General features: G+C 41.3%; 2 protein-coding genes and 2 long non-coding RNA genes across 9 annotated transcripts in view; 2 read left to right on the top strand and 2 right to left on the bottom strand.

Annotated features, from left to right (window-relative positions):
- vat1 (vesicle amine transport 1) overlaps positions 1–42,819 on the bottom strand; it is a 76,215-nt gene extending 33,396 nt beyond the window's left edge. The window contains exons 1-2 of the mRNA XM_057860803.1: positions 42,174–42,819; positions 27,448–27,655 (exon numbers count right to left, since the gene is read on the bottom strand). Coding sequence (XP_057716786.1) covers positions 27,448–27,655; positions 42,174–42,596 — 631 coding nt within the window. The 5' untranslated portion in view covers positions 42,597–42,819. The remainder of the gene's footprint in view (positions 1–27,447; positions 27,656–42,173) is intronic.
- A 15,291-nt stretch (positions 42,820–58,110) lies between these two features.
- LOC130904551 (uncharacterized) lies at positions 58,111–58,746 on the bottom strand. Its single transcript, XR_009060866.1, has 3 exons — positions 58,645–58,746; positions 58,337–58,494; positions 58,111–58,253 (listed from the first exon to the last, which is right to left on the bottom strand). It is a non-coding gene; the product is annotated as an uncharacterized LOC130904551 (long non-coding RNA).
- rnd2 (Rho family GTPase 2) lies at positions 58,143–133,862 on the top strand. The gene is made up of 5 exons (XM_057817388.1): positions 58,143–58,449; positions 63,681–63,768; positions 111,932–112,041; positions 120,372–120,506; positions 129,042–133,862. Exons 1-5 carry the CDS (start codon positions 58,348–58,350, stop codon positions 129,294–129,296), a joined length of 690 nt encoding a protein of 229 aa, XP_057673371.1. The 5' UTR covers positions 58,143–58,347; the 3' UTR covers positions 129,297–133,862.
- Positions 133,863–140,764: 6,902 nt separating this feature from the next.
- LOC130931674 (uncharacterized) lies at positions 140,765–143,978 on the top strand. Of its 6 annotated transcripts, none has more exons than XR_009067285.1 (10): positions 140,765–140,930; positions 141,344–141,377; positions 141,453–141,551; positions 141,647–141,723; positions 142,952–143,012; positions 143,083–143,134; positions 143,331–143,399; positions 143,509–143,622; positions 143,706–143,775; positions 143,904–143,978. It is a non-coding gene; the product is annotated as an uncharacterized LOC130931674 (long non-coding RNA). The 6 variants fall into 6 exon arrangements; XR_009067281.1 differs by having other exon boundaries at positions 140,766–140,930; positions 141,617–141,723; XR_009067283.1 differs by lacking the exon at positions 141,344–141,377 and having other exon boundaries at positions 140,766–140,930.
- The last annotated feature ends 201 nt before the right edge of the window (positions 143,979–144,179 follow it).

The raw sequence follows: 144,179 nt of genomic DNA, 5'->3' as shown, positions 1-144,179 counted from the left end.
TGTCATATTTCCATTCCAACAATAATTTACAGAAAAATATGGCATATTTTAGAGATGGTTTGAATTGCAATTAATTACATTTAATTAATTTTTAAGCTGTAATTAACTCGATTAAAAATTTTAATCGTTTGACAGCCCTATTATTTTATTGACTCTACAGCAGTCGATGGAAACGCCATCAGGAAGCTCCGAGGCATTCCAGTACTAGCTGCACACCTAAAAAGTTGGACATGTCCTCATTTCAATTTTGTCTTCATGAAGGCTGATGTAGAACCAAGCAGGTGCCAATGCTCTGTACCACAAACCATGGGTGCTCGTAATACCGGAGGGAAGGAGAAAAAATAAAATCTGCTGCCTGAAACAACTTGTTGCCTTTACTATTGATATTACGATGAAGATTGTTATTATGAAGTCTAATCATTTTTACTACAACTACTGCTGCTGCTAGCCTGTTGCTACTCAGTATGTGTTTGACGGCACTGCATAAATCCAAGTGTTACAAATTTTTCTTCCTTTGTTCACAGCTGGAAAACACTTAGGCAAAGGAAGACGACTTGCACGTTGATGGACATACACACACCGGCCACTTTATTAGGTACACCTGTCCAACTGCTCATTATCACTTAATTACTAATCAGCCAATCACATGGCGGCAACTCAGTGCATTTAGGCATGTAGACATGGTTTAAGAATCTCCTGCAGTTCAAACCGAGCATCAGTATGGGGAAGAAAGGTGATTTGAGTGACTTTGAACGTGGCATGGTTGTTGGTGCCAGAAGGGCTGGTCTGAGTATTTCAGAAACTGCTGATCTACTGGGATTTTCAAGCACAACCATCTCTACGGTTTACAGAGAATGGTCCCAAAAAGAAAAAATATCCAGTGAGCGGAAATGCCTTGTTGATGCCAGAGGTCAGAGGAGAATGGCCAGACTGGTTCGAGCTGATAGAAAGGCAACAGTGACTCAAATAACCACTCGTTACAACCAAGGTAGGCAGAAGAGCATCTCTGAACGCACAGTACGTCGAACTTTGAGGCAGATGGGCTACAGCGGCAGAAGACCACGCCGGGTGCCACTCCTTTCAGCTAAGAACAGGAAAGTGAGGCTACAATTTGCACAAGCTCATCGAAATTGGACAATAGAAGATTGGAAAAACCTTGCCTGGTCTGATGAGTCTCGATTTCAGCTGCACATTCGGATGGTAGGGTTAGAATTTGGCGTCAACAACATGAAAGCATGGATCCATCCTGCCTTGTATCAACGGTTCAGGCTGGTGGTGGTGGTGTAATGGTGTGGGGAATATTTTCTTGGCACTCTTTGGGCCCCTTGGTACCAATTGAGCATCGTTGGAACGCCACAACCTACCTGAGTATTGCTGCTGACCATGTCCATCCCTTTATGACCACAATGTACCCAACTTCTGATGGCTACTTTCAGCAGGATAATGCGAAAAGCTGGAATCATCTCAGACTGTATTTTTTGAACATGACAATGAGTTCACTGTACTCAAATGGCCTCCACAGTCACCAGATCTCAATCCAATAGAGCATCTTTGGGATGTGGTGGAACGGGAGATTCGCATCATGGACGTGCAGCCAACAAATCTGAACCAACTGTGTGATGCCATCATGTCAATATGAACCAAACTCTCTGAGGAATGCTTCCAGCACCTTGTTGAATCTATGCCACGAAGAATTGAGGGAGTTCTGAAGGCAAAAGGGGGTCGGTCCAACCCGTTACTAGCGTGGTGCACCTAATAAAGTGGCTGGTGAGTGTATATCGAGATTACATGCGTTTTACTTTGATGATAGACGGCTTGACTCCCAGAAGTGACCGAGAGGCAGAGGCTGGGACAGACAGTGGTTCGCCGAGCTCGCCCGGATCCAACTACGAACTTTTTAACTGCAGCATCTTTAAGATATGCTTTTGGAGCTGGAATCATCGCGGACAGCGAGAGAAAGCCCGTCTGAATGCCGCCGATTGTCTTGCAATGTCGGGTGAAAGTTTGTCTCCCTTAAAGTGCTTGTGACACGAAAAAGCATGTTTATTTCATAATACATGCGGTATTTTATGCTCCTGAATGATATGGACCGCTTGGATGTGTGTGGAAGCGATCGCTATATTTATTTAGTTTTTTGAATCCCGCGCCAGGAAAATGAGTGACTTCCGGCTTCGGTCTCGCATTGAGGAGGAGGGCGCTGTGACGTGTACGGTAGAAGATGTCCTCTTCACGCTACAGTGTACTGTTGTGTATGAGGACGAAGGATTCAGCTGATTTTGCGGATTAATACTTTTATTTTTTGCATCACGCCAGCCAAACGGCTGCAGAAAAATCATTCTGTATGCGGGAGAGGCGTATGCGCCTTTTTGGAGTTTCAAAAGGTTCCCATTCACCGTGGATATTTACTGTGGGACCATTGGACTTACAAGGAAGTGAGTAAACATCTTGTTTTGTATTATGTCAAATACGAATACAGTGATTACAAAGTAAACACTATAAAATTCCTTTAAATAAAGGACTACTTACGTTTGATCATTGATAGGCATGTAAAAAGCTATCCTCACGCTCATTAGCAGTTAGCTGTTAGCACGTTAGCTACACAACAATTCCAGCCACCCTCCTCCAGGGAACGAACTGTAAATTGCTCTCCGCCGGGCGGTTTGCCGATCCGCAAAGAAACTCGACAACCGGGTCGTCATGTCAAATAATCCAGGCTAGTTATGTGTGATTTTCCACTTCGAAGACTTTGAAACATCCCTCGGTTCGGGTTAGCATGTCGGCTAGCTGTCACTCCTTCTGGTCTGTTTACATTCTCCGAAGCCGGGGAAGGGAAATGACATATGTCCGATTTAGGTGTCATAAAATATCGTTCGGCAGGTGTGACAGTAAAGGTAAAGTCGACTGTTTTGACCATTATGGAGTAATTTTGCCATGTCGTCTTGAATAAATGGATTTTTATTATTTTATATTCCATTTAGCACAAGTTATTTGTCATGACCATGCCATTTATTTAGCAATTGGGGAAAGTACTTGGGTAAAAAGAATATCCTGTAAAAATATTGAAGTAAAGAGACAGAAACAATGACATTTTGCCGCTCTCTTCGTCTCGTTTTCCTCATTGTGAATAGTTCCCCCTCGACGGGCTGACTGGTCCTTCTCAAGCCATTTATATAGCTATTGGGGAAAAATACTTGGATAAAAAGAATATCCTGTAAAAATATTGAAGTAAAGAGACAGAAACAATGACATTTTGCAGCTCTCTTCGTCTCGTTTTCCTCGTTCTGAACAATTCCCCCTCAATGGGCTGAATAGTAAAACCGATGAGCCTATTCTACCGCTGACGTCATCCACCTGTTGGGGACGCTAAAGCCCTATAATTGTAGGCGTGGCTAACCGGCAGATTAAAAGACTAATTTCTCGTCATCTGCGCTTTGCTAAATTGTTGTATATAGTCGAATCGTCTCAAAATATGATTCTAATTCACATAATAATGCCATTTAAGACTTTTTTTCTGGTGTCGTATGCTCTTTAAGCTCTGCTGTCTGATTCCTCGTATGCTTAAGCTTCGTTAATATTTTTCTAATAATTTTATAGATTGTGATTTACTGACCTGTTTTGCACATGCACCAATCGTTTTAAATAAAACAAGAAATGGAATCATGTTGTCCAAATGTTTCTTCTTGTGATCATTATTTGTAATAAAAAAGAATGACATACTATTTTTTATTATATGTACCTTGTAGTATTTCCTTGTAACAACAAAATCTGTGTCACCCCTTTTGCATTCAGCAAATGTAATATAATGTGTAATTTCATCTCATATTGGTCACTCAAGTGGCCGGCGTATCAATCTATACTTCACATCAACACAGGCTGACAGCTTGTTATAGTTTTGTCCACGAATGATCAACGAAGGGATAAGAACAATCATACAATCTCATCAACGTCGTGCTGAATCCATTTATGGAGATTCTGTGAGTTCCTCTGCTTTAATTTTGCCGTTTCAACTTTGATAAAACACTTCTTACTTCAACCGTTTTTTCTGAACCGGAAATTCGCGGCAGACATTGTCCAAGATGGCGCCGCCCATATTTCGCTCAGGAAACTTGTCTATACACGTTCCGTGATCCGTTGCCATTGCTGTCAATGACCTGAGGAAAACTAAAGGAATTCGACAAGAGTCCCTCAAAACTGTAAAAAGACAAAGCCACACCCCTCTAGTGGCATGGCGGTGAATTACAGAGCAACTGGTCCCTTGACGCAGAATTTCGAATGTTCAATGAGGGCGTAGAGTCTGGAACACAGAAGGATAAATCAGCCTTAATCCTCCTCAGCCACCAAACAAAACCCTCTACCTCCATCCTGCCATTCAGACCCAAAAACAAACCCTCACAGAGGCTAGGTTCATACTACAGGTCTTAATGCACAAATCCAATTTTTTTGCCATATCTGTTTTTTTGCGTGCCCATTCAGACTGCCTTTGTCCATTGAGACCGTTCAAGTATCACGCATGAGCACTAATTCGCAGTCCGAGATACGCTCAGAAAAGAGACCCGCATTCGCAGAAGCATCAAAACAAATGACACATGCTAGCTGTATGTTGTTCCTATTTTGATTTCCAAAAAGAGGACACAAATAACAGACATTAATAATCCCCGTTTAGTCTTATATTCAAAGTTTATATGGACTGCTCTGAACGCATACACGCACACACGAGCCTTGACGTGTGTGCGTGAAATGATGCGGGTGCGTCAGTTTGCTCCGACTCGGCCCTGTGTGCAAGAATGAAATACTGCTCATTTGGCGCACAGAATGAAAATCGAAAATCGTAAGGCTTATTCTTTTCTTCAATTATTTTTTTTTTTTTATGATTGTGGTCAAGCACGCTTTGTACTTAAAAGCAGAGTTCAAGCTAGGCGCTAATGCCTACGTGGCTACCGTCCTCCGTGCCTCTTACTTACTTACTGCACGAATTCCCATTCGGGAGTCTTGACAGTTCAGACCGCCAGTCACGCTCTGAAAAAAAGTGGCCCAGATCAGATTTACAAAAGTGAGTCAGATCGGTCCCGTCCCATTTGAGTGTATTTCTGACAAAATTTGGGAAGCTGACAGGCGCTTTGCACTACGTCAAGCATACAGTCGCATCCTTTTAATGTCATGTCTGCAGCTCCCACCTCTTTCCGCCGATTGGCTCGGACATCAATAGGCCGAGAGCCGGATCGCAAGACTTGAGGTTGTCGAGACGGACCAGCGTGATGAATCGGGCGGTGCCGTTTTGCTCTGCAAGACTACATTTTCCCCCAAAGAAGTGCAACTAATGTATATTATAAACATGTGCAAGTAAGTTTTGTTAATGAAAGCTACATCCACTAGTGGCTTGGCATGCAAGCTAAATTTTCATTCATCTCAAGCACGCGCGCTCACATACACAGGTGTCCTCTGAACTCATATCAGACACACCTGCCAGTGTTTTCGGTGGGAAGATTAACGCTAGATGGGTTTTGGGGGTTAAAGGCTGCGGGAGGAAGAGTGCCAGCGTGACTGGAGCGTTAGTTTAGAGGTCGCCCTGGTTTCCCTCGGCTTATCGCTGCAGCTGATGCGCCGGCGGCCACGTCAGGCACGCCGACGGTTCAACGCTTTGCTCGGTGGTCACAACGAATTAGCCCGGCTTTCTTTCCCAAGCTACGAGCGTCATCCTTAGCTGGTAAATATCAGATGGGTAAAACAGTTTAACCGTTTGTGTGCAGGTAGAATACAGTCGGAAAGATTGACAACAACTACATTTAGAGGGCACGTAAACATTCCAAATACATTGCCCAAATTAGTATTTGTTTTTACGACTCGCTTTGTTGTACAACACACTTACTGGTGAGAGAGCAGGGGAAATAAATGAAGATTTTGGGACACGAAAATAGACGGCAAGAACCAAAAGTGGCGGCATGCGGCAAACTGGGTTTTGCCATGTGGCAAATTGGATTTTGACATATAGCATATTTTTTAGTATATGGCAAAATGGATTTTGGTTTGTGGCATTTTTTGGGGGGGTATGTGGCATTTTTTGGGGGGTATATGTCAGTTTTGAAGGCAATGCACGTCCATGCTATTGATGGCTATGCACGTCCAAATTTTCCATTTATTTTGAATGGCAGAAAAACATGTGGCTGTGATTTTTGTCCATAAACTTTACATTACAGCGCATTGACATTCAACTGGCACCCAAGTCAAGCTATTGACGTCCAAATTTTCCATTCATTTTAAATGGCAGAAAAACATGTTTGGCTGTGATTTTTGACCATAAACTTTACATTACAGTGCATTGACATCCAACTAAACCCCCCCCCCCCCAAAAAAAAATGCGACAAACCAAAATCCATTTTGCCACATACCAAAAAAATGCCACATGTAAAAGTCCATTTTTGCCACATGGCAAAATCCATTTTGCCACATGTCAAAAAAATGCCACATGGCAAAATCCATTTTGCCACATGGCAAAATCCATTTTGCCACATGTCAAAAAAATGCCACATGGCAAAATCCATTTTGCCACATGTCAAAAAAATGCCACATGGCAAAATCCATTTTGCCACATGGCAAAATCCATTTTGCCACATGTCAAAAAAATGCCACATGGCAAAATCCATTTTGCCACATGGCAAAAAAAAAAAAGCCACATGGCAGAATAAATTTTGCCACATGGCAAAGAAAAAATGCCACATGGCAAAATCCATTTTGCCACATGTCAAAAAAATGCTACATGGCAAAATCCATTTTGCCACATGTCAAAAAAAAAAAAGCCACATGGCAGAATAAATTTTTCCACATGGCAAAGAAAAAATGCCACATGGCAAAATCCATTTTGCCACATGGCAAAAAAAAAAAAAAAAAAAAAAAAAGCCACATGGCAGAATAAATTTTGCCACATGGCAAAGAAAAAATGCCACATGGCAAAATCCATTTGCCACATGGCAAAGAAAAAATGCCACATGGCAAAATCCATTTTGCCACATGGCAAAGAAAAAATGCCACATGGCAAAATCCATTTTGCCACATGGCAAAGAAAAAATGCCACATGGCAAAATCCATTTTGCCACATGGCAAAGAAAAAATGCCACATGGCAAAATCCATTTTGCCACATGGCAAAGAAAAAATGCCACATGGCAAAATCCATTTTGCCACATGGCAAAAAAATGCTACATGGCAAAATCCATTTTGCTACATTTCAAAAAAATGCCACATGGCAAAATCAATTTTGCCAAGTGGCAAAATTAATTTTGCCACATGGCCCAAAAAAATGCCTCGTGGCAAAATCCATTTTATCACATGGCAAAATAATGCCACATGGGAAATACCACTTTTGGTTATCGGCCCTGCTGCAAAAATACTGTATATGCCTACAAATGTAGCATAATGATGTGAAAACCCCTATCATCATGGGTACAGAGTTGCACATACTGATGGAAGGAAGTGGTCATAAAATCGCCCAAAGCAAGTTTTTCGCTTGCCAGATCAGACGTTAAGGCTGAAACAATGCAAATAAAATGGCAGCCTGACAACTTCCAGAAACTGTGTCTGTTGAATACAATGGATGGATAATACTCTGCTTCTTTCTAAATTGGTTTCAACGTAGACAAGAAACGGATCTAATGGAAAACAACTTTGTGCTGGTGTCAGATAAAGAAAACATCTATCTGCCTGTCACAAAAAAAGTGAGTGGAATTTTTTTCCAGGAGAAAAATAGCATTCACTTGAGTAGTTTACAATTTGGAAAGCATGCAAATAAGAACTTGAATTTGGAAGTTCAAAATAGAAAAAAACAAAAAATGCAGCATTACATTACGCACAACAGGATAAGTCTCGTGAATGGTGCTTTTTTTTTTGTTTTATCTAACCTTAGAAGCAAAGGTTTACCGTATTGGCCCGAATATAAGACGGTGTTTTTTTGCATTGAAATAACACTGAAAAGGAGGGGGTCGTCTTATATTCGCAGTCTAGACATTATACCTATTCACGACGCTAGATGGCGCCAGATATCATTGAAGCGATGTTCTGTCATGGCAGATCTCAGCTACTCTTTTTAGTTCAACCAGTTTGCATTATTTTATTCCAATGTTTTTCCTTATTCAAAATTGGTTCAAGACTACAGTTAGACTTCACTTTGATACTTAATGCAGTTATTGAAATTTTGTTGTTTTATCACAATCGATTGGTTTATTTACATTTCAAAAACCAGAAGCCATTCATTTACGAATGTGATTGCACTTTAGTTTACATATTTAAATGTTCAGATATTAAGATTTGAATGAGGCAAAATAACATGCTTTTTCCTCTCAAGTACAGTGGGGCAAATAAGTATTTAGTCAACTACCAATTGTGCAAGTTGTACTACTTGAAAAAATTAGAGTGGCCTGTAATTGTCAACATGGGTAAACCTCAACCATGAGAGACAGAATGTGGAAAAAAAACAGAAAATCACATTGTTTGTTTTTTAAAGAATTTATTTCCAAATAAGAGTGGAAATTAAGTATTTGGTCACCTACAAACAAGCAAGATTTCTGGCTGTCAAAGAGGTCTAACTTCTTCTAACGAGGTCAAACGAGGCTCCGCTCGTTACCTGTATTAATGGCACCTGTTTTAAGTCATTACCAGTATAAAAGACACCTGTCCACAACATCAGTCAGTCACACTCCAAACTCCACTACGGCCAAGACCAAAGAGCTGTCGAAGGACACCAGAGACAAAATTCGTAGACCTGCACCAGGCTGGGTAGACAGAATCTGCAATAGGTAAAATGCTTGGTGTAAGGAAATCAACTGTGGGAGCAATTATTAGAAAATGGAAGACATACAAGACCATTGATGATCTCCCTCGATCTGGGGCTCCATGCAAGATCTCACCCCATGGCGTCAAAATGATAACATGAATGGTGAGCAAAAATCCCAGAACCACACGGGGGGACCTAGTGAATGACCTACAGAGAGCTGGGACCACAGTAGCAAATGCTAACATCAGTAACACAATGCGCCGCCAGTGACTAACATCCTGCACTGCCAGACGTGTCCCCCTGCTGAAGCCAGTACAGGTCCAGGCCCGTCTGCGGTTCGCTAGAGACCATTTTGATGATCCAGAAGAGGACTGGGAGAATGTGTTATGGTCAGATGAAACCATAATAGAACTTTTTGGTAGAAACACAGGTTCTCGTGTTTGGAGGAAAAAGAATACTGAATTGCACCATACCCACTGTGAAGCATGGGGGTGGAAGCATCATGCTTTGGGGCTGTTTTTCTGCAAAGGGACCAGGACGACGGATCCGTGTAAAGGAAAGAATGAATGGGGCCATGTATCGAGAGATTTTGAGTGAAAATCTCCTTCCATCAGTAAGGGCATTGAAGATGAGACATGGCTGGGTCTTTCAGCATGACAATGATCCCAAACACACAGCCAGGGGAACAAAGGAGTGGCTTCGTAAGAAACATTTCAAGGTCCTGGAGTGGCCTAGCCAGATCTCAAGCCCATAGAAAATCTGTGGAGGGAGTTGTTGCCCAACGACAGCCCCAAAACCACTGCTCTAGAGGAGATCTGCATGGAGGAATAGACCAAAATACCAGCAACAGTGTGTGAAAAGCTTTTGAAGAGTTACAGAAAACGTTTGGCCTCCGTTATTGCCAACAAAGGGTACATAACAAAGTATTGAGATGAACTTTTGGTATAGACCCTACCCACCGACGTCACAAAATCACGTGCTCGCTGTATGGTTCCGCCCCCTTGTCCGTCATTTTGTGTCTGTATTATCAATGGTCTCAATTGATCGAGCAATTTATAATGCATTTCATGGAAGACCCGGTGCTTTCGGATGCCGTAAACTCACTTGATGCGTTGCATAAAAGGCGTTATGTGGAAAAGCTTCAGTTTATCCATTCGCCAGATCCATATTTGATGCCTAAATCGATGTTTTCGACCCGCTGTCTCCGCCGTATTTGCTTGACATCTGCTAGCTACCCTGATATGTACAACTATCTTGTCCACACAAAATCAGCCTATTCTCACGAAAGTTTGAAAAACTTTAAGAGCTTGGAGGCTTATAAATACTTCGTTGCTGGTTGGGTGAAACAGGTCCTCGTCCACGAAAATTCGGCAGGAATCTATCTTGTGCTTGGAAAGGTGAGTTACGAAATTTTCAATTCAAAATCTTTTGTTATTGCTAACATCCACTGTCAAGTCTAATGTAGTTCATGTCGTTTGTCAATGGAGTTAGGGCTTTTAATGTTTATATGGTTTAGCGATAGCACTCTCACTACATACATACGTGTATGTTGTCGGCGAATAGCCTAGCAATGATCTTAATTGTGGTTGTCAGCACAAAACCCTCTAAATATATATTAAATGCATCTTACCAGATATAAAATGACTACTACATAATCTGTGGTAATCGTTTGGAGCCCAGTTTTCTCGTCGAATTGCAGCAGCCCATCTCGCTCTCTTCTCTCCGGGTCTCTCGGAATCCGGTAGAACTTCAAGTCTCTCCGTCTATCTTCTCTGTTATTGCAACCGACCGCCACACACGCCTTCACCATTTTGATTATTAATGTTAACGAGCAGAAAAACACGTCGTAAATAGGAGGAATGTACGTAGCCGTAACAGGTAAACATGATGTGTTGACGGACAATTGGGCGGCACCAGTCAGGAGGAAGGAGTTGTGACGTCACGTGGGTAGGGTCTATTGACCAAATACTTATTTTCTACCATGATGTGCAAATAAATTCTTTAAAAATCAAACAATGTGATTTTCTGAGCTTTTTTCCCCACATTCTGTCTGTCATGGTTGAGGTTTACCCGTGTTGACAATTACAGGCCTCTCTAATATTTTCAAGTGGGAGAACTTGCACAATTAGTGGTTGACTAAATACTTATTCGCCCAACTGTATATTGTTATAATCATTTGTTTCGGATGTACTGTAATTATTTTCTGTATAAAAATTAATTTGGTGTTGAAAAAGTCTTTTTTCAAACTTTTCTAACAAAAAAGAGGGGGTGGTCTTATAATCAGGGCCGTCTTATATTCGGGCCAATACGGTAATTGCACTTTACATGAAGTGTTATCCAGTACCTGTATCTATTTGTAAGTTCATACATTTTTTAAATAATAATAGGTATTCACACATATTGTGGTGAAGGACAAGTTGTTTCTTTGAGCAATATAAAATTTGGTGCTCAAAATTCAGTGAAACTGTTTGAATTGGGGTTTAGTAAAGTCGGGTCAATAATGTGACCCGGAGTGTATACAGAAGTTTGTTTGTCTTTAGCCCCGTCGTGTTATTTTATATTTCCTGTCATTTTCTGCCACACATTGCCAGTCCGTGGTGCAAAAAAAGGTTGGGGACAACTGCCGTAACACGCACAGCTTTGCACACTTCGTGAAAAACGACAATTCTGACTATTACAAGAACGCACATTGCCTGAAAGAGCTGCATGAAAGTCTTCTGCCCTGGCTTGGAAAGCCAGAACAAGACTGCTTGCTTTATGACCATCGCGAATCGATAACATATGATGGTGTTTGTCTATCGCGGGAATTGTGACAAAACCAAAGCGATATCACGTCATCATTGGACCGTTTGCAGGAATGTTGAGTGTGGGTGTGGTGCTTTAGTGGATGCCAGGCAAATTCTTCGTAAACATTGGTTCCCGGTTCAGGGAGAGGTCAGAGAGCGCAGGCCGGTCACAACGGACGGGCCTCGCAAAGACGTATCCAAATGTCAGTGGATCGCGGGTCACCAGAGGGTTAGCGACCGCGCATTTTTCCAGCGACGGATATGGCGGAGGTCGTACCGGGGCAGTAGAGGAGGATGCAGATGTGTGCTACGGTGGGGTAGCTGAGAGGAAATACAACAAGCTATTGTTTAGCAAATAAAGAGGACAGCACGGCAGCGGCAGTACAGCCACGAGAGAGGCAGCTGAGGACTGTTTACTCTTTTTCGGGCCGGACGGGGTGCTTTCGTGGGTCATGTGACGTTAAAAAGTTCACAATTTTGAAGGGAACTAACATTTGCTAGCGTTTGCCACCAAAAAGCAAAAGACAAATGTTGCAACAGCAAGTCTTGTTAGCTACAGTGGTATGAAAAAGTGTCTGAAGCTTTTGGAATTTCTCACATTTCTGCATAAAATCACCATTAAATTTGATCTTATCTTTGTCAAAATCACACAGATTTAAAAAAAAAAAAGTGTCTAACAAAAAAACACTCATTTATAGGTTTTCATATTTTATTGAGGATAGCAAGCAAACAATGACAGAAGGGGGAAAAATAAGTAAGTGAACCCTCTGCCTAAGGAGACTTAAAGAGCAATTGAAAACAATTTTTACCAAACAATTTAAGTCAGATGTGTGCCCAATCACTGATGACTGGTTTAAAGCTGCCCTGCCCACTATAAAAAACACACCTGGTAAGAATTGTCTTGATGAGAAACATTTTGTGATGTTCATCATGGCTCAGTCAAAAGAGCTGTCTGAAGACCTGCGATCAAGGATTATTGATTTGTATGAAGCTGGGAAAGGATACAAAACAATCTCTAAAAGTCTGGATGTTCGTCAATCGACAGTCAGAGAAGCTGTCTACAAATGGAGAGAGTTTGGCACTGTTGCTTCTCTCACAAGGAGTGGCCATCCACTAAAGATGACACCAAGAGTTCGGCGCAGAATACTCAGACAGGTAAAAAAAAAACACCTTAGAGTGTCTGCTAAAGACTTACAGAAATCACTGGCACAGTCCAATATCTCTGTGCACACATCAACTATAGGTAAAACTATGGCCAAGAATGGTTTTCATGGGAGGACTCCACGGAAGAAGCCACTGCTGTCTAAAAAAACATTGCTCGTTTAATGTTCGCAAAAAGGCACTTGGACACTCCACAGAAGTTATTTTGTGGACTGATGAAACCAACGTTGAATTTTTTGGGAGTAACACACAACACTATGTGTGGAAGCATGGTGGAGGGAGCGTGATATGGGGCTGCTTTGCTGCCTTGGGGCCTGGACAACTAGCAATCATTAATGGTAGAATGAATTTAAAATTTTCAGGAAAACCTGAGGCCGTCTGTCAGACACTTCAAGCTAAAATGGATGGAGGATGAATGCTGTCAGACAGTTGAAGCCAAAAAGTGGGTGGATGCTGGAAACAGACAATGATCCAAACACAGAAGTAAATCAACTTCAGAATGGTTTCAGAAGAACAAAATACACGTTCTGGAGTGGCCAAGTCAAAGTCCTTGAACCCCATTGACATGCTGTGGCATGACCTAAAGACAGCTATTCATCCCAGTAATCTGACTGGACTACAGCATTTTTGTAGAGAAGGATTGGCCAAAATTGGTTCTGATCGATGTGCCAGACTGATCTGCAGCTACAGGAAGCGTCTGGTTGAAGTTACTGCAGCGAAAGGTGGGCCACAAAATATTAAATGTGATGGTTCACTTACTTATTTCCCCCCCTTCTGTAATTGTTTGCATACTATCCTCATTAAAATAGGAAAACCTATAAATGTTTAGGTGGTTTTTGTTAAAGCAGACACTGTTTTTTCATCTGTGTGATTTTGAAAATTATCAGATAACATTTGATGGTGATTTTATGCAGAAATGTGAGAGATTCCATGAGGTTCAGATACTTTTTCATACCACTGTAACTGCAACTAAGAAAAAAAAAAAATCACTTTTCTCATAGAACAAAAAAATTAAAGGGTGACCGTTATCAGGCAGCCCAGCTCTACCAATGAGGTGTCCCTTATTTTTTTTCAGGGATTTGGCAACCTTAATAAGATGTTATGAATGACGTCATCAAATTCATGTCACATAAATCAATCTTCCGGAGACTTAAGGTAGATCACACTTTTTTTTAGATGCGCAAAAACAAGTAATACTTTAAGGACAAAAACATTTTAACACTGCAGAGGCTAGTCACAGTTATACCACAATTTTCCATATTCATAACAGTTTACATGTAGGCATGGAGTTGTGCAAGCGGGTTTGTGTGTTCACTGTTTGTGAGAATGGTTGCTTGGACTATAAATCTCAATGAGAGGATGGGTGGGGGTTCGTTTGGTGGCTTCAATGTTGCATTGTGAGTCTGTGTCATCGCGACTGCATTATTTTGCATCCTGGCACCACCTAAGCTGATAGGGCGGGAATGCCGAGTCACAGTCACCGGATGGCTAGTGTAAAATATGTACAGGGTTCTCGGAACAGTGACATCAAAAAATGTGAGGAAATCTAATGAAAGGATCTCTGTGTTAAAAAGAGATCTTTTAACTGGCGGTGCTGCAATTTGTCATATGATGGCACCGATTGGTTTTTCATCCACTAAGAGCACAAAATATGATCATTTGTGTTCATCATGTAACAGTATAACGATTCGAGTAGTGTCATATGACTAAGAGCTTTCTTAGACCATGTCACTAAACAGGTACACCTCATCCCAATGACTATTATTCATAATGAAACGCACAATATTTTAGCTCAGCATCCCCCGATAGCAGCTGAATCCGTGCCAAATCTGGCATCAGCTTGCCAGATCCGCATAGCAATCACACCCACTAAACGTCAGTGCGCCAGATGCGCCCCGTATCATCGATTTGACAGTCCAAATGATAATTTAGGCACTGGTCCGGGGTGGACTGAGCACACCGGACACGCTAAAAACCTTGAAATTTAACGTTCGGCGCGTGACGTCACAACAGTGCGCACCCTGAAGGCGGGCATTCATGTCATTCATGGCAATGGCAAGGAAGATGGAATGCGTGTATTTGCAGTTTCAGCTAATCAATATTGAACAAACACGTTTTTCATACAAATGTTGAAGCTGAAGGAATCTAGCCAGATTGCCGGAACTGCACTGGTGCAGCTCCAACGACCCGGGCCGGCGGAAACTTGACAACCCGGCCAAAAGGCCAAACTCCACGCGTTCACCTTAGTCTTAACCCTTAGTACTGACTCCATTTTGAAAGCTGGAAAAAGGCTTCGAAGCGCAACTTGTCAATTTATTCAGGTCGACAACGATCATACAGCACAGAGGGACCCAGGCGAGGATTCAGTATCACCATATCACAAGTCAACAAAAGGTTCCAGAGAAAAAATGACAACGATTAGTTAAACACTGAGTCTCTTTGAAGGCTCTCGTGGGGCGGGCTTTGGGCAGAAGAAGGGTGTGTTTGGGCGTTGTGTAGGATTATTGTCATCAGCGGAGTTTGACTTTTGGGGCAGGGGGTCACAACATGTCGATGAGTGTCAGCAAAAAAATTAACAAGAATATTAATAGTAATAAGTTGACAATAAGTGTTTTTTTCACATTCTTGAGGGGAATTCTAAATCAGTCTGCTTAGGCAATACTTTTTGCCAAGATCGTCATCCACTGAATATGGTACGCCCGCCAGTGTCGTGCCAATGTAGTTACCCCAGTCAAAAATTGTATCCCCTGGGCGGAGCCATATGGAAGTAGATTTGTGTTTTTATTATTCAATCAAAAAAATGTCGCTTCAGTCAAAATAAATATTTTCAACCAAAAAAATGTCGCTTCAATAAAAAAAAAAAAAGTATTTGAATGCAAAAATAAATTTGAAACTCAAAAGACTGAAAAAAATGGACGTGAAAGAGATTTTGCTTTGATTTTTTTTTTTGTTTTTTTTTTGACTGAAGTAATGTTGATTTGTTTTTGGGCCACATTTTGGCTAGGACATTTTTCTCTTTATTATTCAATCAAAAAATAAGTTTCATAAGCTTAAAAAAATATAAGATTTTCAAAAAGAAAATCACTTCAATCAAAAAAAGAAAAATTTCAATCATAGAAATCAAAATTTCTTTGAAGCAATCCTTTTTGTGTTTGGGCCATATTATTATTAGAAAATTTGGGTCTAAATCAGTCAATCCCCCCAAAAAGTTGATTCATTCAAAAAAAGTATTTTCAATCAAAGAAAAAAAATCATTTTAAAAAAATATTTTTTTCTAATTTTTTTGAAAGCATAGGCAATATGCAAAGCAAATGACCGTCTAAGGTGCTCGAAAAATAATTTTGACCCATTATAAAAATATATAATTCTTGTCCGTTTTATTCATTTTTATATATATAGGAAAGTCAATTACATGCAATGACACTTTTCGAAAACCAGGGGGGGCCTGCCCCCCCTTAAAATCCACTTTTGATTGTTGTCTGTCTGTGGATTGGACAGGAGAATTCGGGAGTTACTGTTGTCAGGGCGACGAGGGTTGTGAATTTTGCCACCTTAGGGGCCGTTTACATGGTGACTCTCCGAGAAGACGAAAAATTTCAAATGTGCATCTACATAATTTCGTTTCCATTCGAAAAATGTCGCAATTCCGCATGAAAACTATGTAGTATTCATGCCAGGCCCTAGGGGGCAGTGCAGATTTACATGGTGACAGCGAATGATGCACTTTGACCCCACGGGGCTCCTCAGCCCGGAAGAAAACGTGCCCGCCCATTCGAAGCAGTGGCATTTTCCTTTTGCTCCAAAAGGCACAAAAATGGAAACATTCAACATATTTAAATGTAAAAATATTAATAAAACAGTAAATTAAAGCCGGCGTTCCGCCATTTGCAGTTTTTAATGTTAAATAGCACCGCTGCACACGCCCAATGTGACGTGTATGAGTGCTGCCGTTATCATCGCGGGTCCGGCGCGGCAGTAGCCTTTGATATGCATTTGATAAGCCCCCCTCATTCCCCCGCAATCGAATTCTTCCACTTTCTAGGCAGGATTCAGAATTTTGTGTCTTCGCCGACACCATATGCACGCGAGGCGAGTCCGCAACTCAGTCATTGCGTCTTTGTGTCGCAGAGTCGCCATGTAAACTGCCCCTCAGTGTCAAAGGGGCTCTTGGAGTCGTGTTATCAGTTGGATATCGGCCGTTCTCCTGTGTTCCTTGTGTTGGGACAGGGCGTCGCGCATTTGTTCTGGACCGTCCGGGAGAACTGATTGCGAGAGTTGGTGGCGCAGACGTGGGCTTGTCAGTGTCAATTTGACGCACACGTTAGGGCTTCCGTGATAAGAAGGTGTCATGTATCTCTTATGCGCTATATTCTGCTTGTTTTCCTTAAACTATGGTATAAGTGCTATTTATTTTATATTGGGTGTGTTAGATACAAACAGTCAAACAGTAAATATGAGAAATGATACTATTCCCTGATTGATTATATCAAGTGTGTTAGAATAATGCACATAGTTAGACGGTGCCTACGAGAAAATGTACGATCTCCTTCAAAGTGTAGGCGACATAGAAAACGTTTGGAAATGTTTGAAAACGGCGGTCTTGTTGTGCTGAGCCGGAAATGTTCTGAGCGGACCATTCACAGTCCTTCGACGTTCACGTCACACGCGTTTGTTTTGTTTGGAGGTGCAAGTCAGAATCAGCCTCAAACAGAAGAACACGCAGGATTCAGGACACATCATCTCGGCGTACAGAAATGTTTACGGTTAGTGCTTTATTCAAAGTTATAATTGTGCTTTGAAGTTACTTCTTGACTGCTAAACAAGTTATTCAATTGAGCTTTAACAAAATGGCCCATGTATTCAAGTGATCTGCCATGTCTGAAAGTTAAGTAATTCAAAATTTGTTGCATGACAACATATGGAGGGAGAAAGCATTTACTCTGTGTTGCTGTAAATGTTTCAATGTTTGTTTACTATTATTGAAACTGAGCCCCTCCTCCTTGTGTTTCCCTGTATATATATAAACTATCAAATCGTATCGAAACGCTCTGCCTTAAAAATGTATTGTTTTTTTAATCAAATCGTAACCTGTGTATCTAGATACATATCGGATCGGCTTCATGCCAGAGATTCCCAACCCTAGTAAAAACACAAAAAGGAGCTCAGTATCAGGATTACAAGATACACACAAGGATGGAAATACAGGGAAACACAAGGAGGAGGGGCTCAGTTTCAATAATAGTAAACAAACATTGAAACATTTACAGCAAACATCATTGCCAGATTAACAACTCAACTATGTGACTTTCAGCTAACAAAGAATCTTGTAATCCTGATACTGAGCTCCTTGTTGTGTTTTTACTAGGGTTGGGAATCTCTGGCATGAAGCCGATCCGATATGTATCTAGATACACAGGTTACGATTTGATTTAAAAAAACGATACATTTTTAAGGCAGAGCGTTTCGATACGATTTGATACAGTTTAAGAACGATACGGTTTGATACAGTGTGAAAACGATACAATAGTAAACATTTGTTGTTTGTTCTTACAGTATTTTAAATGGATTAAAAAAAAAAAAAAAATCTACAAGCAAAAAAAACAACAAAAGTTCATACCAATGTATGTTTATTTTTGAGACATGAAAAAAAAAATAAGGCCAACTAGATGACCATCATTTTGTTGGCAGGGATTGATAATAAAATAAAACTCCACTGACAGACAACAATAAAGTGCAGTAATTCAATCTCTGTATTTCCTGGTGTTTTGAATACAAGAGGTAGGTAATTTAAGTGTAACCTTTCAACGTAAACATCTTACAAACTAAAATTATATGCAGGAGGTTTAAAAAAAAAAAAAAAGAATTAGGCCTGCTAGTGTTATCACAATAAAAAAAATAATAAATAAAGCATAATGCTATTATTCTTTACCTCTGGTATAATTGGGGGAATAAAAACACGGCATTTTAGCCAGATAGGTCATTGGTCATAGGTCATGTTTAAGTAGACTGCGTTTCGTGGAAACAATATGCCGCCCTTTCCAACATTGTAGTGGGCTATTTTTCAGGGTTAAAAACTCACGATCTCTGTCCCATACAAATCTGGCTGCAGTCTTCACTTCAAAGTCCGACGTGCGTTGAAAATCAATCGCTGTCATTCGTAACTTCCGCCTGGCAAGCTGGCGGTCAGCGCTCGTGCTGTTTGTCCATTGTTTTAGCATGCGCGACTGTGGTTTCGTTTGCTCTGGCGTAGTTATGACGCGCCCGTCACGATCGAAATGCATGATGGGAAGTTGAGGCAACCACGACTGTGAGTGGTGGCTGTTCATGTTATGTACTGTGTACTGTCTCACTTGAAATACGGCGATCCTTGCGGTCGAGCAGTGGGGAAGGCACTGCGCAGCATTATTGAAGTACTAGCTAATTATTTGTCATTCAATTACACATCGTTTGTAACAAAAAACTAGCAAAGTAATGGTATGAAAGCTGATAACCAGTGTTCGCGCTCGCGATAGTCGAGTCGTTGTAGTACTATCGATACATCTAAGACAGGGTTCACTAAATCCGGACATCGGTGCCACTTTTCCTGTCGTGTTTTCCACGTCTTTCTCCCTAAACACACCTGAATCAAATGATTGTCATCTTCAACCGCTCCAGAAGCCCGATAATGATCCTGATTATTTTGATCCAGGTGTGTTGAAGGAGGGAGACATGGAAAACACGACAGAAAAAGTGGCACCGAGGTCCGGATTTAGTGAACCCTGATCTAAGATTTACTGGCTATTTACTGTCGAATAGTTAGTTTATCTATCGATACAGCCGTATCGCTCGCCTGTAAAACCGGATATCCGGTCGTATCGGTTTATCGTTCTTAAGCTTAGTTTTTACCCTAGATCCTAGAACGCCTGCCTGTCCGTTCACCTGTTCTATCAACAAACTGCCCACCGGATTCTTCGAACACTATCTACCACTCCCTCTCATTGTCAATAAATTAGGTCCCCAGAAGCTTAACAAATACAATATGTTGTTTACAGTTGTTATGTTGTTTACATCTTTAATGTGGAGTGGCTTGTTTCAATTAAAATATTTTGGGAAAAACAATATTGTATTGTTTTTTATGTTGCATTAATATGTTAGCATTAATAAATGGTATGAAAAAGAAGTTTTGTCATGATTACTTTTAATAAACAAATTTAATTTGCAATATAAACACATTACACTAAGTATGATACATTGAACAAAATGGACCACAAATTTAATGCTGAAAACGGTTTTGATACAAATCTGGCCCAGATTGGGTAACATTTGTGCCATATCCGGGCCATACATTAATGTCGTGTCTGCAACTTTGGACCAGTTCTGGCCCAGAATTGTTGCTGATCTGACAAGTGACTCCTTACTGAGTTAAAAAACACTGTGGCGGATCCGTTTTACAAAGTTGGGCCAGGATTTGCCGTGCATCTGGCCCATGTCCGCTCCAGTTATATTTTGCTATCTGGGTTGCTACGTATCAGTGCAACACTGGGTGTGTGCGTGTTTTATATTATTGCCACGTGCTAGGATCCATTCAATAAACTATTTGTATATGAAACCTGGAGTGTAATTTCCTTGGTGATATTGCAAACATATGAGAATTCAGAAGGCAGGGATGGGGGGGAGGGGGCTTTTCTCCGTTGGCGGCGCTGCCTGTCACTGGTGATACCTTTAATCCCTCTAATCACAGAACATCAGGAACAATTTTTGACAGGCTCAGCTGGTTAGACCTCCCACTGCCTCGCAGCCTGAGGCACCATGTAGCTCACACACTATGTTAGAACTACAGTATAAAATACTAGTACTATTATACATTTCTGCAACCAAGTATTGATTTGATCCTGTTTTTTATGACATAATGTACAGTGGTATGAAAAAGTATCTGAACCTTTTGGAATTTCTCCCATTTCTGCATAAAATCACCATCAAATGTGATCTGATCTTTGTCAAAATCACACAGATGAAAAAAAAAACAGTGTCTGCCGTAACTAAAATCACCCAAACATTTATAGGTTCTCATCTTTTCATGAGGATAGTCTGCAAACAATGACAGAAGGGGATGTCTGGCATGAATCGCTGTCTTTAGGTCATGCCACAGCATCTCAATGGGGTTCAAGTCTGGACTTTGACTTGGCCACTCCAAAACGTGTATGTTGTTCTTCTGAAACCATTCTGAAGTTGATTTACTTCTGTGTTCTGGATTATTGTCTTGTTGCAGCATCCATCCTCTTTTAAGACTCAACTGTCTGAAAGACAGGCACAGGTTTTACTGAAAAATGTTTGAATTCATTCTTCCGTTAATGATTGCAAGTTGTCCAGGCCCTGAGGTAGCGGAACAGCCCCAAACCATGATGCTCCCTTCACCATGCTTCACGGTGGGGATGAGGTGTTGATGTTGGCGAGCTTTTCCATTTTTCCTCTACACATGTCGTTGTGTGTTACTCCTAAACAATTCAACTTTGGTTTCATCAGTCCACAAAATATCTTCTGTGGAGTGTCCAAGTCCCTTTTTGCGAATATTAAACGAGCAACAATGTTTTATAGACAGTAGTGGGTTTCTCCGTGGAGTCCTCCCATGAACACCATAGTTTTACATATAGTTGATGTGTGCACAGAGATATTGGACTGTGCCAGTGATTTCTGTAAGTCTTTAGCAGCCACTCTAGGGTTCTCTTTAACCTCTCTGAGTATTCTGCGCTGAACTCTTGGCGTCATCTTGGGTGGACGGCCACTTCTTGGGAGAGAAGCAACAGTGCCAAACTCTCTCTCCATTTGTAGACAACTTCTCTGAATCTCGATGGATGAACATCCAGACCTTTAGAGATGGTTTTGTATCCTTTCCTAGGTTTATACAAATCAACAATCCTTGATCGCAGGTCTTCAGACAGCTCTTTTGACCGAGCCATGATGCACATCAGACAATGCTTCTCATCAAGACATTTCTTACCAGGTATGACTTTTATAGTGGGAAGGGCAGCTTTAAACCACTCATCAGTGATTGGGCACACACCTGACTTAAATTGTTAGGTAAAAATTGGTTTCAGTTTCTCTTTAAGTCTCCTTAGGCAGAGGGTTCACTTACTTATTTTTCCCCCTTCTTTCATTGTTTGCATGTTATCCTTATTAAAATATGATCTTTACCCTATAATCTTTGGGTGGTTTTAGTTAAAGCAGACAGTGTTTTCATCTGTGTGATTTTGACAAGATCAGATCACATTTGATGGGATTCTATGCAAAAATGTGAAAAATTCCAAAGGTTCAGATGCTTTTTCATACCACTGTATCTTCGAGAATAACGAGGTTAACCACTGTAAATTTGAAGATTAAAAGTCCTACATGGTCAGTCCTGAGTCACATAAGTCTTCTCAAAGTAGTAGCCATGGTTTACGACCGCTTGTTTTCAGTGCTACTGCCAGCTTAGTATTGGTAGGACTGGTGTTTTATTGAAGCTAGCTACGCGTGTGACTTTCTGATAATTTACCACCTTCCTCATGAGCGAGGAATACAGGTGTTTGAGAATGTGTGGCTTTGGTTGGAGATCCGAGGCAAGCAGCGAGAAATTTCCTAATCTCTTAAAACCCTTTAAAGTGATCCCCCACCTTAAATACATGTAGGCTCTAATAAACCACAACTGTTCTCTTGTACTAAAATATGTTGTTAGAAACACATAAAATGTTGAATCAATGGCAATATTTTATCATATTTAGTACATATTTTGACCGATAGTTGGCGCCATGGTTTGCGGGCTCGCAGTGATGACGTAAATGGAATGTTTCCAAATGTGTAGCGTGTACAACAATGGCGTATTGCTATCTAAACTCGCTTAGTAAAATGCCACGATGTGCAGTTTTTGGATGCAATTTCCAGTCAAATGGTAACAAGTGGAGTGACGTGAGTGGTCAAGGTGGGATTATTATTTTTTGTGAATAAATGTGCATAAGTGGAAGCTTCTCCCCTTTTTGGTCCCTGTATGCTCGTATCCTACCTACCACGCATTACAACTGGCGCCCGAACATTTTTCCTGGATCCTCAGTCAAGTAAGGGATCAGTCTAATTTCTAGATCAGACGGTCCCACCGCGGCTGCAATATTGGTTTCGGATCTGTCTAGTTTCTGGATTCGTCGGTCCCACAGCGGCTTTTGGGGATCAGTCTATTTTGTGGAATCGACGGCCTGATCGCGGCTGCAACATTGCCATGAGATCGGCCTAATTCCTGGATCTTCGAGTGAGTGAAAAAAACGCGGATTTGGATTACTATTGCTATCTTTTCTGTTGACTATTCTTCGTGGGAGTTTTCCCCAAATCATACCAAATAATTAAAGCACTATGGCACGCTACAGTGACGACAGTGACTCTGACATGGACCTTACTTTTATGTTGGAGTTCGCCTGGGAACGCGTGGGTGCGTACCGCTGAGCTCCCGAGTGACGAGTGCTCAAGGTGAAAATATTATTTTTTGTGTGAATAAATGTGCATAAGTGGAAGCTTCTCCCCTTTTTGGTACTTTTATGCACGTATCCTACCTACCACGCGTTACAATCTACATGACATGGATTACACTCGATTCCAGGATTTGTTCCCGTCACACTGTTGGCTTGTACTGTATCTAAAGCATACGACAGCTCTGGACACTAACAATCTACATAATTATACTGGGATAAGTCTGAAAACGCAATATCTTATCTTGAAGATCTGCCGACAAAAACCGGAGTTCTCAACAGCATACACTCTTTCACTCCTTTGTCAATGAGACGCACCTGTAGCGAGTACATCACCAGTTTTGCCCAATTCTTCTCTTATAAGGTACTGTATTTCCTGTTCTCATTTTGCCTTTGCTGCTCGTCTTGTGAACGACCGACAGTGCTGTCCCGCTCTTCACTTTTCCGATCTGGTTCAAATTGGAAGGGCAGAACCGACGACATGTTGGGGTAGCTAACGAGTGACACGCTGGAGGTTCGGCAACAGTGACGGTGACGTTACGCACTGCGACGTAACAAGAATAGCGACCTATCACTTGAAATAATATTACAAATTTTATTTAAACGAAAACATTAAGAGGGGTTTTAATAGCAAATTATTATAACTCATACTAATATTTATCTTTTCAGAATGACTTGTCTTAAAGATCGAGGATAACTTTAACAATATTCACTGACGTGTGAAAATAAATGAAGTACTGTTAATATGAGAAGTCAAAAAATGTTATATTCAAATGGCGAAATGGTGAACTAGTATAGTGTATGTTCAAATGATAAACAGTAAAGTTGAACGTTGCCTCAACAAAGCCAAAGCAGTTCATCACTTGCTTCCTGAACTGAACTCTCACAACTCAAACTGAAATGCGGTGTTCAAACGTAATGAAATATAGTTGGCTTGAGAGAGTCCAATGTACAGTACATCGCGATGCACTGGACGGAGTGACAGCTGCATGGCGGCCTACCGTGAGAACTGCCTAGAAACGTTGTCTCCCAGGCTCTTTGCATGAGAAAACCATATTTCCTAAAGTGTACGCTAAACGTTCCCAGGGATGCGAGACAAAAAAACGGCGATGTTGGTCGTCGCTCATCTCCCTGGAAACGTTTAACGCTGCACATGTAGTGGTTTCTACTCTAAACACCTGGGCATAAAACACAGCTCTGGTTTCACTTCTCAATCCATGTCCACCCACACGCTGTCCCTGGATGCCGTTTCTGCTCCAGCTCCTTCAGCACAGTAAGAGGACTAAAACCTAACTAATGCATTTTCCTGCAATCCAGCTGACCAGCAAAATGCAATGATCTCATCGAGTTTGCTGCATGACACCCCAAAACAGGTGTGAAGATTTCCTCAAGCCCTTTCAGGTGTCACCTACATCCTTGAGGGGGATCCCAACAGAACTCATGGAATTTGGTGAATACAAAAAAACTATGACTAATTAATAATAATACATTAAATGCGAAATTGTCACAAGACTTACCACATGCCGGCACGGCTCATAATGATCCATTACATATTTAGTTACAGTTGGCTTGGAAAATATGAATATGAAATAGTTAGGCTGTTCTGCAATCTGCATTTTTCGTTTTTTGATCTTAATTGTATTTTATTGAGAAAACAATTATTTTGTACTGTATCTTCCACTGGTTAACATCCACAAAATGAATATAAATTCCCATTCCCTGCCATCGACAGAGAAAGAGGTCAAATCCTTTTGAACTACAGTGGTATGAAAAAGTATCTGAACCTTGTGGAATTTCTTACATTTCTGCATAAAATCACCATCAAATGTGATCTGATCTTTGTCAAAAGCACACAGATGAAAAAACGTGCTTTAACCAAAACTACCCAAACATTTATGTGTTTTCAAATTTGAATGAGGATAGTATGCAAACAATGACAGAAGGGGGAAAAAATAAGTAAGTGAACCATCACATTTCATACTTTGCGGGCCCACCTTTTGGCAGATATAACTTCAACCAGACGCTTCCCGTAGCTGCAGATTAATCTGGCACATCGATCAGGACTCATCTTGGCCCACTCTTCTCTACAAAACTGCTATAGTTCAGTCAGATTCCTGGGACGTCTGGCATGAATCGCTGTCTTTAGGTCATGCCACAGCATCTCAATGGGGTTCAAGTCGGACTTTGACTTGGCCACTCCAGAATGTGTATTTTGTTCTTCTGAAACCACTCTGCAGTTGATTTACTTCTGTGTTTTGGATCATTGTCTTGTTGCAGCATCCATCCTCTTTTTAGCTTCAATGGTCTGCCAGACATTGTCCAGGCCCTAAGGTAGCAAAACAGCCCCAAATCATGATGCTCCCTCCACCATGCTTCACGGCGGGGATAAGGTGTTGATGTTGGTGAGCCGTTCCATTTTTCATCCACACATGATGTTGTGCGTTACTCCCAAACAATTCAACTTTGGTTTCATCAGTCCACAAAATAACTTCTGTGGAGTGTCCAAGTGCCTTTTTGCAAACCTTAAACGAGCAACAATGTTTTTTAGACAGTAGTGGGTTTCTCCGTGGAGTCCTCCCAGGAACACCATAGTTTTACACATAGTTGATGTGTGCACAGAGGTATTGGACTGTGCCAGTGATTTCTGTAAGTCATTAGCAGACACTCTAGGGTTCTCTTTTACCTCTCTGAGTATTCTGCGCTGAACTCTTGGTGTCATCTTGGGTGGACGGCTACTCATTGGGAGAGGAGCAACAGTGCCAAACTGTCTATTTGTAGACAACTTCTCTGACTGTCCATTGATGGACATCCAGACTTTTAGAGATGATTTTGTATCCTTTCCCAGCTTTATGCAAATCAACAATCCTTGATTGCAGGTCTTCAAACAGCTCTTTTGACCGAGCTATGATGCACATCAGACAATGCTTCTCATTAAGACATTTCTTACCAGGTGTGTTTTTTATAGTGGGCAGGGCAGTTTTAAACCTCTCATCAGTGATTGGGCACGCACCTGACTGAAAATTAAGTCTCCTTCGGCAGAGGGTTCAATTAGTTATTTTTCCCCCCTTCTGTCATTGTTTGCATGCTATCCTCATTAAAATATGAAAAGCTATAAATGTTTGGGTGGTTTTTGTTAAAGCACAGTTTCTTTCATCTGTTTGATTTTGACAAAGATCAGATCACATTTGATGGTGATTTTATGCAGAAATGTGAGAAATTCCAAAAGGTTCAGATACTTCTTCATACCAACGTAGGAGGGCATGCTTTAAATAATTGTGTTTCGTTGCCATTGAGTTCATTTAGGAAATAACATTAAAGCGGCCCCAACAGTCGGATGGTTGGTTGGTACTGTAAGGTTTATGTAGTGCTAAAAAGATTAATCGATTAACTTGAGAAATTCGTTTAGAAAAAGCTTCAAATCAAGTTTTGCTGATTCGAGGATTCATTTAATTAGAATGACGTTGTTATGGTTTGCTTTGAAAGTGTTTGCATTTAAATTTGCTGATTTGGGTGGATACACTGCCCCCTAGTGGCAACATTGGATATGGCATAACTATTTATCATGGCTGAATCCAGCTGCTCCCTGTTAAGACCAACATAAGGTTTTTGTTTAGTAGTTTAGAGGTAAGTTTTGCAGTTTTTTTGTGGGAATATGGGTTTAAACAATTTGTTAAGAGCATTGTAAAAAAAAAAAACAAAAAAACTTTGCATTATATTGCAATTAAGATAGCGGACTTTTGCTATGCAAATTATTCAATCATTCTTTTGTTGTACTTAGATCGTCATTTATCATTTTTTAAACCCTTTTGAAACTAATTTCAGGTATTTGAATTTCTTTTTAAATGCATTTATTGCTCTAGTGAAATAAAAGTGCAATCCTGCATAGTTTGAAAAAACACTCGGGAATTTGATATTGTATTGGCATGTAACGCTCTTTGGAAAGTTCAATCTTAGCAAGCCTTTATTTTACATCTCCTAAAATTTATGCCGCCTAATCCTATGACTCGATTATTTGAATGAACTAAGTGATAGATTTATCGATTATTTGTTGATAGCTGCAGCTCTAGGCTAATGTAAATGTAAATGTATAACCATCAATGGGAGCCAATGAGTTAATATTCCAAATCAAGTACATCCCCTATCACTCTTCTATCTACTTACAGTAGGGGTCCATTTTGATTACCTTAATACAGTTCAGCATATTGCACAAAGAGTTGCTGGGCCAATCCGCCTATTTCAGAAAAATATCATTTCAAACAGGACTCCTACCTGCAGCCGAGTGGATGAGGACGCTCTGGTTGGGCCGCAGGTGACCAAAGTCAAACAGCATCATGTACGCGGTGATGTAGTTGACCGGGATAGCGGCGGCCTCCTCGAAGCTCATGCCCTCCGGCATGAGGATGGTGTGGTTGGCCGGTACCGCCACCACCTCCTGCCACAGGCCGAAGCGACTCAGGACCATCACCTTGTCGCCCACCTGGGAAATAACCACAGGTTTGTGTGCGAAAAGATCAGATTGGTGATTTCAATTGGGAAAAAAAAAAAAAAAACTGTCACGAGAAATCTTCGCACACCTTATTGGCGCGAAAATGATTAGTGGGCGAGCCCTGCCTCAAATACAACGTGAGGAATGGGTATAGCACCCCTCGTTGCATCACTACTAAATACTTTCCTAACACCAATCACTAATAAGCAGAGCTTTCACAAGGAAAAAAAAAACACCAATATGTGAATTTGCAAATAGCATACAGCAAAGATGATTAGGGGTGTGACAAAATATCGAAATGGTGATATATTGTGATACTTTGTATCCCAAAAGGTTATCGATATGCGCCTGCTAAGAATCAAGATATCGTTTTAAAAAGGTGTCAATTGTCACGTTTACATGGAGCCAAATATTCCCATTACAATCGGTTTAGATGTTCAAACCGAATAAATGTGTTCCATATAAACACCTCATTCGGAATGAACAGGCCCAAACCGAATGGAATTTCGTTCCGATTCACAGGGGTGGAATATTCCTTTTCCCAAACCGATTAGAAGTAAAATTATATCATGTAAACAGGGAAGCGGAATGGTGTCTGGTTGCATTCTTTCTGCGCATGCTCCGAACTGACGTGGTGACGTCACTTGGTGACGTAAGTAACGTCACTTGCAACACGGCTTCCAAGCACAGCGCACCTAATTGGAGTCCGGCGGAAAGATTGTATTTAATTCAAACTTTAGAAGAATTGAATATAATTGCTCGCTTAGACGGGCGTAAAATGAGGAACAGTGAACTATTTAAAAAAGTTCACGAGAGGTTACACGAAGCCGAATAGACCGGAGCGTTGACCAGATTAGAAACCGGTGGAAAACGCTGACAATCGGCTACTACAAGGCAAAAGAGCAAAACAGCAGAAGTGGATACGACCCCACAAACACAACAAGTGGGTTAAAGTTAAAACAGCAGCACTCTGACGATCGATCTCCATGTTTTGCAACGTGACGCTTTGTTTTGATTCATCTGCGCATGTCAGACGGCAGTTGTCAAACGTCCTTTCGGAATAAAGGCAGACACATGTAAACACTTGATCGGAATAGATGAAGTGACATGTAAACAGCTGATCTGAAATTTCCATTCGGAATGATTTGAATCGGTATGAATAAAAGTCAGCATGTAAACGTGGCTAATGTCTAAAAGAATAAAATAAAAAGAAACGCACATATGACAAAAAATCAGATTTGTGCATTAAGACCTGCGGTATAAACCTAGCATAATAGACTAGCATTGTACTTCGACATATTTATGTAAAATAAATGCTATCTGGACGTTTTTTTGTTTTTTTTTTTGCTTTTAACCAAGAATCGAGACTGTTTGACATCCATATCTATAAAGAATTCGGGAATTTAAGCATTTGTTCACCGGAAAAGCTGTGTTTACATCAGGCGGCCGCTAGCTACATTTACTAACAATTTCATCGCTCTACGTTGAAAAACCCTAATAGGAGAGGCCTTTTTGAAAAATTCAAGCAGAGGCCACTGAGCCATTTTGCTACATTTTTTGCAACGTTGCAAAATTAGTGAAATTTACGCAAAGCTGAATGTATGTGCAAGTTTTGGTGAGTTTTTGAGCATGCTCAGGCCTCCAAATTGGCTATTTTCATTTGCCATGAAAAAAAAAAAAAAAAAAAATCCTTTGCATTCCAATAGGACTCTCGTGCCAGTTGAAGCACAGGCCCTAATAGCATTTTTTCGTGGAAGCGCCAGAGGTAAGCGGGCCTGTGGGAGAGCTTTCATGTCTTCCCCTTAACGCCCTCTGAAAGCCTCTCTCGGCTCGGTTGTCGTGGCAAAAATTTAGAAGTCAAAGGCAATTATGGCTAGCGATTTTCAAGCTAGACCGTCGTTATGGCGATATTATTTTCTCCGTAGTCACACGGATAAATTATTACATGTGATGTTCATACCACAGATGTGATGTTTCATACTCGTTAACTTGTCTGCATATGTGGGCATTGATCTGCACACCTCACAGTAAACCTCGTTTTTTTGTCTCAGCGTAGCCAAGCCAATTCCAGCAGTCTCGCAACTAGGCTGAAACTTTCCCTTTACTTTTCATATTGAATTTCGCTTTTCCTCAACTCTTCCGGTTCTCTTTCATAAGTGGTCTTTTTTCCCCCCGGTGCTTGGCCGGGTGCTGGGGGTTTCAGAAACATGTCGTCTTGTAGTATAACGTTAGGCGGGCACAGATATCAATCAGCAGCAGTAAACCAGGTGTGTTATCGACCCATGGAGAGCAGCGGCTTGCTGTATAGAATGTAAAGGTTGTCTTTGATTGGGATAGCATAATGTCAACAAAAGACTGAACCACTGGGCATTATTGTGAAACACATTTTCATTGGCCCCACTTGGCTAGTGGTTGTATCATTCTAGTGGTTTTAAAAGTACGTCCAGGCCACAGGGCCATTTACATTATCGGCCCCTGAAATAAATCAAACTAGGGCTGCAGCTATCGATTATTTTAGTAGTCGATTAATCGATGAACTAGTTAGTTCGAAATAATCGAGTAATCTGATAAGGAACATAAAAAATTAAAATACCTGAGCTGAGCCTCAAACGGGATACAAAAATGAATAAATAAGGATCTAAGTGCAACAAAAGAACAATTGGCTAACTTGCATAACACAAGTCCGCTATCTTTAATGCTATAAAATGATAACGTTTTTTGGTTTGTTTTTTTTAACAATGCTCTTAACAAATAGTTCAGGCAATATACCTAAAAACTAAATTACGAATGCATTAGAAAAACATTCCCTCAAACAAAAACTTAGCTTACGTTGGTCTTAAAAGGGAGCAGCTGGATTCAGCTATGTGAAATGAGGCGGACCTTTGGGCAGTGTATCCACCCTAATCAATACAACAAAATGCAAACACGTTCAAAATAAACCATTAGAATGCCAATTCAAACGAATACTCGAAGCAACAAAATTTTTGCCTGGTATACCAGACTCACCGCTGTTCCAGCGATTGAGTCCGGCGGATCAAATTCTGAGGGCGGAGCAAGCCACAGCAAACAGACAGCCGAGTGGGCCAATCAGCGACGGGCAGACGTGACGTTGTTAAAGCGACAAGGAATTTGCGTGAGCGGAGAATGGAGAAGATATTCAACATGGCTAGCACGAGCCATGTTGACTGTTGTCAATGACTTGTTTCGATGTGTTTTTGGTCATTTAAAACTAGTTTTACTATGGATTGGAACATATTCTTGGCTCTCCCATTCGCCATCTGTGTTGTTGTAGACAGTGGCGGACTTGGCAATTTTGGGGCCTAAGGCGAACATATCCAGGGGCTCTCTTCATGGGTCAGGGGTTAAAAAGGTGAGAAGTGTGTCGAGGAAATATGTTCCGGTACACTAGGGCTGTCCTAAATGAAAAATTTTCTCCTGATTAGTCAGCCGACTAGTTTTACGATAAGTCGACTAATCTAATAATTTTCTTTTTTTTACTAATTTATCAATTTAATTTTTTTTTTTTTTTTACGCTTATTAATTCACAAAACCATTTTGGAACACTTCAATTCTTTATTAAAGTACAAATAATCATGTAAATAACAATAATGAATCACAAATAAACAATGAGGTTAAATGCTGAAAGCATTTACTAGTGCAAAATAATAGAAAGTAAACAGATTCAGAACACTGACTTTGCCTTTCCAACATTATTCAAAACAATTCTTAAAAAAAATTCTAGCATTATTATTATAGTATACTACTATATATAATAGTAATATAATAATTATAATAATTATTCATTGCCAATCATATTTGTCATAAAGAGTGTCATTTGAAAGCTATTCTTAGTGTAGAATCTGTATTCTGTAGTATTTACTCAACATATTATAATATTCATTCTGAAGCATGTGGGATGAACTCCAGAAATCGTTATTCATATGACGAACATGACGTGCTTTTATTTTGAAATGTCACCGGAGGTACGTTCGCTAAACCGCTAACCGAAAGCTTTATACTCCGTAAAAAAACATTCTTCGTCATTGCTTGTGGTGTCACTAATAGATTTCATTTTTTTTTCATTGCAAATGCTGTTAACCAGCTGTAGAGTGTTACTGTATGACTGATTGGAACTGTACTGCATTGTTTCGCCACAGGGTGTGCTGTCGTGTATTTTATGTTCGTTGTGAAGAAGAAGAAGAAAGTTAAAAGAGGCATTAGCGGCCTGTGCTCAACTCCTCCCTCACTGCACTTTGGCTCTCACGGAGAGCACGTTCACTGTGTTAGAAATAAACGATAGCCGACGTGCAAAGTAGCAAGTGAGCTGTAAAAATAGCGAGCTTAATGGCGTGAAAAACGCGGGAGAGCTAAGTGAAGCTAACGAACTGCTAAGCGGAGCGAAGCGATGCTAAACGGAGCTAAGCGAGGTTGAACGGTGCTAAATGAAGCTAAGCGACTGATACTCAGTCCATCGTCGTGGAACAGTCCATTGTAGTGCGTGTGTGGGGGGAAGAGATAATATAAATGCAGCATTCAAATGGCTTTCTTTTTTGTTTTGTTATTTGTTTGTTTGGTATGCTGGCATAATTATACATGACGAATAGTTGAGGGTGCTGCTGGCTCCAGTGGCCCAAAGTTGGGGGCCTAAGGCGATTGCCTACTTCGCCTGAATAGTAGATCCGCCTATGGTTGTAGAGACGACTTTCGGCTCGCAAGAGTGACGTTACTCGTTAAGGACACGTCACGCCAATAAACGAATCTGATTGGACGGTTGATTTTGTATCTTGCTCGAGAGGCCGTTAACGGGCTGGGTCCCAGATTATTTCTCAGTGTTTGAAAAATACAGGGAGAATAGTCTGGCTGTGCCAGGCAAACAAAATTTAATTTGAATATTTTTGTCTAATCGAATACATGAGTTTATTGATTAATCGTTGCAGCACTACATGAAACATCTTTATCGTGCATATTGAATAAAGGGTTTGCAAATGATTAGATTCTTCTTTTAGTTAACAGCGTCCCGACTGCGTTGGATTTAGCTATAATTGACTCTGTAACTTAGTCTCTAAAGATAGGATCAAAATGGATTGATAAATTCAAGTCTTGAGAGCTAGTCAGTTGTTTTGTAGTTGTTAGTGGGGTCCTTGTCTGAAGTGTTGCCACCATACAGGCAGGTAGGCAGGCAGGCCAATCAGGAAGGCCCGCTCTAGGGACACAGGAAAGAAAGACAAGCGCGACCTTCTAGCCCTCTTCCTGTTTTCTTCCTCCTTTTATCAAAGACGCTCCCTCCTCCTCACTTTTTCTCTTCCCTTGTTTCATTTTCACTTCCCAAAAGCAGCACACTTTTAGAACATGTTCCTTCCCCCTTCTAGAGAAGGTCCCTCCTCCCGTCTTTGGATTTCTTCATCCCTTACTGTCTGGTTCTTAAAGACTGGGTCCTCCTTGTCAAACAGACAGGACAACGGGGGCCCATCTTCTCCCCCTGGCTTTCCTCATCGTCAGGCCTGCCAGAATCTTCCCCATGGCTGAGCATAAGACAAGCGCTTTCCTCCTGGGAACAAAGTCGGCCCCCTCTAACGGTCCGGAGGGACTCTCTGTCTATCGGCTCCAATTAGAGACCGGTCCTCTATTTTTTCCCCTCCTCTGACGCTTTGTCATTTCTTTGTTAGTCATGCTGACTTGAAGGCATAAGCCTGCAGATTTACTTTCTAGAACAATGAGCGATAGCGGTGTTGTTGGTGACGGCATTTACGGGAAGGCAACGTGACTCACGCGGCCATTCCATCCAGCGCTTCGTGTTTTGTGCCCACGTACAGCACAGCATGGGAGGTGTACTCAAGTCCAAGTGACAAACACACACACGTCTATCAATACGTGCATAAGCACATTTTCGGGCATCTGGCACAGTCACTGTTGGGATCAACTGAGACGCTTCCTTTTAGCTGCATATGCATTGAGTGACTTAATCAAATGGTGATTCAATTTGGGGCGGTATGCAGGTCAGCGACTTTGTCGGCTGATGACTTCAGCAGAAAAAGAAGGATTTTTGCACTGGGGCTATCTCTTGTGGATTCAACCTTTGATTTTTGTATACACAGCAATTCTATAGTAGGTAATGGGTGGGTCTAAACCAGTGCTTCTCAATTATTTTCTGTTACGCCCCCCCCCAGGAAGGTGTAATCGTTTCGCGCCCCCCAACTCTCTGCCGCCACTGTGAATAGTATCATTTTTCTATAGACCCCAATCACGTGATGTCACAACTCCGCCCCTCTGACTGGTGCCGCCATATTGTCAGTCAGCTCATCGTGTATACATATTACCGCTATGTACGTTCCTCCTATTACTGCGTGTTTTTCTTCTGTTGTCTATGGAATCACCGCCTAGTAAATGATCCCAAAAACCTTCGGGACAATCGTTAACATTCATTCATTCATTTTCCATGCCGCTTTTCCTCACGAGGGTCGCGGAGGTGCTGGAGCCTATCCCAGCTAACTCGGGGCAGTAGGCAGGGGACACCCTGAACTGGTTGCCAGCCAATTGCAGGGCACAAGGAGACATACAACCATTCACGCACACACTCATACCTACGGACAATTTAGAGTGTTCAATCAGCCTACCATGCATGTTTTTGGGATGTGGGAGGAAACCGGAGTTCCCGGAGGAAACCCACGCAGGCACGGGGAGAACATGCAAACTCCACACAGGAAGGCCGAAGCCCGGGATTGAACCCTTGATCTTAGAACTGTGAGGCAGACGTGCTAACCACTCAGCCACCGTGCCGCCCAATCGTTAACATTGATTAATCAAAATGGTGAAGGCATGTGTAGCGGTTGGTTGCAGTAACAGAGAAGATAAACGGTCATTTTAGTAGTTGCTGTGTGCCCATTGTTAAAAAGGCAAATCTCGAAAGCAGCACGGTTTGTTTATCTCGGTCCGTGATGCGTTTGTGTCGACAGCCGTCAGACAGCGGCGAAAACATCAATATGATGCCAACACGATCGCAGACATCATCAGACGGAGACTACGAAGCTCGTCGCCGCGGTCGCGCAACAAGAAGGTGAGCGCAACAACGGGTGTTGTGCCGAAAAATAGCCGCCCTGCGTGAAATGTCCCCCCTGACTGTAGCGCCCACACGGAAACGACTTTCTTGTACCGTGAATATGTATTATTTTACTCTGCTTGAACTAATAAATGTCATACCTGTGTGATTGTCATTGGGATAATATGGTCGTGAAAACCTGTAGACGAATACATTTCTGTTCAAAGATGGTTATCTGGCCCAGTCCACAATGTTACTAAAATAAATTACACAAAATATTAGTACTGTAATTATTTAAAACCGATGTTACAGTCGTAAATCCATTACTGTAATGCGTCCATGAAAACATTTGATGGTTTCACGTCAATAAAGCGTTATAAATAAGCACTCCCGTCAGGGGGGACATTTTGGCACACACCGGCCCGTTGTCGATCAAGTTTCATTTTACAATCGTGACAACGGTGACGCTCAGCTGACCAAATGTCGATTTATATTCGGGCCGGTGCCGATTTTGGGTACCCGACTCCTCATCGTGACATAAACTGGAGTATGATTGGAAATTTTGTGATCTCAGGACGAGCTCTGACGCACGGGACGGGACCAGACGGAAAGAAACATCGGTTTGGGCATCAAATATGGCTCTGGCGACTGGATCGACTGAAGTTTACAGCGTCTGAAAGCACCGGGGCTTCCATAATTTGCAAGTGAATCCACTTTTAGAAACTACGATCAATGACAATACGGACACACAATGACGGACATTATGGCGGCACAACACAGCAATCACGTGATTGTGTGACGTTGGTGATTTGGGTCTATAAAATTATTATAATTACACCTCTGTATAACTGTGTTGTTTTTAATATCATAGAAAAAAAAGATAGACTAACAAAGTATAACGTTATTAACAGTGTTTTCTTGGGAACAGAAAAGACTGCCTGAATTTAAAAAAAAAAAATTCAGATCCAACCTGTAAAAATACACTCAAGGTACATTTTTTGACCATTTAGTACTGAAAAATGAAATTTCATAAAATGATTAGCAATTTTACCTCATGAGTACAATATGCCAAACCATTTGACCGAAAAAACAAAAATTAATTGAACAAAAACAACAGTGTCATTGGACAGAGGGCCAGTTTTTATTTTTGCTATTTTGCATTGAGCAACTTGTTATGCCACCTTATATGATGGTAACAGTGCTCGCTGGTTTACTGATGTAACACTGACAAAGCAGGACGATTGTTGGCAATATTCGGCACATCTTCGCTGAAAAAAAAAAAAAAATCAAGCCGCTTATCAATGTGATTGGGGTCTAATCTTTTAAGTGACGTCTTAATTGATTTGGCTTCCTGCTGTCCGTTGCAAACATTTTTAGATACAGACTGGTCTTGACCCGTCTCCAACAGTCTCAAAAGTCAAAGTCAAACGCTACATACGCTTCGTCATATTTCAAAAAAGAATTTCCCCCTGAAAATTGAGATTTTAGGCTTTCCAGTGATGTATCACACATGCATATCGGACAATTTTGAAAGTTGGCCAAATTGAGGGTCTCAGAGTGGAACTTCAAGTCACCAGAGTGTTTTCCGCCATATAAATATCAGTCTCGAACTCGAGCAATTTTTTTCCGCTCGGCGGTCAGGGCATCCAAACATGGAATCGAAATTGAAAAATTTGAACGATTCCGGGAGCATCGGCGTGTTAGAACCGGTTTCCATCGATGCCCGACCCTAGTCTTATGACGGCACTGTCAAATAATGTGTTACCTATTAACCCAAATAAATCAACCAATGAGCCGCACTGGACTATAAACTGCAGGATCCAAAATGAGGGGGAAAAAGCGGCTTATAGTCTGCAAATTACAGTAGTTGACATATTTTTCAGCCTAACATGCATACAATGAATGAGTCTCAGGCATGATGAGGCACACCAAAAAGGGCGATTGACTGTCAGAAGGTTGATTTTATGGCGTCATTGATCACGAGGTCTCTCCGTGTGGTCGCCAAAGTGTTCCGGTGCTACATCATAAGAGGCGACAATGAAGGGCCACGCCCTGCTCCGCTCGCATGCAGCGGCAACAGCTGCAACAAGGAACCCCCTATGTGCTGTTCTTTTGCGCTTGGCTGATTTGATTATGCAAATAAAGGACCGGTACACTTCACTAACCGTATATTTGGATTATTTAAACATGAGTATAATGAGGAAAGCACATGGAGTTATAGTAACTGACAAGGGGGGGGGGGGGGGGGTGAAGAGGTCTTTATTCAAAAGAATGGGAATTTTGATAAAAGGGAGGGCTGGAGGAAATACCAGAATGACAATGTGAGCCAGGGATAATTGAGAACATATGGGTCAGAACCGACCAATACTCGCAAAGGGCTCGGTGTGTGGATGGAAAAAAAAAAAGGAGAATAAAAAGTGCTGATGCGCAGCGTCACAAGGGTTTCGATGTGATTTGCTATTCCGCCCCCCTCCTCCTTCCTTGCTTACTCACTGTCACACCATTCCAAAAAAAGGCTCCTTCTTTAGGTCATTCTTTCTGATTTGTCCCCAAAGTCCAGTAATCAGGACACTTTTTAGGTGAAATACAATCCGGGGGGGAAGCAGCCAAGAGAGACTGCTGCGTTAATCACGTATTGTAAAGACATTTTTTGTCATTCAAAATTTCCTCATATGGCGCTTTGGACTTTTTTTTTTTTTTTGCTGTCGTGAAGCAATATTTCAATTACTTTAGCAGGCGATCAGTACTGGACAAGTTCACATAACCACAGCATGGGCTGCACACCAGTCACATATTATTAGGACACATTTACATCAAGTGGTACTAGACCGCTAGATTCAGTTTTAAAAATGGGGGATAGCAATAGCACTGTCTGTCGCAGTGTGGCCAAATGGTTCCATGAAAATGAAAAAGTTCATTATTTCCTACTTTATGCAAAATGAGAAGATGGCAGGACATTGCAATGTATTTTCTACATCTTCAGATGTTCAGAAACAGTAGCTTTCACCCTGTAGTGCGCTGTATCCCACTGGTGCTTGTTTTAGAGCCATGATGCAAGATGTACTAAACTATGAATACATGATGTCAATTCAAATATTTTCTTGGCGATCCCTTACTTGCAAATTTCTGCTATTCTCGTCCGGTCTTTGTTCTTCACTCCTATGAATAGTGAATACTGTTCAGGTATTCTATTCTATAGCGAGCCTGCATAAAACACCTAGTTGGAGGTCATTTATACGGAGCCCCTAAAGGGACATCGCCAGAAATAAAATTAAATAAAAAATATCTGGTGCACACTAGAAACAATCTGCTAAAAATGACCATTATATAGCATTTAAGCTAGCGGACTTTTGCTATGCAAGTTATACAATTGTTCTTGTGAAGTAAAGCTCAACTAAAGCCTACATTTTTAGCACACCGAAACTGCTGGTGTCCAATGCGCACCTGAGCTTAGCTCAAACGATATTAAAAAAAATAAAGAAATGAATATCTTACAAAAGAGCAATTGGCTAACTTGCATAGCAAACGTCTGCTAGCTTAAATGCTATATAATGCTAATGTTTACCAGATCGTTGCCAGTGCCCAACAGATTGTTTCTAGTGCGCACCAGTTAGTTTTTTGTGTGCACCACATTGTCTCTAGTGCGCACCAGACAGTTGCTGGTACACGCCAGATAGCTGCTAGTGCGCACCAGAGTTGCTAGTGCGCACCAGACTGCTGCTAGTGCTCACCAGTTAGTTTTTTTGTGCACCAGAGTGTTTCCAGTGCCCACCAGACTTTAGCTAGTGCCCACCAGGCTTTAGCTAGTGCCCACCAGGCTTTAGCTAGTGCGCACCAGGCTTTAGCTAGTGCGCACCAGGCTTTAGCTAGTGCGCACCAGGCTTTAGCTAGTGCGCACCAGACTGTTGCTAGTGCGCACCAGACAGTTGCTAGTGCGCACCAGATTGTTTTTGGTGCACACCAGATTGTTTCCAGTGCGCACCATACTGTTGTTAGTGTGCACAGATTTGTTTAAAAAAAAAAAAAAAAAAATTCTGTCGATGTCCCTTTAGGGGGTCCGTACATTTATGACTTTTGTGTGGCCTTAAAATGGCTGTTGCTTGTTGTTACCCTTTCACAATAACATGTTTTCACTTGCACCCTTTCTCAAAGGCCCGCTGTTAGAGAATCCTTCTAACATGTGGTTAGCGTTGAGAAAGTTTCTATGAGGACCAAAAATCAAGGCCACAAACCTCAAGAGCAAAAAAAAGCTGCTCCGGCCAACCAAGCTCTGCTTTTTGACTTCGGGGGAATAAGCAACATTTGCTCCGTGGAGGTGCCCAAAGAGCTTTTTCCATTAGCTAGATTGCCTTTTAATTCTATAAGCGAGGGTGTAGGCGATGACAAGTCGTGTTTGCTTGTTGACCTTTAAATCCAATCTACATGACTGATAATGTGGAAAGAGCCCTACTCTAAAGGTTGTCGGCCCTACCACGGTGTCCGGATGACCCGTCGCCAATTGGGATCCAATTACTTGCCTGGGAAGGCCCCCATCCATTATGTTGGACTAGCCCGCCGAGCCCGGTCAAACTTTTCACATTAAACATCAACTAAGGAATCAAATAAAGTCCTTAATGGCTTATGACCACCTCATTGAGTTTATGATTTAATGATGTAGGTCACCTTCCTAAAATATCAGTCTAACAAATGCACTTCAAATGCGTCAAATAACACTGTCAAACACTTAGAGAGCTACCATACTGTATGTTAAGGTTAAAGTCGTCAATTTGTTCAGTTGAAATGTATAACATGCAGACATGTGTATAACAGCGCTACATTTAAGGCCTGTTTCCGTATTTTCACAGGGCACATGAAGGACTCTCCCCACGATATCTAAGATTCGACGTTACAAATAAGCATTAAAATGTACAAAGAGTAGGGAGCAAATTCAAGGCAATGCTAACACATGGCTAAAAATGCTAACATATTTCAGATCCTGGCTAATAAATCTAATGGGTTCTCAGACCTAGTTAAGCTCAACAACTATTTGTTTTAGTAAACTCCACACAGGAAGGCCAAAGCCCGGGATTGAACCCTCGATCTCAGAACTGTGAGGCGGACATGCTAACCACTCAGCCACCGCACCGCGGAATGGGATTTGTATGTGTGTATATATAATCATGTTTTTCTGCTTCATGCTCGTACAGCCTCTCACTCTCCCTCCTGCTACTTTTCTTGCTCACCACTGAAGCTGGCATTTGGTACTTAAAGTTAATGATGATTGACAGGTTTTTAGCTTTAACTTGGTGAGTGAAGGTTTTGTAGCTCTATGATCAAATGCACAGATGTGTTCTCTGCGGCCCCTACTTGGGAAAGAAGCAACAGTGCCCTCACCCCATTGCATCTAAAAAACTTGGAACTCCTTCTGCTAATACCCATCATCAGTCCTGGTGCATCTATAGCCTGTCCGTCCTGGGAGTGGATCTCTCCTGAGTGTGGTTCTCCCCAAGGTTTCTCTTTTTTGGAGTTTTTCCTTGCCACCACGGAGGGTGTAAGGATGGGGGATGCCCAGGACATGAACTAATCTAATTCACCTATTCTATCTGACTGTGTATCATTTTGACTCTGCAAAGCCCTCTGAAAAAACCTTGTTGTGATATAAGGCTATAGAAATAAAATTGAATTGAGTGCCAAACTCTCTCCATTTGTAGATAATTTCGCTGACTGTCGATTAATGAGCATCCAGACTTTTAGAGATGGTTTTGTAACCTTTCCCAACTATCTACAAATCAACAATCCTTGATCGCAGGTCTTCAGACATTTCTTTTGACCGAACCATGATGCATATTAGACAATGCTTCTCATCAAGACAATTCTTACCAGGTGTGTGTTTTATAGTGGGCAGGGCAGCTTTAAACCACTCTTCAGTGATTCGGCACACATCGGACCTAAATTGTTTGGTAAAAATTGGTTTCAATTGCTCTTTAAGTCTCCTTGGGCAGAGGGTTTACTTACTTATTCCCCCCCCCCCCTTCTGTCATTGTTTGCATGCTATCCTCATCAAAATATGAAAACCTATCAATGGGTGGTTTTAGGTAAAGCAGACACTTTTTTTCATCTGTGTGATTTTGACCAAGATCAGATCACATTTGATGGTGATTTAATGCAGAAATGTGAGAAATTCCAAAAAGGTCCAGATACTTTTTCATACCATTGTACATTCAAACCCTTAATGTAAGTAAGTCGGGAGTACACCTGAACATGTACAGTAAGGTCATTATGCTTACATGATGTAGTGACTTGGCATGGTGCGGCCACATGGGGTAACCACGCCCCAATTGGTCTTTGTCAGCTATTTCTCAACCTCTCAAAAATAAATGGGTCATTGTTCTATGATTGCTCAAGACATGCAAATTATTCGTTTTTCTTGTTGTTTCAAAGACCGAAAGAAGGCAGTTGCACAACATGCATGTAGTTCAACTTCTTCAATGTCAAAACTCGTGTTTTGCTATTTGAGTTGAACAGTCGAGTGTAACAGAATAAAACAAGGACGAGGTGGGGCTCCGTTGTGCCGCACCTTGCCAATCTCATCAGTGCGCCACCGCTCCTCTCCTGTTAACAAAAGGCGTCAATATAACGCCAGCTCCCGCACCGGTGTCAATTCGTAATTAACACAAGACGCCGTCTCGAGTGTCTACAAAATAAAACGCCGCGTGGAAATTGTCAGTGTCGCGTTTAAGGCTTTCCACAAACGGAATCATGTTAAAATACACTTCAAATCGCTGTCCACCCTGCATTGGAGTGAACAAAATCTTTGCTCGTCCTGCTTTTCTCTAGACAGATTGCGATTATTTTGAAGGTAGCAGATTCTAACTTCCGGTTATAGCCTGGAACTCCCTGGAGAGCCTGATGCGGCTCTCTCCAACGCCTTGGCGCACGTCGACGTTACAAAAATGCACAAACAAATACTACCTAGCCAGTAAAAAATAAAAAAAAATCATACTTATAAAAGGAAAAATGTGCATTCTTTTGCATTTGGAATTCGTCGCAGTACAAAACTTTCGAACAAAAAGTTGCGAGAAGGCAAAGTGATGACAGTGTCGGCGAATTGGTGGGTGGGACGCCCGTGTCCCTCTCAATCTTGGCCCCAAATCGGAGCATTCATTTGCAGAAGCATTCGAATGCCGTTGTAATTTTGAGCATCTTTTGCACCCTGTGAACCAACAAGTGTCTTCTTCTTTCGCACAAGTCAAAATTGGACTTGAAAAGATAATCACTTGTCTTTCTCGGGCGTAATTGTCATTTTGCAGATGGATTATGAGGACAGAGACTTAGGTGGTCAATGCATTAAACGCGAAATCATCGAAATGTAGTGCACCGAGCAGCTACGGGCACGCCCAAATAAAACGAAACACCACGCGTGCACAGCTGAGTAGCATTCACTCGCACGATCAATTTAGATTTGCAAAGTGGAATAGATGCGATTTTCCTTACTTTTCGGTCCGTCACTTCCTCCCCGACGGCTTCCACCAACCCGGAGCACTCCATGCCCGGGCTGACAGGCGGGGACGGCAGCCGGTCATAGAGCCCCTGACGCGCCATCAAGTCGGCGAAGTTGAGCCCGCACGCCTTGACTCGCACCAGGACCTCGGCCGCTTTCAGGGCCGGCTTGCCCTTCTTCACTTGCACTTTGACTTTGTCGTAGCCGCCGTAGCCGGTGAGCACCAGGGCGCGGTACGTGAACGCCTCCTCCTCGGGGACCTTCTCGGTGGTCGCCGCGTCCGCCGCAGCCGCCGGCGCGTCGGCGGCCCCTGCGGCCACGGGCTCCGACTCTGTCTTGGGCTCCTCGCTGGGCTTGGAGTCCTGCTTCTGGTCCACTGCGTTCTGCTGCTGGACAGGTGCGTCTTCTCCAGACATTTTTGCGAGCTTTGGAATATAGTGACTTTTTCCTGGTCTTTTTCTTCTTTTTAAAGATGAGGGTATACCTGGATGGGGTTTTGCAAAAAATAAAAGAGGTGTCCGCTGTGTCTTTCTTGCAAAAAACACTCGCGACAACGTGTGCTGGCCGGTGGAGAGGAGTGGCGGTTGTCAACGCCGGGCAGGCAGGCAGAGTGAGTGGGACGAGACTGAGGCGGATTGGAAAACACGGAAAGCTGATGAAATCCGCGAATGCCTTGTTCGGGTGGATTCGGCTTTGCTATGGGCAGGGCTTGAATGTCACTGTGTAACCATTGTAGCAGGCGCACATGGTTGGCACAAAAATGCCAGTTAAATGCGCATTCTGTCTGCAGAGGCCACATTTCTGCTGACTTTGAATGGACAGCATTTACTTGGGTGCTAAAGTAATGGGTTAGGCCCAAGGGCGTAGGTTTGGTCACAATATTGTTAGGGACGATAAAACAGCAAAACCTTCAAGTACACTTTTTGCTTGAGACGGGACATTAAAAAGACCAAGCAGATTGGGTGAACGGTGGTCAGGGCTATACACATTTCTTACCAATGTGAACCAAATGGCTAAATTATTAATGCAAAATAAAGCAATACAAATTTATATAACTTCGACTCTTCTTAATCTGACTATTTTCTTAAATCTAGTCGAATAATTTTCTCCATTTTGTTCTGAGTGTTAAAGGCTGGTTAACAGATGAATGCATCAGATTCTTCCACTTACTTTAAGTAAATATTACTATTAGTACACTATTTGTTCTTATTCTTTCTTAAAATGCTTTCAAATAATGTTTTGAACAATATCTATTCTTGAATTAAGAACATTTTCTAAAAACATTTCATCAGGTAATGCTTCTCATGAAGACATTTCTTACCAGGTGAGTGTTTTATAGTGGGCAGGGCAGCTTTAAACCACTCATCAGTGATTGGGCACACACCTAACTTGTTTGGTAAAAATTGGTTTCAATTTGAGATGTCCCGATCGATCGGGTCCGATCACGTCATTTTCAAAGTATCGGAATCTGCAAAACAATATCGGCCATCATGCCTTTTTTTAATATATATTTTTTAATTAAATCGTTTTCTAATTGTATTTAACGTTACAGACATAACATGTTACACTCATCCAGAGTCTTTAGTTTAGGCTTAAGGTAGGGTTATCAAATTTATCCCGATAACAGCGGTAATTAATTTTTTTATAAATGTATCACGTTACAATATTTAACGCAATTAATGCATGCGCTGCACGACCCACTCACGCATTGTCGCGCTCAATCTGTAATGGCGCCGTTTTACCATATATAGAGAGATAAAAGCCAACATAAAATGTGTAGAGCCTTTTTTTAATCGGCTAAAGCCTTACAATCCCTCTCCCTACGGTTAGAAATATCATGGGAAGCAATGTGGGGAAGCAAGGTAGCAATTAATCTTTTTCTTAACACCTTATGTTATTTCCCAATGCAGAGAAGATATATCAATTGGTAGCACTACGCACAGTCATGGTTCCACTTCCCATCATGCCATTGGGCATGGCTACAGTATCCTTTACTGAAAGCTCAACAAATACACTAGATGGCAATATTTAGTCACAATATACTAAGTCACAAGTCTTTCTATCCGTGGATTCCTCTCACAGAAAGAATGTTAATAATGTAAATGCCATCTTGAGGATTTATTGTCATAATAAACAAATACAGTACTTATGTACTCTATGTTGAATGTATATATTCGTCCGAGTTTTATTCATTTTTTTCTTAATGCATTGCCAAAATGTCTATGATCGGGAAAAATTATCGGGAATGATTGGAATTGAATCGGGAGCAAAAAAAAGCAATCGGATCGGGAAATATCGGGATTGGCAGATACTCAAACTAAAACGATCAGGATTGGATCGGGAGCAAAAAAACATGATCGGAACAACCCTAGTTTCAATTGCTCTTTAGGTCTCCTTGGGCAGAGGGTTCACTTACTTATATATCCCCCTTCTGTCATTGTTTGCATGCTATCCTCATTAAAATATGAAAACCTATAAAGGTTTGGGTGGTTTTAGTTGAAGCAGACACTGTATTTTCATCTGTGTGATTTTGACAAAGATCAGATCATATTTGACCGTGATTTTATGCAGATATCTGAGAAATTCCAAAAGGTTCAGATACTTTTTTATACCAATGTATTGGTTTTGAATTTTTTTTTTTTTTAAACTAATTCAGAAGGGTTCCGTGAATGCGTATGTGAAACTCGTGGGGTTCGGTACCCTCAGCAAGGTTAATAACCACTAGTCTAGGCACATGTGTTGGACAAATGGGGAAGAAAAAATAAGTTTGAGCTGAATTAAGACTCAACAAGCATTTGCACATACGGGACACTGTTTAAATGATAAGCATTATTCAGCACTATTGGTGACTTGCAAGTTACCAATGACACTCCTATTTATGCTCCTTGACCCAATACCACCACGGCTGCTTGTTTTCAAACTTTTGTGCCGACAACAGTTCCGATGTTGCTTTTCCTCTTTGGCCTGAGTGACTCAATGTCGATGCTTTCTAATAACAATCTGAAACATTGACTCGTCAGACCACGGCACATTTTTCCACTTTGTGTCAGCGCATTTCAGATGAGTTCACATTTTAATGCAGTAAATCGCAGCAACATTGGTTTTCAACTCTGCCGCTTAAAGTGCGTAGGACAGGATAAAAAAAAGTCTTAAATAGCATTAATATGTGAATTACAATCATATTTTAAGACGATTCGACGATATACAACAATTTGGCAAAGCGCAGATGACGAGAAATGAGTCTTTTAATCCGTCGTTTAGCCACGCCTACCAATACAGGGCTCGAGCGTCCCAAACAGGAGGATGACGTCGGCAGGGTCATGGTATCATCCGATTTAGAATTCAGCCCATTGAAGGGGAATTATTCAGAATGAGGAAAATGTGACGAAGAGAGCCGCAAAAAGTCATTGTTTCAGTCTCTCCACTCCAATATTTTTACAGGATATTCTTTGTATCCAAGTATTTTCCCCCAGTAGCTAAATAAATGGTATGGTCGTGACAAATAACAGTCTTGTGCTAAATGGAATATGAAATAATAAAAATGCATTTATTCAGTACGACATAGCAAAATGACTCCATAATGGTCAAAACTGTCAACTTCACCTTTAATGTCGCACCTTCCGAACGATATTTTATGCCACTGTACTTAGTCAGGCTTTTGTCATTTCCCTACTCCGGCTTTGGAGGCGTGACAGCTATCCAACATGCTAACCCGAACCGAGTGATGTTTCAAAGTCTTCGAAGCGAAAAATCACACAAAATTAGCCAGGATCACGTCACACGGCGGCGGGGTTGTCGATTGTCTTTGCCGATTGGCAACCCGCCCGGCGGCGAGCAAGTTACAGCTCTTCGTTCCCCTGCTGCGGGCAGAGGGCTCGTTTGCGGGGAAGCAGCTGGACAACGACCGCACAAGACAAACCGGCCGACGTCGGAGGAGCGTGTAGCTGCCACATGGTCAACACAAATATGGCATAAAATAATGCTTTACTACACGGCGAAGATGTAAACAGTGAGAGAGTCATACGAGAGCTGCTAACATGGCAGGATGTGTCTAAGGAGAACTTTTCTACATGTCTGTCCATGATCAAATGTAAGTAAATATTCCTTTATTGAAAGAAGGTTTGTAATGTTTACTTTGAAATCGCCGTGTTCGCGGCCATTTTAAACACAAAGTTGCAATTTCTGATGGGGTTGAAAATTTGACACCGGGCACACGAAGAGGGCCATAAGCCGAGTAGATAGGGGTGTGTGCAAACAAGCTGCCGGTCGTCAGCCGAGTGGCATTCTCAATGGAAGATCAGCCACAAAATGCAAGCCACCTCCGTATTAAAGCGTGTGCCATGATCCCAGTATTTGACATAATACAAAACACGATGTTTGCTCACTTCCTTGTAGGTCCAATGGGCCCGCAGTTGTCGCACACTTGTCTTGGCCGATCTCGGGGTAAACGGAAACTTTCTAAAACCCCAAAAGGCTCACACGCCTCTCCCTGGTGTGGCTACAAAAGCCTGCAGTCGTTTGGCTGGCGTGATGCAAGAAATAAAAAATATTATCCGCAAAATCAGCTGAATCCGCAGTCCTTCTGCATGCTATAAAGCAATGCTGCATTGAGAGATGAGGACCCAGGTGATGTCACATTTGCATTCGTCCTAAACCCGAGACTGAAGCCGGAAGTCACTCATTTTCATGGCGTGGGATTAAAAAAATTGAATATATAAAACGATTGCTTCCACACACATCCAAGCGTTCCATTTCATTCAGGAGCATAAAACACTGCATGAAATATGAAATAAACATTCTTTTTGGTGTCATACGCACTTTAACACTAGAATGCCCAGAAGAGGCCGATTTGGCCTTTCCCATGGCAAATCCTCATTAACCAGAATTCGCTGGGACTTCTATTAAAGTGCAGAGATTTCTCCAGAAGCACTGAATCATTTGATAATATCATGGACAATAGATGTGGCCATGCCTATCCCATAATTCCTTGGAAGTATGCATTGAGAGTCATTGTTTTCAAATTTATTTGGTGAAAAGAACACTCATATAATGAGTAACAATGTGAGTGACTGCTTACAATGTTTGATTTTTTAAAGGAAACCATTATTTATATATATTTATATGAACGTTTATTATCATACTTTGAAGAAGACTATTACCTATTACATAACCACAATAAGCCAAAGGAAAAAAAACATTGAATTCTGGCGAGAGAAAAAAAATACTGAAATGAAACATTATTCTTCAAAAAAGCATGAGTTGCCTCAAGTGGAGAAAACATTGTTCCTATTATGAAACTAAATGGATCATATTTCTGGTTTTCTGTGGTCAATCGTTGCCAAATAAAAACACGGAGGTTAAAATCCGCGCTTTCGAGTCACAATGATGGCAGCCCGCTCTGTCAAATACTTATTTTTATTCATTTAATTTTTTCAAGGGTGTCACGTGATTGCACAGGCCGGCGTGATCATAGATTGGCAAGCTTGAGTCTGATTGGTATAATGGAGTCATATTATTGTTGCGCCGTCTCATTGGTAAAACTAGTAGCGCCGCTGTTGGCGTCTCTGTTAAATAAAAAGTCAAACCTAATATGTAGAATAAAGAGGAAACATGTTGCCCAAAGTAGCGGAGTAAGAGTAGTGTTTCTTCTTCACAAATCTAGTCAAGTAAAAATTTTCCTCAGTTACTCAAATAAATGTAACAGAGAAAATTTAATGTGTTACTACCCACCTCTGGCCTTTGACGGCGATAGACATTATATATCACTATCAATGGCAAAGGATGAGGTAATACTAGGGCTGTCAAAATTATCGAGTTAACGGGCATCAATTCATTTTTTAAATTAATCACCTTAAAATATTTGACGGAATTAACGCATGCACTGAATGAGCCGCTCACACATTGCCTCAAACAGATTACAATGACGCCGTTTATGGACATTAAGAGTGAAGAGAATGCCACCGGCCGCTTGGGGGCAGCGCCGTTCCATACTAATGTTATTCCTTCTAAACGTGGGAAAATTAGTAGTTGTGAGACGTTTATGCCGTTGCATTGCGTTATTTGTGCTCCACACATATTTCTGTAAGTTTTTTTTTTCTTTTAGTGGCAATTATGAGTCTCTTGTTGTATTTTGGGTAAGATATGTACAGAGATATACATGTTATAAAGGCGAGTGGACACAGGCGTTCTTTGGACCGCGCCGTTTATTGGCATAAGCTTCGGCAACTCTTTCACAACAAACATAAGTATCATTTACTGAAAGCACAACAAAAATAATATTCCTATCTCTCAAAAAAAAAAAAAAAAAAAAAAAAAAAAAAAAAAACTTCAGTTCATAGTAATGATGCCTTATTCTCACAGTTAAACAACAATGCAAAATGAACAGGCATTCCATATCAAAATAGCTATGCAAAATACACATAAAACTTACTCAGACTATGGTCACTCTATTCTTATTATTGTTATTTTTATTCTTATTATATTAACTCTACTTTTGATTGAAATTTTTACAAATTTTATTAAAGAAGAAGGGTTTTAATATAAAATTACTATAACTTGTAACTATAACATTTATCTTTTAAGAACTACAAGTCTTTCTATCCATGGATCGCTTTAAGAGAATGGTAATAATGTTAATGCCATCTTCTTGATTTATTGTCTTAATACAAAAAAATACAGTACTTATGTACCGGATGTTGAATGTATATATCAGTCTTGTGTTTTACCTTTCCATTCCAACAATAATTTACAGAAAAATAGGGCATATTTTAGAGATGGTTTGAATTGCGATTAATTTCTAAGCTTAACTCGATTAAAAATTTTAATCGTTTGACAGCCCTAGTTAATACATGTCAAATATTATTCGATAAAGCAAACCATGGTAAATTTAACATGAAGGAACACTTTCGATATTGACAATTAATGTATGGGTCCCATGCAACTCAAATCTATTTACAAGTACACTATATAGACTTCAAGCACAAGCTCTACTGGTAGAAACATGTGCAAAAGGAATGTACAGTGCCCACACAATACAATAGCATCCAGAGAGCTGCCTGCTCATTGTTGTGATCCCCTTTTAAGGCTGCATTGATGGATAGGCCTTTGTTGTGCATATGTGGAACATTCTCAATTTGCGTGTTTGACGTGTGCACAATAATTTGTGATGAAATCCAGAAGACTTGCAGTATTTTTTCCCCCCTTCTTTCCTCTCAGCGGTGAAGAGGAGACACCTTGTGGTTGCATAGTGCCACTCAGCAATTGTGGAAGTCAGTAGAGCGCAATCGATTTCCTGCAAAACTGTGCAGGAATGACAATAATTGATTGATTGATTGATTGACTGATTGACTGATTGTCACTGCCCGTGGCCTCTCCTCCATTAAACCCTTTCCATCATGAGAGACCAAACTAAGGAGCATTCCTGACTGGAAGTATCACAAAGAAGATTACAGGTAGGGTTAACCATCACTCTTTAATTATTTTATTTGTATGTGAAAATTGTTTTTTTGTTTGTTTTTGTTTTGTTTTTTTTTAACTATAATATTATAATTTTACTCAAAACTGAACTAGGTACATATGAGTTGAATAAGCACATAGAAAACAATTTTTAATGTGTGTGTGGTGGGGTAGTTTGGCAGTGTTTTGTTTGTTTTTTAAATACTTGTTTTAAAAAGTACAAACAAACTCGCAGGTAGTTTCCTTTTTCCTTCTTCAATTCTATTCATTTTTTTTCAATTTGACAGAAGAAAGAAATATTAGGGATGTTCCGATCGCATATTTCTGCATCTGAGTCTGAGTACGAGTCACTTGAGTCCTAATCTGACACAGATTTAAATTTTTTTTAGTTTGAACAAAAGTTTTTTTTTTTTTTTTTTTTTTGTTTGACCGAAAAGTTTCAAACTTGTTGCAATACTGTACTATTTACAGTACTTCTTCTTCCACTTTTTCCGGCAGAGTTGTGGGGCTTAAAACATAGATATTTATATTTCTTATGGCAGTGTCATCGTATTTCTGGATTATTTTGTTACTTTTTAACCCTTAAAACAATACAAAACAAAACATCGATTCAGCCGATTCCGATCCTCTGAAAAATGGCGTGATCGGCCCGATTTCCAATCGTGTGACCGAATCAGGGACATCCCTAAAAGTATAAAACTACCATAATTTTCAGACGATAAGCCACTACTTTTTATCTCTCACGTTGAATCCTGCGGTTTATAGTCCAGTGCGTCTAATTTGTTGACTTATTGGGGTTAATAGGTAACGCTTGATTTGACAGTGGTATCATAGAAATGTCACTAACTCCATTTATGTCCAGCTTGTATCTTTTACATCCATTAAAAAGTGAGCTCATTTGCCGGATGACACTAAATGACATCTGTTATAAGCATTCATTAATACTCATGACAGTGTCATGTCATAATTATGATTGTCCTATGACCGTCTTCTGGTGCCACTTTCAAATAAAGTGTTGCCAAATACCATAACTAGTAATTAAAGAAACAACCGAAACAGTAGCTGAATAAATAATTAGCACAAAACATGAATTTTGATTGTTACTTACATCCGTAGTGCTGCAATGCATAATAGGAGGCATGTTGGATGACAATAGAGTTGACAGTATGTGGCAGCAGAGGTTGACTGTCTCCCCACCAGGGAGCAGTGCTGGCCCAAGGAAGCTTCTTGAAGAAATGCAGCTTTGCAGCCAATTGGTTCAAAGCTTCATGTTGGTTCATTTGGTCTTATGACAGTCCTATGATGCTACTGTCCAATACATTGTTACCGGTCAATATCTTTTGGTGTTAATATCCCATAATACAGTGGAGACCTGTGGCTTATAGCCCAGTGCGGCTCATCGATGAACAAATGTCTTTTTCCATGTCATATTTGGCAGGTAGCGGCTTATAGTCAGGTGCGCCTTATAGTCCGAAAATTACGGTAGTGAAAATGGAGTACAGAGAGAACCAGAAAACAAATGATCTTCATTTTTAACAGGCTTTTTACCCTGGCTTCACTCAGTCAAACCTCGTATCTCCCACTCTTATGTTGTCTTCCGTTAGCGACAGTACCTCGACCAATCAGATGAGTGGGATTTCCTATCGTCATTGTTCATTGTCAAAAAGCAGGATAGGTGGGGGAATGAGTTTCCTGGCATATACTCTTAAAGCACCATACCAGAATTCATTCATTCTACAAATAAGACATTATTTTGGAGTTTGATGATAAGGGACAAAGCGCATCCCACAAAAGCTCAATAAGGGACGCGTACTTTTGTTTCTGAATACTGGATGATTCCGTTTTTCAAGGGACAGTTGGCAACCCTTATTAGACGAGAAGGAACAAACATGGAACATAGCCTCATTTCGTGAATGAAAAATCCCAATTGAATGGCCCAAAAAGCCTCCAAAACTAACACCACAAACTTTCTTTAAATAAAGGACTACTTACGTTTGATCATTGATAGGCATGTAAAAAGCTCTCCTCGTGCACATTAGCTGCACAACAACTGCAGCCGCCCTCCTCCGGGGAACGAACTGTAAATTGCTCTCCGCCGGGCGGTTTGCCGATCCGGGAAGACAATCGACAACCCAGTCGTCATGTCAAATAATCCGGGCTAGTTATGTGGGATTTTCCGCTTCGAAGACTTTGAAACATCACTCGGTTGGGGTTAGCATGTCGGCTAGTTGTCATGCCTCCTGGTTTGTTTACATTCTCCGAAGCCGGGGAAGGGAAATGACATATGTCCGATTTAGGTGTCATAAAATATCGTTCGGGAGGTGCGACAGGAAAGGTGAAGTCAACAGTTTTGACCATTATGGAGCCATTTTGCCATGTCGTCCTGAATAAGTGCATTTTTATTATTTCATATTCCATTTAGCACAAGACTGTCATGACCATGCCATTTATTTAGCAATTGGGGAAAATACTTGGATAAAAAGAATATCCTGTAAAAATATTGAAGCAAAGAGACAGAAACAATGACATTTTGCAGCTCTCTTCGTCGCGTTTTCCTCGTTGTGAATAGTTCCCCCTCGACAGGCTGACTGGTCCTTCTCAATCTGTTTATTTAGCTATTGGGAAAAAATACTTGGATAAAAAGAATATCCTGTAAAAATATTGGAGTAGAGAGACGGAAACAATAGCCACGTTTACATGCTGACTTTTATTCATACCGATTCAAATCATTCCGAATGGAAATTTCACATCAGCTGTTTACATGTCACTTCATCTATTCCGATCCAGCGTTTACATGTGTCTGCCTTTATTCCGAAAGGACGTCTGACATACGCAGATTAATCAAAACAAAGCGTCACGTTGCAAAACATGGAGATCGATCGTCAGATCAGCTGCTGTTTTAACTTTGAGTGGAAACAAAACTTCAGAATGACACGCCGTTCATTTAAAAAGTTGTGTGGGTGCGCTGTGCGTGTGCTTGGAAGCCATGTTGCAAGTGACGTTACTTACGTCACAAAGTGACGTCACCACGTCAGTACGGAGCATGCGCAGAAAGAACGCAACCAGACACCATTCCGCTTCCCTGTTTACATGATATAATTTTACTTCTAATCGGTTTGGGAAAAGGAATATTCCACCCTTGTGAAACGGAATGAAATTCCATTCGGTTTGGGCCTGTTCATTCCGAATGAGGTGTTTATATGGAACACATTTATTCGGTTTGAACAAATATTCCGATTGTAATTGGAATATTTGGCTCCATGTAAACGTGGCAAATGACATTTTGCGGCCTTCTTCGTCGCGTTTTCCTAGTTCGGAATAATTCCCCCTAAATGGGCTGAATAGTAAAACCGATGAGCCCAGTCACCTGCTGACGTCATCCACTTGTTGGGGACGCTAGAGCCCTATAATGGTAGGCGTGGCTAACCGGCAGACTAATTTCTCGTCATCTGCCCTTTGCTAAATTGTATATAGTCAAATCGTCTCAAAATATGATTCTAATTCACATAATAATGCTATTTAAGACTTTTTTTTTCGACTGTCGTATGCTCTTTAACTTACAAGAATATTTATAATAATACCGTATTGGCCCGAATATAAGACAGCCCTGATTATAAGCCGACCCCCTCTTTTTGAAGACTGAAGTTTGAAAAAAAAAAAGACTTTTTGAACCCCAAATTAATTTTTATACAGAAAATAATTACAGTACATCAGAAAAAAATGATCAATATATTTGAGAGAAATAGCATGTTATTTTGCCTCATTCAAATCTTAATATCTGAACCTTTATGTAAACTAAAGTGCAATCACATTTATAAATGAATGGCTTCTGTTTTTTGAAATGTATATAAACCAATCTATTGTGATAAAACAACAAAATTGCAATAACCATCAAAGTGAGGTCTAACTGTAACTGTAATCTTGAAACGAATCTGAATAAGGAAAAACATTGCAATGAAATAATACAAACTGGTTAAACTTGAGAGGAGCGGAGATCTGTCATGACAGAACATCGCTTCAATGATATCTGGCGCCATCTAGGGTCGCGAATGGGTATATCTAGACCGCGAATATAAGACGACCCCCACTTTTTCAGTCTTATTTGAATGCAAAAAACACCGTCCTATATTCGGGCCAATAGGGTAATAAGTTGACAATGAGCGTTTTTGTTTAGGGTTAGGGTTTCTAAATCAGGCTGCTTTGGACAGTTATACTTTTCGCCGAGATCGTCATCCATTGAATATGGTATGCCCGCCGGTGTTGTGCCAATGTAGTTACCCCAGTCAATAATTTATCCCCTGAGCGTAGCCATATGGAGGTAGATTTGTGTCTTTATTATTCAATCAAAAAAAAAAAAAAGTTGCTTTAATAAAAAAAAAAAAAAAAGTTGCTTCAATCAAATAAAAAGTCGCTTCAATTAAAAAAAAAAAAAAAAAAAAAATTGTTTGAATGCAAAAATAAATTTGAAAAAAAAAAAATGCATTTGAAAGCTATTTTTCTTTGAATTTTTTTGGATTGGAGTCAAGGTTTTTTTTTTTTTGATTGAAGCAACTTTTTTGATTGAAGTAATGTTGATTTGTGTTTGGGCCACATTTCGGCCAGGACGTTTTTGTCTTTATTATTCAATCAAAAAATAAGTTGCTTCAAAAATATCTAGATTTTCAAAAAGAAAAATCACTTCAATCAAAAAAAAAAAAAAAAAAACATTTCAATCATATAAAACGTTTTTGAATGCGAAAAAATATTTGAGAATAAAAAATTAGCATTTGAACACTTAATTTTTCATTAGAAAAGTTTTCTTTGACTGAAGCAATCCTTTTTCTGTTTGGGCCATATTATGGGTAGGACATTTGTGTCTAAATTATTCATTCCCAAAAAAAGTTGCTTCAATCAAAAAAAAAAATCATTAGAAAAATAAACTTTTTTTAATTATTATATGCAAAGCAAATGACCGTCTAAGGTGCTAGTCATACTACCATTATATATTTTTTTGTTTTTGTTGCAGTTGTATTGCTTTACAACTTTTAATAGATATAGACCCTACCCACGTGACGTCACAACTGCTTCCTCCTGACTGGTGCCGCCCAATTGTCCGTCAACACATCATGTTTCCCTGTTACGGCTACGTACATTCCTCCTATTTACGACGTGTTTTTCTGCTCGTTAACATTAATAATCAAAATGGTGAAGGCGTGTGTGGCGGTCGGTTGCAATAACAGAGAAGATAGACGGAGAGACTTGAAGTTCTACCGGATTCCGAGAGACCCGGAGAGAAGAGAGCGAGATGGGCTGCTGCAATTCGACGAGAAAACTGGGCTCCAAACGATTACCACAGATTATGTAGTAGTCATTTTATATCTGTTAAGATGCATTTAATATATATGTAGAGGGTTTTGGGCTGACAACCACAGTTAAGATCATTGCTAGGCTAATCGCCGATAACATACACGTATGTATGTAGTAAGAGTGCTATCGCTAAACCATATAAACATTAAAAGCCCTAACTCCATTGACAAACGACATGAAATACATTAGACTTGACAGTGGATGTTAGCAATAACAAAAGATTTTGAATTGAAAATTTCGTAACTCACCTTTCCAAGCACAAGATAGATTCCTGCCGAATTTTCGTGGACGAGGACCTGTTTCACCCAACCAGCAACAAAGTATTTATAAGCCTCCAAGCTCTTAAAGTTTTTCAAACTTTCGTGAGAATAGGCTGATTTTGTGTGGACAAGATAGTTGTACAGTTCAGGGTAGCTAGCAGATGTCAGGCAAATACGGCGGAGACAGTGGGTCGAAAAACATCGATTTAGGCATCAAATATGGCTCTGGCGAATGGATAAACTGAAGCTTTTCCACATAACGCCTTTTATGCAACGCATCAAGTGAGTTTACAGCATCCGAAAGCACCGGGTCTTCCATGAAATGCATTATAAATTGCTCGATCAATTGAGACCATTGATAATACAGACACAAAATGACGGACAAGTGGGCGGAACCATACAGCGAGCACGTGATTTTGTGACGTCGGTGGGTAGGGTCTATAGGAAAGTCTTTCATGCAATGACACTTTTCGGCCACCAGGAGGGGTCTTCTCCCCCCCCCCCTTAAAATCCGCTTATGCCAGACCCTCGATTGGACATCGCAACCTATTGTTTGATTGTGTGAGTTATGCACATTATCCTTTCTTCTTACTGTAAGAATAACCAGCTCGTGATAAAAAAAAAAAAAAATTAAAAATCAGTTGTCAGGTCAATTGCAGTACTGTATTACAGTCATGCAAGCCAACGCGAACGCATTTCCATTTCAACCACAAGAGTGCAGTGTGAGTCTTCATTGATACTGAAATGAATGCCAAGCTCTGCACTGCACGTGGTACTGAAGTTCCGGTTTAATGAGCTCATTGGTTGCTTAAAAGCATTCATTCAGTTCCTAACTACAGGCGAGACGAGCCGTAAACACAAAGCGCTCACCCTGAACCACTTCGTTTAACGGCCTACTTCATAAACATACGCTACGTTTTATATCTCCTTTACTGGCAAGTATTCAACAACGTTTCCTTGAGGGCTGCAAAGGATTAGTTTTATAGACCTCTTTCATTTTCTTTTAAAAGGACAGTTAGTCAAGGCCTCTTGAAAGATTTAATCCATTGCAATCGATCATTTTTGTTAGTATCAAAAATTAGAAGCGAGTCAGACGCTTTTGCGCAGGTTGCCATTAACGGCGATAGACGTCCAATCCATTCCAACTGGAAGGGCATTGAAAGTGGCAAATTTCCAGTTAAAATAAATCGGACGTCTAAAGGTGTCAGTAGCAGTAAATTTCTAAATATCATTGAGGGAGATTCATTTGAGATGTAGTCAGGGGTGAAAGTGGGCCAGAATGGTCAGGAACGCAGTTCCGGTATAAGATTCAAGGCCGAACGCAGTTCCGGTATACGGTGCTTAGATTCCAAAAATATGATGGCAAATGTCAAAAAATAAAAATAAAAAAAAAATGCTAAGCTGCCATATATGCATTTCATCTCCAAGAAAAAAAAACAATCTACCAACATCAGATTTACATACACAAGTGTTAACAACAACCATAGTAAAGTGCTTGTGTAGCGTAACCCGTTTCCACCTATATTTATAATTTATTTTATTCCACGGATGGCAGCCAGCTGCTGCAGTTATCGGAGTCTGACGATGATGAGTCACATCAATGTGCGAATGCACGCAGCAAAGCAAAACGCCTGGACTCATTTATCCGTTCAATTGGCTGACATTCTGACATGTGATCAGCAGAGATAGTTAGCTCCGATTGGTTCAAATGTGCATGTTTTCTGGAAGAGCAAAAAAAAAAAAAAAAAAAAAAGTGTTGAATTGATGCGAAAAAAAAAGGGTAATGCAACAGAAAATGGAACAAATCTTTAAGAGCAAGGAAAGAGTTGAGGAGGCCTATTCATCATATTTAGATTTATTTGCCATGATGGGGAGGCTCAGAACATCTTAGCTGTCAATGTGCACTTTGGACTTATATTTGTTCATTTATGTTAGGCTACTTTCATTTCCTTATTTATTTATTTATTTAAGGATCCCCATTAGTCTCTACCAAAATAGAGACTATTCTTCCTGGGGTCCATTCACAGTAATTTAACAATATCTACAAAACAATTAATAGCATAAAGCAGGTTTACATTTCTACAGTGTGGAAAAATAAAATAAAACTACATTTATTTACAATGGCGAAATAAGCATCACTTCCTTACAAATTATAAATTTTTCAAGACTTGTTTTAAAAGAAATGTGATTGCTTGTTGTAAGCATTTCAGGAGGCAGTGAATTCCAGCATGAAACAGCTCGATAAATGTTCTTTTAAGTGCATTTGTTTTTGGCAGTGGCAAAATAAACGTGGCACTTGGAGCACGTCTCGTGTTAAACCCATGTCTGTTACAGGTGGTCTTATTTAAAAAAAGTCATTGGTTGCGCGATCTTCAAAATATATTCCATTTCACTCTGCATTTGTACTTATTTTTCTGAATGTATGTTACTTATATCTTTATCGTAAAAAAAGAAAAGCAAAAGTAAGTGTTTACATTAACTTCAATTTTTAATATACATCCTATGTTCTTAAGTAGTTGAATTTTGGCATTTAGTATGTGAGGAAATGAGGGAAAATAAAAATTAGGAGATGGAAATTGGAGTTATTGCTGTTTTTAACTTTTATTTTGCAAATCATTGAAAAAATACAATTTTGAATGAAAATCAGTTTTTGTATGTATTATAGAAATAACTGTGCCAAAACAGTTTTCTTTGCATTTCAGTAGTTTTTAGGAGGTTTGACCCCCCCGGCAAGAAATTCTAGCCACTTTCACCCCTAGACCACAATAATGACAAATTACCATTTGAATCAATGAGAATAAGAACCTTAAATTTGACTGTTATGACTGGCTGACTCGGTGGGCGTGGTCTTTTACCTCAAGACTTTGCGCTGTGCCAGTGCCTACCCGCTCGCTCGTCTGCCTGCCTTCTGGTGGCTCACCTCACCTCAGTCCGGGCGGGCGGGCGGTCAGTCGACCGACACTCAGTCAGACTGTCAACCGCTGCAGAGGAGGAGCAGCACGCCGGCCAAGGCTGCGCCGCAGATGGGGAAAGCTCCGCGGAAGTAGTCTTGGCCGTCGGTTCGTTTAGTGTTGACGGATGTCGGCGAACTCTACCTCTGAGCGGCATGGAGACTCAAGGCAGCCGCTGTAAGATCGTGGTAGTGGGTGACGCGCAGTGTGGCAAGACGGCGCTGCTGCACGTTTTCGCCAAAGACTGCTACCCGGAGGTGAGGACCGAGCGAGGCAACTTTCAGTCAATGACCCGTCAGAACCTGTCAATTCGTACATAAGTAACTGTGATTAATGCAACGTCCTGCGGAGGTCGTGTGTAAAATTACAAACAGAAAGCAGACTAAAATAGTTGTAAATATATGTTTTAAGATCGTTTTAAAGCTTTAAATTCCAATAGTTTTTGTTTTGACCTTCTTCATCAATCCAAGTTTCATTACTTTTCCATTATCCTCTTTTCAAAAGGCTGAACCAGGGGTCTCCAAGCCCTGTCCTCAAGAGCCGCTTTCCATGTCTCTCTCCTTTAACACACCTGAATCAAATAATCAGGATGGTTATCAGGCTCCTGCTGATGAGCTGATCATTTGATTCAGGTGTGTTAAAGGAAGGAGACATGGAAAAGAAGCTGGATAGCGGCTTTCGAGGACCGGATTTGCAGACCCCTGGGCTAAACAGAAACTGGCATTCATTATGTCAATTTAACCCTTGTGTTAGAAATCAGCCCATATTTTTGCCGGCACACATAACTGAAGGTTGAAATTTTATCTGTAAACTAATTTGGCCTAAAAATACTAAACCTTTGCAGTATATATATTAGGTCAAGATTGACCCATTTTCAAGTTTAGATATGTCAAAGTACCATTGAATTTTGCACATACGAAAATTTGAAAAAGGTTCAATTGTGACCCTAACACAATACGAGGGTTCAGTTCAGTCCAAATATAAATGAGATCAGTGGCGTCGTTAGGCATATTTCAGGGGGCTGAACCCTCCTAAAATATTCAAAAGCCCCCCTAAATAAATTGGTGTTGTTTTATTAATATATATATAAATGTGTATATACACAAAAAACTTATTAACTATGAAGTTTCCAGAATACTAGTTGAAATGAATAATCATATAACCTGTCATCTATATTATTATTATTATTATATTATGTAATTATATTCTTTTGCTGGTATTAACGGTTAGTTAGTTACTTTCAGGCCCCAGCTAACAGCAGAAAGCCCCATGTAATTAATGAAGCAAATGCTCCTTGTTTTGCAGTCAAAAGTTACATTCCAGCGCCAAAATAACACTGCTACTTAACTGCTGCTGGCTAGTTGGTTTGAAATGCATTGTGAAGGTCCAGGTCGTTAATAGCTTTAAGTACTACTATGTTTCGGGCGACTTCCTTCTGGAGCATCAACTGTTTTTCTCACTTTAAGCATAGATGAGTGCAGAACCTCCGCTCATTCACGTACAGTACAGGCCACAATTTTGGACGCTAAGTACATATTTCCACACATTTACTCAGTTTTATTACCTTCAGTGAGAATTTACAATGTAAAAAGTCATGAAAATAAAGACAACCCATGGATGAGAACGTGTGAACTTTTGGCCTGCACTGTGTGTTTGGATATACGTTTGTTTATATGTGTAAGGCAAATTAGCCTGACCCAGATATTACCTAAATTCAAGTAATTAGTAGTATTTTTCAGGGTTTGAAATTACAGCCATTTTTGTAATCTGTGCAATTTACAAATTGTGATTGTACACTACGTTCACTTACATCCTGTGCAACTCCTGGAAGCTAAGCCCCCCCCCCCCCTTCTTAAAAGCTACTGACGCCCCTGAATGAGATCATCTATTGGAATTTTTTAAGATACAAATTATGGAATAAACAACTCAGACAATGGTATTTGGGGTAAACTAGGTATCATTGGTATTGTTATGAAGTGATTAGGAAAAGAACAAGGAATACAGCGTCCATCGCCATTTTATGTCACAGCTAAGAAATAGGTAACATTTTCATTTCCTCTCTTTCAAAACTCATTCATCCTTACAGTATGTTGGAAACTTTTCCACTCGAGCTATGTGCGACCAATATTTGGTCGAGGTCGCCTTGCCGCAACTCTTCAAGTCTGCATTTGAGATGAGCACAACTGAGGTAGAAATTGTGCAAGCATGTGAGATTTTTGTGAGGCGCCATCAGAGAATTTAATTGGCTCAAAAGCTGAAGTAGGGAGAAGTAATTGGTTGGGTATGTTTGTTTTATTGGCCTGCTGGTCCCCACGTGGAGGAATTGGGGGCAGGGTGGGGGGGCATAAATTATTTTTTAATATATATAATATGGATAAGTAGAAGCCCCATATAGTAAAATGTCTTTTTGTATTTTGAATGGGGTTTCTTCGGCGCGCCGCACAGCCCGAACCGTTTGACCAATCGGGACCATTTGAATATCGAAATGACCGGAGTTTTCACACAATGCATCGAATTTTTCGAATGACGCCCCCAAAATTTTCCATTCGCCCGTAAACACAGTTTTTTGGGGGGGTGAAAAAAACAATCCAAACACTACTTGTCCTGCAATTTTTGACCAAATCACAAAATTTACACAGAAAAAAAAAAATCCAGGATGGTAAAGGGCATTAAAGTTGAAACAGAATTTGGCAAAAACCTGCGGTTCCCCCAAATTTCGCCAAAAACCTGCCCATTCATTTCTAATGGAATGCCATTGACAGCCATGTACGTCCAAATCTCCCATTCATTTTCATTGACAGGAAAACATAGGTACTTGTGATTTTTGACTACTTACCATAACAGCCAAATGGCGCCCAAGTAAGTCGATGCCATTGACAGTCATGTACGTCTGTGCCATTGACTGCTATGTACGTCCAAGTTTCCCGTTCGTTTTCAATGGCAGAAAAACCTGGTTGTGATTTTTGACCAAAAACCTTTGCAGCCCATTGACATTCAATGGCGTACCGCAAGCAGCAGGTCACTTTTGCTCATTAATATTCATGACGTTAGCAACTGTGGCTAGGTCGGTCAACCTTCCGTTTGTCCTCAATTGTAAACGAATGGAAATAGTGTACGAATGAGATGTTTACTGAGCTAAACCTACTGATTCTGTCCGAAAATGATGCCAAATTCACTGGTAAAGATGTGGAAGAACATACAACGGTTATAGAGATGGCTTGAGTATCAAGGGCTGAAAAACCGGAGTTGGCTTCTTTACTGACACCTTTTTTTGTGTGTGTGTATTGCCCTACACCACTGACTATGACATTCTCCTGTTTCAACAATCTATCCTTTACCACCATATGCCCTTTCTTTCTTATATATATAATACCCTATGGTTGTCTTACGTCTCTGACCGTTCTTGGGGGCAATTTAGATTGCTATTTTTGTGTAGCGATCGCAAATGCTACTCGATGACAGCCAATGAACACTCTTAATTCTTTCATTAATAACAAATCTTAATTCTATAATTTATTTACACTTCCCCCTTACTAAAGTTGTTTTTTTTACAACAGAAAAGGTAACAGTGGCAGTCGGATACCATTTTATTTATTTTCAGGTCATTCATTGTGAGGCAGTAGCAGCATGGCAAAATGCCACGCCAAAAAAATAAGTAAAAATATCAAAATGGCTTACCTCTTCATCCTCTGAATGACCATGGCCCCCAGTAAAATGTTTATTGCATATGAAATGTGAAAGCCTTCACCTTCCTGGCGTTGAACTGGTCTTTTGGCAGTCGCGCAAGTTGATCCATTCTTCACTTTTCTTCCCTCAAAGTATTTGGTTTCGGGAAACGTATGAAGAAAACATCCTTCATATGTCATAATGTCTAGAATCGCTCCATAGCAGCAGTGTTTTATCGGCATATTCTTTTTTTTTTTTGTGAAAAAATACCGGAGAAAACAAGCAGAAATAACATGGTTTGTATGCGAGAGCTTGTCAATAATGTCCCACTTCTGTGTTACGATGGCAACGTCATGGTCTAAAAATAGCATTTGTGCGGTACGCTGTTGACAGTCATTCAACAGTCGTATTCCTGAAATGTCTCCAAATCAACAGGGAGTGACTTGATAGCAACAGGACGTTTCCTCAAAATGCCCCCAAATCAAAAGGAAGTGACATGATAGATCAGTATTGAAGGGAAAAGGTACCGTTCTCGCACACACCATATAATTGTTTGCATTAGTATAACGCATTCATTTAACTATAGTTTAGGCAGACTCCACTCAGTGGCCTTGAACACAGTAAAGTGAATCACCTTATCGGCGCTCATGAGGGGTAAAAGGAAAAATGGTACCGTTTCTCATAGGCACCGTCTAACTGTTTGCATTACTCGAACACACGTAATATAATCAATCAGGGAATAGTATCATTTCTCATATTCACTGTAGGACTGCACTACTCTAACACATCTAATGTAAAATAAATAGCACACCATAGTTTAAAGAAACAGAATAGATACACAACGCCATCTTATCACAGGAGCCCGACGTGTGCATCACGAGCAAGATTGACGCACCAACTCTTGCAATCAGTTCTCCCAGCAAACTCCAAGGACAAAGCGCTTTGTCCCAAAACAAGTACAGTCAGCCCGGATAACAAAGTTGATAGCAGGCGCCTGGGACATCAAGACCAACGTCGGTCGCTGTGGCAACCACGTCCCATCGACGCACGAACCTAAGCAGCCCGAAACCGGCCAGAGAGGGATGATCCCAAAGCAACGCCCGGACACACCTTCGGCCGGCCCACGACATCACGGACTTAAAAACACTGGACACTGAGATAACACAGATTTTGCTGCTCGGAAACACGTAGCCTTGTTTTGGATCCAGAATTGTCCCTCCGTCGTCTGTTTTTGCCTTTTTCTGACCATTGTCGACGAATAAATTGTCAACCTGCTTTCGGCGAGTCTTTTTCAAACTTTTGGAACATGGAGTCAGTACAAAGGGTTAATATCAGAGATGAACGCGCGAAGTTCCGCCTTCCCAGTTGGCGTGCGCGGAGGCAGCATCGGCAGAGCGGCACTTTGTTCAGCTGTCGCTGTTTCCGTGCGGCTTGTCTGGGGAGGCGAATTTCAACAGTATCTACCACGACAAAGCGTCATCGTAATTTCTCCAGAAACTGCAGTTTCTAGTAGGACAAGTGGTTCAGAAGCTGAATGAATGCATATGTGTAATGGGTGCTTTTAATACCATGCATGAATATTTTCTTGGTGGGGGACTGTAATATCTTCCACTGGGATGTACGTAGTTGTTTTTGTGTTTAAAATCCGTTGTTTTTAACATTTGCATTTTAGGCCCACTAATGGACCAAAATTTGATGAAACTGTAATTACCAAGTGTCTACAATACTCCAGTTTCATTTGTGTTATAACTTCGTTTAGATAAGCAGGTACAAAATCAAGTGTTTGGCTTAGTCCCTGAAATAAATGTTTTTGTGTGTGTAGACGTACGTGCCCACTGTGTTCGAGAACTACACAGCCAGCTTCGAGATTGACAAGCACCGTATTGAGCTGAACATGTGGGACACTTCAGGTGAGGCCCTTTGCTCGCATCCATGCCCAAACAGATATGGTGACTGTGGAAATCTGCTTTGCTCTGATTAGAAGTGAGTGACATCGCAGTGTCAGCTCGTTCCCATTCTTTGATATCATCGCGCCCGCAGCTGGACGGCGAATGCGGCCGCTCAGCCGGTGCGATTAGCGAGTACCCGGAAGCTTTTGAATACGACCGGTAGACTTCTTTTCAAAAGCACTGAAAATGAATCTGCAACAAACCAGTCTAATAAATCCAGACTTTGAATTGTGAAAGACACTATCGACACAGTCCAAATGATTACTTTGGCAGAATGGAAGCCCATGCTGGCACTAAACCCGTGCTCCAACGAATAATCGATTAACTCAAGTAATTCGATTAGAAAAAAATATTTGAATTATATTTTGCTGCTTTGAGTATTCGTGTAATTAAAGTAGCGTTGTAATGGTTTGTTTTGATAGTGTTTGCATTTACTTTTATTGATTTGGGTGGATACATTGCCGTCTAATGGCAACAGTGAATAGTACATAACTCATTTCACATGGCTAAATCCAGCTGCTCCCTGTTAAGACCAATACAAGTTTTTTTGTTTTTTTTTTCCCTAATGCATTCGTAATTTAGTTTATCGGTATATTTGCCCGTTTTTTTGGGAATACAGTGGTATGAAAAAGTATCTGAACCTTTTGGAATTTCTCACATTTCAGCATAAAATCCCCATCAAATGTGAACTGATCTTTCTCAAAATCCCACAGATATAAAAACAGTGTCTGCTTTAACCAAAACCACCCAAACATTTATAGGTTTTCATACTTTAATGAGGATAGCATGCAAACAATGACAGAAGGGGGAAAAATAAGTAAGTGAACCCTCTGCCTAAGGAGACTTAAAGAGCAACTGAAACCAATTTTAACCAAACAATCTAAGTCAGGTGCGTGCCCAATCACACGCCTGGTAAGGATTGTCTTGAGGAGAAGCATTGTCTGATGTGCATCATGGCTCGGTCAAAAGAGCTGTCTAAAAACTTGTGATCAAGGATTGTTGATTTGTATAAAGCCGGGAAAGAATACAAAACCATCTCTCAACGTCTGGATGTTCATCAATCGAAAGTCAGAGAAGTTGTCTACAAGTGGAGAGACGGTTGCTTTTCTCAGAAGGAGTGGCCCTCCACCAAATATAATGCCGAGAGTTCCGCGCAGAATACTCAGAGGTTAAAAAGAACCTCAGAGTGTCTGCCAAAGACTTATAGAAATCACTGGCACAGTCCAATATCTCTGTGCACACATCAACTATATGAAAAACTATGGCCAAGAATGGTGTTCATGGGAGGACTCCATGGAGGAATCCATTGCTGTCTAAAAAAAAAAAAAGCATTGTTCCTCATTTAATGTTGGCAAAAAGGGAAATGGACAGTCCACAGAAGTTATTTGGTGGACTGATAAAACCAAAGTTGAATTGTTTGGGAGTAACACACAATGTGATGGGTGGAGGAAAAATGGAACAACTCACCAACATCCCCACCGTGAAGCATGGTGGAGGGAGCATCATAATTTGGGGCTGTTTTGCTTCCTCAGGGCCTGGACAATTTGCAACCATTAATGGAAGAATGAATTCAAAACTTTTGCAGGAAAATCTGAGGCCGTCTGTCACACAGTTGAAGCTAAAATAAGAGGATGGATGCTGCAACAAGACAATGATCCAAAACACAGAAGTAATTCAACTCCGGAAGAACAAAATACACGCTCTAGAGTGGTAAAGTCAAAGTCCAGACTAGAACCCCATTGAGATACTGTGACATGACCTAAAGACAGCGATTCATGCCAGACATTCCAGGAATCTGACTGAACTACAGCGGTTTTATAGTCCTGATTGATGTGCCAGACTGATCTGCAGCTACAGGAAACGTCTGGTTGAAGTTATTGCTGCAAAAGTGGGCGGGCCACAAAATATTAAATGTGATGCTTCACTTACTTATTTTTCCCCCTTCTGTCATTGTTTGCATGCTATCCTCATTAAAATATGAAAACCTATAAATGTTTGGGTGGTTTTATTTATACAGGACTGTCTCAGATAATTAGAATATTGTGATAAAGTTCTTTACTTTCTGTAATGCAATTAAAAAAACAAAAATGTCATACATTCTGGATTCATTACACATCAACTGAACTATTTCAAGCCTTTTATTATTTTAATATTGCTGAATTTGGCTTACAGCTTAAGAAAACTCAAAAATCCTGTCTCAAAATATTAGAATATCATGAAAAAGTATGCAAGTAGGCTATTCAACTAATCACCTGAATCATCTAATTAACTCGAAACACCTGCGAGGGTTTCCTGAGCCTTAAAAACACTCAGCTTGGTTCAGTAAACTAAATCACAAGTATGGGGAAGACTGCTGATCTGACTGCTGTCCAGAGGACCATCATTGATACCCTCCATCAGGAGGGTAAGACACAAAAAGAAATTTCTCAAAGAGCAGGCTGTTCACAGAGTGCAGTTTCAAAGCATATCCACAAAAAGTCTGTTGGAAGGGAAAAAGGTGGCCGGAAACGCTGCACAACCAAGAGAGATGACCGCAGCCTTAACAAAATTGTGAAGAAGAGCCGCTTCCAGAATTTGGGGGAGCTTCAAAGACAGTGGGCTGAAGCTGGAGTCCAGGTATCAAAAGCCACAGTTCACAGACGTGTCCGGGAAATGGGCTACAATAGCCGTATTCCCATGGTCAAGCCACTTCTGAACTCAAGACAACGGAAGAAGCGTCTGACTTGGGCTATGGAGAAGAAGCACTGGACAGTTGCAGAGTGGTCCAAAGTCCTCTTTTCAGACGAAAACAAGTTTTGCATTTCATTTGGAAGTCAAGGCGCCAGAGTCTGGAGAAAGGCTGGAGAGGAGCAAAATCCAAGTTGCTTGAAATCCAGTGTGAAGTTCCCACAGTCAGCAATGGTTTGGGGAGCCATGTCAGCTGCTAGTGTTGGTCCACTGTGTTTCATCAAGTCCAGAGTAAATGCAACTGTGTACCAAGAGATTTTAGAGCACTACATGCTTCCATCTGCTGAAAAGCTCTATGGAGATGAGGATTTCATTTTCCAGCATGATCTGGCACCTGCCCACAGTGCCAAAACCACCAGTAACTGGTGCACTGACCATGGCATCACTGTCCTTGATTGGCCTGCTAATTCCCCTGACCTGAACCCCATCGAGAATTTGTGGGGTATAGTTAAGAAGAAGATGAAAGACATCAGACCTACAAATGCAAATGAGCTGAAGGCCGCTATCGAAGCATCCTGGGCATCAATAACACCTCAGCAATGCCACAGGCTGATTGCCTCCATGCCACGCTGGATTGATGCAGTAATCCGTGCAAAAGGATTCCCAACCAAGTACTGAGTGCATCAATGGACATTTTCTAATGTTTGATTTAGTTTTGCTGTTATAAAATTATTTTTTTACTTGGTCTGAGGAAGTATTCTAATTTTTGGATATAGGATTTTTGAGGTTTCTTAAGCTGTAAGCCAAAATCAGCAATATTCAAATAATAAAAGGCTTGAAATAGTTCAGTTGATGTGTAATGAATCCAGAATGTATGACATTTTTGTTTTTTTAATTGCATTACAGAGAGTAAACAACTTTATCACAATATTCTAATTTCCTGAGACAGTCCTGTATATTGTGGGTGGTATTTTTTTTTGTTGGCAATGTGCACTTAGATTTGTTTTTCAAATGTAAAGTGAGTTATAAATAAAATGTATTATTATTTTTAGTTAAAGAATACAGTTTTTCATCTGTGTGATTTTGACAAAGATCAGATCACATTTGATGGTGATTTTATGTAGAAATGTGAGAAATTCCAAAAGGTTCAGCTAGTTTTTCATACTACTGTACGTGTTTGAACCAGTTGTCAAGAGCATTGTTAAAAACAAACAAACAAACAAAAAAAAAACCCATAGCATTTTATCGAATTTTAGATAGAGGACTTTTGCTAGGCAAGTTAAATTGTTCTTTTGTTGTACTTGGATCCTCATTTATTAATTTTTTCATACCATTTGAGGCCTTATCCGATTACTCGATTATTCGAACTAGCTAGTTTATTCATTAATCGACTACTAAAATAACAGATAGCTGCAGACCTACACTCAACTAATAGTCACGGCGAATGTTGGCCGATGACATTATCGGCAAAAACGCTGCTACCCTCTTGATTTGAAATGCATTCGTGATCTGTTTAACAATCTGTTTTACGATTGTGGTCTTTACCAGCCTGCCTTCTCTCTGCTTATTTTCTCCTGTGATTGTTCCCATGCTCCCTTTATCAAGGGTCAGGCAATTTCTCCAGAAATGGCATTTTCTTGTTTTATCAGTCAAATCTGATTTAAAATGACTTTGGACATCTAAAATCAGTCTTTTTTTTTTCATGACACTTGATTGCAGTGAGAAGACGGTGCACATCCGTAACTAATCAAAGTGTTTTTGTCTGGTGTTTTCTCGAGCTTCCGATCGGAAGCTTTTTGCCGCATCGCAACAGTTCAAAATCTGAGACCCCCCCTTGAGGGGCAATGTCAACCGTAAACATTCCCGACTGAAAGCTATCTTTAGATCACGATGCCTCGTGGCCATCAGGGAAAGAATGTTGTTTTTGCATCAGTCCCAGAGAGTCAGTCTGCCACTCGACGGCATATGCATCCCCCTGGGGCCGTAACTTAACTAAGGCTAATGATGCTGTGGGAATGTTGGGTTTCTGTGTCTGTTTAATGTTCTAAGAAATGGTGAGCATGTCAAAAAATGAAAATGACTGCACTCATGTCATTTTACATGTAGAAAACGCACTCAAATCTCGGTGTCTTTTAGTTATTCCACCGGATATAATTCCATCAGGGAACGCCCACTTTTATCTGCAATGAACATGCCTAGCTTTCTAGTGCTATGCTAGCTAGTACATGTTGACAGAACGCTCACACGGCAGCAGGACAATGAAAAGTGTTGAAGGACGCCGTTTTCCACCTTCGTCGTTCGCGTGTTCGTTGAATTTCGGGTGGTGTGAGAATGCTGGTAAATTAGAGGCTGGAGATGAAAAGATTTGCTTTGGAGGCTTTATTACAGAATATTCTGGGCACAAATGTGATACAGGCAAAGGCTGAGATCGAGCAAAAGTGCGAAGTAGAACAATACGAGGCAGGTCTTTGTACTGCTGACAGGGCTTTACCGAAACTATAGCATAAGCTGGAGATTTTCCATCATCTGCGCAGTTTCTGATAAGTAAAACAATATATGACGAGGATAGCGTAGTGCTATACATCCATTTTGGAGTTCTGGCGAGGTCTTCTGTAAATGATGTCCCGTTAGCGAGGCGCGTCCTTCGTTGCTAACGTGTTGCTATGGCAGTAACTCAAAAACTATGCAGTCAATTCAATCAAAAAAAATTTCAATATGAGTTTTTCCACAGCGAATGATGCATTCAATACAATTGAACGTTCAAGAAATTGAGCTCTTCATCTGCCCTTTAAATATGATTTACATAAGCAGTGCGTACGTTCAACAAGTTGCCATGGCTCATTCGTCATTTGAAATTTATCACTTGAACGTTGAACAAGACGCTCTTTGCAAAGTCAACGAGTTTCTTGCTTTAATGGAGGTCTTTTTTCCATCACTCCTTGATAAACATTTGACTTGCAAAAAAACTTTACAAAGAGAGAATGTCTGGTATCCTTTGGCTTTCTTTTAAAATCAATGGGCTTCTTTTGTAGATCCATCAATGTTTGAACAAAATTGGATCCATAATAACAGATCTACGTCACTCCCCGGTGGGCTCCTGTTGCGATGACAAAGCCTTACCGATCGTCCGGCCTCCCTCCCGCTCGGGGTCGCGTTCGCGAAAGTGCCGCCATCAACGAGCCGGGTCTCGTTAATTCCGCCTCTCGGATGAGAATGTGGCGGTGCGAGGTGTTAATGGAATTGATTTTCAGAGCTCTCCTGTGGCGCTTTTGTGCCATCTACAATTTGGGATTGACTGAAAGCTGAGCTGCATATTATAATAGGGGCGTTCTGTCAAAATTCTGAGTCAAATGGCCACTTCAACAACGCACCTAGAATTTGGAACATTGGATGACGGGTTGTGAAGAAATGGAAGTTTTTTTGTAGGGAAATAATCCTTTGTGTGATGACGCCAACAAGAAAATTAATAACATTTTTCTGTAAATTCTGCATTTAATGTTTACTTGTAGTACCTTGTTCCGATGTTGACATTTTATAGATGATTTTAAACTTCGGACAGAAATTTGTAAAAGTACACGCACTAACACAAACATATTAGCTACTGAATTCCATTCAGTGTCGAAAAGCCAACTTTTAGGACCCCTTGTATAGCAGGGTTTCCCCTACAAATATAGGATTGTGGCGCACCGCCCTACCAAAATAAAAGCAGCCATGCCTTGCAAATTAAATGTTTTTTTTTTTTTTTAAGATTTATTGATACACTCTGATTTATAATTTGTACAATTTAACTTCTAAATGAATATATATATATATATATATATATATATATATATAGCTAATTATTTATACACTATTTGCCAGAAGTTGTCTGAAATAGCACGCCAAATACAAATTGTTTCTTTACACGCTTTATTTTGAAAATGACATCGGTTCTTCTGTTGCAAGCTTGTGCCTGTGAAATCCACAGAAAGTTATTTCAAGTTTATGAATGTAATTCTGGTTTAAGCCTGTGAAATGACCTTAATGTTGACATTGACATAACGTTGAAGGGAATAATATCTTTTCTCGTATGTACCGTTCGACTGTTTGTATAACTTTAATGTACCCAATATAAAATAAATAACACTTATATCATGGTTTAAGGAAAACAAGCAGAATATATTTGACATAGGGGGATAAGAGACACATGACGCATTCTGACCACGGAGGCCCAATGTGTGCATCATGCAGCTGACTGAGCAAGATTGACGCTGACGACGCAAAACATTTACAAGCCCACTTCTGCACTACCAACCTCGCAATCAGTTCTCCCGGACAGTCCAGAACAAATGGTTGGATGTCCTGTCTCAACACAAGGAACATCGAAGAACACCCGATGCCCAACTGATAACACGACTGATAAGACTCCAAAATCCACAACCCTCGTTGCCCTGACAACAGTAACTCCCGAATCCTCCTGTCCAATCCACAAACAGACAATAATCCTAAGCAACACACAAACAACCCCTTCTTCTGCTCAAAGCCAGGAGAGCCTCCAAGAAGACTGAATGTTTTACTAATGGTTGCATTTTTCTCAGGAACATTTTTTTGACTTGTGATATTGTGACCCTGGAACGAGTCTGCCTCCTCGCCAGAGTCTGTTTCTGTTTCACCTTACCGTTTGATCGCTGAATAAATTGTCAACTTGTGCTTCAAAGCCTTATTCCAGATTTCAAAATTTAGTCAGTACAAGGGGTTAAGACTAAGGTGAACGCGCAGAGTTTGGCGTTTTGGCCGGGTTGTGGGAGTTTCACCGGCCCGTGTCTTGGAGCTGCGTCAGCGCGGGTCCAGCGGTTTGGCTGGCGTGATTCCGGCAGTCTGGCTTAAAGCTCAGATTCCTTCAACGTTTAAATTCTTTTAGGGGTGTGTTTGACCTGAATCGTTGCGTCCTAGCATAGCATTTGTTCGTTGCTGATGTCAGTGGTTGTAAATTCAGATGAGTATTTCGAAGTATTTAGAAAAGATTGAAGTTGTCAACGGCCGAGGGTCCATTAACAGAAAGACTTTTATTATTGCGGTAATCTCGTACGTCTTACAAGCTGTAAGTCATACTATTGCTGTATTTTTATGTGGGAGTACTGTAGTTGTAATCAGCGACACATTTTTACGTACATGAACCGTAGCCGAGAGCTACGACAAAGCATTAGTGTAAATCCTTCTATTGATTGGAATTTAATGTAGATGAGGCAAAATATTAAGGATTTCCTTATTTGTCAAACTGATTCTAGAACACGATATGCTTTAAATATAGTTAATTTTAACGGGGGTGGAATCCGTCACGTTCCGAAATATTTCATTAGCCTGGCTAATGAAATATTTCAAATAGATCTTTCTTATGGTTCTTCTTAAAAAAAGTAAATGTTGTTTAAAAAAAAAAAAAAATATATATATATATATATATAATCATTTGTCATAATATGAAGCAATTTTGCGAATCCTCGGGGAACCCTTTATAGCAGGGGTGTCCAAACTTTTTGCAAAGGGGGCCAGATTTGGTGTGGTAAAAATGTGGGGGGCCGACCTTGGCTTACGTCCTTTACGTAGAACAGTATATTTAAGCAAATTTTAGCAAGCCAGTCAGTGTGTCACATTTCCTTTATTATTTTTCATAATAAATAATTTCAACAATCTCGCAACTAGTCTTTGTGGCGTTCTCTTTCGAATCTCGGGCTCTTGTGGAATATTGCTGCTGTGAAATTAAACTAGCTTCATGTTGCTTCAATTTCTCACTGCATATCTTCCCTGTAATCTTGTCGTACATGTCAGCGTGTCTTGTTTGGAAATATCGCCTCACATTGAAATCTTTGAAAACAGCGACTGTCTCTTTGCAAATGAGGCAGACACAGTTGTTGCATATTTCAGTGAAGAAATAGTCCAATTTCAACTTATCCTTGAAGCGTCGTCCATCACAGTCAATTTTTTGTTGTTGTTGTTGATTGTTTGTCGCCATTTTAGAAAATGGAAGTAATGGGTCACACGGGATAATGTTGCTTAAAATGCTGCTGCCTTTTAGTGGGTAAATGAGGAGCAGCATTTTGTGTATAAGCTACTTCATATGCTGGTTGCAGTACTGCTGACCAATTTATTAAGTCTGCGTGCGGGCCAGACATTATTGATTTTATGACAGAGGCTGGGGGCCGGATGAAATTTGACCATGGGCTGCATTGGGCCCCCGGGCCGGACTTTGAACATGTCTGCTTTATAGTATTGTTGATGATTTTCAATGAGGATAAAAAAAACTACATTTGCACGGCTTTCCTTTAGCACATTTTGACGTATAGAACAGAAACGGAGGGCTGCTATCGCTTCCGGGGAAAAAGCCAAATGTTAAATTTGCCTCTCTTCTGTGTGTTGAGACCATCTGGAGAATGAAGTCAATTAGAAAAGTGATTGGAGGGAATTCAAATGTTCTTGGAGAGTGTATCCGCTTCTTAATTGACTTTTCAAGTAACCCTGCCGGTCAAGTAGTCCAAATGTCAATGTGAACTTCCCCGAGGGTCATTCACGCTTCTTAATCTCGATACGCGGTAGGGGGACACCGTTTGTCAGCCAAGCTGGGAGCACGCTCTCAATCTGGAAGCACTGCCTCGAAAAGCGTCCGACTTATCGGTCATGCTCAATGCGTTGTTGAAGTCCATGTCAGGACCCCAGGACTTTTAGTGATTGTTGCATTTGTCATTTCCTTCAGCTACTGGTGTCAAACTCGAGGCTTCAGGCTCAGAACCGGGCCACCACTTCATTTGTTTGTGGCGCGCCCACGAAAGCAAATCAGGTCCCTCAAATTCATGTTTCTTGTTTTAAAAAAACCTAATTGCAGATTGACACTTAAAAATGTTGACTTATCCCAAGCATTTTTTGTGACTGAAGGAATCTGACCTTTTAGCCAGATTGCTGCAATCACGCCAGCCGAACCGCCGGACCCGCGCTGGCCCAGCTCCAACAGGCGGGGGCAGGCAATACACCAACAACCTGACCAAAAAGCCAAACTTTTCACCTTAGTCTTAACTAGGGCTGTCAAATGATTACAATTTTTAATCGAGGTAATTACAGCTTAAAAATTAATTAATCGTAATTAATCGCAATTCATACCATCTATAAAATATGCCATATTTTCCTGTAAATTATTGTTGGAATGGAAAAATAAGACACGAGACGGATATATACATTCAACATACAGTACATAAGTACTGTATTTGTTTATTATAACAATCAACAAGATGGCATTAACATTATTAACATTCTCTTAAAGCGATCCATGGATAGAAAGACTTGTAGTTCTTAAAAGATAAATGTAAGTACAAATTATAGAAATTTTATATCAAAACCCCTCTTAATGTTTTCGTTTTGTAAAATTTTCAATCCAAAAATAAACTAGTAGCTCGCCATTGTTGGTGTCATTAATCACACCATGCTCACTCATGGTACCAACCCATAAAATTAGTTGGACCCAAGCGCCAGCAGAGGGCACCAAACACCAAAAAACAAGTAACAAGCGTACATGACACTGTACTGTCATTTTAATCTGTTTGAGTGGGGCATGTGCGTTAATTGCGTCAAATATTTTAACGTGATTAATTTTTAAAAATTATTACCACCCGTTAACGCGATAATTTTGACAGCCCTAGTCTTAACCTCTTGTACTGACTCCATTCTGAAAGCTGAAAGAAAGCTTCAAAGCACAAGTTTACAATTTATTCTGAGTCGACATCATTCATACAGCACAGAGGGACTCAGGCGAGGATCCAAGGTCACCATTTCACAATTAAATAGAAGGTTCCTGAGAAAAATGACCATGCTTAGTTAAATATTCAGTCTTCTGAAGGTTTTCGCCGGGCGGGCCGTAGGCAGGAAGAAGGGTGTGTTTGGGCGTTGTTTGGGTTTATTGTCTGTTTGTGGATTGGACAGGAGGATTCGGGAGTTACTGTTGTCAGGGTTGTGGATTTTGCCACCTCAGCGTCAAAGGGGCTCTTGGAGTCTTGTCAGTCGTGTTATCAGTTGGATATCGGGTGTTCTCCGGTGTTCCTTGTGCTGGGACAGGATGTCCCGCCATTTGTTCTGGACTGTCCAGGAGAACGTGCGTCAGTCTTCCTCAGTCAGTTGCATGACGCACATGTTGGGCTTCCGTGATCAGAAGGCGTCATGTATCTCTTATGCCCAATGGCAAATATATTCTGCTTGTTTTCTTTAATATATCTCTCGCTCTCTCTGTGTTGTTCATATTTTATTCTTTCACTGTTATTGACAGCAATACATGATCAAATCCCTTTCACTGGGATGATCAGCATCAATAGCAACCAATGAGTTAACTGATTTCCTAAAAGATGATGCCCTCATGAAGAAGGAAATTCAATATTTTTGATCATTTAAGACAGGTGTAAGATTATTTTCTTTTGTTTCAAAGGGTTTATCAAATCAGGCACCGCAAGTGACATATTTTAGAATTTGAAATAACAGGTATTTTCAAAACCTTCTTAAAATATACATCACCAGGACTGGTGTGGATCATTATCTACTGTATAAACAGCTCTTGCAGTGATGAACCTAATGAAGGTTCCATTGGGGTGCACTTATTTTCTAATATGCGTCAGCAGCTTCCGACATTCCGGGTGTCATCACAATCGCATTCCAAACCCTGTTTCAGACATTCAAAGGACCGTGCAAACAAACAGTGCGCCGATAATATACGGAAGCTCGGAGGAGCACTCCAGGATGCGGCCGCGTGACCTGACGCGAGGCGAGCAGACGCACGTAGAGCATCACTGTGACCGAGTCTTGCACTTTTTTGGTTTCCTTTTTGGGGAAGATGAGATGATGATGTTCGGAGAAAGAAAATTCCGATTTCTCAAAGAGGAGTTCGGGAGCGTCTGAGCCCGCAGGCCGCCCGAGGCGACGAGCGTCTCACGGCGACATCATTCAAAGCCTTTGCTCGTCACCCATCTTCCGAAATATCTTGGCCTGGATTTACGTCACTGAACTTGAAGCACAAGAGACAATTTTGGGGTGTTGTTATTTTTGAAAACACTTAGTTTGATTGGAGTGGCGTTGTAATAGTTTGTTCTGAAAGTGTTTGCATTCATTGATTTGAGTGGATACGCTGTTGTCTAGTGACAACATTGAGTATGACATAACTCATTGAACAGGGCTGAATCCAGCTGCTCCCTGTTAAGACCAACACAAGGCAAGTTTTTGCTTGAGCTAATGTTTTTTAATGCATTCGTAATTTACTTCATTGGTATATTTAGCTGTTTTGTTGTGGGAATATTTGATAAGAGAAAAACATTAGCATTTAAGCTAGCGGACTTTTGCTATGCAAGTTAGCCAACTGTTCTTTTGTTGTACTTAGATCCTCATTTATTTATTTATTTTAAATTAGGCTCGAGCGTTTACGTCACAGCAGCACGGGATCGTGCGAGATTTGCGACAACACAGCCATTGCGGAAGCACGTCTGCATCACGGGACATTTAAACTTAACGGCAAATACAATTCAACTACGAGTGCCAAAGATGGAAAAAAGTAGGGAAAACTTGCCAGTTTGAAACAGAGACAAACTTGTTACCACGGCGAAGGACAGATATGTGAGCAATTTTAAGGATGTGAACAATGTTGAGCCTCACGAGCAAGCCGAACACAAATGGAATAAAGATGTCGACAAGCTTCCACCACTACGCGAAATGGACATCATGCTGTATTTAGTGTTTGGTATATGTTACTACACTCATCAGCAATTCCGAAACTACAAATCGCTACAAAGCTACGAACAGTTTTGCTGCGGATGGGTGCAGGATCTTCACATTATGACCATAGCAAACGGCAACACCATCTTTCTAGCAAAGGTAGGCAATGTGTGTTTACATTAGTCTGTGACCACGGATGTACAAATCTTTTGTTGCATAAAATGTAGCCTGTGTACAAATTCTTTGCCACTCTCTCACGTCAAAATATTACAGCTTTTTCATTTAGCAACGACAGGAATTATGTCTTATGAAGACAATGCACATGTATGCATGCTTGTTGTTTAGCTGTAGCAATAGCTAACAACAGGCCGACTTAGGGCGTAAAGTTACTGAAATTTGCGTAAACAAACGAAATTAACTTACCGGAGTGGAAGTGCATAGAGAATCAAACATTATGCCCTTCCTTCTGATCGAGGCCACCCATGCCATTCTTCGACGTTTGGTAAGTTCAGATATGAGCTTTCCCTCGCCTTTTCTCCATGTAGGGATCCGGAAGAAACTCAATGGCGTTCCGTCGAGCTGTACATTCTCCTTTCTATTCGATCGGTTGTTGCAATTCTTTACCGCACAATAATTTCCAACCATTTTTAAAGAGCGACCTGTGTTGAAATGCCTCAGTTTATGTTTCTCGCTTCCACAATGGCGATAGCGGCGGAAACCTCGCGAGTGCCACGTCATACGCTCGAGCCTAATACCGTTTGAAGCTAAGCTCAGCTTTTTTAAAAATGTATTTTAAATGAATTTATTGCTATCATGAAATGAAAGTGCAATTCTGCATCGTTTAAAGAAACACTTGGGATTTTTTTTTTTGTATTCGCATTTGATGCTCTGAGCAAGCTCCTAAAATGGATTCTGCAACGTAATAAATGTTCCTAATCCGATGACTCGATTATTCGAACTATCGATTACTTAAATAATCGGTAGCTACAGCCCTACAGCTGACGATTAAAGGTGTGTGAAATTTCTGATTCTTAGATGATTCGCCATTCGGCCGCTGGAGATTCAAGAAATTGCTTCGAGATGATTTAAATATGCTAAGTAAAACGGAACCAAAACACGGTCAGTGCGGTCTTCGGGACGCAACGAGGAACGGAATGGACCGAGAGTAAACATCCACAACTCGTGCCGCTAGATAAAAAACCGCAGACAGCTGCTACAAACTACGCCCACATAACGCTACAGTAGATATCACGTGCATATAGAACTAATTGCGAAATGGCAGACTCGGCGATGTTAGCACATGTTTAGAGAACTAAATGCAACATGACAGACTTGCCGGCGTTAGTAAACAGCCGCCATCTTAAAGCAGTAGACACCTCAGGTAGGCTCTGTTGTAGCGAACCTTCCGAGCGAACCTAATTAACTTTTTATCTAAAATACTGCTGAATCGGCAAAATCTTGACTTCAATCTATCTTTAAATGATGTGGAGCTGTCCCGACTAGTCGATGTCATCGATGACGTAAATGCGTCGACGAGCACAACATCCTGTCAACAGTTAATGAAGGGATAAAAAAATATATGCACGGAAAATTGAGAATGTCAAACGCTAGATATGCAAGCGGGGAAAGTGATACAAGGCCAAAAAAGCGCACCAGAGTGGCCAATACAGTGACTTATTCCAACGAAACAAATGAGGGGACATGACTGTTGTATCTAATCTCTTCAATGCCAAGCTTGCCCCAAGATTCCCACCTCAATTGACGATGGCATCTAAGATGTATTTTGATCAATATTTTAAAACTATTTATTTTTGATTGCTTGTACACTGATAAAAAGATAATCCCATGATTTCATGCTTTTGCAGTGTAACCAAGTTCCACAACAATTCCACATCATTTCCCAGTGGTAGCGCCGTTTTGTTTGTTTGTTTGTTTGTTTTTTTTCCCAAGCTTTTTCTCATTACCGAGCTCTAAAATAATTCCACGTTTAATTCCTCACTCTCGCCTCGTAACCAAACAAAAGAATTGAAGTTGTTTTACCTTTCACCTCAAACAAAAGTAAGAGAATTAGACAATCGATGGAGCTTCAAATGATTCCGCAGTGGCCCTCAGTGCATCGTTAGCTTCGTTATTGTTGTTTTATTGATCCATTAAACAAAACGAGTAAAACTATGTGAGGTGCATTTGCTGTTAATTAACTCTGCTGCAGTTTTCTTGTGAACAACTGTGTTTTCGATGCAGTATTTTACTTGAGGGTGGTTTACGTACAATATCATGCACGCCATTTTTAGCATGTAATGACGTGAAAAAAACATCCACATTTAAGAATTATCTTACTTTCAATCCATTTTAGACTGGAGGGGCTGTGTTAGGTTTTGTGTTGGTTTTCTCCTAGTGTGACTTGTCCCTGTGATTGCCCATTGATTTCACCTGCTGTGCCTCCTACTGTATCCTCCAATCAGCATCCTCCTGTGCTCACCTGTTCCTCGTTGTGTCGTTAGCCCTTGTCTGTGTGTGTATATAAGCTCCCAGTTTCTTTTCACCCCTTGTTGCGTCATTGTCTATGTCTACGTCAACGTCAATTTCAAGTCCTGTCCAAGCCCTCGTGTACCAGTCCCTCGGTTTAAGTAAGTTTTGGTTTGAACATTGCCTTTTTGATCCCCAGTCCTTTTGGTTGTACTTTGTGCTTTTGGTTAGCTGTTATTAAAACGTTTTTTGAGTTCACCACCACCTGCCTTGCTGCTTTTTGTTTCCCTGCAATTGGGTCCACACCACCTGCTTGCCCGCGTATTCCTGACACGCTGGGAGAAATGGATTTGACATCTATCACTGTCAATGGCCGCCAATGACTGGATTTTTTTTTTGGGGCTGTAAGTCGCACCAGAGTTCTAAAAATTGTGACGTGATTAGAAAATCCCCTTTGTCGTGTTGCTTTTTGTGTTGGATAACATGATATTCCTTTGAAAATGCTAGATTTAGCGCTGCAACAATAAATCGATTAACCCGAGTAAATTGATTAGGAAAAAAAAGCTTCAAATCTACTTTTTCGGCTTCGAGGATTCATTTAATTGAAGTGTTGTTGTAATTGTTTGTTTTGCAAGTGAAAGCATTTATTGATTTGGGTGGTTTCACTGCCTTCTAGTGGCAACAGTGCCATAACTCGTCTAACATGGCTGAATCCAGCTGCTCACTGTTAAGACCAACATAAGGTATGTTTTTGTTTGAGCTAATATGTTTCTTTATGCAGTCGTTATTTAGCTTAAAAGTATATGTATTGCGTGGATATATGTTTGATTTGTTCAGAGCATCGGGGGGGGGGGGGGCAACATTTTATCGCATTTAAGCTTGTGGACTTTCACTGTTCTTTTGTTGTAATTAGATCCTCATTCATTTTTTTTTTTTTTTTTTGTATATCGTTTGAAGCTAAGCTCAGGTGTTTAAATTAAATTGAATTTAAATTAAACTTCTGGCTCTTGTGAAATGAAAGTGCAATTCTGCATTGTTTGAAGGAACACTCAGGAATTTTATTTTGTATTTTGAAAGTGTCATTGTAGCAAGCCACAATAAATACTATTGCAAGCACTTGTTTATTTGTTTTACATATCCTAAATTTTATTCTGCAGCGCATTAATTGTTCGTAATCCGATGATTCCATTATTTGAACTACCTGATAGATTAATCGATTACCTAAAAAATCGCTAGCTGCAGCCCTAGCTAGGTTATTCCAAACTTTCTCACCGTGAGTTGGAAAATGCCGTCATGAAGGGGAATCTGCGCAAGCATTCTAGGCAGAAGGCCGCCCCGACACCTGCAAATCCACGGTGTGAGCTCTCAGCAAAATCTGAAGCAAACAAAAGGGCTAGGTGAACGTGAAGGCTTTGCCGGCGTAATTAAACGCATCAATGGACAGGTGTCGCTTGTGAGAATTTGGTTCTTCACTTTGGGTGTTTAAAGTGCGTATGACAGGATAAAAAAGTCTTAAATAGCATTATTATGTGAATTAGAATCACATTTTGAGACAATTCGACTATATACAACAAATTGGCAAAGCGTAGATGATGAGAAATTACTCTTTTAATCCGCCGTTTAGCCCCGCCTGCCATTATAGCGCTCTAGTGTCCCCAACAGGAGGATGACGTCGGCAGGGTCACGGTTTCATCTGATTTAGAATTTGGCCCACTGAGATTCGGGAAGATTACGACACAGGAAAATATGACACAAAGCAGCAAAATGTCATTGTTTCAATCTCTGTAGTCCAATATTTTTACAGGATATTCTTTTATCTCAGTATTTTTCCCTAATTGCTACATAAGTGGTATGGTCATGTCAAATAACAGTCTTGTGCTAAATGGAATATGAAATATTCAAAATGCATTTATTCAGTACGACATGGCAAAATTACTGCATAATGGTCAAAACTGTCTATTTCTTGCACTTTCCTGAACAATATTTTACGCCACCGGTGTTAGTCCGGCTTTTGTCATTTCCCTGCCCCGGCTTCAGAGAGCGTAAACAAACCAGAAGGGGTGACAGCTAGCTGACATGCTAGTGAGACATCCGAGTGATGTTTCAAAGTCTTTGAAGCGAATAATCACCCAAAACTACCCCGGATCATGTCACACGGCAGCGGGGCTGTCGATTGTCTTCGCCGATCGGCAACCCCCCTGGCGGCGGGCAAGTAACAGCGTGTCGTTCCCCTGTTGCGGGCAGGAGAGCTCGTTTGCCGGGGAAGCAGCTGGAGAATGACCGCCGGACAAACCTGTCGACGTCAGAGGAGCACATAGCTGCCACAATGTCAACACGAATATGGTGTAAAATAATGCTTTACTACACGGCGAAGGACGTAAAAAGAGCGGCGTGCAGTTGCTGTGCAGCTAACATGGCGGGATATGTCTGTCTCCATGTCCGTACATGATCAAATGTAGGTAAATAGTCCTTTATTCAAAGAAAGTTTGTAGTGTTTGTAATCGCTGTGTTCACGGCCATTTTTAACACATCCGTAGTTGCAGTTTCTGATGGGGTGGAAAATTTGACAGAACACTGGGCACACGAAGAGGCAATAAGCCGAGTATCCGGCGGTGGGGTGGTGTGACAAGCCACCGGTCGTCGGCCGAGTGTCATTTTTGGTGGACAAGGAGCATGTCAGCCACAAAATGCAAGCCACCTTCATATTAAAACGTGTGTTATGATCCCAATATTTGACATACTACAAAACACGATGTTTACTCGCTTCCTCGTAAATCCTGTGGTCCCACAGTTGTCGCACACTTGTTGTGGCCGATCTCGGGGTGAACGGGAACTTTTTGAAATCCAAAAAGGCTCACACGCCTCTCCCTGGTGCGGCTACAAAAGCCTGCAGCCGTTTGGCTGGCGTGATGCGAAAAATAAATGAATTACTCTGCAAAATCAGCTGAATCCGCAGTTCATCTTCATGCTATAAAGCAATGCTGAATTGTGAGATGCTGACCCGGGTGACGTCACATTCGCGTTCTTCCTAATCCCGAGACCGGAGCCGGAAGTAACTCATTTTCATTGAGCGGGATTGAAAAATTGAATGTATAAAAAGATCGCTTCCACACACATCCAAGAGGTTGATTTCATTGAGGAGCATAAAACACAGCGTGAAATATGAAATAAACATGCTTTTTGGTGTCATAAACACTAGAGGAGTTCCAAAAAATCGATTATTACATGCGTCGCGATTCGACACATGACGATTCGATTATGATTCATAAAGGTTCGAAAACGATTATTTTCCCTTCAAAACTTTATGGCAGCTGAAATTCAAGACACATTTGCAGCCCGGGCACCGTTAATGGGCGCACGCACGTTATGATGGATGCAGCCGATTCCTGAGAGAGAGATTTACTCCTTTTTAAAGGACTGGAAAGTAAATTTGTGCAGGTACAGAAGCGCGACCCTGCGCAAGTTATTTTTTAGAGCAAGAGGGGAAGAGAGATAGTTCGTTGCCTCTTGTTTTTCAGATGTGCTGCAGTAGTTTTAAAGAGCATATGACACGAGAAAAAAAGTCTTAAATGGCATTATTATGTGAATTAGAATCATATTTTGAGACGATTCGACTATATACAACAATTTAGCAAAGCACAGATGACGAGAAATTAGTCTTTTAATCTGCCGGTTAGCCACGCCTACCATTATAGGGCTTTAGCGTCCCCAACAGGTGGATGACGTCAGCGGTAGACTGGGCTCATCGGTTTACTATTCAGCCCATTGAGGGGGAATTATTCAGAACGAGGAAAACGCGACGAAGAGAGCCGCAAAATGTCATTGTTTGAGTCTCTCTACTCCAATATTTTTAGAGGATATTCTTTTTATCCAAGTATTTTTTCCTCAATAGCTATATAAATGGCTTGAGAAGGACCAGTCAGCCCGTCAAGGGGGAACTATTCACAACGAGGAAAACGCGACGAAGAGAGCGGCAAAATGTCAGTGTTTCTGTCTCTTTACTTCAATATTTTTACAGGATGTTCTTTTTATCCAAGTATTTTCCCCAATTGCTAAATAAATGGCACAGTCATGACAAATAACAGTCTTGTGCTGAATGGAATATGAAATAATAAAAATGCATTTATTCAGGATGACATGGCAAAATGACTCCATAATGGTCAAAACTGTCGACTTCACCTTTACTGTCGCACCTCCCGAACGATATTTTATGACACCTAAATCGGACATATGTCATTACCCTTCCCCGGCTTCGGAGAATGTAAACAAACCAGAAGGCGTGACAGCTAGCCGACATGCTAACCCGGACCGAGTGAGGTTTCAAAATCTTCGAAGTGGAAAATCACACATAACTAGCCTGGATCATTTGACATGACGACCCGGTTGTCGATTGCCTTTGTGGATCGGCAAACCGCCCGGCGGAGAGCAATTTACAGTTCGTTCCTGGAGGAGGGTGGCCGGAGTTGTTGTGCAGCTAATGTGCTGCTCCTAATGAGCATTAGGAGAGCTTTTTACATGCCTATCAATGATCAAACGTAAGTAGTCCTTTATTTAAAGGAAGTTTGTAGTGTTTACTTTGGAATCGCTGTATTCGTATTTGACATAATACAAAACAAGATGTTTACTCACTTCCTCGTAAGTCCAATGGTCCCACAGTAGTAGGGCTTGGCCAATATCCACGGTGAATGGGAACCTTTTGAAGCTCCAAAAAGGCGCATACGCCTCTCCCTCTTACAGAATGATTTTTCTGCAGCCGTTTGGCTGGCGTGATGCGAAAAATAAACGTATTAATCCGCAAAATCAGCTGAATCCTTCGTCCTCATACACAACAGTTCACTGTAGCGTGAAGAGGACGTCTTCTACTGTACACGTCACAGCGCCCTCCTCCTCAATGCAAGACCGAAGCCGGAAGTCACTCATTTTCATGGCGCAGGATTCAAAAAACTAAATTAAAATAGCGATCGCTTCCACACACATCCAAGCGGTCCATATCATTCAGGGGCATAAAATACCGCGTGTATTATATGAAATAAACATGCTTTTTCGTGTCACAGGCACTTTAAGGCATTTCAATTAAAAAATGTCCTGAGTGTGTTGCTAAGACTCGTGTGCATCTATAAGACGTGAGTACACGAACCCTCCTGTACTGTTTAGCCTTTATTGTTGTTGTTTTTGAGATGTTAATAGTTAGTGCCGAGGGCTAAGCTAATTAGCTAATTCGCTAATGTGTTTTTTTATATGCAGAACATGTAAAACCATGATTAAATACAGCGGTAACACAACAAACATGCAAAATAGTACAGAAATCTGTGAAAACAAAGTATATTGCCTAAAAGAAGTCATTTCTAAAGACACTTTGTTTCCAGAAAATGTGGAATTCATTCCACCTGTGTAAATTTTATTGTATTGTTTTGAGAAATAAGTACTCCCTTTAAATGGTTAATGTTTTTGGCACTTTCTTGTAAAAAAAAAATAAAATAAAATAAAAAAGCAGCTTAAGGGCAGCTTTCTGTTGTATGGGCATGTTTCCATCGTTCCTGTTGAATCATGAGGATATTTTAAATAAATAATGGACATAAATTCGTTTGGCTACTGTATTAATTAGCAATGTATGATGCATCGATAATCGTGATGATTGCGATAACCCCAATCATCGCCAATACCGTGAACATCGTTCAGTAATCGAATCGTTGCACCCTGAATCATAATCGAATCGAATCGCGGGGTGCCTAAGATGGCACACCCCTAATATACACTTTAATCTATTTTACTTGTAAAACAGCCAGTTAGCTAGTTGGGTAGCTCTTCGGAATAACGAAAAAATTACGTAGATGGAAATTTGCAGAAATTGGATTGGGCATTGTCACTTCTATTAGCCTGTTGTGCCGGCGTGAGGGCCACATTGAGTGTTAACCGCACAGAAAAGCAGTAGTTTAGCAACAAAAATGGCTTTTTGTGATGAGCAATTGCCTCCTGTGATGCAGGACTCCAGGCAAGATCAGTGTCACATTCCAGTTTCATTTGTTAAGGCGGACTTTTTTTTTTTTTTTACCGTGGCGGATGCTGTTGGATTGGATTTGACAAGCGTACCTAATGATCCATTTATTCACTCAATTAGAGCACATACCGTATATATCATAAATATAAGATTTTGATAGGCACCCCAGCCGTCGCCATGGATACAGCAAGATCAATGATCCCGTCTAAGCATGAATAATGGAGCAAATTTCATATGTTGGAATAACATCTTATTGCTTCTGGTCATTGCGCGACGGCTTCATTGCGTTTGAATACACGGCGCTAATTAAGCGTCGCGGTCGGCCACGCGCCGCCAGAGACATGAAATACCACTTGAGCGTCATGATGAGCTCGTGTCGACTCCCGTCACGTCTGCGTGCGCTGACAGGAGATTCGGCAGTCACCATGGTAATCACACGCACACGTGTGAGGATTTATTGAAGTGCTTTTTCTGACTAAAATTTCCAATATTTATTTATCAATTTGGAACTTTTCCATTTAAAGTGGTATGAAAAAGTATCTGAACCTTTTGGAATTTCTCACATTTCACATAGAATCACCATCAAATGTGATCTGATCTTTGTCAAAATCAAACAGATGAAAATACAGTGTCTCCTTTAACTAAAACCACCACATTTATAGGTTTTCATATTTTAACGAGGATAGCATGCAAACAATGACTGAAGGGGGGAAAAAATAAGTGAACCTTCTGTCTAAAGGAGACTTATAGAGCAATTAAAACAATTTTTTTAACCAAACATTTAAGTCAGGTGTGTGCCCTATCACTGATGAGTGGTTTAAAACTGTCCTGCCCACTATAAAACACACACCTGGTAAGAAATGAGATGTGCATCATGGCTTGGTCAAAAGAGCTGTCGGAAGACCTGCTATCAAGGATTGTTAAGTTGTATAAAGCTAGGAAGGGATACAAAACCATCTCTAAAAGTTTGGATTGCTCATCAATCGACAGTCAGAGAAGTTGTCTACAAATGGAGAGAGTTTGGCACTGTTGTTTCTCTCCCAAGGAGTGGCCGTCCACCAAAGATGACCCAAGAGTTCAGCGCAGAATACTCAGAGAGGTAAAAAAGAACCCTCGAGTGTCTGCTAAAGAATTACAGAAATCACTGGCACAGTCCAACACTCTGTGAACACAACAACTAAATGTAAAACTATGGTCAAGAATGGTAGTCATGGGAGAACTCCATGGAGGAAGCCACTGCTGTCTAAAAAAAACCCATTGTTGCTCATTTAATGTTCGCAAAAAGGCAATTCCACAGAAGTTATTTTGTGGACTGATAAAAACAAAGTTGAATTGTTTGGGAGTAACACACAACGTCATGTGTGGAGGAAAAATGTAACAGCTCACCAACATCAACACCTCATCGCCACTGTGGTGGAGGGAGCATCATGATTTGGGGCTGTTTTGCTACCTCAGGGCCTGGACAACTTGCAATCATTAACGGAAGAATGAATTCAAACGTTTTGCAGGAAAACCTGAGGCTGTCTGTCAGACAGTTGAAGCTAAAAAGATTAGTCCTGGTCGATGTGCAGCTACAGGAAGCGTCTGGTTGTTAGAAGTTATTTCTGCCAAAGGGAGGCCCCACAAAATATTAAATGTGATGGTTCACTTACTCATTTTCCCCCTCTTCTGTCATTGTTTGCATACTATCATCATTAAAATATGAAAACCTATAAATGTTTGGGTGATTTTAGTTAAAGCACAGTTTTTTTCATCTGTATGATTTTGACAAAGATCAGATCACATTTGATGGGGATTTTGTGCAGAAATGTAAGAAATTCCAAAAGGTTCAGACACTTTTTCATACCACTTTATATTGAATGTATTCTACATCTTTCATTTCAAAACACTCATTGTTTTGAATATTTATTCATATATCATGTACAAGATTGTAGCAATTTAATCACTTCTGGAACCAGCACAAACGAAAGGATATTCTTCCTTTAGAATAACCTCAGACCATGACTCTGTCTTGTACCGAAGGAAACAAAAGACACATACGACTGCGTACTTTGGTAACAAAAACATACTGTTGCCTACTCTGGAATAACGCGACCCGATGGTGCCGTGCGAAGGAATCCATCAGCGACCCTAAACAGAGTTGCCTCCCGGCCACGCTGGAGGAGGCTAATGATCGTATGACAGTTATATTCCACATTTTCCTCGCCTCTGACCTTTTATCAGCTCCTCCTCGCCGCTGTGACCAGAATTCCGAGATATCTCCTCCCACACTTTACAGCTCTCTTACTGTTTTCCACCTGTTCAAGTTCTTTAAAAGTGTCTCATTTACAGTCAAACGTTTTTACGTAATCCGTACTTCAAAAGCATCAAAGTGTATAAGTGCGGGGTTCCTGACTGTGTCATTTCACTTGAAGATGTTGTAATGGAAGCCCACCTTCTAGCTGCTGCGGATGTATACTGTGCCTTAAAGTGTACCACGGATAGAAAACACATGTAATTCTCAAAAGAAAAATGTTAGTATGAGTTATAATATAGATATTGATATTAAAACCCCTCTCATCAATTAAAAAAAAAAAAAGGTAAAAAAACGGCGATGAGAGGCAGACAAACGAAAAAACAAGGCAACGATGCAACTAGCAACGAAGGGATATACAGTACAAATTGTTAAATGGCAGCAAGTCAATATCTCGGCAAGCTGCCTTTAAAGACACTGCTGATAAGCTGGAATTGGATGCAAGTACGACGTCATTCCAAAGCTCTGTAACAAAAAAAATCTGACCAGCAGCAGAATGTGACAAAATCACACCACTCGTCATACTAGCATCGCTTGCTAGCTAGCACAGCTATTCTCCCAGTCCATAACAACCACGTCATCACCCCAGCGTGCATTGCGTGCGGAAAACATGGCGTCCTCCCTAGGTCCAAACATGTACTAAATATTATTGATTTTTAAATCAATGGCCATATTTTATGTGTTTCTAATAACATATTTGAGTAAAAGAGAACAATTGTGGCTTATTAGAGCCAACTGTTAGGATGCGCGATGGGAGGGGATCCCAGAGCAGACAATGGCGCAAGTGACTGTGATAAAAAATGTTTTATTGTTGCCAGATCCAAGGGAAAAAGGCAGGCAGGGAACGGATAAGGATCAGGTAGAATATCAGGCTTGAGGTTCCGACGTGGGGCGCGCAGAGACAGGTCCTGGGACGAGAGCAAAAAATCATGAGCCGAGAATCACAGGGAATGTTATCAAATGAGTGCGAGAAACAACTGACGGTGGAAACAGACAAGTTGATCTGGCGACGAGGTGAGGCGTCCACTAGCTTATAAAGGTGCCTGATGATGATGGCCTGCACCTGTGCCCGCTCCACCCGTCTGACCTGTGAATTAGAGAAACCATGCACACCTGCCGGAGCTGACCCCAGTCTCAGGAGGGAGGGGCAGAGGCCCTAACACCTACAAGCCTTTAAGTCCGAGGTTCCCTTCAAATGCGTGCGCTGTGCAGAATGACAACACCTTTTTTGATTTGATATTTATTGTCATCATCATCGGTATCATTGACAATTACAAAATGTGACATGATTTGCCCGAAGAAAGAAAGAACCGAAGAAAGACAAGGGCAAACGGGAGAAGCATATGCTTATCATTACCCGTCCCCCTACAGCCAAGGACGCACAATCAAACATGGTAGAGGTGGATACTTTTTTTTTTTTTTTAATTCACATGAATTATCTTCCCAAATTGAAAAAATTCTGTCCAGTGAACTCAGCATCCAGTCAAACAGCTCCATTGTACCGTTGTTGAGCTCACGCAGCAGTCTCGCGCACAAGCAGATTAGTGGTCTGAGTTTGCTACAGGACATATTTTCAGGGCGTACAAAGTTATGGCTTTGTCTCTGTCCCTGACATCTTTTACCCTGAGAAAAATAAAATGATGTATAGGCCAATTTGAAATCCTTCCACTTCCATTTGGTAAACACACAGTATATCATCATCAGTCTATCTGATCGGAAATCGGCCACATTAACGTCATTTTCAGAAGATCGGCTTGAAAAAAGATCGGGTTTTTAAAATGTATTGACCTATATTTATTTTCAAGTATTAACTCATTGACTGCCAGTAACAGTGATCGATGTCCAATCCCCCAGCAGTGTTGTTTTTGGCAGCCCTTTTCAACTTATTAGTCTTAGTCATATTTGAGTCATTTCAAAATGTTTTCGTCTCGTTTTAGTCGACAGTTACTCCGAATGTTTTTGTCTGTAAAAAATTTTAGTCCAAGAATAAATGAAGGTTTCAAAAAATTTCAAATGAAAATAGGCAGGCGAGCACATATACAGTGCTGGCCAAAAGTATTGGCACCCATGCTGCAGTTCTGTCAGAATGATTGCAATTACAAATGCTTTGGTCGTAATATCTTTATTTATTTTGCCTGCAATGGAAAAAAACACAAAAGAGAATGGGGGGAAAAAAAATACATTATTATCATTTCACACAAAGCTCCAAAAACTGGCCGGACAAAAGTATTGGCACCCTTTGGAAAAATCATGTGATTCTTCTCTAATTTGTGTAGTTAACAGCACCTGTTACTTACCTGTGGCACATAACAGGTGGCGGCAAAAACTAAATCACACTTGTAGCCAGTAAAAAATGGATTCAATGGATTGCATCTAGTTCTTGGTATATGATTTAACACGGCCGTCGTCTGTCATTTCACATCTAGTTCTAGATATATGTGATATCTACCATAGCTGTATGTTAAAGTATGTTTGTTGCAACTAGCAACTGGGTGCTGTTTTTAGCGGCTGACGGCCGCAGTCAGGAATTATTATTATTATTATTATTTTTTTTTTATCTAGCGGCATGAGTTGAACATGATATTTACTCTCGGTCCGTTCCTCATTGCGTCCTGAAGACCGCGCTGACTGTGTTTTATTTCCGCTTTACCTGGTATAATTCAATAATCGGAATTTGGATGTTTGTGAATCGTTCTCAAATCTTCCATGGCCAAATCGTGAATAAATCTAAGAAGCGGAAATTTCGCACGCCTCTACTTCTGACCCAGAGACATTAAAAAAACAAAAAAAACAACAACAAAAAAAGGCTGGAGTTAGCCAAAACTTACCTGAGAAAGCCAAAAACGTTTTTGATGAATGTTCTCTGGTCAGATAAGACAAAAGTAGAGCTTTTTGGGAAAAGGCATCAACATAGAGTTTACAGTAAAAGAAACGAGGCCTTCAAAGAAAAGAAATTGGTCCTCACAGTCAAATATGACGGAGGTTCCCTGATGTTTTGGGGTTGCTTTGCTGCCTCTGGCACTGGAATGCTTGACCGTGTGTATGGTACGACAACCAGCATTTGTCTCATTATGTTTTAGTCGCTCAAAGCACATTTTTTACTTGTTGTCGTCTCGTCGTCATGAAAAAAGTGTTCATGATGAAATATTTCGCTCTCATTGTTGACGAAAACAACACTGGTGAACAGTCTCGTAATGTTTTTCGCAATAATTCTGATTATTTTTCTTTAACTGGTTCACTTGGATGAGTTTTTGCTTTGGGAAAAAACTCTTTATTAACGTAACTCTTCTTGTTGTATGTAGGATATTTTAGTTTCGTTGTATTCTGCCAGGATGATTGCAAAACTTTCCTTCCAAAGTAGTAAAAGCACAGCTTGCGCTTCCCTTCCAAACTTGTATTCCAAAATGCTGGGGTAGCGCACGTCTGTGCACAAAACTCCTTGGCGACGCTGCGGGAAGTCAGGGGTGGGGGGGGCAAAAAACTACCACTGCACTTATAGAAGCGTGCAGGGAGCATGTTTTCATTCACTTAGGCGTTTCCTCCAGCTCCAACTCTCATCAAATCAAAGCTAGGAGACGGCAGGTGGAAAAAAAGCACACATTTTTTTGCAGACTTGAAAGTTATCGTTACCTCTCTTCCGTACAGATTTTTCATTCTAAGGCTGACAATGAAGCTGCAAAGGACAAGGAGCTGTAGGTTTTTTTTTCTCTAAACAATATGATTAAAAGTCACCATAGGCCAAAGATTTGTAGTAAAAAGCAGGAAGAGGAAATTAGAAGTATTTTTACGTTTCTGTTATACGAGTTCAAGTTTGAACTCATTCATTGCTTTTGACAGCAATAGACACCAAATACATTTAAACCAGGCCCGGATCTAGGTTTACCCACCAGAGTGGGCACTAAGAAACCTTGAGGGGGCAACATTTCGAATAATAAATATAATTCTTTTTATGGCTGAGGTGAAAGCGGTTGCGTGACGTCTGTAAACGGGGGTCTCCAGGGTAAAAGGGACAAATTAAAAATAGTTCGGGGGCTTAATGCGCCATGAATCTGCTATGGCAGCATATAGACATATTGTTCTATCAAACACAACAGGTGTCTTGGCTTAAAATACAGCACTTTATTTTAAAGAGGGGTGCAAGCGCAGAAACTGCTTTTTTAGCCTTGTCCATGTTTTCCGCCATATCTTGAGGGGGTCTGTATAGCTTTCGCCGGCCCTAATTAACTTTGCGGACGGTGAGGAGGGGTTCCTGCCGCACACAAAAAAACACTACAAATATGCTCGACTGCTTTACGACATACGCACTTTCATTATAAAGACTGAAGTGGATGCTAACGCTTTCATGCAAATTCTGCAAAATTGGCAGAGCAACAAGAAAGAGTTTTGTTTGAGGAGGCAGAAAAAAAGAAAAAGAGAGGCTACCAGGATAAAAAGACACCCAAGAATATTGGGAAATTGGCCCGGCTTTCACCAAAGGGGGCAAAGGGGAATACAGTACAAAAATCAAATTAATAAAAAAAAAATTCAACATCGTCATATGCTATTGTTTAGCCACAACTGGATTCTTTACCTCATTACTATTCCTACACAGCTGGTGGAAACAGAAATGTCGTATAATCCAACTGCAGGCAACCGGGAGATCAGAATTTTACGACTTTATGCGCTAATCCTCATGGGAAACGATCTTTCTTAAGTCAAAACACTACTGCTTTTGTCCACCTGCGATGCTAAAATCAACCAAAACTGAAAAGTTACCTAATGTTGCTTTAAATACAACTCTAAGAAAACAAAGGTATACAAAATGGAGTCTCAAATTTATAACTCCTCACACACAAGGCGAAAAAAAGAAACCTTAATATGAAATAAGTTTAATTAGAATTGTATCTGAAGTTTTTCAAATCAACTATTGTAAAATGATTACTTAGAAACTGCAATTTTTGGAGAAATTACTGTGTAGCTCTTAGCCCCGCCCGGGTAGATTTGGGCACATTTGGGGGCGTGTCCTGGTCGTATCAGGTCATTTGGGGACATTAGGGGGGCGTGGCCTAATCAAATCAGGTCATTTGGGGACATTAGAGGGGGCGTGGCCTAATCAAATCAGGTCATTTGGGGACATTAGAGGGGGCGTGGCCTGGTCATATCAGGTCATCGGGGGGTGTGACTTGTCATATCAGGTCATTTGGGGTCATTGGGGGGCGTGCCCTGGTCATATCAGGTCATGTGGGGGCGTGTCCTGGTCATATCAGGTCATTTGGGGACATAAGAGGGGGCGTGGCCTAATCAAATCGGGTCATTTGGGAACTTTTGGAGGCGTGGCCTGGTCATAGGTCATTTGGGGGGCGTGACTTGTCATATCAGGTCATTTGGGGTCATTTAGGGGCGTGGCCTGGTCATATCAGGTCATTTGGGGACATTTGGGGGGCGTGGCCTATTTACATCTGGTCATTCCCTGTTGATTTGGGGTCATTGTTTTTTTGCAATTGAAAATAAATGGGAAAATTTTGGGACACCCATGGCCATGTACCCAATACTTGTGCTGTACTGGATTTTGACTCAATTCTAATTGACAGCAATCGCTACAGCATGATCATCCACTGCCGTCCATGGCAGCGAATGAGCATTTCCAAAACAATAAAAGCTGTTTTAGAAGCTCTCCAGCTTTCAACGTGTTTGTCAGAATATTATCCTTCACTGTGTTTGAACGTTGCTAAAAAGCCAAGAAAACAAAAAACAGCCTTATGCCTGAAGGCTTTCTGATGCGCCCGCACGCATATGGCAGAGAAACAACGGCAAGCAAACGGCCTCATTAGGCTGCCTAGGTGCCGGGTGCGCAGCAGACAAAAGCGGCTTTAATTCGCTCGCAAATGTTGGCAAATAAATGCAAAAGAGTCAGTTTAAGCGTAACCCGAGAGAAGGCGGCTGCGGTGCGCCTCTCTTGCAGCTACTTCTCTTCCCTAAGCTTTCGCCGGAGGGGCCGAGTATCGTAGCAACCGGGCTGGGAGGGGAGACCGCATCAATGATTAGTGGCTAATAAATAAAATACAAAAAGGATACTTTTTGCGGCGGGAGGTACACTCAAATAGAAACATTGGCTACGTTTATTGGGAGTCTGATGGGATTTGAAATGCTTCATGTACACATCCTACACTAGCAGATTGTCAAATGCAAGAATGTGATCGCGACATCCCTAGGATTTATGTTTGAAAAAGACAACAAACACTGCTGGCCAAAAGTTTTTGCACCCTTGCAATTCTGTTGGAGAATGCTCAATTTCTCCCAGAAAATGATTGCAATTACAAATGCTTTGGTTGTAATATCTTCATTTATTTTGCTTGCAATGAAAAAACACAAAAGAGAATGAAAAAAAAAAAAAAAAAAATCGGGATCATTTTACACAAAACTCCAAAAATGGGCTGGACAAAAGTGTTGGCACCCTCAGCCTAATACTTGGTAGCACACCCTTTAGAGAAAATAACTGAGAACAACTGCTTCCAATATCCATCAATGAGTTTCTTACAATCTTCTGCTGGAATTTGAGACCATCCTTCTTTGGCCAACTGCTCCAGGTCTCTTAGATTTCAAGGGTGCCATTATCAGATCTCTCCACAGGTGTTCTATAGGATTCAGGTCTGGACTCATTGCTGGTAGCTTTAGAAGTCTCCAGTGCTTTCTCTTAAACCATTTTCCAGTGCTTATGGGTTATTGTCCTGCTGGAAGACCCGTGAACCCTGCGGGAGACCTAACTTTCTCATACTGGGCCCTACATTATGCTGCAAAATTTGTTGGTAGTCTTCAGACTTCATAATGCCATGCACACCGTCAAGCAGTCCAGTGCCAGAGATAGCAAAGCAACCCCAAAACATCAGGGAACCTCCGCCACGTTTGACTGTGTTCTTTTCTTTGAAGGCCTCGTTTTTTTCCCCCCCTGTAAACTTTATGTAGATGCTTTTCCCAAGAAGCTCTACTTTTGTCTCATCTGACCAGAGAACATTTTTCCAAAATGTTTTTGGCTTTCTCTGGTAAGTTTTAGCGAACTCCAGCCTGGCATTTTATGTCTGTGAGTCAGAAGTGGGGTCTTCCTGGATAGAGTCCCTTTCATTCAGACGGATAGTACAGGTCGACACTGTTGTCCCCTCGACTGCGGGACAGCCTGAACTTGTTTGGATGATAGTTAAGGTTCTTTATCCACTATCCGCTAGAGCTGTCCCGACTAGTCGACATAGTCGACGTCATCGATGACGTCAATCCGTCGACGAGCACAACATCCCGTCGACGGTTAATGAAGTGTTAAAAAAATATATGCGTGGAAAGTTCAGAATGTCGGACGCTCTGTATGCAAGCGGGGAAAGCGGCACAAAGCCAAAAAAGCGCACCAGAGTGTCCAAAACATTGACTTTCAAAGAAACAAAGGAGGGCTACACTCTTGTGTCCTGTCTCTTCAATGCCAAGCTTGGCTGCACGTCGGCCGTGAATAAACACCTAAACCGCCGTCACCCAGTTTTTAAGTCCATCTAACTAATTAATGACATGTTTTACTGAAGTTGCTAAGCCTGTCGCGATATGCAATGAGTCCATTCATCGCACGGCAAATAAAAATGAAGGCGGTAATTTTTCACGGCTGCGTTTTATCGCTGCGCGCGTGCATACATTGGTGTGTGCGTGCTGATGGCATATGAGACTCCAGTTCCTATCTCTTATCAACACGCTGTAGAATTAAAGTTCAGACATACAAAATAAGAAAACACATCTATATTAAACACTGTAACGTTAGCACTGCTACACTGAGGTGAATGGGGGGAAAAAAGGCAACCTACTTTAGCCTGCTATAAAACATTGGCAGTCGTCTCGTGAAAGCAAACTTGCGGTTAAAAGGTGACACTTCAAAAATGAAAAAACGCTGGTTAACAGCATTTGCAAACGAAAAAAAAAAAAAATCTATCACTGACACGACATGCAATGACAAAGAGTGTTTTTTTTGCAGAGTGTAAAGCTGAAGTTAGCTGTTAGCGAACGTACTTCCGGTGAACATTTCAAAATAAAATTATGTCATGTTCGTCATATAAATAACGATTTCTGGAGTTAATCCCACATACTTCAGAATTCAGATTCTACACTAAGAATAGCTTTAAAATGACACCCTTTATGAAAAATCTGATTGGCAATGAATATTTTTTTATAATTATTATAATACTATTATATATAGTACTATACTATAATATTAATGCTAGGTGTTTTTTTTAAGAATTGTTTTGAATCATTTTGGAAAGGCGAAGTCAGTGTTCTGAATCTGTTTGCATTACATTCTTTTGCACTAGTTAATTCTATCAGCATTTGAACTCATTGTTTATTTGTTATTGTTATTTATGTGTTTATTTGTACTTTAATAAGTAATTTAAGTGTTCCAAAATGTTTTTGTGAATTGATGAGCGTCAACAAAAATTTCATTGCTAAATTAGTTTTTAAAAAAAAAAGTTTTTTAATTATTAGATTAGTCAACTAATCATAAAAATAGTCGGCTGACTAACTGGGATAAAATTAGTCGTTTGGGACAGCCCTACTATCCGCACAATCTTTTGTTGAAATCTCTTCTCTTTTCTTTTCCATCCACATCTCGGGAGGGTAGCCGCAGTGCAATGGGCTTTACACCTATTAATGACACTGCGCACGGTAGACACAGGCACATTCAGGTGTTTGGAGATGGACTTGTAGCCTTGAGATTGCCCATGCTTCCTCACCATTTTGCTTCTCAAGTCCTCAGAAAGTTCTTTGAGCATGGAGAAAAGAAAGAAGACCAATGTGGTACACACAAGGACACAGGACAGAGGTGGAGTCAATTTGAATCCATTTTAGCTGGCTACAAGTGTGATTTAGTTATTGCCACCACCTGTTATGTGCCAAGTGTTGTTAATTACACAAATTAGAGAAGCATCACATGATTTTTCAAAGAGTGCCAATACTTTTGTCCAGGACATTTTTGGAGTTCTTTGTAAAATGATAATAAGTTCATTTTTCCCCCCATTCTTTTTTGCATTTTTACATTGCCAGCAAAGTAAATGAAGTTATTACTACCAAAGCATTTGTAATTGGAATCATTTTCTGGGAGAATTCAATTAAATTTTATTTGTATAGCCCTAAATCACAACAAGGTTGTCTCAAAGGGCTTTGCAGAGGCAATATGATACACAGTCAGAAACAGCAAATGAAATAAACAAAGATGAATAAATAAAATTCAAGTCCTGGGCATCCCCCATCCTTGGACCCTCCATGTCGGCAAGGAAAAACTCCAAAAACTCCAAGCTCTTTGGGAGAAAATGAGAAACCCTGGGGAGTACCACAGTCAGGAGAGATCCACTCCCAGGACGGATTGGCAGAATGCACCAGGACTGCTAATGGGAATTAGCAGACGGGGTTACAGTCTGTAAAAATGCAGTAAAGGGACAAGAAAGAGGTCCATCTAGCCAGATGAGACGGGGGTGGCAACGAGGACGTCCATCCAGCCAGGGTTCCGGATAGTCAGGAGGCTGCAGCTGAAAAATAGCCCCTCCCCAGATGGGAGTGGGGACACCGGGTGACTAGTGATGAGACTAGTTAACTAGATATTAACATTGGAAAATCGAAATAAAGTAAGACAAATGGTAGGCAGAGTGAGAAAAAGGAGATAGAACTCAGTGGCTGTACTTCCCCCAGCATGATAGCTTCTACTGCAGTTTAGACTGAACTGTCTGATCTGACTTCAACTAGCCTGACCATAAGCTTTTTCGAATAGGAACGTTTTTAATCTAATCTTAAATGTGCAGACTGTCTCGGCGTCTTTAATATTAGCTGGAAGCTGATTCCATAAAACAGGGGCTTGGTGGCTAAAGGCTCTAGCTCCGACAGTACTTTTAGAAACCCTGGGAACTACCAGTAGACCTGCATTCTGAGAGCGGAGTGTTCTTTTGGGGCGGTATGGAACCAGAGCATCGGTGAGATAAGATGGCCCCAACCCATCTGGTGAGAAATTGAGCATTATCTGACAGAATTCCAGGGGTGCCAATACGTTTGGCCAGCGCTGTAGTTTTTTTGTTGTTGTTTTTTTTAATGGAATGTACTGACGGGTTTAGTAGATGGCTCGGGAAAATGTTTGCGCCAAGGTCAGACCACTCGGCAACAGCCACTCAGGCCAACGCTAGCCGTGCGCTTTTTGCTTGTCCTTGTCTAGTTCCCATTTGACCTGATGTTTATTTGTTTACCTGTTTCCTAGCAGGCCACTCTTTACCTCCATCCTCCAGATTCACTTAACCTTTTGTCCGTCAACAAGGGCAGAGCCCCGGCAGTCCTTTATTTGATCCGTCCGTCCTAAGCGAGCGGCGCGCTCTCGGCTCGACCCGTACACCGCTCTTTTTCTTTTATCTTCTGACAACGGGCTGCTGTGAGGCGATAAGGTGATTTATTTTACAAGCCTGCCTGTGCTTCTTTATTCTTCTTTCCTTATTGATGTGTTATAAAGACGCTCACGCATTTTGTGGAAAATGTCAGAAAATGGGTTGCGCTTGAGGTTTTACTAAGTGATCTCGCACTCTTAAAAAAACATGTGCTACCAAAAAACATGTTTAAAGGTCAAGATTATTTTTTCTTCAACACTTCTGCTGATCAGCTAGGCTGGGTTGGACCTCGATGTGTAATTTTTCTGGTCTCTGAGGACCTTGTGCTCGACTCTGGCAGAAGTGCTGAGGCGGCTCCCCGGTCACCCGTAGGGGAAATGGCACACACGGTTTTCACGCCGAGACGAAGGCCCGTCGTGACCGTGACCTGCCGATCATTCTGATATCTGGGACCGACGCGTCCGTCCCGAAGGACTCATTAACGGCCTCTGAATTGAATCGTTTTTAAAGTGCCGCCTGCGTCATTTGCATGATTTTGCTTAATTCCCCGCATGCCTCTGTCATCACCTGACACCTCGCCTCATCTCATCACATGCGGACAGTTGTCCATGTTGTCCTTGACTGGTGCTACTCGGCGGAAACAAACGCAATGTTTTCAACCGGGGGTCTCAAACATGCGGTCTGGGGCCCAATTGCTTTCTGCAAGACTGTATTTTATGGCTTGTCATCTAAATAGAAGTAATTATTTTTAAGACGTTGCCCTGAGATTGTTTGGCTGTCAAGGTATTTTTTTAGTTTGTTTTTTCATTTAAAGTGGTAGGTCTGAGTGCTCATGATGGCGCTTGACGTCCAATCCATTTTAACTGGGAGGGGCGAATGAACACACATTGAGCTAACAAAGACACTCTTCAACCTGTTTGTTCCTTTATCAAAAAGTGACATCTTTGAAAACGATTCATCGATTCTTGGCGGGAACATATCGTAACAATAAAACAGAGTATCGCGAAATATCATTGTATCGATATGCAGGTAGTCCCTGGTGTAAGAACAAGTTCCGTTCCTGTGCTGGCAATATAACTTGGATTTCCGCGTTAAAAAAAACAAACAAAAAAACACACACACACAAAATAAATAATAAATACAGATTAGGGCTGTCAGAATTATCGCGTTTTTTTTTTAATTAATCACGTTAAAATATTTGACGCATTTAACACACATGCCCTGCTCAAACAGATTAAAATGACAGCAAAGTGTCATTTCCACTTATTACTTGTGTTTTTTGGTGTTTTTCCGCCCTCTGCTGGCGCTTGGGTGCAACTGATTTTATGGGTTTCAGGCTTCAGCACCATAATTATTATTGACATCAACAATGGCGGGCTACTAGTTTATTTTTTGATTGGAAATTTTACAAACTTTATTAAAACAAAACATTAAGAGGGGTTTAATACAAAATTTCTATAACTTGTACTAACATTTATCTTTTAAGAACAACAAGTCTTTCTATCTATGGATCGCTTTAACAGAATGTTAATAATGTTAATGCCATCTTGTTGATTTATTGTTATGATAAACAAATACAGTACTTATGTACTGTATGTTGAATGTATATACAGTAGCCGTCTTGTGTCTTATCTTTCCATTCCAACAATAATTTACAGAAAATATGGCATATTTTAGAGATGGTTTGAATTGTGATTAATTACGATTAATTAATTTTTAAGCCGTGATTAACTCGAGTAAAAATTTTAATCGTTTGACAGCCCTATTAAATATGTATTATACGTCATTGTACATGGGGCCCGGCCGGGCACAGCCCGAACCGGATACATGGGCTCGTCGTCCCGTGGACCCACCACCCACAGGTTGAATCCACAGGGTCCGGTGCTATGTGGATCGGGTAGCAGACCAAGGCAGGGACCTTGGCGGTCTGATCCCCAGTTGTGGAAACTGGCATTTGGAACATGGAACGTCACCTCTCTGGCGGGGAAGGAGCGGGAGCTTATTGAAGAGGTTGAGCGATTCCGGCTAGATATAGTCGGCCTCACCTCAACACATAGCTCTGGCTCTGGAACCCAGGTCCTTGAGAGGGGTTGGACACTCTCCTTTTCTGGAGTTGCTCCGGGGGGAGGCGGAAGGCTGGGGTGGGTCTTTTGATAGCCCCATGGCTCTCTGCCTCTGTATTGGAGTTTACCCCAGTGGACGAAAGGGTCGCTTCCCTGCGCCTTAGGGTTGGGGAACGGGTTCTCACGATTATCAGTGCATATGCACCGAATGGTAGTGCAGATTACCCGCCCTTTTTGGAGTCTCTTGGAAGGGTACTGGAAAGTGCCCCGAGAGGGGACTCCATTGTCCTACTGGGGGACTTCAACGCCCACGTGGGCAATGACAGTGTGACCTGGAGAGGAGTGGTTGGGAGGAACGGCCTGCCTGATCTGAACCCGAGTGGTGTTCAGTTGTTGGACTTCTGTGCTACCCACAGTTTGGCCATAACGAACACCATGTTCGAACATAAGGATGTTCATCGGTGCACATGGCACCAGGACACCTTAGGCCGCCGGTCGATGATCGATTTTGTAGTCGTATCATCAGACCTGCGGCCTTATGTTCTGGACACTCGGGTGAAGAGAGGAGCAGAGCTGTCAACTGACCACCACCTGGTGGTGAGTTGGATCAGATGGCAGGGGAAGAAGCCACGCAGACCTGGTAGGCCTAAACGAATAGTGAGGGTCTGCTGGGAACGCTTGGCGGAGGAACCTGTCAGACTGATTTTCAATTCGCACCTCCGGCAGAGCTTTGACCACGTTTCGGGGGCAGTGGGGGACATTGAGTCTGAATGGGCTTTGTTTCGCTCTACCATTGTCAAGGCGGCTGCTGAGAGCTGTGGCCGCAAGGTAGCTGGGACCAGTCGTGGTGGTAACCCTCGAACCAGATGGTGGACACCGGAGGTGAGGGGGGCCATTAAGCTGAAGAAGGAGGCATACAGGGCATGGTTGGCCTGTGGGTCTCCTGAGACAGCTGACTGGTACCGGCGGGCCAAGCGGAGTGCAGCTTTGGCAGTCGCCGAGGCAAAAACTCGGACGTGGGAGGAGTTCGGTGAGGCTATGGAGGAAGACTATCGATCGGCTCCAAAAAGGTTCTGGCAAACCGTCCGACGCCTCAGGGGGGGAAGGCGGCATCTTGCCCACACTGTTTACAGTGGGAGCGGGGAGTTACTAACTTCAACTGAGGACATAGTCGGGCGGTGGAAGGAATACTTTTAGGACCTCCTTAATCCCACTAACACGCATTCCATGGAGGAAACGGAGCCGAGGGACCTAGGGTTGGTCGGGTCAATCACTGGGGCAGAAGTTGCCAAGGTAGTGCAATTACTACACGGCGGCGGAGCTCCAGGGATTGATGAAGTCCGCCCTGGGTATCTCAAGGCTTTGGATGTTGCAGGGCTGTCTTGGTTGACGCGCCTGTGCAACATTGCGTGGTCATCGGGGGCAGTGCCTTTGGAATGGCAAACCGGGGTGGTGGTCCCTATCTTTAAGAAAGGCGACCAGAGGGTGTGTTCCAACTATCGGGGGATCACACTCCTCAGCCTCCCCGGGAAAGTCTACGCCAGGGTACTGGAAAGGAGGGTCCGGTCGATAGTTGAACCTCAGATCGAGGAGGAACAATGTGGTTTTCGTCCTGGCCGTGGAACCACGGACCAGCTCTTTACCCTCGCGAGGGTGCTTGAGGGGGCATGGGAGTTCGCCAATTCAGTCCACATGTGTTTTGTGGATTTGGAGAAGGCTTATGACCGTGTCCCCAGGGGCACCCTGTGGGGGGTACTCCGGGAGTATGGGGTGGATGGCCCTCTGCTAGGGGCCATCCAGTCCCTCTACCACAGGAGTATGAGTCTGGTCCGTGTGGCCGGCAATAAATCGGACCAGTTCCCGGTGAGAGTTGGACTCCGCCAGGGCTGCCCTTTGTCACCGGTTCTGTTCGTGACTTTCATGGACAGAATTTCTAGGCGCAGCCGGGTGGTGGAGGGGGTCGAGTTCGGTGGTGGGAGGATCTCATCTCTGCTTTTTGCGGATGATGTGGTCCTTCTGGCTCCATCAAACAGAGAGCTGGAACAGTTCGCAGCCGAGTGTGAAGCGGCTGGGTTGAGAATCAGCACCTCCAAGTCTGAGGCCATGGTTCTCAGCCGGAAAAGGGTGGATTGCTCGCTCCAGGTCGGGGGTGAGTTCCTGCCCCAGGTGGAGGAGTTTAAGTATCTCGGGATCTTGTTCACGAGTGAGGGTAGGTCGGAACGTGAGATTGACAGGCGAATTGGGGCAGCATCAGCAGTGTTGCGGGCGCTTAACCAGTCTCTCGTGGTGAAGAGGGAGCTGAGCCGGAAGGCGAAGCTCTCGATTTACCGGTCAATCTACATTCCTACCCTCACCTATGGCCATGAAATTTGGGTAATGACCGAAAGAACAAGATTGCGGATACAAGCGGCTGAAATGAGTTTCCTTCGGAGAGTGGCCGGGCTCAGCCTTCGAGATAGGGTTAGGAGCTCGGTCATCCGGGAGGGACTCAGAGTAGAGCCGCTGCTGTTTCATGTCGAGAGGAGCCAGTTGAGGTGGTTTGGACATCTGGTTAGGATGCCCCCTGGACGCCTGCCTCGGGAGGTGTTTCAGGCATGTCCAACTGGGAGGAGACCCCGGGGCCGACCCAGGACACGCTGGAAGGATTATATCTCTCGGCTTGCCTGGGAACGCCTTGGGATTCTCCCAGATGAGCTGGTGGAAGTGGCTGGTGAGAGGGCTGTCTGGGCCTCTTTGCTGAGGCTGCTGCCCCCGCGACCCGGATTCGGATAAGCGGGAGACGACGAACGAACGAACGAACGTCATTGTACAGTCCTCGCCAAGATGTCTAAGCTAAATCCTAGCTTAGAGGAGGTACACCGTGCTTATGAGAAAAGGTACTAACTGTTTGCATTATTCTAACACACTTAATATAATCAATCAGGCAATTGTGTTGTTTCTCGTGTTTACTCTTTGACTGTTTATATTACTGTAACACACCCAATATAAAATAAATAGCACTTATACCATAGTTTAAGGAAAACATGCGGAATATAGGCCATAAGAGATACATGACGCCACCTTATCATGGAAGCTCAACGTCTGCGTCATGCAACTGACTGAGCAAGATTGACGCTTACATATACAAGCCCACGTCTGCACTACCAACTCTCGCAATAAGTTCCCCCGGACAGTCCAAAACAAATGGCGGGACGTCGTGTCCCAACACAGGGAACACAGGAGAACGCCCGATATCCAACTGATAACACGACTGGCAAGACTCCATGAGCCCCTTTGACGCTGAGGTGGCCAGATCCACAACCCTCGTTGCCCTGACAACAGTAACTCCCAAATCCTCCTGTCCAATCCACTAACAGACAATAATCCTAAACAATGCCCAAGCACACCTTCTTCCTGCCCACGGTCCGCCCCGCTAGACTGAATGTTTAACTAAGCATTGTCATTTTTTTCCTCGGGAACCTTTTGTTGACCTGTTATATGGTGACTTTGAATCCTCGCCTGGGTCCCTCTGTGCTGTATGATTGCTGTCAACTCGAATAAATTGTCAACTTGTGTTTCGAAGCCTTTTTCCAGCTTTCAAAATGGAGTACAAAGGATGAAGACTAAGGGGAACGCGCAGAGTTTGGCCTCTGGCCAGGTTGTTGGGATCCCGCCGGCCCAGGTCACTGGAGCAGCGGTTCGGCTGGTGTGATTCCGGCGATCTGGCTAAAGCATGGGTGTCCAAACCTGTCCTCAAGGGCCGCTGTGGGTCCTGGTTTTTGTTCCTATCAATCGAGCACAGACAGTTTAACCAATGAAGTTTGTGCTAAAACAAGCAGCACCTGACTGCAATCAACTGATTACACTTGTAAGACACCAGATTGGTGAAAAGATGTCGTCTTGTTGTGTAGGAATGAAATCCAGCACCCACTGCGGCCCTATGTGGAATGGTTTTGACACCGCTGGGCTAAAGGGTTGGAATCCTTCAATAGTGATCTAAGCTCCAAAATGACGATGTCAGACATCCGTGTGGTTTGCTGAATTTATTCAGCTGCTCGTGACATCAACACTTGCAGAATGAAACAAAAAGAAAACGTAATTAAATCAGTCTCAGTCATCTTCAATAACAGCAATTCAATTTTGCGTTTACAAATAGCTGCTGAAACAGCAATAACAAACGATTAGCATGTATCAGTTAGCGTCCGCATACCATCAAAAACAATCACATAAACTCACCCCAAGAATTCGACCACAACTGAAAACACACAATAAACAGTACAAAAGGGATTATATACAGCCATCGCCACTGGATGCTTTACAAGCAACAAATGTGCGCGCAGGCTGTCACCTCTGTCACTCGGCTGCTCTATGATCCGTGTGCATGTGTGGGGTGGGCGGGCACGTCTGTACATGCGCTCGCTTCCTGGTCTATGCTTCCCGCGCCAAAATAAGAGCATGCATCACAAAACAAAGTCAACATTAAAAAAACGGCAGGCATCGTAAGTTGGGTCGTAACTAAAGATGCCGATCGATCGGGTCCGATCACGTCATTGTCAAAGTATCGGAATCGGCAAAAAAATATCGGACATGCCTTTTTTAAATTTAAAAAAATGTTTTTCATTAAATTGTTTTCTAATTGTATTTAACGTTACAGACAAAATGTCTTACACTCATCCAGAGTCTTTGGTTTTGGCTTAAAGTAGGGCAATCAAATTTATCGCGTTAACGGCGGTAATTAATTTTTTAAAAATGTATCACCCCTCTCATGCATTGTCGCGTTCAATCTATAATGGCGCCGTTTTACCTATAAATAGAGCTAAAAGGCAGCGTCAAATGGGTAGAGTGAATTTCAGCAGTCCTTGGAGCCTTTTTTTAAATTGGCTTAAGCGTTACAATCCTTCTCTCAACAATTAGAAATATTGTGGGAAGCAATGTGGGGAAGAAAGGAAGTAGTTGATCTTTTTCTTAACACCCTATGTTTCTTTCCAACGCAGAGAAAATATATCAATTGGTGCCACTATGCACAGTCATGGTTGCACTTCCCATCATGCATTTGAGCAGAACAGTTAAATGGCTACAGTATCATTTACTGAAAGCTCAACAAATACACTAGATGGCAATATTTAGTGTCAATATACAAAGTCACATTTATCTTTTAAGAATTACAAGTCTTTCTATCCGTGGATCCCTCTCACTGAAAGAATGTTAATAATGTAAATGCCATCCTGAGGATTTATTGTCATAATAAGCAAATACAGTACTTATGTACTGTATGTTGAATGTATATATTCGTCTGAGTTTTATTCATTTTTTTCATAATGGATTGCCAAAATGTATATGATCGCAAAAAATTATCGGGAATGATTGGAATTGAATCGGGAGCAAAATAAAAGCAATCGGTTCGGGAAATATCGGGATCGGCAGATACTCAAACTAAAACGAAGGGGATCGGATCGGGAGCAAAAAAACATGATCGGAACAACCCTAGTCGTAACTGTATTGTCACAATTGCCAAGTAGCAAGGTTGTCGATCTATTTCCTTAGTTTGAGTGTTGTAAATGGTCATATGCTAAAGTTAGAGTGTGCTTAATGTCAAAACGGTTCACCTCTAGAGCAGATCTGGCTCGTCAATGGCAGCCAGTGAGTTAACTATGAGCGCTTTCTGGTTGTTTGCTACATTGTTCTCAGCGGAGAGCAATAGCGGCTCCTTCTCGAGGTGGGATTGAATGCTCGGAATAACATTGCCGTCCGCCCGTCATTGCGTCCTCTCCTTCCGTCGCTAACAAAATAGAAGACACACGGTCATGGTAAAAAGATGCTGCGCAGGCTGACAGAAGTATTCTTTAATAGGCCTGGTGGGTCCACTAGAGAGAAGTAGGTGTGACGCATGCAGCTCACTCTCACAATATTGATGCGGTTGCTGTCCAAAAAGTTTGGAAGACTATGGCTAGGTTCATTGCACATGACATGGTGTTGAGATAATTATCGGGGCTTGATTGATTAAATGTTTGCTTGGTTGGTTGATTGAATATTTGCTTGTGCTCATATATACCATAAATAATACATACTGCCATATTTGTCTTACGTATATAACCAGTAAATCATTATTGCTTGCTATACCAGGTTGTAGTATAATGCTTAAGTGTTACAAAGAGTAAAAGAGGGTCGGGGTGACAACTGTTTTGCTTCATGGCCGCACCATTGCGTACCTAGACCTTCCGAGGCATCCTCAGCACCTGGCGTCTGGACTTTCGTCTAGACCTCCGAGGACAATTTTCCATCCGAGGACATCTTCCATGGCCGCAGCGTTGCATAACTGAAGTGTCTGGATTATTTTGACTGTTTATATGATTATTTTGACTGTTTACATGTTTGTTTACATAAGATCTTGCTTCCACACGTTGTACTCACTTAGTTCCACCTACATGCACACACATATCCAATCGAAAACCACATGGGTGTCGCCAGCTTGCTTTCCCCTTCCCTCAGGACGACATCCATCTTGTTTAGGGAACACCCCTAAATAAAATACCAAGGAGGATTTTTTTTTTTTAGCTCAATTTTGGTGACTCACGAGTCACATTTTTGTTCTCCTTGGCCAAGAAAACTGAGTGTCTTCTCTCCTTATTTTTGGGTAATTTTACAATGTCTACCTAAGGATCTATTTTTGAACTAGACACATGGTTTCCCTCCATCTTAACTTTGAAGGGAATGGTATCTTTTCTCGTATTTACCGTTCGACTATTTGTATTCCTCTAACACACTTAATGTAATTAATCAGGAAAAATGATCTTTTCTCGTATTTACTGTTTGACTGTTTATTTTGCTCAATACCCAATAGAAAATAAATAGCATTTGTATCATAGTTTAAGGAAAAACAAGCCTAATATACAGTATTTGACATATAGCATAAGAGATACATGACGCATTCTGATCACAGAAGCCCAACGTGTGCGTCATGCAACTGATTTATCAAGACTGACACTGACAACCAGGTGATAGGCAAGACATCAAAAATCCCGCAATTAGTTTTTCAAGACAGTCCAGAACAAATGGCGGGACGTCTTGCTCTGTAAGGAATACCAACCAGATAGCCAACTGATAACACGACTGATAAGACTCCAAAATCTCCCACTCCGGTTGCCTCAGTTACAGTGACTCAGCAACTGTGACGTACAAACTAAACAGCCCAAACTGCAATAGAAGATCATCCTAAATGACGCCCAAACACACCCTTCTTCCTGCCCACAGCCGGCCCCGCGAGAGCCTACAAAAAGACTGAATGTTTTACTAATCGTTGTCTTTTTTTCTCGGGAACCTTTTGTTGACTTATGATATGGTGACCCTGAGTCTGCCTCCTCACCTGGGTCTGTCGCTGTTTGCCTTGCTGTTTGATCTCTGACGACCTGAATAAATTGTCAACTTGTGTTTCGGAGCCTTCCTCCAGCTTTCAAAATGGAGTCCGTACAAGGGGTTTAGACAGGGGTCGGCAACCCAAAATGTTGGAAGAGCCATATTGGACCAAAAAAACAAATATGTCTGGAGTCGCAAAAAAATTAAAAACCCTAAATAAACCTAATAATGAAGGCAACACATGCTGTATGTATCTATATTAGCCTTATTAGCCTACTATCAAAATGACTAAGTTGGCTAAAAATACATAATAAGCCTTCATGATTTAATGTTTATTTTCCCTGAAGTGCATCCAGCGCACCATGTGACTACTGTTACTGTATATGATGCCACCTCAAGTTTAACTTCATTACAATAATAATGAATTGTTTCACTGCTTTCATGAAATTAAAGAAATGCAAGAAAGAAATCCGATTTTCTTATGTCATTTTTATTTTGAGGTTTTGAAAAACAACAAAATGGAACGTGCAGAACATCCCCCTTATCTGGGAATGTCTTTGATTTTCTTTATTATCTCGGTTTTGTTTTTGAAGTCTGCAAACAGGTGTTCTGATATGTTGATGAATGTCTCCTTCATATACTTACCATCTGTGAACGGTTCTTCAGAAGTAATGCAATCACACTTTTTCTCTGACTCCCAACTGGGTACTCCTCTTCAAATGTACCATGGCTGCCCTGGAAACGTCTTTCCACATTATTTTTTTGTCATTTGACAACTTCTTGCCACAGAGTAAACATTCAGGCAATCCTTTCGCATTTATTCTACACATTTTTACAGCATTTGAAAATGTTAAGAATGTTTGTGTCATTTTGTTCTCCTACAGAAACCATATGAAAACGAAAAATATATTTCCCTCCCACATCTTTTTCCATTTTCAAACATGTTTGAAAATGCTCCAAGGAGCCACTAGGGCACTAAAGAGCCGCATGCAGCTCTCAAAACACAGGTTGCCCACCCCCGGGTTTAAGACTGAGGTGAACGTGCAGAGTTTGGCCTTTTGGCCGGGTTGTTGGATTACCGCCAGCCCACTCAGGTCAGATTCCTTCAATTTACATATAGAAAAACAATCATGTGACATGTCACATATTCTTTATAAACTGAGATCTTGCCAACTTTGATGCTTCTTTTATAGTAGCAAAACAATTTGCCACTGCTTTACACGTTATTGATATTCACTTAAAAAGAAACTTGCTTGAATGTGGCTTTACAGATTAAATGGTGAATTTTTAAACACAAGCTCGTTGTGTATTTTAGTCTGACACACCATGATTTCACCGCATATCATTCTCAACATCAAATAATTCTGTTTTAAAAAAAACTCTTTAAAACAAGTTCAAGTTTGTGTTTCAATTTACAGTGGGGCAAATAAGTATTTAGTCAACCACCAATTGTGCAAGTTCTCCTACTTGAATAGAGAGGCCTGTAATTGTCAACACGGGTAAACCTCAACCATGAGAGACAGAATGTAGAAAAAAAAAAAACAGAAAATGACATTGTTTGATTTTTAAAGAATTTATTTCCAAATTAGAGTGGAAAATAAGTATTTGGTCACCTACAAACAAGCAAGATTTCTGGCTGTCAATGAGGTCTAACTTCTTCTAACCAGGCTCCACTCGTTACCTGTATTATCGGCACCTGTTTTAACTCATTATCGGTATAAAAGACACCTGTCCACGACCTCAGTCAGTCACACTCCAAATTCCACTATGGCCAAGACCAAAGAGCTGTTGAAGGATACCAGAGACAAAATTGTATACCTGCACCAGGCTGGGAAGACTGAATCTGCAAAGGTAGGTAAAACGCTTGGTGTAAAGAAATCAACTGTGGGAGCAATTATTAGAAAATGGAAGACATACAAGACCACTGATAATCTCCCTCGATCTGGGGCTCCATGCAAGATCTCACCCCGTGGCCTCAAAATGATAACAAGAACGGTGAGCAAAAATCCCAGAACCACACGGGGGGACCTAGTGAATGACCTACAGAGAGCTGGGACCACAGTTACAAAGGCTACTATCAGTAACACAATGCGCCGCCAGGGACTCAAATCCTGCACTGCCAGATGTGTCCCCCTGCTGAAGAAAGTACACGTCCAGGCCCGTCTGTGGTTCACTAGAGAGCATTTGGATGATCCAGAAGAGGACTGGGAGAATGTGTTATGGTCAGATGAAACCAAAATAGAACTTTTTGGTAGAAACACAGGTTCTCGTGTTTGGAGGAAAAAGAATACTGAATTGCACCATACCCACTGTGAAGCATGGGGGTGAAAACATCATGCTTTGGGGCTGTTTGTCTGCAAAGGGACCAGGGCGACGGATCAATGTAAAGGGACGAATGAATGGGGCCATGTATCGAGAGATTTTGAGTGAAAATCTCCTTCCATCAACAAGGGCATTGAAGACGTGGCTGGGTCTTTCAGCATGACAATGATCCCAAACACACAGCCGGGGCAACAAAGGAGTGGCTTCGTAAGAAGCATTTCAAGGTCCTGGAGTGGCCTAGCCAGTCTCCAGATCTCAACCCCATAGAAAATCTGCAGAGGGAGTTGAAAGTCCGTGTTGCCCAACGACAGCCCCAAAACATCACTGCTGTAGAGGAGATCTACATGGAGGAATGGGCCAAAATACCAGCAACAGTGTGTGAAAAGCTTGTGAAGAGTTACAGAAAACCTTTGGCCTCCGTTATTGCCAGCAAAGGGTACATGACAAAGTATTGAGATGAATTTTTTGTATTGACCAAATACTTATTTTCCACCATGATTTGCAAATACATTCTTTAAAAATCAAACAATGTGATTTTCTGTTTTTTTTTCCACATTCTGTTTCTCATGGTTGAGGTTTACCCATGTTGACAATTACAGGCCTCTCTAATATTTTCAAGTGGGAGAACTTGCACAATTAGTGGTTGACTAAATACTTATTTGCCCCACTGTATAGACCCCACTCACCAACGTCCCACAATGACGTGTCGCTGAATCCGGCCACCGTATTGTCCGTCATTGTTTATCCGTATTCTCAATGGTTTCAATTTGTCGTGCAATTTATAGTGCAATTCATGGAAGCCCCGGTGCTTTCAGACTGTTAACTCATTGGATGCGTTGCATAAAAGGCGTTATGTGGAAAAGCTTCAGTCCATCCATTCGCCAGATCCATATTTGATGCCTAAATCGATATTTTTCGACCCGCTGTCTTCGCCGTCTCTGCCTGACATCTACAACTATCTTGTCCACAGAAACTCAGCCTATTCTCACGAAACTTTGAAAAACTTTAAGAGCAGTACTCTAAGCAACTTTACCCCGTGTGACCCTTTACTTTCAATTTTCTAAAATGGCGACAATCAATCCAAAAAAAAAGTTGACTGCGATGGCCGACGCTTCAAGGATTGGTGGATATTGGACTATTTCTTCAATACAATACGCAACAACTGTGTCTGCCTCATTTGCAAAGAGACAGTCGCTGTTTTCAAAGAGTTCGATGTGACGCGATATTACCAAACAAGACACGCTGACATGTACATTACAAGGAAGATACGCAGCGAGAAATTATAGCAACTTGAAGCTAGTTTCATTTCACAGCAGCAGTATTTCGCGAGAGCCCGGGTGTCGAAAGAGAACGCCACAAAGGCGAGATTTTTGAAATGATGAATTTAAAAAAATAATTATAAAGCAAATGTGACACACAGAAGGGCTTGCTAAAAATTGTTTAAATATATTGTTCTACGTAAATCAGCCAAGGTAGCCCCCCACATTGTTACCACACCAAATCTGGCCCCCTTTGCAAAAAGTTTGGACACCCCTGTTTAACTGATGATCCGTAGACGAGGCCAGCTTCTTTCACTTGGTACCAGCTAAATATTGTTCAAAAAATAATGATGGCGGAAGAAATAAACATCTTGAATTTCAAACTGTATTTTGTCGGCGATTAGCCTCGCAATGATCTTAATTGTGGTTGTCAGTATAGATAGATAGTATAGATTAAATGCATCTTACCAGGTATAAAATGACTACTACATAGTGTGGTGATCGTTTGGTGCCCAGTTTTCTCGTTGAATTGCAGCAGTCCATCTCGCTCTCCTCTCCGTGTCTCTCAGAGACATACATACGGTAGAACTTCAAGTCTCTCCGTCTATCTTCTCTGTTACTGCAACCAACCGCCACACACGCCTTCACCATTTTGATTATTAGTGTTAACGAGCAGAAAAACACGCCATAATAGGAGGAATTTACGTAGCGGTAATGCGTAAACACGACGAGCTGACGGACAATATGGCACGGAGGCGTGGTTGTGACGTCATGTGAGTGGGGTCTATAGAAAAAGAATTATGTGACATATCACATATTCTTTATGAACTGAGATCTTGCCAACTTTAGTGCTTCTTTTATGGTATCCAAACAATTTGCCACTGCTTTACATGTTATTGATATTCACTTAAAACGAAACTTGCTTGAATGTGGCTTCACAGATTAAATGGTGGGGATTTTTAAACACAAGCTTGTGTATTTTAGTCTAGCACACCGTGATTTCACCGCAAGTCATCTGTTTTTTAAAAAAAAAAAAACTCTTTAAAACAAGTTCAAGTTTGTGTTCTGTTTTCCAATTTATAAGCCAAGCCTCTCATTTGGCACCATTTTAAACAAGACCAAGGTCTCATTGGACAATTGAAGAAAAAAAAAAATATATATATATATATCACCGCATTAAATTTGTACAAGGTGTATGCTGAAGTTTGACGGTGAGGCGACGGTCGGTATTTCTGAATTGGAGACAGTTTGAGGAGCCATTCGTCTAAGGGCTTCAACCTTTCAGTTTGCCCTTTGCGTTACCGTTCTCCCGACGATGACGAGCAAAAGCCGCTCTACATTCTTCCTCTGATAATAGGAGACCCACATGCCAGAGAAGGCACAATTAGAACTAACAAAAACAAGCTTCAAAATACAATGACCTGTGGCATAATCGGTCAATCTCAAGAGACTTACACACATTAAACATGTTTAAAGATCATACGACAAGCTGTTGTTGATTGACAAATGAAAACAACTTCTTGTTGACTTTCACGTAGCCTCCTAACGGATATCATTCACCATATGGCCCGGGTGGCGAGCACGCATATTTATTTCTCACCGGCGTTCCTGACCTTTTTGTGAATTTTTTTTGTGCGTGTCCGCAGGGTCTTCCTATTACGACAACGTGAGGCCGCTAGCGTACCCCGACTCCGACGCCGTCCTCATCTGCTTCGACATAAGCCGCCCAGAGACTCTGGACAGCGTCATTAAAAAGGTCACACACTTTTTTTTTTTTAAGTTAAATCCAATGCCCGCACATGTGGCTTGCTTGGTAAGGCGGTAACAAAACACCAGCCTCTCATCTCATCAAAATCTCCACTTGACCTTCAATCCTCTGCAGAACGGAAGGTCAGAGTAGGTTGGTGGTGGGGTGGGGGTTCAGATACGCAAATAAGGCGTATCAAAGAAGAGCTTCACGCTTAATGAGCGGGCAAAAATCTGAGTCATGAATGGAATGATAAATCTAAAATGGAACCGTTTTTTGTCGTTGGCATATTATCATTTACAAGGAAACACATCAACAACCATTGTAACTGCTTTATTGTTATTTCATAAATGAACTCATTGGTTGCCATCGACCGCGATAGACATCCAGTCCATATTTACAGGAGGCCTCATTTTATTTCTGCCATCCCTCCTGGTCAAAATGAGTTGGACATCTATCTTCGTCAATGCCTCTTGAAATATGATGATTCAATGCAAACCATCCCAGTTCAAATGGATTGGACATATACAACCCCTAGCAAAAAGTATGGAATCACCAGTCTCGGACGAGCACTCACTCAGGCATTTTATCATGTAGAACAAACTCAGATGAAAAGCTTGAAAAAATAATGAATTAGTTGAAAAGTGCAACGCTTTAGCATTAAGAAACTGTAAAACAAATGAATAAAAAACATTGTGGTGGTCAGTAAATGTTAATTTTATAGCGCAAGTGCAGGGAAATATATATGGAATCACTCCATTTTGTGGAAAAAAAATATGGAATCATGAGAAACAAACAAAGAAATAACAATCAAAACACATCTCTAGTATTTAGTAGCACCACCTCTGGCTTTTATGACAGCTTGCAGTTTCTGAGGCATGGACTTGATGACTATTCTTCCTCAATTTGGTGCCACCTCTCTTTGATTGCTGTTGCAAGATCATCCTTGCTGGTCGGAGTCTTGCTGTGGACCTTTTTTTTTTTCCCATCACAGGTTTTCAAAAAGGTTGAGATCTGGGCTATTTGCAGGCCATGACATTGACTGGATGAGTCTTTCTCCAAGGAATGCTTTAACAGTTTTAGCTCTGTGGCATGATGCGTTATAATCTTGGGAAATGACAAACATATTTTCAATTGAAGGGATAAGAAAGCTGTCTAAAATTTCAATGTCCACTTGTGCATTTATTGAAAATTTAACCACAGTGCCTTTGCTTGACATGAACCCCCATATTATCAAGGACTGAGGGAATTTTGATGTTTTCTTCAGGTACTAAATCCGTCACTAAATCTGCTTATTACCACCTAAAAAACAGCCAGAATTAAGGGGCTTCTGACTCAACAATACATGGAAAAACTTATGCATGCATTCATTTTCAGTAAATTGGACTCCTGCAACAGTATATTTACAAGTCTTGATAAAAAATCAGTCAGGAAGCTGCAGCTAGTACAGAATGCTGCAGCCAGAGTCCTCACAAATACAAGGAAACTGGATCACATTACCGGTTTTGAAATGGTTACACTGGCTTCCAGTGAGTCAAAGGATAGACTATAAAATACAGACTGTACTTCAAAACACTTAATGGCCTTGGACCAAAATACGTGTTTGATTTGTTAGAGACCTATGAAACATCTAGACCCCTAAGGTCGTCTGGAACCGGTCTCCTGCATGTTCCAAGAACAAGAATCGTGATTAAATGTGATTTTTATGTATAATTTTATTTCCTTTTTCGATTGTCTTTGTTTTTACGGTCTATTGATTTAATGTGATTTTTATGATTTTCATGTGTAAAGCACTTTGAATTGCCTTGTGTTGAATTGTGCTATATAAATAAATTTGCCTTGTCTTGCCTTGCCTTATGTGGGCAATTGCCCGTGCTGTGCAGTGCATAGCCTAAGTAGTTGTAAATTGTGGTCATAACATTTATACCATGGATATTATCTGAAATTGAGGCTTGAAAGTCCCACAACATGGCAAGTGGGCATTTGCGTGTGGTTTTCAACACCGTTTTCTGCATATGTTCCGGGACCTGTGCCTGTCTCGCCATTCCTGCACTGTCATATGTACTTCGCGTTCCGGCACCTTATGGTTTACAAATTAAGAACTGGCTGGCACCCATGTAAGTCCATGCTATTGACACCCATGCAAAAGGACGTGTCCCCGAAAGGTCTCCAAATAATCAGGAAATGATATACTGAATCAACAGGACGTGTCCCCAAATCAACAGGAAGTGACCTGATGGATCCGAATCACAGCAAAGCCCCATCGTTAATTTCCCGAGAAATTACAGCTTCTTGTTATGAGTTTTATTTGAAAGAGTTTTTGTTCTTTTGAGGTGGAAATCTTCAGCTCCACCTACGCAAGCATATTGGATCAAGGAGATGCTTTTTTTTCTCAAATTGGAAAGGATAAGACTAGCGCTCTGTGGATCAGCTGCATCCTTTGAGAAGGCTTGGAACCCGTTTTTTGCATATGTCAGAAGCACAAATTGCCATCCCTGTGTGGATTCTTGAACTATGCCTTAAAAACTATACAATATAAAGGTGTATATATTGTTTTTTTCCCCGTTTCTTGGTCTGTGCTCTTTTCCCCTTTAAAGGGAAACAACTATATTAATAAAACATTGCTTTTTGAGGATATGTGCCGTGGGTATTGGGTGGGTGAGGGTTTTTTTTTTTATTTTTTTTTTAGTTTCAATATGAAAAAAAGAAGAATGCTCAAATGTTGTTACCTCATTTGCTTGTACTATAGTGGTTCAATAAACAAAGTTTACAACAACAAAAAAAGAGAGAGAGTTTTTGGTATGTTTGTGGTTTTAACTGTTTAGATGCAGTAGATAATTTTACACATTTTTAGCAGGGTGTCAACTACTGTAGCTGGCCGTGTGTTTAAATGTGTGTTGTTGCCTGACGGCTACTGGGGGGCTTGTAGACTTTGCGGTCCTAATCCAGGACCCCCTCAAATAGCCTCAGTGGAACTTGTCAAAAAGGGGGGAAAAAAAACTTTTTCCCGTCCATCCCTCCAACACAGGGGAGGGGCAAAGGAATTGCCGTGACCCCTGACCTCTAGCCGTCGCCCTGGTAATCTCATCTCAGGGTCATGTTGAGAACCTGTCGCAACAACGGCCGTCCCAAATTAGACTCCGGAGCCGCGTTGACAAGCGAGGCCAGAGCAGAGGAGCGAGGGTTAAACAATCAAAGGCTTTGATTGGTGCCTGTTTTTTCAGAGAAGGAGATGGGATAGGATGGGGCTCCACCGGTCATAGGTGGTTTTCAACACAAGGCTAAGCAGTTGGCTTGACCTTGGGCAAGCGGCATTCAATATTCCAGGTGCATTTGTGTTACGGATGGCCAGCAAACTAACCACTGGCTGCATATAGTAGACACACACATAAAATAGATTCAATTTGATCGTCCATCCATCCATTTTCCATACCGCTTATGATCGGGGGTGGGGTGGAAGTTAGCTAGCAAATATTCTCAGAATTTGTCCATTTATGGAAAATTAGCACCCTGAATTTAGCAGCTGATATCTTCAAGCTTGGTGGAGGATACTTGAAAACGGGAAACTATTTTCTTAATGCAGTACTTCTTAAATAGTGGGGTGGCCCCCCCTAGGGGGGCGCAGAGCGATGCTGGGGGTGGCGCATGTGACCGTGGGGAACATACATTTTTGCTGTACCAGAATAAAGTGTAATTGCACATTCACTCACTGGGTGGCAGTGCCGCTATCATTTTTTTCCCCAGTGTGTGTGCAGTATTTTTGAACCAAACAAGAGCACGCAGCAAAGAGCACTGGAGATAAGAACAGCTAAGACAAAGAAATATGACGAAGCGTACGAGCATTTAGCTTTGACTTTTAGTACAGTGAGAGAGGAGGAAAGACCAGTCTGTTTACTTTGTCTAAAAATGTTCGCAGCGGACAGCAGGATTTTTTTTTTTTTCAGCGAGTGACAAATATTGCAACAATCCTCCCGCTTTGTCAGTGTTGCATCAGTAAACCAGCGAGCACTGTCAGCATCATATAAGGTGGCATATCTGGTTTACCCTCAATTTCCTAAAACTTAACAGTAATAAAACTGAGGTGCTCCTCGTTGGCTCTAAATTCACCATCTCGAAAAACCATAACATAGCCATTTTACCATTGACAGCTCCACTGTTTCACCCTCCCCCCAAGTCAAGAGCCTAGGAGTAATCCTCGACAACACACTTTCCTTTCAATCGCACATCAGTAACATGACCCGGATTGCCCACTTTCACCTACGCACCATTAATCGCCTCCGCCCTTCCCTCACCCCACATTCTGATGCAATCCTGGTTCACAGCCTTGTCACTTCCCGCCTGGACTACTGTAACTCCCTCCTCTTCGGCCTCCCTCGTAAAACTCTCCATAAACTCCAACTGGTCCAGAATTCAGCTGCCCGCATCATAACCCGTACCCCGTCCATCCACCACATCACTCCAGTCCTCCAACAGCTTCACTGGCTCCCGGTCCACTTTCGAATACAGTTCAAAGTTCTCCTCCTCACATTCAAGGCCATCTATAACCTCTCCCCTCCTTACCTGTCCGGTCTCATTCATGTTACTACTCCCTCCTGTGCCCTTAGATCCTCCTCCTCCATACAACTGTCTGTCCCCCCTGCTCGCCTTAGCACCATGGGGAGCCGAGCGTTCAGCCGCTATATCGCTTTTAGTATTTTAAATTTCCTTATACGTTATATACTTTCGTTTTCTCACTTTTAATATTTTTAAATGATTGTACAGCGACCTTGAGTGTCAGAAAGGCGCCTTTAAATAAAATGTATTATTATTATTATCATTATTATTATATTAAGTTGCTCAGTATGAAATAACCCCACACCATTGCAAAGGAGCTGATACTGCCTGCAACAGAAATAAAACAGTCCCTCTGTCCAATGACACTGTCTTTTTGTTCGATTAATTTTTGTTTTCCGGTCTAATTGTTCGACATATTGTCGTCACTAGTTAATGTTGCTCATCAATTTGAATTTATTATTGTTTATTGATTTTATTAAATTTTATTTTTCAGTATTAAACGGTCAAAAAATGTATCTTGAGTGTATTTTTACATTTAACATTCTACTGTACATTACTTTTTCCTTTGATAATAAAAAGAACACAATGTTATGCAGAGTTGTATTTATAATAATAAGAATTTTACACACAAATTATACTACAGTACATTTACAGAGGCGGCAGAGAGTTGGGGGGGCCGCGGAACGTCTTAATGTTAAGATTTTTTAAGATTTGGTCCAAAATGATGAAACACAACTTTAGGATTTAAACTTTGAAGTAAACGTTTCTAAACTGAGGGCTTATTTGGGAAAAAAAGTATTTTAGAAAAATAAAAATACTAACATTGATCTAGAGCAGGGGTGCCCAATCCCGGTCCTCGAGAGCCCCTATCCAGCTTGTTTTCCGTGTCTCCCTCTGTTTTCCGAAATTTCCAGGTTCGCGATGAGTCAGCAACCAGCACACTTTTGCTCAATAGACGATGTTTATTGATTAGAAAATTCAGAATAAATTAGATTTATTGATTATAATCCCACAAAAGCAAGCAGACAAGTATCAAAAACAAGCATAACAAATGGCAATGATGACGCTAGATTTGAGTTTGTCAATCCCAGAATCCCCGCGCTACCATTACAGCACAACCAGGTGTTCCTTGGCAATGAAAATCGCTTACCGTGACAAGTGAGCGGGAGCCAACGCGCCGGTTAGGTGGCAAAGGAACAAAGCCAGACGATCCGTACATGACCCGCTGGCGGACTTCACTGGTCGCCCGGAAATGCCCGGTTTTTGTAGGAACGCGCCACACGGGGGTGGAGACGGCCAACCCCCGCCCCCAGGCGGCGCGGCCCCGTCCAATGACAAAGCTACTTTTGGTTCAGCCCCTCGAAAAAGGGGCTTTTCTTTGCGTGGCTCCCAGGCTGTGCCGTCCGGCAGCAGATGTTGTGTTCCAACGATAAATATTATGAATGCAAAACAAGTTATCTCGTGAGATTCCCTCCTAACTATGAAACTCAAGGTAAAAAACAATAGAAGTTGTTACAATCTAGGTCACAGAAGCAATCATACAGTACATCACAAAGGCATAATGTAATATTTTCCCCCATCACCCTCCTTTAACACACCTGAATCAAGTGATCAGCTCATCAGCAAGCTCTGCAGCAGCCTGATAACGATCCTGATTAGTTGATTCAGGTGTGTTAGAGGAGGGAGACATGGAAAACAAGCTGGATAGGGGCTCTCGAGGACCGGGATTGGGCACCCCTGATCTAGAGAAGTTCGGTTTTCAGTGGAACAGCTAGAGTTTTCCGTGACCTGACTATGCATGTTTTGTGACTTTGGGGAGGAAAACAATGGAATAAACTGGAGAAAACCTACACAACCACAGAGCAAACATGCAAATTCTCTACGGCAAGGCCATTGTTCGGGAATGGAACCCCCTCAACTTGGAACCACATGGCAGATGTGCTTCTCCACCATGCCGGCTAATTGTATTTGTTCAGCAGAAAAATATGGATTGATGGGTTGTGGTTACGAGAGACTTAATTATCTGCCATATGGAATTTGCGTTCAAGCTCATTTGATATTTCTGTGCACTTGGATGACTCTCAGACCTCTGCCAAGGACAGATGTGTTACCAAACGGAACTCTTTCATGCATAACGCTAAGGCCAAAACTAGAAACAGTGGTATGAAAAAGTATCTGAAGCTGTTGGAATTTCTCACATTTCTGCATAAAATCACCATCAAATGTGATCTGATCTTTGTCAAAATCACACAGATGAAAAAACAGTTTCTGCTTTAACTAAACCCACCCAAACATTTATAGGTTTTCATATTTTAATGAGGATAGCATGCAAACAATGACAGAAGGGGGAAAAATAAGTAAGTGAATCATCACATTTAATATTTTGGCAGCAATAACTTCAACCAGACGCTTCCTGTAGCTGCAAATCAGTCTGGCACGTCTACCTGGCCCATTCTTCTCTACAAAACTGCTGTAGTTCAGATTCTTGGGATGTCTGGCATGCATCGCTGTCTTTAGGTCATGCCACAGCATCTCAATGGGGTTCAAGTCTGGACTTTGACTTGGCCACTCCAGAACGTGTGTTTTGGTCTTCTGAAACCATTCTGATTTACTTCTGTGTTTTGCATCATTGTCTCATTGCAGCATCCATCCTCTTTTTAGCTTCAACTGTCTGACAAACGGCCTCAGGTTTTCCTGCAAAACTTTTGAATTCATTCTTTCATTAACGACTGCAAGTTGTCCAGGCCCTGAGGCATCAAAACAGCCCCAAATCGTGATACTCCTTCCACCATGCTTCACGTTGGGGATGATGTTGGTGAGCTGTTCCATTTTTCCTCCACTCATGCTATTGTGTGTAACACCCAAACAATGCAACTTTGGTTTCATCAGTCCAAAAAATATTTTGCCAAAACTTCTGTGGAGTGTCCAGGTACCTTTTTGCAAACATTAAATGAGCACCATTTTTTCTTTTTTTTAGACAGTAGTGGCTTCCTCTGTTTAGTCCTCCCATGAACACCATTCTTGGCCAAAGTTTGACATAAAGTTGATGTGTGCACAGAGATATTGGACTGTGCCAGTGATTTCTGTAAGTCTTTAGCAGACATTTTAAAGTTGTTTTTTTACCTCTGAGTATTCTGCACGGAATTCTTGGCATCTTCTTTGGTGGACGGCCACTCCTTGGGAGAGAAGCAACAGTGTCAAACTCTTTCCATTTGTAGACAACGTCTCTGACTGTCGATTGATGAACATCCAGACTTTTAGAGATGGTTTTGTATCCTTTCTCAGCTTTGTACAAATCAACAATCCTTGATGGCAGGTCTTCAGACAGATCTTTTGACCGAGCCATGATGCACATCAGACAATGCTTCTCATCAAGACAGTTCTTACCAGGTGTGTTTTATAGTGGGCAGGGCAGCTTTAAATCACTCATCAGTGATTGGGCACACACCTGACTTCAGATACTTGGTAAAAATTAGTTTCAATTGTTCTTTAAGTCTCCTTAGCCAGAGGGTTCACTTACTTATCCCACCCCCCTTCTGTCATTGTTTGCATGTTATCCTCATTAAAATGTGAAAACCTATACATGTTTGCGTGGTTTTAGTTAAAGCAGTGACTGTATTTTCATCTGTGTGATTTTGACAAAGATCGGATTACATTTGATGGTGATTTTATGTAGAAATGTGAGAAATTCCAAGTTTCAGATACCTTTTTATACCACTCTACGTATTGGAAAGTGAATAGCATGACCAAAAGTAAAAGATCTTTGTTGCTGTCTGCGTCCACAGTGGCAGGGGGAAACGCAAGAGTTTTGTCCCAATGCCAAAGTGGTCCTGGTGGGCTGCAAGCTGGACATGAGGACGGACGTCAACACGTTGAGGGAACTGTCAAAGCAGCGCCTCATCCCTGTCACGCACGAGCAGGTAATGGTGTGAAATGACCTTTTTTTTTTGGGGGGGGGGCATGAGAATCTAATAATTGTTTAAAGACAAAAATGACACCCAATGCGAGTGCAGCAGTTTTGTGTCATCGGTTATAGACTCGAGTGTAGAAACGTGATATTGGGTATTTACGACGTGTTGAGGAAGGGCAAGCAATGTGGGATTTGATTGGCTAAAATGGTAACGGCATTGATAACATGTCGGGCGGGCACTTCCTGCAATCACGAGATTTCATTCATCTTTTTTTCCACTATTACGCGTCAGAAAATTGAAATTTACTAAAGAAAATTCCTTTGTGATAAAGGTGTTGTCTGTCCCTTGAACTCACGATCATGCAGGCCTGTTCGATCAGGCGGCGTCTTTAAAGCGCCATTAAAAATTAAGTATGTGACATAGAGCGCTGCCCTCAACATGACTCGAAAGCGTGAATTTTACCCTCTCTCCTCGTTTTTATTTGGCACAGACTGACCACGTACAACCGGAGATATGATCCTTTTAATTTCATAATAGGAACCATCAAGTAACTATTCACTACAGCTAATCCCCAGGCAGTGTTGTCACAGATTACTTTAAAAAGTAATTAATGACTGATTACGGATTAAGCCTCAAAAAAGTAATCTAGTTAAGTTACTGATTACTTCATTATCAAAGTAACTAAGTTACTTTAAAAGTAAATTAGAAGTTACTTTTTACCAATGTTTCTCCCTTTGACGCCTCAACGTAAGAATGACAACTGAAAAATGTCATGGCATGTAATTGACTTTCCAATAGTTGAATATAAAGGGGAAGATTTGAATTTTTCTTATAATGCTTAATCTTCGATTTAGCGGAGGTTGAAGTAGTCGATGGAGTTGATTTCAACCACCATTGACTTGCGCGAGCTAAGCCGCTCCGGAGCCCTGAAACTAACAAATAACTGGAAAAACTGCATGGAATTTGTTGAAATCAACTCCACCGACTAATTAAACCCCGCTAACTCGAAGATTAAGCCTAACGTCAAAAATTCTGAATTTCGGGTTAGGGTTAACGGCTTATCAGTAGTGCCAATGTTTAACAATGCAAATTGACTCCACAGTAATCAACGACACACAAATTAATTGCACAGTGCAATGAACACAAAGGTGGGGGCGGGCGCTTATGTGCGTGCACAACCTGAAAGTACGCCGTATGCACCACACACATCATACCTCACGGGAGAGCTGCGGCAAAGGGCGGTGGGACGGACAGCTGGGCAGAAATTCCATGCAGCGCTCCCACTGACCCAAGCCGAGCTCTCTATTTTAATGCATACATTGCACTACCCTCCCCACACAATCCCATCACGGAGCTGGGTAATGGCTGCCAGCGGGACACCTGGCAGCCACAGTAATTAGGTGGTCTGTGCGTCCCACACTTTTTCTCTGTGGCGTGGCTCCCGGGGCGTGGCCCCCCCTCTGCCTGGGCTACCGGCCGCGGTAGTGGGGGAAAGTCGGGGCTCCGATCCCGCGTCGCCCCGGGGCGGCTCCTCGGCGCTCTCCCGCCTCCGCCTTCCCCTCTCTTCTCTGCCTGGGTATCCGCCCTGAACTCTGTCGCGGGTCGCCGGTTGGACGCCAATGTATCGGCTGGATGTCGCCTGGTCCGGCGGGGGACCCTGCCCTGCCCTGGGCTCGGTGGACCGCTGGGGGTCCCGTGGCGTGCTGTGCCGGTCTGGGGGGCTGCAGGTCGTGGGCCGGGTGGGCGGACAGGGGTTGGGGTGGGTGTGGGGCTGGTGGTGCATCCCTGCTTCCCATCCCTGAAGGCCGGTTGATGGGAGCGCGGGTGGCCCAGGGGACCACCGGATCCCCGGGCGGGTGACGATGGCTCCTTTGCTGGGCTGCGGGAAGAGGGATGGGCTGCGCTGCCCCCCCCCTCCGGCCCGGTGGCCCCCCTCATGGTATCAACCGGAAATACATCTAGCTGACGATAGCACAAACATATTGTTAGTTAGTGTAGACCAGTTCTTCTCATTTATTTTCTGTTATGCCCCCCACGGGAAGACGTAAACGTTCCGTGCCCCCTCAACTCTCTGCCGCTACTATAAATATACTGTAGTATCATTTGTATTTAAAATTCTTATTATTATAAGTACAACTCTGCATAACAATGTGTTCTTTTTAATAATAAAAGAAAAGAGTAATATAGATCAACTTTCAATAAAGTGTTTAAAAAAAACAAAAATAAACCACACACATCCATACTGTAAAAATACAGTCAAGTTACATAGTTTGACCGTTTTAAACTGGAAATTAAAATGTATTAAAATCAATAAATAATAATACATTCAAATTGATTAGCAACATTTACTCATCAGGATAATATGCCAAATAATTAGACCGTAAAAAACAATAATTAATAGAACAAGAACCACAGTGTCATTGGACGGAGGGACAGTTTTTATTTTTGCTGCAGGCAGTATAAGCTCCTTTGCTATGGACTGAGCAACTAGGTATGCAACCTTATATGATGCTGACAGTGCTTGCTGGTTTACTTACTCTTCTGCTTGCTTACTGACCAAGCGGGAGGATTTTTGGCAATATTTGGCACGTTTTTGCAAAAAAAAAAAAAAAAAATTCCTGCTGTCCGCTGCGAACATTTTTAGACAAAGTAAACGGACTGGTCTTTCATCGTCTCCCACTGTACTAAAAGTCAAAGCCAAATGCTGCATACAGTTCGTCATATTTCCTTGTCTTAGCTTTTCATATCTCCGGTGCTCTTTGCTGTGCGCTCGTCTGGTTCAAAAATACTGCGCACACGCTGAAAATGAGAGCGGCACTGCCTCCCATTGAGTGGATGTGCAATTACACTTTATTCTAGTATGGCAAAAAAGTATGTTCCCCAAGGTCATACTCGCCACCCCCAGCATCGCTCTGCGCCCCCCTAGGGGGGCCCGCCCCACTATTTGAGAAGTACTGGTGTAGACGTTCAGTGTATTTCTTGATGTTGCTTTTCTTTCTTTTCTTGTGTTTCTTTTTTTTTCTGTTCCCCCATAACCCCTTCCTGTTCGCTGCTTTGTCATAATAAATGAGATCTGTTGAATGATCACAATGGGAGTATGCCATACTCTAACAATGAAACATTAAAACTGTTCAGATCAACCTGACACTTAGACTTCCATTCTCCATGTCAAACAGCTGAACAGGACAGGTTATTTAAAAAAAAAAAAAAAAAAAAAAGGACCTACGCCGTACACACACGCGGTTAATTTGGCGACAAAATGTGGTGGCAACTAAGGACTTTACACTAAATCGGACTTACAACACATCCCTAAGATGCTAAAGGAACACATTACCTCACGGCATGAATGTGCAACACGAATACGATGTAAATAATGCTTGCCAACTTGGAGCGATGACTGCCTGTCATTGCAACGGCAAAGCTATGAAACGGCCACACAGGTAGGGAATCCAACCTAATGCTGCCTGATACCCTCCAGAATGAATGAAAAATACTCATGTTCATTCATGGATGTACACAGATCAACATTCCCTCGCACATCTCAACACTCAGCTCGAATGTGCACCCGCCTGGCCCAGGCCTTTCTCAGTCACACAACATTAAGCATGACCAAAACAGGAAGTAGGAAGTAGGTGTTACCATGGAAACACGTACCGTGAACTTTTCTTGCATTTTCTATTAGAAAATGCTCTTGTACATGACTACAAATTTCTTCATTCTACATAAATTATGAGGCAATAATAAAATAGTAACGCACAGACACTAAGGAAACTAACTTTAGTCCGATTACTGGTTTAGAAAAATGCACATGATGAAATTAAAAATTAATTAGTAACGTGTTACTGACAAAACTGTCCCCGGGTTACGACCGAGTTTTGTTTTTACGCTGGCGACGTAACCTGAAATTCTGCGTAAATCAGAAGTAAGCCTTTACGCCTCCTAAATTCCCCCTAAATCTCAAAATAACTATCCATAAACATGTATTATAAGTAGAGGTGGGAATCGTGGGGCACCTAACGATTCCATTACGATTACGATTCAGAGGCGACGATTCGATTATAAATCGATTATTGATGCAAGCACCCGCCCCTGCCCGCAGCTTTTAATTTTTCCTACATTAGTTTCAAAATTGTCCAAAAATCCTCTTGTCTCATGCTAAGTGGAATATGAAATATTAAAAATGCATTTATTCAGTACGACATGGCAAAATTACTCCATAATGATCAAAACGGTCGACTTCACCTTTACTGTCGCACTTCCCGAACGGCTTTTGTCCTTTCCCTGCCCCGGCTTCGGAGAGCGTAAACAAACCAGGAGGCGTGAAAGCTAGCTGACAAGCTGACCCAAACTGTGTGATGTTTCAAAGTCTTCGCAGCGAAGAATCACACAAAATCACCTCGGATCATGTCACACGGCGGCAGGGTTGTCAATAGTCTTGGCCAATCGGCAACCCGCCGTAGGGGCAGGCAAGTTACAACTCGTCGTTCCCCGCTACACGGCGAAGACGTAACCAGTGAGAGAGCGGCGTGCAGTTGTTGTGCAGCTAACATGGCTGGATGTGTCTGAGGAGAACTTTCCTACATGTTCGTCCATGATCAAACGTAAGTAAATAGTCCTTCATTTAAAGAAAATTTGTAGTGTTTAGTTTTTAATCGCTGTATTCACTGCCATTTTTAACACAAAGTTGCAATTTCTGATGGAGTGGAAAATTGGACAACACCGGGCACACGAAGAGGGAAATAAGCTGAGTATAGCGCTCTCCCGGCAGGCACACGATGGACTGAGAGGGTTGTGCGACAAGTCGCCAATTGTCAGCCGAGTGGCATCCTCAGTGACAAGGAGCATTGTCAGCCACAAAATGCAGGCCACCTCCGTATTAAAACGGGTGCCATGATCCCAGTATTTGACATAATACAAATTACGATGTTTACTCACTTCCTTGTAAGTCCAATCATCCCACACTTGTTTTGGCCATTCTTCGAGGGTGAACGGGAACTTTTTGAAACCCAAACAGGCTCACACGCCACTCCCTGGTGCAGCAACAAAAGCCTGCCGCACATTTGGCTGGCGTGAAACGAAAAATGAAATAATCCGCAAAATCAGGTGAATCCGTTATGCATACTGTAGTATTGGCTGTATACTGAAGATGAACATCCCACTGATGTCACGTTCGCATTTTTCCTCAATCCAGGAATTCACTCATTTTCATGGCGCGGGATTAAAAAAAAAAGAATATATAAATCAATCGCTTCCACACACATCCCAGCGGTCCATTTCATTGAGGAGCATAAAATACCGCGTGAAAATGAAATAAACATGCTTTTTGCTGTCATAGGCACTTTAATGTGGTTATGTAATAGGTTTTTATACTACAGTATATAATAACAGTTCATATACATAACTTTATGCTGAGGAAAAAAACACCATTGTTTAAAAAAAAATTAACATCGTAATCAGTTACTCCCGTTGTTATTCTTTTTACTTAAGTACAATTTTTGGATGACTACTTTTACTCGAGTAATATTATTTAGAAGCAGCGCTACTCTTACCTGAGTCAAATTTTGGGCTACTCTACCCAGCTCTGTAAGCCTCTTGCTGATCTCAAATCGGTGCCAGGTCGACTGAACACGGCTTGAACCTGGCGTCTTTGCTCTGTAATCTCCCTCAGATCCCACTGTTTTCACATCACCTTTGTTTCTCCCACCTACGGAGGACACAGGATGCGTCTCACGTGCGGATCGTTGCGCGATTAAAAAAAAAATCAAAGGCGTGCAGATGAAAAGCCTCAGCGTGGGATTTGTGGGAAATGCTGTCGATGGTCACAGAAAGCAGAACGGGAGAGGATGGAAAGAGGTCACCGTGTTCAGGAGTTTTAAATTCAATTCAAACAGATGAGCGGCGTTAATTCGAGTGGAAGGTTGAAGGAGATAGTTTAGGAGATAGACGGTGCCTACAAGAAAAGGTCTACTGGTTTGCATTATTCTAACCCCCCTAATATAATCAATCAGGGAATAGTATCGTTTCTCGTATTTACTGTTTGACTGTTTTTTTTTACTCTAACACACCCGATATTGAATAAATAGCACTTACACTATAGTTTAAGGAAAACAAGCAGACTATAGGGCATAAGAGATAAACACGGAAGCCCAGCGCGTGCATCGTACTGAGCAAGATTGACGCACCAACTCCCGCAATCAGTTCTTCCGGACAAATGGCGGGACGTCCTGTCCCAACACAAGAAATATCGGAGAAGGCCCGATATCCAACTGATAACACAACTGACAAAACTCCAAGAGCCCCTTTGACGCTGAGGTGGCAAAATCCACAACCCTCGTTGCCTGGACAACAGTAACTCCCGAATCCTCCTGTCCAATCCACAAACAGACAATAATCCTGAACACACCCTCCTTCCTGCCCACAGCCCGTCCCGTGAGAGTCTTCAAAAGACTGAATGTTTAACTAACCGTTGTCATTTTTCTCGGGAACCTTTTGTTGACGTGTGGTAAGGTGACCTTGCCTCCCCGCCTGAGTGTTTCTGTTTCACCTTGCCGTTTTGATCGCTGTCGGCCTGAATAAATTGTCAACTTGTTTTCGGTGAGCCTTCTTTAAACCTTTCAGAATGGAGTCAGTACAAAGGGTTAAGAATAAGGTGAACGCATGGAGTTTGCCCTTCTGGACGGATTGTCGGAGTCTTGCCAGCCCGGGTTGTTGGAGCTGCGCCAGGGCGGGTCCAGCGGTTCGGCTGGCGCGATTCCGGCAGAAGGTCGGATTCCTTCATGGTAAATAGCTTGACCGCAAAAGGCGGCTCCAGGCGTTTGGGCTTTCCCGTTTTTGGGAGTGTTGCGTCCTCCGCCCTCGATGCGATGATTATTAATGGCCAATCACTAGAAGCCTGTTTCAGAGTCATTCTCTCAAAATGTTCTGCACAAACCTTAAAATAAAAACAAGAAAGAAGTCAAATATTCCAGTTTTAGGTGTCGCTAAACATAACCTATGACAGCAAAAAGCATGTTTATTTCATATTACACGCGGTATTTTATGCTCCTGAATGAAATGGACCGGTTGGATGTGTGTGGAAGCGATCGATTTATTTCTTCATTTTCCTCATTTTGAATCTTCCCCCTCAATGGGCAGAATTTTAAATAAGCTGAAATTGTGACCCTCAAACGTCATCCTCCGGCTGGGGACGTTAGAGCACTATAATGACAGGCGAGGCTAAACATCAAATTAAAAGACTAATTTCTCGTCATCTGTGCTTTACCAAATTGTTTTATATAGAGATGTCCCGATCGATCAGGATGCCGATCGATCGGGCCCGATCATGTCATTTTCAAAGTATCGGAATCAGCAAAAAAATATCGGCCATGCCTTTGTTATACTTATATAGCGCTTTTCCACCTTTCAAGGCGCTCAAAGCGCTTTACACTATCTATATATATATATATATATATATATATATATATATATTTTTTTTTTTTTTTTTTTTAATTTAATCGTTTTCTAATTGTATTTAAAGTTACAGACATAATATGTTACACTCATCCAGAGTCTTTAGTTTAGGCTTAAGGTAGGGTTATCAAATTTATCCCAATAATGGCGGTAATCAATTTTTTAAAAAATGTATCACGTTAAAATATTTAACGCAATTAATGCACGCGCTGCACGACTCACTCACGTTTGTCGCGCTCAATCTGTAACGGTGCCGTTTTACCTATATAGAGAGATAAATGGCAGTGTATAATGAGTAGAGTGAATTTTGGCAGCCTTTGGAGCCTTTTTTTAATTAGCTAAAGCCTTACAATCCCTCTCCATACGATTAGAAATATCATGGGAAGCAATGTGGGGAAGCAAGGTAGCAATTGATCTTTTACTTAACACCTTATGTTATTTTCCAATGCAGAGAAGATATATCAATTGGTAGCACTAAGCACAGTCATGGTTCCACTTCCCATCATGCATTTGGGCATGGCTACAGTATCATTTACTGAAAGCTCAACAAATACACTAGATGGCAATATTTAGTCACAATATACAAAGTCACAAGTCTTTCTATCCGTGGATCCCTCTCACAGAATGAATGTTAATAATGTAAATGCCATCTTGAGGATTTATTGTCATAATAAACAAATACAGTACTTATGTACTTTATGTTGAATGTATATATTCGTCCGAGTTTTATTCATTTTTTTCTTAATGCATTGCCAAAATGTATATGATCGGGAATGATTGGAATTGAATCAGGAGCAACAAAAAAAAAAAAAAAACAATCGGATCGGGAAATATCGGGATCGGCGGATACTCAAACTAAAACGATCGGAGCAAGGGTGCAAAAAAACATGATCGGAACAACCCTAGTTTTATATAGTCGAATCGTCTCAAAATATGATTTTAATTCACATAGTAATGCTATTTAAGATTTTTTTATGCTGTCACAGGCACTTTAAGGCTGCCACTAAAACTTTTTTAATAAGGAAAAACTACTTGGTTTTGTAATATGAATTCTTATTTCCCTAAAAATGTTATCGTGTTCTGTTTGTTTTTTAGGGCAGCACCATCGCCCGGCAGATGGGAGCGGTGGCCTACGCCGAATGCACGTCCAAAGTATCTGAGAACAGCGTGCGGGACGTCTTCCACGTCACCACGCTGGCGTCCGTGCGACGGCCACCGCTCAAGCGCAGCGCCTCGCGCCGGGGGCTCAAGTGCGTGTCGCAGCTGCCCCCGCCCCTGAGTCGGACTGAGCCCGCGGACCGAGCTCCCGTCCTGAGGAAGGACCGGGCCAAGAGCTGTGTGCTCATGTAGAAAATGATACGTGTACAGAAATACATACCAGAGGAAGCCTATTTATTGTTTTAGTTGCGCTGCAGGAGATGGAAAAATCAAGCTTCACTGTGGAATTTGGCTTTTTTAGTGTGATGTATGTTTTTTTTTGTTGCCACCAAAAAAAAAAAGTCTTTCTGAAGATTGGTCTGTATTGGAGCAATGGCGTACCGCAAGCAACACGTCACTTCCGCTCATTAATATTCATGACATTAGCTACTGTTGCTAAGGGGGGATACGCCACCGTTTTTCCCTAATAGGAAATGAATGGAAATCGCGTACGAAGGAGATGTTTACAGAGTTAAACCTATCAATTCTCTCCGAAAATGATGTCCCTGGTGCCAAATTCGCTGGCAAAGATGCGGAAAAACATAAAAATGTTCAGTTAAAGAGATGGCTTGAGTGTCGAAGGCTGAAAAAGACGAAAAAAACGAGCCGACCTAAGCATAGCCTTAGCTTTTTTTATCGATGCGACTGACAATGACATTCTCCTGTTTTAACAAGCTATCCTTTACCACCAGCCCTGTCTTTTTTATATATTATATCCTCTGGTTGTCCTACGTCTCTGACCGTTCTTGGGGGTAATTTAGTTAGCTTTGTGTAGCGATCGCAAATGCTACTCAGTGACAGCCAACGAACACTTTTATTTTTTTCATTGATAACAAATCTTAATTCTATAATTTATTTACACTTCCCCCTTACTAAAGTTGTTTTTTTTTTTTACAACAGAAAAGGTAACTGGCAGTCAAATACCATTTTAATTCTTTTCAGGTCATTCACTATCAGATGAAGAAGTACGGCACAACGTAACGCTAAAAAATAAGTTCAAAATATCAAAATGGCTTACCTCCTTGTCCTCTGAAGGAGCATGCCAACCCAACAAAATGTTTACTGCATATGAAATGTGAATGGCTTCACCCTGGCTTCACCTCGCTGGCGTTAAAAGGTCCGCGCAAGTTGATTCATTCTTCACATTTTGTCCTCCTAGTTTTTGGTTTCGGGAAACGTATGAAGAAAACATCCTTAATGTCTAGTGTCGTTTCCATAAGTTCCAAAAAAGCAATGCGTGATCAGTTGGGTTGGGCATCGGGAATCGAGCATCGATGGGAACCGGTTCTAACACTCAGATGCTCCCGGAATGATTCGAATTTTTAAATTTCAATTCCTTGTTTCGATGCTCTGACCGCCGAGCGGAAAAAAATTGCTCAAGTTTAAAGACTGATATTTATATACAAGTTCTAATTAACCCTGTGAGAGAAGTTCATTTAATTTAAAAAAAACGTCGAGAAGTTAAGACTTTTTTTTGGGCAATTTTTTGGACCCTGCATTTTTTTTTTTTTTGACCCTGCCTCTTAAAAGAATCGGAATCGGGAATCGTTCGGAACCGGAATCGTCCCATTTCAAACGATGCCCAACCCTACTTATATCGGTTAATATCGGCAAATCTTGAAAAAAGTCCATCTAATGGCCCGATATATCAGTCAACTTTTATAAGAAAGGTCATCACCCAAACAGTAAACATAACCATTATTAAATCGGTTGATATCGAGCGATCTTGAAAAAAGTCAGTCTATCGGCCCGATATATCGGTCGACTTTCATCAAATTTTTTGGACCCTGCATTTTTTTCCCCCCCTGCCTCTTCAAAGAATCGGAAACGGGAATCGTTCAGAACCGGAATCGAAACGTGGAATTGGAAAATCTGAACCGGAATCGTTCCATTTCAAACGATGCCCAACCCTAGTGATCAGCATGTTTGTTTTTGAAAGATTACTGGAGAAAAGTAGCACAATTAACATTGCTTCGATGTGAGGGCGGGTCTATAATGTCCCTCTTCTGCTTTACTTCCGCTTTACAATGCGACGTCACGGTCTAAAAATAGCATGCGTGCGGTACGCCATTGTTGGATAACTGATTCCTCCTTGAAACTTATTGCATCACTAAAATGGATACACTCCCATGACTTATGACGGCAAAGTGGGGACACACATGCGCACTCATTTATTATAACAAGTAGGATATACCAACTTTTTCGGACGATAAGTTTTTTTTCTCCTCATAGTTTTGGCCGGTGGTGCGAACTCGTATGCGCGAATCGTACATGAAATATTAAAGTGACCATCCAAACAAAATGACATGTCGGCTCAGTAGTGTGGCGCTCACGCAACAGGGAGATTACATTTGTAAAGGGCAAATTTTAAGAAAGAACATGCTTACAATCACTTCTACAAACAACGACAAATAATGGCATGTCATTGACTCAAATGTAATGCACAGGCACAGTGTCATAACTAAACGGCAGTGATCACATAACAACAAACTATAATGTATATCTAATTAACTGGCAGCTAATGAAACAATTGGACCAGTAGCTTAAAGGGATCCTCGATTTTAAAGACATGTAGGCTCTAATAAACCACATTGTACTCTTGTACTAAAATATGTTGTTAGAAACACATAAAATGTTAAATTAATGGCAATATTTTGTCATATTTAGTACATATTTTGACCAATAGTTGAGGATAGAATGCAAACAATGACAGAATGGGGAAAAATAAGCAAGCGAAACGTCATATTTAATATTTTGTGGCCCCGTCCCTTTGGCAGAAATAACTTCAACCAGTGGCCTCCTGTAGCTGCAGATCAGTCTGGCACGTCTATCTTGGCCCATTCTTCTCTACAATACTGCTGTAGTTCAGTCAGATTCCTGGGATGTCTGGCATGAATCGCTGTCTTTAGGTCATGCCACAGCATCTCAATGGGGTTCAAGTTTGGACTTTGACTTGGCCACTCCAGAACGTGTATTTTGTTCTTCTGAAACCTTTCGAAATTGATTTAGTTCTGTGTTTTGGGTCGTTGTCTTGCTGCAGCATCTATCCTCTTTTTAGCTTCAACTGTCTGACAGACGGCCTCAGGCTGTCTTTCAAAACTTTTGAATTCATTCTTCCATTATTGAATGCAAGTTGTCCAGGCCCTGAGGGAGCAAAACCGCCCCTATTCATGATGCTCCCTCCACCGTGCTTCACGGTGGCAATAAAATGTTGATGTTGGCGAGCTGTTCCATTTTTCCCTCACACTTGACGTTGTGTGTACTCCCACACTGTTCAACTTTGGTTTCATTAGTCCACAAAATATTTTGCCAAAACATCTGTGGAGTGTCCAAGTGCCTTTTTGCGAACATTACATTATGTTTTTTAGACAGCAGTGGCTTCCTCCGTGGAGTTCTCCTATGAACATCATTCTTGGCCATATAGTTGATGTGTGCACTGAGACTGGACTGTGCCAGTGATTTCTGTAAGTCTTTAGCAGACACTCGAGGGTTCCTTTTTACCTCTGAGTATTCTGAGCTGAACTTTTGTGGACGGCCACTCGTTGGGGGAGAAGCAAGTGCCAAACTCTCTCCATTTGTAGACAACTTGTCTGACTGTCAATTGATGAACATCCAGACTTTTAGAGATGGTTTTGTGTCCTTTCCAAGCTTTGTACAAATCACCAATCCGCTTGCTTGCTATCCTCATTAAAATATGAAAACCTGTAAATGGGTGGTTTTAGTTGAGGCAGACACTGTATTTTCATCTATGTGATTTTGACAAGGATCAGATCACATTTGGTGATTTTATGCAATGTGAGAAATTGTGAAAGGTTCTGTTACTTTTTTTTTTTTAAGCGCAGATCCGGCTTACAACCCTGCACCGTAGCCTGACGTGCAGCTCCCAAAAATCCTGACTACGCGTCATACGTTTCGTTACGTAAACATCAAACGTCGTTTCGGGTTTGGCACGACGACACCTCCGTTTTCAAACTTTCGCAAATGTCTTCTGCGTAGCCTATGCTTCAACATTTGTATTCACAACATATGTTGTGTAAAACTGATTAGCTGCAAATACACACGTTCCATCTCTGTTGCTATTGCTGTCAATGACATGAGAAAATATAAAGAATACGAGATGAGTCCCCCACAACTGTACAAAGACAAAGCCACACCCCTCTAGTGGATTGGCGCTGAATTACAAAGCCACCCGTTCCCTTGACGCAGAACTTTGAATGCTCAATGACGACGTACGGTCGTCGCTCCGCCGTCTCTGCAACGCAGAAGTAAAATTCAGCCCTCATACCCCAGAGCGACTCATCGTCCGAAAAACACAGTACAAAGAGACAAACAATGCCTAAACGTGATGTTGTCATCCTCTAGCTCTGTTGTTAAGGAGAATTGTTTTACCTTTCTCTAGAAATCATTTTCAAGTCTTGAACTACAGTATATTAAAGGTCCCAATTTTTGGAGCATTACAGAGGACCTTGAAAAAGCACACCACACACAAGCATGGTTAAGTTGTTAATGTGTGACAAGTTAATCATGTTCAAGCAAACTAAAGAAAAAAACAAAAAAAACAAATGGAAGGATTGGAGCCATGAGGTGAGCGAGTTCTTCGTGAACAGTGCCACAAGTGCATTCTATTCTATAATGTTGTTTTTCATGTTATTTTGTGCTTCACTTGTTTGCTCACGTTGCAAAATAAAGCACCAGCTTGACTGCAGCTGGCAGATTCAATTGCTGGCTTCTGTTTCTTTATTAGCGCAGCACATGTGCAGATGATGCCTTGGACGCTCACACTTAAAAAGCACCGGCTATTCACTGGAAACATTTAGCTCTCAAATTACCAGCAGAGAACTTTATATCATTGTAAGCCGCAGGAAATGATGCACGATTTGAACATGAGCACAGTGCTTATTCAACTTAATGATATTCTTCAAATATAGTGTGGAAAAGTTGGAGATTGAACACGAAACAGTTTTTTTAAAACCCCTTGCAACTCTGAAAACTACTGTTGTAACTGCTTTCGTGTTATTTCATAATTGAACTCACTGCCTGCTGTTGACGGGTAAAGCAAATGATCACTGCAATTTCTGCTAATTCAAATTGATTGGACATCCATTGCAGCCAGTGAGTCATGGACACTGCTGGCCAAAAGTATTGGCACCCCTGCAATTCTGTCAGATAATACTCAGTTTCTCCCAGAAACTGATTGCAATGACAAATGTTTTGGTAGTAATATCGTCATTTATTTTGCTTTCAATGAAAAACATCAGAGAATGGAGGAAAAAAGCATTACCATTTTACACAAAACTCCAAAAATGGGCTGGACAAAAGTACTGGCACCCTATGAAAAATCATGTGATGCTACTGTAATTTGTGTTAGTAAAAGCACCTGTCCCACATAACAGGTAATGGCAATAACTAAATCACACTTGCAGCCAGTTAAAATGGATTAAAGTTGACTCAACCTTTGTTATGTGTATACCACTTTGAGCATGGAGAAAAGAAAGAAGACCGAAGAACTGTCTGAGGAGCAAAATTGTGAGCAATCTCAAGGCTATAAGTCCATCTCCAAAGACCTGAATGTTCCTGTGTCTACCGTGCGCGGTGTCATCAATAAGTGTAAAGCCCACAGCACTGTGGCTAACCTCCCTAGATATGGATGGAAAATGAAAAACTGACGAGAGATTTCAACGAAAGATGGTGGATAAAGAACCTCGACTAACATCCGAACAAGTTCAAGCTGTCCCGCATTCTGAGGGAACAACAGTGTCAACCCGTACTATCCGTCGGCGTCTGAATGAAAAGGGACCCTACCCAGGAAGACCCCACTTCTGACCCAGAGACATAGAAAAGCCAGGCTGGAGTTTGCCAAAACTTACCTGAGAAAGCCAAAAACACTTTGGAAGAGTGTTCTCTGGTCAGATGAGACAAAAGTAGAGCTTTTTGGGAAAAGGCATCAACATAGAGTTTACAGGGGAAAAAACGAGGCCTTCAAAGAAAAGAACACAGTCCCCACAGTCAAACATGGCAGAGGTTCCCTGATGTTTTGGGGTTGCTTTGCTGCCTCTGGCACTGGACTGTGTGTGCATGGCATTATCAAGTCGGAAGACTACCAACAAATTTTGCAGCATAATGTGAGAAAGCTGGGTCTCCCTCAGAGGTCATGGGTCTTCCAGCAGGACAATGACCTAAAAGCACTAGAAAATAGTTTGAGAGAAAGCACTGGAGACTTCTAAAGTGGCCAGACCTGAATCCCTTAGAACACCTGTAGAGAGATCTGAAAATGGCACCCTTCAAATCTGAGACCTGGAGCAGCTGGCCAAGAAGAATGGTCTAAAATTCCAGCAGAGTAATGTAAAAAACTCATTGATGGATACCGGAATTTACCGGCAGTTATTCTGTCTAAAGGTTGTGCTAGCAAGTATTAGGCTGAGGGTGCCAATACTTTTGTCCGGCCCAGTTTTGGAGTTTTGAGTAAAATGATAATGATTGAATTTTATTTCCATTCTCTTTTGTGTTTTTTCATTAAAGCAAAATTAATTAAAGATATTACTATCAAAGCATTTGTAATTGCAATCATTTTCTGGGAGAAATTGAGCATTATCCGACAGAATTGCAAGGGTGCCAATAATTTTGCCCAGCAGTGTAGATAATACAAGTATCAAAGTTTGTTCTCCTGTTGGAATTCATTCTCTGTGGAGGAGGAGATCATAAAACTGCTTTCTTGTGCTTTGTCAGCTTGAGTAATAGGATGCAGGATTTCCCATCTAAAGAACACGAATCTGTTTACTGTTGGGCGGACAGACAAGCCCGCGGTGAATAGTCGCGTTGCAATATATTTTTTCACCCCACCTTAAAATTTCAATCCTGAATCACTGACATCAGCACGAGCGTGGTGGCGGCTGTGCTCAGAATCTTAATCAGCTTTTAATGGTCACTGTGACGTGCTGTCCTTTAAAGACCAAATGAGAAGTAATTTCATAACATGCCAAATAGGGTCACAATTAAAGTAAATAAACATTGTCCAACAAATAAAACATGAGAAAAATAATTTATATGTTGTATATTTGACAAGATAATTGCATTTCCGAAGTTCAAGCCTGAAAGGGGACGAACCCGGAAGTGATACGTCACACCGAGACCAGCGATGGCAGCGCTCCATACGGCCGCCGTACAAAGCCCTTCAAACAATGATTCAAACAGCAATATAAGCGATAGATCGAGCGCAAGGGAGGAGATCCAAGTTTTTGAAGAGTTGGAGGAAGAAGAGGAGCTTGGAATTTTATGTTGGACCTAACATGTATTAGCCAGACGCTAATCAGGATGCAAACAATGTGCCTAGACTACCGGCCATGGAATGAAGACGAGACCCAGAAAGTTAGTAAGATATAGGCTGTTATTTCTTTCTTTATTTATTTAATTTAATTTCATTTCAGGCAGTGCCATTCATCTTCACAAATACAGATCTTTGCTTTCAAGAAACAACAGAGACAAAAAAAAGACACAAAACAAAACAAAATGCCTGAAAGGGAGTGGGACGAAGAAAACGTATTAAATCCCACCCCGATTTCTCAATTATCATCAAAATAAATAACCTATTTTCCTGCAACCTGTTTCTGTTTAGTTACATAGAATACATCTTTCTCCGACACATGTAACAGGAGGGCCGAACCCTCAATATTGATTCCCTCAGTCAAAAAGAGAGAAAACAAGAACAGCAAAACCAAAATATGTGTATATATATAGGCCCCTCGGAATGACGACGTGAGATCGACTGATGTGCAAGGTTTCTTTATTTTCCAAACGTCCTTACGACACCGTGAAACTAAAATTCAATACAAAACGATTAACATTTCACAGTGATCAGTTATCAGACATCAAACAATTCCAAACAAATAAAATACCTCGCTGCGCTCTCCGAGGCGTGCAAATCAACCCGAACACGGAAGCTGCTTCAAGACCAGCGAGCAGACATCAGCTGGCCAAATCAAGTAACAGTTTGCATGTGTTAGATGTTAAAAGCAAAGGATAGATATTTAACTCAACAAGGAAGCGTGCTTACCGGCTCCTGCGTTGACAAGACGCAGCTGTCTGCTAATTGGCAACCGGATGTTACGTCGTTTAAATACGCGCAGCGCAGGGCCAAAATCCATAAACAATTTACAAAATAGAAAAGATAGTTCACAAATATAAAATACACAAAAACGATATTGGCCTTTTACAATATACATATATATATATATATATATATATATATAAAATGTGTGTGTAAATATATACAAATACACACACACTTATATTGCGTATTATATACCATACCAGTATGGTAAAAAGACCGACACATACAATACCTCCCTGAATATACTTAGACCAAATTAATTGTTTATAATGAAATTTAAATATGTCAATATTTTTAAACTCTCTTAGTGATGAACTCAGATTGTTCCATAATTTAACGCCTCGTACGGACACACAGAAGCTCTTACGAGTCGTTCTAAATCTAGGAAGTACGAACTCCCCGTAAGCTCTTAAATTGTGAGCTCTTTCACAAATGGTCAAATGTGTTTGTAACTTTGCGGGTAATGTGTTGTTAAAAGCTTTATATAGAATTATGGAAGTGTTGTAATCGTTGTTATTATTTTCATGATTTGAAGATGCTGGCATTTGCACATAATTTTATGTTTTGTCTATCTGATGACATTGTTTACAAAAAATAATAATCAAACTTCATGTTCATTTTGGCAGATCTGGCAGCTCTCGTGCATATAAAATAATAATATAAAAACGGTGGGGGGAAAGAAGGAAACGAGTCGTTGATGGGATTCCGCCCGACACCTCTCGGCCACCGTACCTATGTGAAATGGGGCACTTTTCGTGTTTTAATTTTCCCTTATGCATTTTTTTAATATACTCCAGTTCGCTCCCCATTTAGTAGGGAGGGAGCGACTTAGCCGATGGACGAGAGGTGACTTGTTATGCTGTGCTACATTAGTTTTTTTTTTTTTTTTTAAATTTATATTTACATGCATACAAACTTCTGCTTCACAAAACAGTCAGTTGACCAAAAATTGACACATACAGATGCACGCTTATATTATCGCAAAATAAAAGTGCGCAGTACGCTTCAGTTGGACATTGCATGTTTTATTTCTTCTCTAAATGCCCTTTGTTTTGGTGTGGTGGAAATGGCCACCCTTTTCAGTTTCGACTCTGGCCCTCCCTTATAGAGTTTAAATAGTGTCCTCTAACTGTGAAAATAGTTTCAAGCTCATCTGTGACCCTAAACTGGAAACCGCACTACTAAAAAGTTCAAATATTGCTTGTCAAAAGGGATAAAAATGGGCCGTGGTTTCAATGTGTGACCCTGCTGATAAACTCCAAAGCAACTCTTTTTGAAGGGCAACAACTAAAAGATTCAAACAAACTAAAAAGCAATTCATATTCCTGGAACATAGCGAGTGCAGCTGGTGTCTCCTCTGCATCCGGCGCCGGGGTGTCTTCCAAATAAATCCGACATGGCCCCAAGGCAGGCCCGCGGCGGCGGCGCTCGGGCTTTGGCACCCCGAGAAAGAACGTCGGCTCGGTTCAACGTTGGCTCATCACGGGATTGAACGCTTCGGCCAAAACGAAAGAGTGCCTGTTGGCTTCCGTGAGCACAAATTTTGGAGGCGGTAGAACTACTCAAGGGCTATACCTCAGCAAAGTACAGATATTTGTCTCTGAAAAGACACACTGGTAAAAGAAGAACAGATTCAATGAGTTAAAAAAATAAAATAAAATGAAATATACCCAACTGCGACATACAGTGTATGACAAAAGTGAGTACACCCCTGGCATTTCTGCAGATATTTAAGTATATCTTTTCATGGGACAACACTGACAAAATGACACTTTGACACAATGAAAAGTAGTCTGTGTGCTGCTTATATAATAGAGTTCATTTATTTTCCCCTCAAAATATAGCCATTCATATCTAAACCCCTGGCAACAAAAGTGAGTACACCCCTTAGAAACTACATCCCTAAATGTCCAAATTGAGTACTGCTTGTCATTTTCCCTCCAAAATCTCATGTGACTCGTTAGAGAAGTGCTATCAGCATTGCTGCAGAGATTGAAGAGGTGGGGGTCAGCCTGTTAGTGCTCAGACCATACGCCGCACTGGTGTGCATGGCTGTCACCCCAAGAGGAATCCTCTTCTAAAGACGGTACACAAGAAAGCCCACAAACAGTTTGCTAAAGACATGTCAACAAAGCACATGGATTACTGGAACCATGTCCTATGGTCTGATGAGACAAAGATTAATATGTTTGGTTCCGATGGTCTCGAGCATGTGTGGTTGGGACCAGGTGAGGAGTACAAAGATAAGTGTGTCATACCTACAGTCACGTATGGTGATGGGAATGACCCCCCCCCCCCCCCCCCCCCCCCACCACCACCACCTCTTCGATGCACCTGTTACTCGAGGTTCTTTATCCACCATCCACACAATCATACATTTAAATCTCTCGTCAATTTTTCTTTTCCGTCCACATGTAGGGAGGTTAGCCACAGTGCTGTGGGCTTTAAACTTATTGATTACACTGCGTACGGTAGACACAGGAACATTCAGGTCTTTGAAGATGGACTTGTAGCCTTGAAATTGCTGATGCTTCCTCACACATTTGCTCCTCAAGTCCTCAGACAAGTCTTTGGTCTTCTTTCTTTTCTCCATGCTCAATGCGGTACACACAAAGTTGAGTCAACTTTAATCCATTTTAACTGGCTGCAAGTTTGATTTAGTTATTGCCACCACCTGTTATGTGCCACAGGTAATTAGCTGGTGCTGTTATTCACAGAAATCACACGATTTTTTAAAGGGTGGCAATACTTTTGCGCCGGCCCATTTTTGGAGTTTTGTGTAAAATGATAATGATTTTATTTTTTTCCCATTATCTTTTGTGTTTTTTCCAAGGGCGTAGGTTTGCATAGGGATGGTGGGGACATAACACTACCAACTTTTCAGGATGCTGAAATTATCCCCACCAACTTTTAAGCAACCTTATTTGCAGTATGACTTCCGTTATATAGGTCATTTAAGATCGTCTTCCTATATGTTGTGAGGATAGAATTGATCCGACCATTATTAAGTGAATTACAGTACTTTCATTATGTTCAGACTTACATTGACCCCTTTTCACTCACTGAATGTGCCAGTCAATTTTTTCCCCTCACACACACGTTTGATTGGCTCATGACTTCACCCCCCCCACACACACACACACACATTCACAGCCCGACAGAAATACAACATGCCGCCTCCCCCGCCCCCTTCGAAGACAAGGGATATTTCAACGTAGAAGTAATGTAAAAAGACGTCAATATTGTGGAGGTAGGGAACACACTACTAATTTTGCATCTGCTACTGTGCTTCAAGTCAATTTTACTTACTTAGATTTCTTGAAATAAGAAAAACAGCTGGCTGAAAATAATATTAAGACTTATTTTAAGCAAAAAGTTTGACAATTTAATCTTAACCCTTTAACACCTAAGCCTATTTTGGCCGAATTTGCATGCCTTTGATGTTGCCTTTATATTTCAAAGAGAAAACTGTTCACAATGGCCAAGTTGGGTCCCTTTTTTCGAGAGGAGTCTGGCTGCAGCCCGCCTCTCTCAGTACCCTGCGCCGCTCTTCTCAGTACCCATCCCGCAGACAGGAAATGACGCAACACCGCAGCTCTCAGTCCCCTCAGACCGGAAATGTCGTCAACCCTTGCGACGAAAACAAGTTACGTTATTTCACCTCTCGCGAAAAAAACACGGTAAGTGGCCGCACTGAAAAAAAGTTTTTAAAAGCGTATGCATGTTTAAAAATGTTAAATAGTTAAACAAGACTTGCGGTGAAAATATGAAGTGTTTATTCTGAGTTGAAAAGACCGTACTTATATCTAGTATACTTAATGTAATTTAAATAATGTCTTCCTTTACTAACTGCATGTGACTTTGCTCTACTTATATTGTTTAATACGTACTGATGAATTCAGCAGCGAATTCGCTAATGCTGCTAATGCTTTTTACATTTTTTTTTCACAATGAACAGTCTTCTTTGTGTAGTTTTCATTATATTGCACTCTTATTTTTCATTATGTACATGCCTGCAATTCGCAGCTCGCTGTTTTTGTTGTTGTATGGTATTGTTGTTTTGCCTTCATTTGTTTTGTCTGGTCCTTTGTAGTTTGAATGTTGTCACATGATCCAAATAGGACAAGGTTGTAATTTTTTCTTGATATTGTTACTCTGCTTAGCTATATATTTTTTCATTATTTTGTTTTTTTTTTTACTAGCTGCAAGATCACCACCCCATTGGGAAGAAACTAAATCACGACCCCCAAATGGTAGTCTTCCCATGCAGATACAGGGATGTCACACAGATCCAAATGGAAGTAAGTAGCATAAATATTAATGTACTTTAGATTTTGGACTGTGCTGAATACTTTTTTTTTGATAGACATCGAACACTGTAAAACCCACTGTGCAGACAGGACCAATGGTGACAATATAAGACCATGCCGAGCTTCATGGACGCTTCAAACTCATCCTGCCCAGGAACGGCTGGTATGTTTTATGTCTGAGACAAATGTTGTGCTCAGTGGAAATCTGGATAGGCTTATTATTCCTTATATTAGTTAACAATTGGACATAATTGATTATTTACTCTTTGTTTATTTAACCAATCAACATTCTCATTAGCTTATGCAAATCTTGAATATAAAGAGGCCAGAAATTGTGTTGATTGTCTAAAAAAAGAAAGTTTGATTGACACGTGCTGACTTTTGGAACGTTGGCCTGAACAATGAAATGGAATCAACTGTGAATTTTGAGGATTTAGTTTCTCTAAAGAACATAATGTCACTTGTACAATTAAGTAAAATGTAACTTTTTGTTTTTGTTTTTTTGCAGATATGAAATGCATATTTATAACTTGTCTAACAAGTAGCTCATTCAAAGGTATAAAAAAGTATTTTTTTGGCGTGTGTAGGGTATTATTTTAACTATGTAGCCTACAGAATGCTTGTATGGGCTCATGTAGGTGTCTGCGTACGTTTGTATTTATATAACATATGTCCGTGTGTATAGATTATGTATTTTTCAGGGAAGGACCATATTTGTGGCTGACCCCTATGTTGTTGCAACATGGTGAAAGCCTACAGGATGTGACCCACACATGCATCTGCCTGTAAGGCTGATTAGTAACAACTACAACTTGGAGCATTGGTTCATTTTCAAAGAACAGTCAAATCATAACAAATTAAATGATCCAAATTCCAATTATTTGTGGGAAGAAAAACAGATCCAATCTTGAGATCAGAGAACTATTGTTATCTCTAATGAAATTCAGTAACCATTCATATTGGCATGGCGTTTCCATGATGATCCAGAATAGCCTTGTTTGGTTTTGAAGGTATGTTCCAGTCGATCCTTTTATTTTGCCCCTTCAATTAAAGCAGAATTGCACTCCAGATGATTCATCCAATCATTTGAAGCAAAATTCTAAAATGCCACTCTAAAATTGCGAATGTTTTGTTTCAAGGGCATTGGCCCGGTCTCAACATTGGTAGGGACGAATATAATGCAAATAAGGTTGCTCAAAAGTTGGTGGGGACAACTTTAGCATCCTGAAAAGTTGGTCGTGTTATGTCCCTACCGTCCCTATGCAAACCTACGCCCTTGTTTTGTTTGCATGAATCATTTAAACCTGACTGGTTGGTGTTCTTATGCATGGAAACACGTTTGTAATTGTTTAACTACTGTATTTAATATAAACCGATATTTTCAATTGCAGAAAACGTTGACAGTCAATCAACAGGGGGACATGGAAAGAGAGGATTGGAAGTGAAATAGAGGTATTTGTAAAAGTGTGTATTCATTGATTCAAAACTTGAAGGAAGTGACTCGGTTAAATTCTTACGTTAGGGTTTTTCGGGACAGCCATAGGGGAAGGACTGTGGCATCTTCATGTTGGTAGGTGAGTTAAACTGTCCAATTTTGTCCTCTGTTATATTTGTATTCATTTATCCATTTGTAGTATGCTCTTTGCACTGTTCTGGATGCTCTCTTTGAGTTTAACCATTGTAAAATGAAGTTCACCGAATCATTCAAATTGGGCTACAAAATATCCTTGTCGTTATTCTTTATTTACACTTGTTTTTAATTTTTGTTAGACTGATATGCCAACTCTGAGGAAGTGGTGGTGTATATTGCTAGTGGACAATTTCAAACTTGGGTGCATGGTAAGTCTTTGAAACTGTTGATATGGCATTCATAGGAAAGTAGGTGCACAGCACCTTAATTCTTTGTTGGAAAATGTGGAATACTTATTTTTGTATTTTTTCAACTTAGGTGAGCCACAGGAAAGAGTTTGCCCATTGGACAGATAAGGCAAAAGCATTACTGCAGGGTGAAGTGCCACCAGTCTATCAGCTACAGAAGTGAAATTTGAATATAATTGCTGAGGTCAGCTTTTAAAGACTTTTTAGTGTCCATTACTCTGACGCACTTTTGAACATGTCCCCCTTTATTCACTGATTTTTTTTTAGGAAGAGGTGCAACCACAGCTCCTTCAAGTTAGTGGTGGCCCACTCCAAAAAGATATGGCGGGAAAAAATGGTAAGATTGTTTATATATCTAGTTTAATGCAATGCCTGAAAAGAAAAATCAAGTATAAAATTAACAAAGCATCATTTTTATTATGTAATATTCAAATAGCTGTTTTCTTTCTCTTTTCCAATGAACAGTTTTGGTAAAAGGATTGTGCAAGACAGCACAAAAGCCTCGGACAGGGCGGGGGGGGGGGGGGGGGGGGGGATCAATGCAGTAGGAGTTCCCAAGCATCCTGCAGATGGAAGAGGATGAGCACGAACTACAATGTCTTGGAGCCATTCAAGTTCTGTTTCAACCATCTGGAAGATGGATTTACCTTTTTTGAGGAGATTGTTGACCAAAGAAAATATCTGGTATTCTCTCAATAATAATAAAAAAATAATAAAAATAAAGTTTACCATATTAGAACT

This window comes from Corythoichthys intestinalis, chromosome 16 (assembly GCF_030265065.1).
Source record: "Corythoichthys intestinalis isolate RoL2023-P3 chromosome 16, ASM3026506v1, whole genome shotgun sequence".
Lineage (NCBI taxonomy): Eukaryota > Metazoa > Chordata > Actinopteri > Syngnathiformes > Syngnathidae > Corythoichthys > Corythoichthys intestinalis.
The sequence above is the reverse complement of the archived record's forward strand: the minus strand, read 5'-3'. Positions and strand labels throughout refer to the sequence as shown.

Coding starts and splice junctions, on each gene's coding strand:
- rnd2 (XM_057817388.1), top strand. CDS start 58,348: ATGGAGACTCAAGGCAGCCGCTGTAAGATCGTGGTAGTGGGTGACGCG. Junction 112,042..120,371: donor TGGACAGCGTCATTAAAAAG/GTCACACACTTT, acceptor CTGCGTCCACAG/TGGCAGGGGGAAACGCAAGA. Junction 120,507..129,041: donor TCCCTGTCACGCACGAGCAG/GTAATGGTGTGA, acceptor TTTGTTTTTTAG/GGCAGCACCATCGCCCGGCA.